Source organism: Delphinus delphis, chromosome 1 (genome assembly GCF_949987515.2).
Source record: "Delphinus delphis chromosome 1, mDelDel1.2, whole genome shotgun sequence".
NCBI classification, from domain to species: domain Eukaryota; kingdom Metazoa; phylum Chordata; class Mammalia; order Artiodactyla; family Delphinidae; genus Delphinus; species Delphinus delphis.
Genome location: NC_082683.1, coordinates 96030225 through 96172210, shown reverse-complemented (window position 1 = coordinate 96172210; position 141986 = coordinate 96030225). Strand labels below are relative to the sequence as shown.

At 47.9% G+C, this 141986-nt stretch overlaps 4 protein-coding genes across 6 annotated transcripts; 2 read left to right on the top strand and 2 right to left on the bottom strand.

Annotated features, from left to right (window-relative positions):
- Positions 1-38119: 38119 nt before the first annotated feature.
- ALX3 (ALX homeobox 3) lies at positions 38120-47631 on the top strand. The gene is made up of 4 exons (XM_060006741.1): positions 38120-38396; positions 43536-43852; positions 46703-46831; positions 47245-47631. Exons 1-4 carry the CDS (start codon positions 38120-38122, stop codon positions 47551-47553), a joined length of 1032 nt encoding a protein of 343 aa, XP_059862724.1. The 3' UTR covers positions 47554-47631.
- A 4786-nt stretch (positions 47632-52417) lies between these two features.
- On the bottom strand, positions 52418-70542 carry STRIP1 (striatin interacting protein 1). Of its 2 annotated transcripts, none has more exons than XM_060026888.1 (21): positions 70347-70542; positions 67859-67931; positions 67039-67113; positions 66473-66607; positions 66254-66374; positions 65405-65473; positions 64303-64409; positions 64067-64194; positions 62625-62807; positions 62018-62235; positions 60761-60826; positions 60592-60655; positions 59427-59498; positions 58876-58950; positions 58581-58678; positions 57153-57279; positions 56842-56942; positions 56019-56085; positions 55383-55487; positions 54567-54771; positions 52418-53383 (listed from the first exon to the last, which is right to left on the bottom strand). In XM_060026888.1, the coding sequence occupies exons 1-21, from the start codon at positions 70524-70526 to the stop codon at positions 53136-53138; spliced, it is 2517 nt and encodes an 838-aa protein (XP_059882871.1). In that variant the 5' UTR covers positions 70527-70542; the 3' UTR covers positions 52418-53135. The 2 variants fall into 2 exon arrangements, with proteins under 2 accessions (XP_059882871.1, XP_059882879.1); XM_060026896.1 differs by having other exon boundaries at positions 67859-67928.
- A 9414-nt stretch (positions 70543-79956) lies between these two features.
- On the top strand, positions 79957-80559 carry LOC132421887 (thymosin beta-4). Its single transcript, XM_060006728.1, has one exon. The coding sequence runs from the start codon at positions 80017-80019 to the stop codon at positions 80149-80151; it is 135 nt and encodes a 44-aa protein (XP_059862711.1). The 5' UTR covers positions 79957-80016; the 3' UTR covers positions 80152-80559.
- Positions 80560-87535: 6976 nt separating this feature from the next.
- Positions 87536-128319, bottom strand: AHCYL1 (adenosylhomocysteinase like 1). Of its 2 annotated transcripts, XM_060026868.1 has the most exons (17): positions 127936-128319; positions 102045-102156; positions 99387-99530; positions 98122-98222; positions 97584-97686; positions 96326-96420; positions 95640-95746; positions 94677-94793; positions 94358-94421; positions 93464-93552; positions 93030-93100; positions 92559-92653; positions 92375-92473; positions 91912-91980; positions 91377-91455; positions 90116-90236; positions 87536-89594 (listed from the first exon to the last, which is right to left on the bottom strand). In XM_060026868.1, the coding sequence occupies exons 1-17, from the start codon at positions 128053-128055 to the stop codon at positions 89588-89590; spliced, it is 1593 nt and encodes a 530-aa protein (XP_059882851.1). In that variant the 5' UTR covers positions 128056-128319; the 3' UTR covers positions 87536-89587. The 2 variants fall into 2 exon arrangements, with proteins under 2 accessions (XP_059882851.1, XP_059882858.1); XM_060026875.1 differs by lacking the exon at positions 87536-89594 and having other exon boundaries at positions 90112-90236.
- Positions 128320-141986: the final 13667 nt, after the last annotated feature.

The window sequence follows — 141986 nt, the reverse complement described above, 5'->3', positions numbered from 1 at the left end:
TTCTAGTCCATAAACAAACTAAGCTCAAAAGTCAGGAATCTCCCCCAAGAATGAATGGCCCCAAGGGGGTGGGACTGGAAGGAGGAGATGTACTATGAGTTCCAAGCCACAGGCTGGAGGACAGTGACCGTCTGAACTGGGTTGGGGTCAGTGGAGATGCAGAGGAGGGGTGGACAGAAAAAATAAGAGGGCTCCTTTGGTCGGGGAGAGGAGGCGAGGAGGGAGGCAGGGAAGGGGCAGCTGACTGGGTGGCACTCCTGCGAGTGGCACCATCAGGTTTCATCCTTTTGCTTTTGGAATCAAAACTAGCTCCTCAGCCTGGCATCCCAGGGCGTTACGACCTGGCTCTGCTTCCACCCAGCCTTCCTCACACTGCATCCTCCACTCCAGCCACGTCAACCCGCCTTTGCTTCAACTTGCCTGTTTCATTTGAACTCTTCAACTCATCCTTCAAAACGCTGGTTAAAAACTCCTTCTTCATAAGGAAGCAGATGTAGAGAATGGACTTGAGGACACAGGAGGGGGAAGGGTAAGCTGGGACGAAGTGAGAGAGTGGCATGGACGTATATACACTACCAAATGTAAAATAGCTAGCTAGTGGGAAGCAGCCGCATAGCACAGGGAGATCAGCTCGGTGCTTTGTGACCACCTAGAGGGGTGGGATAGGGAGGGTGGGAGGGAGGGAGACGCAAGAGGGAGGAGATATGGGGATATACGTATATGTATAGCTGATTCACTTTGTTATACAGCAGAAACTAACATACCATTGTAAAGCAATTATACTCTAGTAAAGATGTTAAAAAAAAAAAAAACCTACCTCCTCCATGAAGACTTCCCTGCTTTCCCCAGTCCCGGGTGGAAGTAATCCCACTTCTCTCTGTGCAACAATTACCGGCCTTGAATGCTCCCCGTATTGATGCACCCTTATGTGTCTGTGTCTCCCTCAGTGACTCGCAGGGGCAGGAAGAGGCTTCATCTGTCTTCGTACGCCCTGCCTCCAGCACACAGAGCCTGGTACACAGAAGGCCTCGCCTGCATGTTTGCTGAATGAAGACAAAATTTAGACAGGCCGAGCCATGCAGGAGGATGCAGTGTCCAGTACGGCAGGCTGTGGAAGGCTATGAACCTGACTGCAGCCTCTCCTTCTTCCCTAGAGAGATGACAATCTGAAATTACATAGAAAAGAAAGCAGAAAGGGATTCCAGTCTTTACCCAAGGATCTTCTATAGTATTCTTTAAATAGCCACCTCCCTTGGTGCATTTGGAATAAGACAGAGTTTGCAGATGTACATACAGTGTGTGGTGGCCCCCATGGACTCCGTGATGGCAGAGCGTCTGTCTGTGCTGAGGGAGCAAAGGGTGGGTGAGGTTTCTCCTCGGCCCTCTGGGAGTTCCCAGCCCCCGGATGGGAGGACCCTGTGGTGGACAAACCGTGGGATGGACAGGATTGGAGGGAGGGGAGCTTTGGTGGGAGTCACCCTGAGCACAGCTAACATAGGAAGGCTTCCTGGGGGCCAAGGTTTGAGTCGTCTTCTGCAGGAGATGAAAGGAAGGTGAACTGGGGAGGGGAGTGGCCTGCAATCTCTCTCCCAGGCTATGGGACATCTCAGGAAAGTGACAGGGGCCAGAGTCCTGAGCTTGGAGGAAGATGAGAACCGGCCACCTGCCTCAGTCTGCCCTCCTAGATGCAGCTGCCCGGGACACTGGCAGCCACTGGGGGAAAAATGTTGGGGCCTGGGCCTCTAGAAGCAGGTAAGACTACAGCTCAGGCTCCATCTCCCCAAGGCTAGTGGCCACTTGCAGGCTGGCGCCTCTGCGACAGGGGTTTCAAGGGCCACAGATGCTGGGTCACACTTTCCAAATCAGGCTTCCTGGTCTGGAGAGTCTCAGTGTGTTAGTGGGCCATGAGGACAGAAGCTTTACAATTAGCAGTGTCCCCGGAAGCTGAGAGATGGTCACCACTGACTTCTGCCTCTGTGTTGGAGCCCCCATTGCCCAAGGGGGACAGTGGAGGCACGTTGCTGGGTCCTCAAATTGTATTTGGAGCTTGGAAATTTCATAACTTTTTCCCATGCAATTGCTTGTCTTCATTATGCAGTTAGCATGAGAAAATGTAGTTGTGTAATCAGAACAGGTAATCAGACAATGATTGCCATAATTAGGGGGGAAGATTAATGGGAATGAGTGGGTTTTGCGACTTGAGGGAAAGGAACAAACGTGTACAGAGAGAACGTTGGTCAGTGGTGGGTCCCAACCCCACTCACAAACAACTATAAATGCAATTGTGTCACTGTGAAACCAGCACAAAGTCTGCAAGAGGGGAAGAGTGGGCAGGGGGAGGGTGCTTTGGGACAGGTCTGTGAACCCTTACGTGCCTGGAGCCCTTGGCAAGACTCCTGGACATTGGTACCCAAAGGGCTTGAACTCTGTAGGATAAGAGCCATGGGTCCAGCTGCCAGGCTGGGGCCGCCTTGAGCAGCCTGCTCCTTGCGTCTCATTTGTGTCCCCTGTCTAACGCCTCTCCTTTCTTGTAAAGGTCACAAGAGGCAGGTCATGCCCCCAGGACCTTAGCACAGTGTCTGACCCATAAAGACATTCAGTGTGTATTTATAAAAACTTGGAAATGGGAGCTCTCACCCTCAACTGTCAAGGAAGACCCCGTGGCATGAAGATACATGCCCAAGTGTGATTCCCCACAGGTGGGCTGAGCTCTCCTGCTGGCACAGGTAGGCGGACAGAGCAGCCTCTGCAGACCTAGCAGGCCAAGGGAGGAAGGGGCCGAGAGATGCTGGCTGACAGCTGGTGGCAGGGGTGCCCTGCAAAAGGCTCATGAGAAAGGTATGCTATGCTTCTGCCCACCTCACTCCCTGGGCAAGTTATCAAGTTATTATGACACTTTAATAATGTCAAACTGACCTTCCAGGAGAGGTGGGGGTGGGGGGCGGGGGAAAGGCTGAGTGGGGGACTAAGAGACACTGAGAAACGGGGATAGAGACAAAGCGAGCAGAAGAAAGACAGATGGAGCCACAGAAACAGCGGAGAGGGGAGAGGGGTGGAGAACAAGAGGGCTGAGCACAGGAGATGCTTAGAAAGGGGAGAAGTCCGGAGGGATTCGAGGAAGGGGGTAGGAGTGAGGGGCAGGGTGGAGGAGCCACACAGAGGCAGCAGGGAGAAGGTACAAAAGGACACTTGTGCCAGAAAAGGAAAGAGGGGGAGCAGAAGAAACAGGAAGGAATTGTTACTGCAAAAAAAGGACAATAAATACCTCTGCAGGCCTCCCTGCTGAGAACAGCATCCTTCTTCCCCTCTCCTTATAGTCTGGAAATGGTTCACGGGAAAACTTTGGCAGAGAAAGCGGAGTCCGGGAGTGGAAAGCCTGAAATCCTGGTTCCGGCACCCCATGCCTCCTTCACCCCACGGCAGCCCCCCGTCCAGCACTTCCTGAGCACACAGGGCGCGCTCTGCGAGGCCTGCAGGAGAGAGCGCTGAGCGGCAGGCAGGTGGGACACGGGCAAGCCCCCGACACAGCCCTGCTGCAAAGGCCGCCCTCAGGTCCGCCACCGCGCTGCTCAACACCCCATTCACCTGTGCCACCGCCTGTAGCTGTGACCAGGGACCCCCTGCCCCTTTGAGTAGGGGTCTCCCAGAGCTGCTCTGTGCAGGCCAGTGAGGGCTGGCCCAGGACAGGGCAGCCTACCCTGGGCGCCCTCCAGGGTAGGCGTTTGGTAGCTAAATGAGGCCCATTGTTCGTCCCTCATCCACTGGCTGGCACTGGTTGTCTCAGCAGCTGTACCAAAGTGGGTCTGTGGCTGCTCCAGTGGGGACCTCAAAACCCCCCCGACATGGTCCTAAGGGGCTGAGGCTGAGGCAGATGGGCCTGAGCCTGGGCGGGCAGGGAGAGGGAACTGGAGCAGGAGGGAGGGAGATGGCAGGGGGCCTCGGAGCCCAGCGGACGTGGACTGCAGTCTCTGACTGAGGGTTGCCCAGCCTCTCTCCAGGCCTCAGTCCTTGCACCCAACCACCTAGGTCCTGCCCTGCCCTGCTGGCCTGCTGGCCCTTGGCTGGGAACCGCTCAGAAGCCCAGCCCAGAGCAGACACGTGCTACTCAGACTCACACCTTCTGGAAAACCTTGTGGGGCTGCAGCCTGCTGTGTGACCACTAGATGTCACTGGTGACCTCCCTGGGCGGCTCCAGCAGCCCCAACGGAGTGGGTCTAGGGCCTCCGCCCCCTTGGGGCCTGGGCACACAGGACTGGGACTGGGCCCAGAGCCTTATCTGCAGATGGGCCCCGTCCTCCCACAGACTGCCCGTCCTCCCTGCTCCCCGACCCTCACGGGTCATGCTCCAGGCAGCCATGCTCTGAGCACAGACATCAGTGCCCACCCTGAGCTGGGCACTGGGCCAGGTGCTGAGGCAGGAAGAAAGGATAGAAAGACACGTCCCTGTGTGGGGGACACATACACATAAACCTGTCATTTTAGCACCGGGCATTATCTTGACAACGGAGGGGAAGGAACTCCCAGCTCCAAGAGGAGGCGGGGGTCAGGCCAGGAAAGCTTCACCAGGGAGGGACCTGGGTGGGTCTGAAGGAGAAGCAGGAGCTTGCCTCCGTGAAAAAGGCAAGAAGGGCACCCTGGCTGAAGGTCCAGCATGCACAAGCCCATGTGTAAGAGTGTGGGACTCAGTGTAGGTGGAGCATGGTGGGCGGGGGTGAGAGATGGGGCAGGATAACCAGGCAGGGGCCAGTCACCTTCATACAAGTGTTCACTGCAGCTAAAACTTCTCTGAATTATCCACGTCTCACCCTAAATCCCTGCAGTGCACGTAGGAGCCCCAAAGGAGCAGCCCCCAGCTCACACACACACACACACACACACACACACACACACACACGCCGCCAACCTAAGCTAGGATCTGCAAAGAGGCTTTCTTTCCCACGCCATCTTTGTGCTCTACCAGGGCTGCAGGAACACCCACCCGGCACTGCTGCCGAGAGGGAGTTCCCTCCTCCCCAGGGCCTTCCCCGGTGGGCCCTGGTGGAGACGCTACCCACGGCGCGGCGTGGCTGGTGGCCTGTCATCTCAGTTGGGGGTGCTTCAACCGTGATCCACACTGGGTGTCCTCTCAGCCCATCTGCACCCCGGGGCTGCGTGATTTCAGATGATAAAAGATAGTCTGCTTCAGCCTGCAGCCACGGTATCTGACGTTCATTTAAACATACTACATGTGCTCTGAACTTTAAAGGGGTGTATTATAAACCCTCAGAAGTCAGCAAGATGACTCCTCGGAGAAGGAACCATCAGTGGGCCCTGGGAGTGAGGGGGGTGCTCCGCTGCCTGAGCCAGGGCTGGTTATTCATGCTGCATCCGCGCCTGCGTTCCACAAACATTCCTCACACACTAAATCCGTGCCAGACGTTTGCGCTAGACGGTGAGGAGTAATCTCCGCTCTGCAAATCTAGCAGGGGCAAAAGGTGGGGCTCGGGCTGGACTCCGACTTGGCAGGTGGGGCACCAGAGGGGCAGGTGAGAGGGAGAGAAGCAGTTTTCTTCTGTCCTAGAAAAAGGGACAGGCATGAGGCTCTGGGAAGAAAGCTAAGGCAGAACCAGCCATCACCAGCTTCCCAACATCCATCAGGGCAGCATGGGGGGGGCTAACTGTGAAAAGCCTTGTTCCAGGCCAACTTTAATTTAAAGTCCTCCGGGAGGCTGTGAGCAGCAAACGATCAGATAGTGTCAGAGATCTGGGGAGGGATGTGTGCGGCGAAATAGGAAACTGCCTTCGTCACTTGGGGCCGGGGAGTGGGGATAGCTACAGGGTCCTGGCGGCTGAGGGAGGGCCTGATATGCCAGGCCGCGTGGAGCATTATGGGGCAGATTCTGGTTCCATTAGGACTGACGCTCTGCAGCCCATCATGTGTCCTTCAGTTCCTGAGTTCTATTTCCCCCTTCACTTCCTAAAAAAGAAAAAAAATCTATAGTTTTGTCTTGGATGCAGCAATAAGAAAGATTTATTCACATCTAAGCCAGATTAAATGGAGAAGCAAAGGGGCTCCTGGGTCAGGCACAAGGGTGGTAGCTGGGTCCATAGATCCAACTGAGGGCCAGAGTGGTTCTGGAGGGCCTAGCATTGGCGGGTACCGCCCTGGGAACAGCTTTGATTAATCCTCCCCTCCCTCCAGGGATGACTGCTCTTTGAAGATCTGTGTCATCAATCAGAGTGGCAGGAACCCTCCACCATGCAGCAAAGATCAAACATGATGCATTAAAACTGAGGACAGAGGAGGTGCCCACAGAGCCCTGCCCTGAACAAACTCCTGCTCTTGCTGGTCTGCGAGTCCACCACTGGGTCTGGATGGAGAAGTCAGTGGCCATCCTATGCTGCCACACTGATTCTGCAGGACCAAAGGGGCCCCTTGCCGCTCCTGGTGAGATGCCAAGGCTGGTCCTCCAACAGGGCAGCTTGCTCCACCATCTCAGTCTGGCTGTTGACCTAAGGATGCTCAGGCCAGCCCTTGGTTGAGATTGTTGCCCACCAGCCCCCTTCCCTGAATTGATTGAAAGGCAGTCTCCTGCCAGGGAAAACGGCATGTAACCAGCCACAAGACGGTTGCCCCAAAGACGCTGGGACCAAAATGGAGGTCCAGAGAGAAAAGAGGAAAGAAAGCTGGGAACAGACCAGGTGAGGCTGGGCTTGGGGGTACTGAATTACCTGGCAGGCAGGCCTCTGTCAGGAGAAGAGGGACCGAATTACAGCTGACAAAGGAGCTAGTGAACTTGGATTTGACTTGGGCTTGGACAACTACAAGGACATCCAGCTGGCAGGTGGGGCACTGGGCTGGGCAGACTGTTGATCCTGTAGTGGTTGACTTCCTGCTCTTCCAGCTGGCAGTACTAACCAAAGGCCGTAGCCAAAAGCAAGAGGGAAAACTTCTAATCCAACCAACAGCTGGTTGAATGTTCCAGGCAGCAGCATGGGCCGTATGAACCAATGGAAAATCTCGGGCCCAGTCAGGAGCTACCTCACCCTTCCTAGGAGATATCAGAATTTCTTCAACTGAGTCAGTCCTGGTATGGAATCCCAAGAGGCCAGCAGCCTGAGATCCCAGCTGATGGCCTTCCCAGGGTCACCAACATGGGCTCAAGAGCTTCTCAGCTGTAAGAATATCACCCTGGACATTTTGGACATTAAGTCCATTTCCTAACAAATGCTCCTGGGACTCCTAGACAAGTCAACCCATTATTCTCATTCACAGGGGACTGATTAAGAGTTAAGTGTCGGGGATAGCAGGACTCAGGGTCAGGCAGGGAGCACACAGCAGCAGGACCAGATCCGAGAGTGGCAGGGGCCCTTTGCCTCGGAGAGAAGTAGAGAATGTCCAGGGAGCCACGAGCCAGCTGTCAGCCCTGCCCCTCCCTTGGCCTCTCCAAAATACTGTCCCCCATTGACACCCTTAATATACCTGTGTCTTCCCACCCAGCAGAACTCTGTACCTCAGATTCAGTAACTGATGGCTTGAGGCTGTGTCTGGCATTTTCAGTTGGTTTGGACACAAGGTGCTCAAAAGAGGCCTGGGAGGCAGCGGGCAGGTGGCTGGGTGATGGTAGGGCCAGGCTGAACAGAGGCTGAGAACTGGTCCTGCAGCCCTACCTCTGGACACCAGCTTCCTGGCAGGATGGCAGCCGCCCGTCAGACGCCAGTGTGTGTCAGGAGTGGTGTGTCTGCAGTGACAGCCCTGGGGCCAGGAAGCGGGGTGTGGGAGGCAAGACAAGAAGAGGAAGGCTCCAGACTGGAGAGTTGTGCAGAAATGGAAACAAGGCCCTGGCCTATGGCTTCTGACTAAGCTTAGGTGCTGGGGATCTGGTCTTCAGCCCTGAGGCCCTCTGGCCCACTGGCTGAGGAAAGGCAGAAGCGACCGAGCTGGGTTCTTTGCCAGGCAGGAACCACTGGCCCAAGAACAGGGTCTGGTGGGAATCCCGTGGGTTGGCAGATCGGCTCTCCTCACCCAGCTGCTTGAGCGGGTCACAGAGTGGTCAGTGCAGGAATCACCTGAGCTGTCCAAAACCACAGTGCACCCTCTCCAGCTCATGGCTGGGGAGAAGGGCAAAAGGGGATCTGGGTTCAGAAGGATTTAAGGTAACATTTAGGGAGAAATTTCTGATATGAAACTGGGATGCTGCTTCGTGTAAACTTTTAGCAATAAAGAGAACAAGCCCTGTTTAATCGACCCAGTTAGCCAGGAGGATGGAGACGCAGATGACCTTGACAAGCAGATGCCCTTGACAAGCCTTCATGGTAAACTCAAGCAGGGGTGCCAGGACAGAAAGACCCCTGCACTCGGGTCCACCAGGCCTCAGCCTAATGCAACAGGAAAAGAACAACTGAGATGTAATCCTTGTGTTCTGCTCAGTAGAAGAGGTGATGAGACGGTCCTGCTGTGGCCTAGCCTGGGGACCCCTGGGTGGTAGAATCATAGGTTGCCAGAGAGAAAGGGGAGCTCAAAGAACAAGACCTGCTACCCCTATCAAGAAACTGGGACCAGAGAGGTAACTTGCTATTTTCAGCCCTATTTTGGAGGGGTTTCCATGCCCGTGGACCCCCGGGAGAATGCCTTCCAGGAGAGGAGCTGAAGCCCAGCTCAAGGAAACGAGGGAGGACAGCCACGGGGAGCTGGGTGTGGGGAATGGTCCCCAAGGCCCCAGCCAAGCTTCTGGGCCCCAGATGAAGAGTGAATCGCTGGTTCCCCCTGGAGGGGAGTAGTCAGCCACCCCGTAAAAGTTTATTTTTATACATGTCTGATCTATTTCACATCCTCTCAGATATTTTGACACATATACAGGAAATGTAACTCTCCCCCATATGGCAGTGTTTGGTTGGCCAGACCTGGGGAAACTCAATAGGGTCACAGAGAAGCAGAGGGGAGCTGCAGCGTCAGGGAAGAATGCCAGAGGCCTGAGGCCACAATGGGCACCTGGGGCCAGCAGGCCAGGGACAGGAGTCAGAGCGAAGTCAATGCAGAAATCCCCCTACCTGGGTACAGGGCTCCAGGGCCCCAAGCCCAGGAGGCTGAATGTGCTCCGGCCGCTGCTCCCAAGGAGGGACGAAGCGATCCAGGAGAGGGCAGCTAGAGCCAGGGAATGGGGCTGTTAGAAAGACAAAAACAAGTCAGGCCTGAGAGCCAAAGGCTGAGACACCTCAGCCATCAGCAGGGCTCTTCTCCCCGCCCCGCGCCCTGGCCTCTGAGCGAGAGACTTACAGCTCAAATGAAACAAAGGTAAGGGGGAAAGAGCTCTGGGATGGGCACTACCCACCTGGACCTTCCCTGCCTCATTGAACTTCTATGGGCCTCAGTTTCCTCATACACACATCAGGTTGATACTATTCAGCTGGGAGGCCGGGAAGATTAAAGCGGAGAATGAATGTACTGTTTCTCAAAAGGGTCTGATAGAGAAGAGCTTTGGCAAATGCTAGTTCTCTGTCCTGAACTATAAAATGCGGAGGATGCTGGCGTCTCCTGCGCAGGGCAGCGGGAGGTAAAAACGGGACGATGTGAGTGAATCACCCGGCACAATGCCTGGCTCCAGGGGTGGCCAGACTCTTTGGTTCTTTCCTTCGGAACACACCGGGTCTCTACATGATGCTGGCATCCGCGTAGGGGTGTGAGCACAGGATGCTGCGGAAGAACAGAGAGGGGCGGCGTGCCCCTCCACACGGGTCAGGGAGGGTCCTTCTCAGCTCTCCCAGAGAGGAAAGTAAACTCCTCATTCCATGACGGACAGTGGCCAGAATAGCACACTCACTTTATGGGGCCTTTTTTCCCTTTTGTATTTTTATTTTTTGAAGTTGAAATTCATGGACGTCGCATTCCTACAGGGTGCCCTTCGGAGACAGGTTGAGGGATGGGCACCCCTAACTCACAGAGATGGGGGCAGATGCCCAGCGCTCTCCCCATGATCCCTTAATGCTGGCATCAGTCGCAGGGCATGGCAAGATGGGCCATGGAACAAACTCTCCAAATGGAGCCATTTGGATTGTCCTACTGCTACGTGTTTGAAAACCACACGGATAGCCTGGCCTCTGCCTATGTTTCCAGGGCTTCCTTCCCCCTGGCTGTGGGCATTGCCGGCCTGGAATATGTCCCTGCCTTGGTCACCACTGCCCCAGCGAGCTGGTTCAGGATCTCAAAGAACCGAGGAAGAGCCTCACAGCGCCGGCTTGGTAAATGGAGTGTGACAGCTGAGAAGTCGCTAAGCCCTCCACTTCCTCCCTTCTCCTGTGGGACCCAGAGGGTTGAAGCTCTGAAAAGCCTGGGGAGTGTCAGTCGGTGGAGGCTGTACTTGGCCTCACCTCACCCCATTCCCCCACCCATCTCCCTGTAAATCCTGGCGACACAACAGGAAGGCCCTTTAACTAGCACATAAAAGTGCTTTGGGCTTTCAAAGCCCTGCTCTGCATTTATGGGGAGCCCGAGACTTTTACGGGCCATTTCTAGTCCTCCTCTCCCTGACCTACTGATGCATCGTGGTTTCTAGCTGTGGTGTGGGCAATTGTCACAGCCCAAGGCAAGTGACCATGGGGCAGGGAAGGAGAATGAGACAGCCCTGAACCTGGGAGGCGAGGATGCCTCAGCAAAGCCAAGCTGGTCACCCACCCTCAGTGCGCCAGTGTGGCCCTCTGATTGGCCCTCTGTCCTTCACATGGGGCTCAAACTAAGGTTGCACAAAGTTGGTATTGATCAACTGACCGACTTGCAGTCACAGTAACTGTGGGTCAGTCTTGGAAGGGGCCCAGCAAACTCCTCTGAAGGACAGGGAGGGCCTTGTCCTAAGAGGTATTCAGCCCATTCTGGAGTTGGCCAGGCAGGTGAGCTGTTCACACTAGCATTCAAACAATTGATTTTTAAGATCTTGTTTAGCCCTGAAAGACTGAAGCTATAGACATCTAAGGATTTGGGGGAAAGATGATTAAGCATCTCTCCAACGTAGAGCTAGAGCTTCACCCCAGCAGCCTCACAGAAGAGCCCAGGAGAGTTTTCCCCACTTGGGCCTCTGATCCTACTCGGTGCAGAGATCTCTCTGGCTCAGTGCATAGGCAGTGGGGATGGGGTGGGGCAGCCTGGGAGCTGACAGAAGCCTGGTGGAGAGGAAGAAGCGGCCAGGGTCTCCACCTGCTCCCGGGGTCTCCCTGCTTCTCCTGCCTGGAGACCTCAGCCAAGGAGGAAGCCCAGCCCTCCAGGCTCCCAAGGCAGACCCCGAGACCCCTCATTGAGGCCTGCCTGTGTCCCCTCTCCATCCTGCTCACTGCCCCTCCTTTCTTGACTGTCTTCTCTATCAAGCTCCTTCTCTGCTATTTCTGGAGCGGCTGTTGTTAGTTTTTCCTCTCCCTCCTCATTCTCCCCTTTTCCTTTTCATTAGTCTCACCCCTACGCTCATTCTCTGGACCCTTCCACTTTGTATTTACCTTTTCTTTCTCCTCTTTCCCTTTCTATCTTTTTTATTTGATCTACCCATCTTATTCCCTCCTCTCTTGGACAAGACTGTCCCTTAAGGTCTCATTTAACAACGAAATCACATAATTTTTAAGATTCAATAAACACAGCACTTTCGTGGTTATTATTACGTTTAAACTTCACCATCATTCTCTGAGGTTGAGTCTGTTCCCATTTTACAGGTGCCAAACTGAGGCTCAGAGAACAGGCATGATTTGCTTAGAACCACACAGCTATTAGATGACTGATCTAGGATTACCTCCACCTGCCTTCAATAATGACGATGATCAAGATTTCTTATGGTAGCGGTATATAGTAGAGTGTCAGAATATAGTATAGTATATGCCAAATACAGATGGTATATTTAGTATAGTATACAGTACAGGGCTGAGTGTTTGTGTTTGTGTTCCCAGCTCACACCCCTAGGAGGTAGGTACTGCTGTTACTACCCCGTTTTACAAATGATGAAACTGAAGTGCAAAGAGATGAAATAACTTGCCTGCGTAACTAGTAAGCAGCAGAGTAAGATTCAAGCCCGGGCACCTGGCCTCCGGACTCTGTACGCACCATCTGCACCATCACTGGGCCCTCCCTCCTCTCCATGCTCGACAGCAAGTGGTCCCTTCATCAGGAAATTCAGGGTGATGGAGGCATCATCTCTGGCTCAGACAGTAACAGAGTCCTCAGGGGCCTATGGGCCTAGCCTACCAGGGGAAGGTGTCCACAGTGTGTGTCTGGGTCTGTGTGTCCTGAGGAACTCCAAGGCCAAGTGCTGAGCAGGGATGTCACAGGGGTCGGCTGAGACAAGAGGATTATGTCTCATTTCCAGACTAGAGAGAATAAAGGCCTCTATTTGGAGCCCCTGCCCCCCAGCTGGCCACTCTGCTCCCAGAAGGGCCTCTCGTTCCCCTTCTGGGAAGGCCTGGAGAACTTGTCCCTCCTCCTGACGTGCCCGGGGAGCAGCAGCTGAATCCTGCTCAGGGAGGGGTCCAACCACTATTGCTGGACAGCACCCCACTTGGACGCATGGCCTCCCCAGCTGCTGGGGACTTCTTGGCGGGTACCTGGTCTGGCTCTCCCCCCCTGGCATGGCGAGGAATGTGCTTTTGTCATCCTATCCTCCCTCCCCGACCCTAGCCCAGCGCACAATTGGATTAAGAACAAAAATACGAGCTGTGTTTGTTTTAATCAGCTTCAAGACATGGGGGCTTTTAAAGGGAAGGAGAGCAGGCCGGAGCTGGCCCCGGGGCAGGCAGGCTGGGCGGTGATGCCATCCCAGGGTCAGGAGCACGCCGAGCAGTGAGTGCATCTGCAGGTCAGATGCTGGGGCAGATAAGGGCTGAGAGGGAGAGGACCTGGGGGGCCAGGGGGCTGGGGGCCGAGGGAGGATGAAAAGGATAGGAAGGAGGGAGGGAAAGACACAGGTTTTCCCTAAGAGTGCAGAGGGCTGGCAGCCTACAGTTCCCGTGCTGGCACTGGTGTGAGGCAGGAGGGGAGGATGCTGTGAGGCTGGGGGAGCCCCCTGGAGCCCAGAAGAGCCAACGGGGAGCCGTTTTTTCCAGAGAAGAGGCTTCCTCCTGGCCCTTGGAATGAGAGATGATGGGAAAGCGGTGAGGGAGAGTCAACCATGGTCTCCACCACCCAATGGCAGGAAAAACCCCTGCCAGGGGCCACCACGGAGTCTGAGCAATGGTGTCTGGACTCAAGCTTCATGCCAGAGGTGCCAGCACCAGAGGGGACAGGTGCTGATGGTGAGTCAAACACGCAGAACCCAGTGGAAATTGCGAGGTGTCAGGGTCAGGTTGAGGGAATTAAGGCCTGAAGGAGCAAGAGGCTGGAACAATAATGCCATGACTGGGCAGATTTCAGGTTTGATGAAGACCTGGAGGCTGTGCGGTGTAGAGGAAGGGCTCGGAAGCCGAGCCAGTGGGTGCTCTGGGATCCTGGAGCAAATGCTTTTTAAAAAGCTCCTGTGGCTACACAGCTGTACACTTGCTATCCGAGTGGCTAACCTCACATTTGCCCTATGAGCCAAGTAAAGCGGCCCAGACAGGTTCAGGGACTGGTCCAAGGTCACACAGCCTAGGAGAGAAGAAGCTGGTGCAATCACCGAAGCCTCGGGATATCTAGCCAGTGCTCCAACCCCCCTGAATGGAACGGCCTCGGCTAGTTCTCAGGTCAAAGCCTCCAGATGGAAACAATAACATCAGACAGTTAAGGGCAGAACCCCCAGAGGCCCTTCCCAGACCCCTCCTGCTCCCCGGCCTTCCGAGCACCAGGAGAAAGGCCTGGACTGGCTCTGCCCATGCCCCAGTCACACTCCAACACTTTGGGCCACCCTTGCCCGGAGGCGACTATGAGGTGATAGCTGGACCTCTGGGCCAATCCCCACTCCCCCTTAGACCAAAGCATGGGCTCCTTGGGACAGAACTGGGTCTTCTAATTCGGGTCCAAGGAAGGGCTTTTGTCCACGATGATGCTTTTACCAGTCAGAGGTGAAAGAGAAAAATCGATAATGAATTCTGTATATGGTAACATTTAGTCAGCCTTTAAATTTGAAATATCGTCTCTTTTCTGATTTAAAATGTTCTTCTTTCTTGTTACAAAACATGATGAAAGTAGGACTTCTAGAAAACCTATTCTTGGCAAAATTATAATTGTCAAACCTATGTCCATCCCCTTAATTTTTAATTGGTCCATAAAATCCACAAGTTTGGGAACAACTGTTATTATTTTATTTGGAGACATTCTTACCTAGCCTGAGGCACAGTTCAGACCTCTGCGCGCTGCGAGTGCTTAATACACGTGGAGCATGGGACATATTACAGCCTGGGTCAGCAGGGACTTCGGGTGGGGAGATCTGGGCCATAGAATCTCAAATGGCTGGGCAAGCCTGAGCAAATTACTGCACTTTCAGCCTCAGTTTCCTCTTGTGGAGGAAGAGACAGAGGAGGAGACAGGACTTTCAGGCAACCTCTAAGATGAATCCCAAGGGCAACATTCCACGGCTCTGGGAAGGGTGACTGAGCTCCCGGGAAAGAGACGGGCCAGTCTCAAGCACTGAGTCTGCAGCTCTGCTCCAGGCAGAGGCCTGAAGGGGGTCGGGGAGAGGCACCTGTTCAGTCAGCCCACATGAGAGAAGTTCTAGTAACAACAACCAAGGGTCTGCTGGCCATGAGACAAGAGCTTAATCGGACAGTAGACAAGACTTAGGCCCAAACCAAATGAATGCCCACTGGCCCACGCCTTTGGATGCATCTCCCAGCCCCGCCAGGCTGGGACCAGGCTGAGAGCCATCCTTCCACCGTGAGTCTCCCCACCCCTCTGTAGGTCAAGTGGATCTAGTCCAATGCAGCCAGCCTCCACTTAGCCCCTGCTCTGTGCCAAGGGCAGGGGACGCACACATGATCCAGGAAAACGGAGCATACAGTAATGCCACATCAGTTAAATTTAGAATAGAAGAATTCATAAGCATCCAAGTGTGTTAAGAGGCAATCAGACTAAACAAAATACGAGCAGTCTCCACACTCAAGGACCCGTCCTCGGAAAATAACTCTACTGAGGGGGATACGGAGGAGAGAGGAGACCCAGTCCTCCCCTAACGAGAATTCTGGACAGAAAAGGTGGGTGTCGTGCACAGACCCAGCAACAAGGTAAAAGCAGAGGCAGAAGGCATGGACTTGGCCATCCGTGGGGCCTGGGATGCAGCCATCTCTCTGAATGCGGAGCAAGATTAGAAAGGACGTGTGCCGGCCCAGAGCCAGGCACTGTCACCCCAGGCACTGTCTCCAGCGTGTGGGTGACTTTTTAGCCCTGATCCAGTTGTGAAGCAGGAAAGAGGTGTCTTTGCCAGGGTCCTTGGGTGCAGGGCAAGTGGGCACAGATGCCTGCACTGAGTATGGAAGGAACAGGGAGCCGTGGGGGCAGGGTGGTCGTAGCCCTTCCACCCCCTCGGGCGGCTCAGCTCTGCACAGTCTCAGCCCCATTCCCCAGACACCAAGGGACACCCGCTGCTGACACCATGGCATTGGGTTTCCCCTGGGCTGGCTCAGGCTACTGTCACCAGGCCTGCCAGGAAATTGCTGCTGACACTCAGGGAAGGGCCCCGGGAGCGGGGAGGCTAGGGATTGTGAAGTCGGTGAGTTCTGAGCAGGCGTTAGACGGGGCTGGAGCAGGGGAGTCAGCTATAGGTCTGAGGGGGATTCTAGCCATGTGAGTACAGGGTGGCAGTGTGGGAGTCCAGCCAGGGGACCCCAGAAGGTGATGGACAGATCCTGGTACCAGGCTGGCAGCCTCCGACCTTACCAGCTGGCAGCTTGGAGCCTTCACCCCCGACAAAGACAGGTCTCTCTCCAGGAACCCCTCAAGGGCAGGGATAGAGCATCTCTGCAGATGACCAATCCATCTGTCCACCCATCAGCAGGTGTTTTAAATACCTGCCGTAGGCCTGACACAGTGACAAACACGCAGAATTTTCTCGGAAAGGCCTCTCTCCCCCTCAATCTAGGAGACTCAGGAAGGCACCTGAGAGCAGTGCCGGGCGGGGCAAGGCAGGGGGTGGTGTCTAACTTGCTTGAAATTATTATTCAATGTTCTTACTTTTCATTTAATCAACTAAGGATATTAAAGAACAGACAAAAGGAAAGTATTTTAACACTTTTTAAAAAAACTAAAGAGGATGAAAGACAGTTTTTCCCAATATCAGTTAGTGATAGAGGTTAGACTAAGGGTTACTTTGTGGGGAACTGAATCAAAGCGACACCAGGAGGCCTGGGGGGCACTAGGCCAGTAGTAGCTCCAGATCCGGGAGTACGTGGAAATTTGTTGATTTGTACTCTTGGTTAGAACACTTGGCCCACATAAGTTACACCTCAATGAAAAGAGCAAATAGAGACAGAAGTCGGACATTAGATTCACGGAAGCTCATGGACTTGGGGCCACGCTTCATGAGTTCAAATTCTAGCTCCACTTCTTGGTATCTGTGTGACTTTGAACAAATTACTTAACCTCTCTGTGCCTCAGTTTCCTCATCTCTAAATGAGGATAATGATTATACTTACTTTAAATCGTCCTTGTGAGGGTTAACCGAGTTAATACATGCGAAGCCCATCAAAGTGTTTGCCATGTAGTCATCGCTCGGTAAGTGCTAGTCATTGTTATGAATATTATTCCAAGAAAGTGCAGCTGCCAACTTCATGCTGAAATATAAAAATAGATGAAACAACCTCAAATTAAGAAAACATAAAGTGACATTTCATAGTATGAATTACATTACATGATACTGCTTTCTTACACAAACTTATTAGAGGCTCTATATTTGATTACTCATTCATCACTCAAGAAATATTTAGCGAATGACACTAGCCTCCAAAACTATTCCAGACAGCGGAATAAAGCAGTGAATTAGACAAAGTCCCTGTCCTCATGAATTCACATTCTCGTGTGGGAGACAGGACAGAAATAATCAAATAAACATATAATACAGCATCAGCAGAGGACAGCAAGCAGGATAAATACCAAAAAATCTACACAAAGCCACAACACACTGAAATGGCAGAAAATCAAGACAAATAGCAAACCTTGAAAGAAGTCAGAAGGAAAAAGAATGCTTCCCACAGAGGAACAAGGTAAGAATTACATCAGACTTCTCCTCAGACACTTCATCATACAGACAGGATGAAAGGAGAGTGAAATATTCAACGTGCTGAAAGAATTCTGTATCCCGTGAAATTATCTCTGAAAAGCGAAAGAGAAACGGACTTTCTCAGGCAAGCGATGTCAACGGTGGTAAATGCCGTGAGGAAAAAGAAAGCAGCATAGAGGGAAGGTACCATCTCAGAGAGGTCAGGGCATCTCCCAAAGGGGGTGCCAGTTCCGTGGAGACCTGAACAAAGGGAAGGAGCAGAGCTGGAGCCCTGTGGGGATCAGGAGTGAGCGCTCCTGGCAGAGAGAACAGGAGGTGCCGAGGCCCCGGGGTTGGTGGGGTGTTGGAGAAGTAGAATGAAGCCAGCACTGCAGGAGCGTGACAAACCCAGGGCGGAGGGTGCAGTGAAGAAGGAAGGACCCAGGGCCCGGGTCACGGGAGGAGTTTGAGTTCGGTTCCGAGTGCCAGGAGAAGCCACTGGAGGAGTCTGAGCCGAGTGGTGATACAATCAGGTCTCTCACTTCCAAAGATCACGCTTGGCCTTGGTGTGTGGAGAACGGGCAGGAGCAGGGAGACCAGGTTCGGGGCAGAGGGGGTGGGGAGAGTCATTGGCTTCTGCATACTTTGGGAAGGTGGAGCCAACAGGATGAGGGATGGACTGGATCTGGGGTGTGAGGAAAGGGGTCACGTGGGTCTTTGGCCTGAGCAACCAGGGAGGGGCAGTGCCTGTAGCTGAGGGGGGGCGCCTGCGAGAGAAGCTGGTTTGCGGCGCAGTGGAGAGTTCTGCTTTGTTGAGACGACTTTTAGGCTTGCAAGTGGAGAGGACACACGGGCAGCTGGACATACCAGTCTAGAACTCAAGGGAGCGGGAAGAGTGGAAAATACTACTGGGAATCGGCAGCAGCAGGAAGTCGAGTTCAAATGCCCTGCCTGTTCTCACGCTTGGGGTTTTCTCATAGTCATGGAAAACTGCCTGTAGCTCTGCTAAGAAAAGTGGAAACATTCTTTCTAGGGTTGTCTCATTAAGGCTGGAATATTTACGCAACATCAGAGAAGGGGAGACGGGCACCCTTTGTCTCCAGCAACTCCATCAGTCCTCTCCCAGTGGGCAGGTGAGCAGACCTCTGATGGCAGGAGCTCCAGGAAAGGTGTGCTCAGGAAATCAGCCGAGAGGGATGCTTTGGGCCAGTGGCCAGAGGAAAATACCTCCTGGGCAGAACCACTCAGGGCTCTGGGCAGAACTGGAGACAATCTTATATGGTGCCCTGAAGAGACAGTGAAATAATCATTCCGGTCCAATTCTCTCTCGGACCTGATCACAATGTGACTTTTGAATTACAGCTGCATCTGGTCACTAAAACTGTGGCCGATGGGACTTTAACTGCCTCTAACTCTTGCTGACATTCCTGTTTAAGGGAAGAAAGCAAATCTTAGACTCAAAGCCTTCCAAAGGCAACTCTAGCTACAATGTAATCACATCCTATGCTTTAGTTTTATTTATTTTTCTGGCTACCCTCTGTTTAAGACAAGTGCTACTGGTGTCCCATTTGGAGTTAAGAATGTACAATGTCCTTTTGAAAGATATTCGTGTGTATGTGTGCATACGTGTGTGTGTGTGTGTGTGTGTGTGTGTGTAGTCAGTTAATTTAAAGAAAAATGTTAACAGTACAAGTGGCACTCATATGAGGCCAAAATGACGAAGGTGCTACTCATATGACTACAGCCTGAAAAACCATGGCTATAAAAGATGGAGAAATGAAAATAAGAGGGCATCCCTGATGGTACAGTGGTTAAGAATCCACCTGCCAATGCAAGGGACACGGGTTCAAGCCCCGGTCCGGGAAGATCCCACATGCCGCGGAGCAACTAGGCCCGTGCGCCACAACTGCTGAGCCTGCGCTCTAGAGCCCATGAGCCACAACTACTGAGCCCGTGCACCACAACTACTGGAACCCGCGCGCCTAGAGCCCATGCTCCGCAACAAGAGAAGCCACTGCAATGAGAAGCCTGCACACCGCAACGAAGAGTAGCCCCCGCTCACCGCAACTAGAGAAAGCCCGCACGCAGCAACGAAGACCCAATGCAGCCAATAAATAAATAAATAAAATAAGTTTATAAAAAAAAAAAAAGAAATGGAAATAAGAGCCCTGAGCCTCATATTCATACACAAAGCTCATAATCACCCGAGATCAAGGGCGAGAGCATCTTCCTTTCCCTTTATAGCCCTGTCAGGCTGCAGGTGGATAACTTTTTCTCTTCCATGTTGCTTTTGGTATTTGCTATGGCTAGATTTCACCAAAGGCAAAAATTCTCTGCATAGAGAATTCTCACCATCTCAAGGCCACGAATTTGATGTTACCAATGTTATTTCCCCAAATGCTGCAAACTTATGAAATGCCTTCTGAATCAGCAAAGATTATTATGTGCCCTTTAAATAACAGCTGCATCTGATCACACTCCTAATTCATGGGGATTGAAGTTCTGGACCAAAACGTCCCCAAATGATGCACTTACCAAATGATGCACTTACCAAAAATAAGGAGTGGGTTTGGGCATGACTCAGGGCCTTGAGCAGGCCAGACCTCAGGTAACTCTGTGTATCAGGTGGTCCCTGCACCGCATTGCCTGCCCAAGTCAGATGACAGTGTCCACGTGCGGTCCATAGAACCAGGTAGAGAACAGAGCTCAGGCAGAACAAGAACAGAAGATATTCAGATGCGAGTCGTGCTGACCTCTTAGGGCCCCAAAGAAGCCACCACACCCCTTCCCTGGAGACCTCTTGGCCCAGTGATGTTATCCCAAAAGTAGGAATTGTGGGTCCTGGGTTCTCAGCACCCCCAGCTGCGCGGCTGGGCTGAGGGAGGCACAGCTGTCTTGCCCGAGGCTGTGTCTCTTGTGAAGGAGAAACATCCGGCCAATTCCACCAAGAATGTCAGTCAAAATGCAGCGCAGGACTCGGTCAGCTCAGCCATCCTGCCCAGCAGCTCTTGCGTCCTGGGAGCAGGCGCCTGGACCGTCCTCGGCCAGGATAGGGAGAGGCTCGTGTCCCAAGGGCTGTGGGCTTTGCAGCCCCCTCATCCCCGCAGTCCTCTCCCACCTAAAACCTGCAGCCTGGGGGAGCTGCAGGACTTGGAGGATGTGACATAGGATGTGGGGACCCGGGGGCTCCGTGGAGAGATATGCAGAGGTGAAAGGGCAAACCTGCTTCTAGTCTCCTTATCAGGAATGGCCGAGGGAAAGGGAAGTGGGTAGCCCTGGAGGTCAGGCTGGGGGGTCATGGCTGGGGCAGGGTAAGACCCAGGAGACCTAAGAGGAGACCCTGCTGGGTGGGGGGAAAAGGAGAAAGGGGTGGGAGACTAGAGGAGGGCCAAGGAGGAACTAGCTGCTTGGCCCTTTCCCGAGGGGTTGGGGGGGCAGAAGCTAGGGTGGCCAACCCTCCAGGTTTGCCTGCGACCGAAGGGCTTCCTGAGAGACAAGACTTCCCGGTTTAAAACCTGTGTGGTTGGTCCCTCGAGGAGCAGTCCTGCCTAGGGACTCACCATGCCACCCTGTTGGAATGCCTTCTGACTTCTCCCCCTCCGTTTATCCACGCAACACATAATGAAATGTCATTATTTGCTCAGCAGTGAAAGGACAGGCATGACCTGGCCATTGAAGCCCGCAGACTGGGCCTCCCTTACAGCTCAGGCCCCCGAACATGGGGACTGCGTCTAGTTCATGGCTCCACCTCCCGCTGAGCTGGCCCTGGGCCCTGAGCGGGACGGGTGCTGAATACATGTCTTCGGCTTGAGGGGCTAAGGCACCTAGGGCAGGCTGGGAGTGGGGACACCTCGGCGACCAGTGAATGCCCACAGCCTCTCACCCACACCAGCCCACAAGCACACGCACCTACGCACACGGGCCCACCTAGTCTTTCAGCGACATTCTTCCTGACCCAGCACAGAGGGCACCCACCCCTCTCAGCTGGGAAGGGGGAAGAGGACACACGGCAGGCCTGTAGGCAGACGCCAGCCTAGGTTAGGGGAAGGTGGTCCCCTAGATGAGGGGGACCAGAGCTGGCTTGTTTTCCCCTAGCTGCGAGGTCTTAGCCTCGGGCTCCAGCATCCTGTTCCCTCAGGGGTCCCACCTGCAAGGAGCCCACAATAGTCAATGTACCCCACGTATGTCTGGGGTCATCACGGGAAGGCAGAGGCTTCCCTTGGCCTTGGTTCTTGCAGCTGGAGAAACCAGTGGGGACCCTGAGCGGAGACGAGGCCTCCGGGGCACAGCAGGAACTGCTGGGGTAGGGGGCGGTGCTGGAAGAGGCTAGGGGTTCCAGCTACAACTCCGACTGACTCCTCTGCCCACTTAAGGAGTAGGGAACTATATTACTGAAGTCACCACGGGACTGTAAGTTTCTTGCAGGCAGGGGCTATGTGCACTCATCTTAGTCTACCCTGAAGGGCAGTGCTTAGACGGGCTATGGACTCTCCACACTGTCCATGGACAATGCCCTTGGAGAGCAGCACCCCACGTTTCTGTCCTGCCCCCTGGTGGCGTTTTGTCATATTGCAACTCATGAGATACAACAAAAAGCAAGGGGTAGGATTTCGGACTGGCTGAGTTCAGCCCACTGTACCCCCCATTTGGGGAGCCGGATCTTGGGATATCATTAGGATAAGACCCTTTGAGTGTTCTAGGAATAGCTGGAACCTAGCCACTCCCAACCAGCTGAGGAGTGGGAGAAAAGAGCAGGATGTGGGAAGACAACTTCAGAGAAAACAGCAGCCTGGGACCTGATGCACACTCTATCCACAGACCACAGACAGACAGTGAAAGCACAGAAGGGACCTTGGATCTTTTAAATCAAAACTTAGGTGCCCAGAATTGGATTATCACAGTCTTTGGCAAACATACACTCATGCTTTCATTTGGTTAACTATTCACTTAGTTATTTTTCATAATTCATAAGTACCTATGAAGTAGGGATTTTCTTTCTTTTCAAGCGGTAGAGCCCCGCTCTTCTTCTAAAGGAAATTTCACAGGAACCCCGGGATATAAAAAGTGGAACTGGGCTTCCCTGGTGGCGCAGTGGTTGGGGGGTCCGCCTGCCGATGCGGGGGACGCGGGTTCGTGCCCCGGTCCGGGAGGATCCCACATGCCGCGGGGCGGCTGGGCCCGTGGGCCACGGCCGCTGGGCCTGCGCGTCCGGAGCCTGGGCTCCGCGGCGGGAGAGGCCGCAGCAGTGAGAGGCCCGCGTACCGCAAAAAAAAAAAGTGGAACTGCCCTGGCTGCTGGCTGCTTGGCCTCCCCTTCACTGCCCCAACGGCCCTGAGTAGCCCCTTAGAATTCTGTGCAACAGGATCTATAGCAACATGATCGATCTATGCCAGGACGGCAGAAACCTGTCTCCTTCATTCCTATACCCTAGTGCCCAGCACATGCCCAGTTCGGTGCCCGGTTTCAACAAATGTTGGGTGAAATGAATTGAATGAGAGAAGCTTGCTCTAATAACTGCCCAGGTCTGATTTGGAGAGAGGGCACCAAAAAGCGCCTCTGCCTCCAAATGTCTCCCCCATCAGCCTACCACAGTGCCTACTGTTCCGCATTACCACGCAGTCTAACCCTGCATGTCCTCCAGGACCCAGAGCAGATGCTACCTCCTCCGTGAAGCCTTCCCAGATGTCTCCAGCCAGAGTCATCTTGCTGCCTTTGAACGCTGGGGCCACTTTATTACACCTCTTTCCTGCATTCTTCACACTCACTCAGCCCTCAGCCCAAGTTATTTGCATACATGTTTCCTTTCCCCAACAGTGCAGATGCTGCACTCCTTAAGGGTAGGACACGTTTGACTGACATTTGCTTCCATCTCAGTGCCTTCAAACAGTAATATTCAATACATTTGTTTGAGGAAGAAGGAAGTCTCCTGATACTCCTAAGGACACTGTGTCTCCAGAAAGGCCCGTTAAAGTTCTCAAGAAAGGCACCTGGAATCAATTTGACCTACTGAGACACGAGCATGGAGTGGTTTCTTCACTTCACAAACCGTCACCAAGCAGAGAGCATGGAAGGAAATCGAAAATAGGCAGGTTTGGGTGGAAAAGAGACACCTAGAGCCGCACTAGTGCCTGAGCTGTGTGCAGAGGATGGGTCCCTGGCCCTGAGAGAGATTCGAAAAATGTGGCCAAGGAAGAGCTGGAGGAAGGGGCCACAAGAGGAGAGAAGGGCTGGAGTGTCCTGGGTCCTGAGGCACTTGAGTTCACCTCCCCACGCCTGTCTCCAGTGCCTGACAGGCTGGGACAGGGGGACTGGTTCCCTTTTTCTCCCCCAGAACATCTGGGGCTGCATCAGACATAACGATCTGGTAAAGAAAATTGTTATGGAAATATGTAACCGTGAGACGTTATCAAAGGCGTCTTTAAAGTTCCTTTTCAACCCCCAGCCGGGTGGAGGGGATTGGAAATTGGAAAACTGGGAGACGATTACAGGACCATCAAAGTGGTCGAAATTCAATCCAATCTGCAGGTTTAAGGATGGCTAGCAGACCCCTGCCCCAGCCCAGAAGGCTGCAAACCCACTGTTTAAAAACCAAATCAACAGCATCATCAGATCTGGGTCTGGAGCAAACAAACGGCGCCCACAAAGGCTTCCCTGGATTTCCCTTGCATTGAGGAAATCTGAGAAGTGAGGCCCTGGGGAGGCGCCTAGCCCTGGGAAGGCTCCCAGCTTCCAAGGCTTCTATCTTCTCCTCTCCAGCCCACCCCACCCCCATTCTGGGCTCCGCTCTTTGTCTCTCCATCCTTGATGCCTTTCTTCTACATCTTTTTGTGCCTACACTTTCTCCTTCCATCTGTCCCTCTTCTCCTTCCATCTCTCTTTATATATTTCTTGTCCTAACAGTGCTCTACCTCTCTCCTTTTCCCCTCTGTTTCCCTCTCAAATCTGTCTTTTTGTGACATTTCCCTCCCTTTGTTGTGAATTTCTATCCCTTTTGTCTTTCAGCACTGCATCTGTCTCTTTACATTTTGTCTTTTCTTTCTTTCTTTTTCTTTCTCTCTCTCTCTCTGTCTCTCTCATTCTCTTTCTTTCTCTGTCTCTCTCTTTCTCCGTCTCTCTCTCTCTCTTCCTTTTTCTTTTTCACAGCAACAACCTCTTTTCTTCAGCCTCTCTTTAATTTTTCTGCCCTTTTTCTGCTTGTGGATTTCCTGTCGTTTCAGGCTATGTATGAGAGGAAATCGTCTTTGGCTGGTGTATTTACCATTATGAGTCCTGGGTGTTTCTCCCGGGGGTCCAAACACAAAGAGTGCTCCATGCATATGCTCATCGAATGACTCTTGTCCCAACGTCCATCGCCATGAACTGTCCATGGCGGCAAGATTACTGTGCCAGCACACACAGGCACACAAAATAGACATGTGGTTTTACCTATGAGCAGGCTCTGCAGACATGTAAATTTATGTCCGGAGGGGTGGAATGCTACAGCACATAAAATTGATACAGGCAGAGAACGTCGGTAATTTACAATTCTTTTTTATGTGGAGTGAGAGAAAGAGACTATAATTTTGCTACTAATAAAGTTCTCCATATTTATCCTCAAGATGTGAGGGTTTATCTTCATTCATATTTCTTGTGGTCGTAACTTTGAAGCCTCTATGAGATTGCAGGTTTATAATTAGAAAAGAGCTCAATTTGCACGTCTCATTGGAAACACCGGGGAGTTTCATTCCACCCTGCAAAAGTTGCCGGTGACTAAGCACGAGAAGAAAACTCCATTTGGTCATTCACCTTAGAAGAATCGTTTTGGGGACGCAAAGGGAAACACACGTATGGAAGAACGGAACGGAGAAAACGAAAGCAAACGCACAGTCCGCGCCGCAGGAACCCAAGGAAGACGCGGGAGCCGGCGCGGCTCGGCGCGCACAACCGACGGAAAGTGGCAATTAGCTGCCGGGCCGCTCGCCACGGCCTGCGGCCCGCGGCCCGGAAGAGAGCGGGACGAGAACTGCAACGGCGGGTTCGGAGCAGCCGACACCCGCCCTCCCGTCTGCCACCCTCCCGTCGTGCCGTCCGCCCGTCGCGGGTCGCGGACCCCGCGCGCCGCGCTCCCGGCTCGCGCGTTTCCTCTGCCCGCCGCCTCCAGCTCGGCTCTCGGAGAACCTCGACGCGCGGCGGACAACCTGCGTGCCGCTCTTAATTCACCAGGCCCCAAGTTCACGGGCGCCGCCCCGGTTCCGCTCGCGTGCGCCCCGGCCGGGCTCAGGCCCCGGGATGCGGTGCTGGAATCCTCGGCCCCGGGTGGAGAGAAGAACGCGCCGGGCGGCCGCGGGCTCAACCCCCGGGGCCCCCTGAGCCCCAAGGCCCCCGGCGATCCCGGAAGAAACCAAGCGCCTGTTCTCTTTGATCTGGTTTTATAGAGATTTGATGCTGACATTAAACTTCGAATGCTTTTATCTATTTCAATCTCTCTCCTATTCCTTCTTTGGGCGGGGACTCCTGTGCCAGCGCGACAATGTCTAAGGGCCGGCCAGGGCGCGCGGTTGGGACTAGGGCACCGAGGTCAGCGGGCCCGATGGCATGTCGGCGCGAGGGCGACGCTGGGCGCAGCCACCTACCCACCTTCACACGCAACTCCCGATCGCCCCACGTATCCCTCCTTACTCCCACTCGCGCGCCAGGCCGCTTTCTCCGCAGCGGGAGAAAGCAGAGCAGGGTTGGGAGGCGCGGGAGGCAGAGCAGGGTTGAGGCGCGGCGGAGAGACCGGGGCTCGGAGAGGCGCAGAGCATGGGGCCGGAGAGGAACTGGGAGCCGCCGCCGCCGCCACTCCGTTCTCCCTCCGCAGCCCCTGTACCCATGCCGAGACACTCAATTACTTTCAGGTGTGGACCACTTAATAAAATAAATCTTCCGGGGCAGGAGGCAAGTTTTCAGGGGCCTAATTCAAATCAGCAGACTTTGCATTGTAAAGAGGGGTTTCCCTAAAATCCCTACGGTTGGGGGACGCGAGGGAGTCGAGAATAGAGGTCTTCCTGGGATGATACTGTCAGTGGCTGTGTTGGGGGACCCGGAGAGCCCCTCTCTTTGTTTCTTTCCGTCGCTCCTTGGCTGTGTCTTTTCTATCTGTGTTCCCGGTACATCAGAACGGAATCAACCATTTTTGGACTGAATTACCGTTTAACTAACTAGAGCCCTCCAGCCCACACAGGAGACCCAGTGGAAACAAAAGGTTCTGCCTCGCCCCACCCCCCCACCTCTTGCTCTCTTTTCTCCTCCTTTGTCTCCATCATCCATTGCCCAATGTCCTCTTGATCTGAGATTTCCAAACCTGGTTTTGCAGCACTCTAGGGAAACTCCAATTATCTCCAGGGCTTTGTGAAATGCTCAAAATGAAATAAACTTAAATTAACTTTAATTATTTAACTGCAGGTTATGGACCCCTGATTGGCAGGAAAAGCAGAGGAGAAGGTTGGTGAATCAGATAAAACATCCCTGGGTGTCACAGCTCCCTGAAGGTGAGAAATGCCAGCTTCAGAGACTTCAGGGCTCAGGAAAGAATCCCAGGCTCGGGAAAAGAAAGTCAAGTTCCCATTAATGTTTGGGGCCGGGGAGGGCTCTCTAACAAGAGAGGCCAGGGACTCTGTCCTTCCCTGGGGCTTCCTCCCCTCACCCTCTTGCAAACCATCTCTATCTAGGCCTTTGGAGGAGGAAGGGAGTGGGTTTCTCCCTTCCTACCCCACACCACTCCCATTGAAAATCCTTCAGTAAGGTCCAGTTTACACTGGACAAAGCAAACTGGTTCCTTCCTCTTTTGCTAGGAAATTTAGACCACAACAGAATTTTTGTATGAATTTCCCAGGAATCTGGGCTGCTGTAAACAGGCTATCTGTCATGGTTCTGCTCTTTTAGAGGAGTTACTCACCCCAAAGTCTTGAAGGGCCCCTCATCCTCCTCACACCACCGGATCTAGGAAATTGCCCTTCTCCTGAGCACAGGTACGGGAGCCCCAAGAGGTGACCCGATGGCCATGGTGGAGGGCAACTCGCTCCCACGGCGTCTGACAAGGGCCCACATGTTTCCCGTACAGAGAACAAATCTGCCCCATTAAAGCGTTACTCTGTTGGGGAAAACACTGATGCAATATTGGAAACATGCTGGGCCCACTGTGAGAGCCGGAAGCAGAGGCAGGTCTTCTCAGGAAGGCAGAGAAGGCCAGTGGGCGAAACTAATCCCACCACGTCCACCCTTGCTTGGCCCTGCAGATTGAGGGAGGGATTATTGACCAAAACATCCACACATAGAGGGAGCCTATGGGGCTGGTGGTGCAGTTACAGAGAAGGCAACTGGGGATAGACAGGGGAAGAAGGTGCTGGTGACTTGGGGGCCGCTGCAGGAATGGGACCTGGCTGCCTGGACTTGGGGCCAAACTGGAAGGAGAGTCCATTTCCCCGAGCCTAAACTTTACAACCAATAACTCCAAGGTTTGGGCCCCAGCGACACTGCTGATCTAAATGGTTTATTAACAAATGGAAAATATATAAACACATAACAATTGCCTCTAAGAAAAAACTTATTAAAATCCCCCCGTGTTATTTTCAAGATAAACAGCTGAGACCATGTGGGTGAGGGGGAAGGTGGCTGTGTCCTAATCAGCTCTCTGTTCCTGGCAAAAGTTCCCTCTTTAGGCCTCAGTTCCCTCATTTCTAAGTGAAGATGACAACCTAGATCAGCGATTCTCAAGCTCTAGTCTGCATCTGTATCACCCGGAAAAAAAATGTTAAAACAGAAATTGCTGGCTCCACCCCAAGAGTTTCTGACTTAGTAGGTCTCACGGAGCACCAACAATCTGCCTTTCTCACAAGTTCCTAGATGCCACTGCTGCTGGCCTGATAATCTTTGGGCTAGATGCTGTTTAAACTCGCATCCAGATCTAACACTCTGTTCTATCTCCACGCCCCTGTATCTTCCCCTCAACCCTTGAGGTCTTTGGAGCCACATAAGAGAGGGCTGATGTTTTCACACTCAAGCTTGTATCCCCTGTCATCAGTGCAGGATAAATCTTTCGCTGGCCAACAGGGACTGGTCACCCTGCCCACTGAGGAATCCCTGCCCTCTCAGTACACATATTCCAGTTTGAATTAACCCCAGCTGGCTGACTGCAGGGCCTGAATCTCCAATAGTGGCTCTAATGCTTCTTTCCCTTTGTACCAAGCAGGGCTGGGCCTAATCCTAGCTAAATCTCAAGCAGGCCTTCAGAGGGGTTGGCAAGAGCCCAGGGTACATCTTCAGGCCCCTCGATGTAGCCTAGTATCTGCCAAACACTTGGCCCGACACACACATGCGCACACTCCGTCACACAGAGAACCCCGGTCGTCAGGAGAACTAGTTTTACTTTGATGTACCTCTCGCCGCACATTTGTTTCAGCTCCTCTCCTGGAGCCACGGCCTTATTTATCTTCTTGGCATGGGTTCTTAGAATACTTCCATTCAGGCAGCAGCAAAATCACTCAGCTCCACTGTTTTACGAAGTTTATCAAACAGCAAAATATCCGGTCTCTTTGTCCGATGGATCTGGTGTGAATGTGCCTACAGAGCTGCCTTTCCCCAGATGCCCTGGGGTCTGTGTGTGCTTATAGATACTCTCCCCTCTGAGGACCCCAAGAAATCCAGGGCTTGCCTACTTATGCTGCAAGGGGCCCCCAGAGCAAACGCAGGGCTTCGCGGCATCTTCCCGAATAGGGAGACCCAGCCACCGTACTCCACACGTGCACGCACACTCCACCAGCAGAGCCTCAGGCGCCCACAGCGGACTAACAACCCGGCACCTCACCCCCGTGGCCCCTCTCCAGGCCTGGCAGAGCGCCCCCAGCCCCAAAGGACGGAGCTGCTTCTAAAATCATCACTGTCATCTCAGTCCTGAAGTTTGGGAGCTCGGTGGAGGGAACCACCTCTCCCGCAGCTGAGGGCTCGGGCCCTCTCCACCCACTTAAAGGGACCAAGGTTTCGACTCAGAACAAGGTCTCCTCCGCTGCTCTCCCCCCACCTCAAGCATCCTGCTTGCTTCCCAGGAATCATCCTCAGGGCTGGGCTCCCTGCCTCCGACAGCCCCTGCAGCCTCACAGCCAGGGCTCTTTGAAGAGCAAGAGAGTCAGTAGCCAGGCCCACTCTCACTTAGCACCTGGGATGCCCCGTGCTGTCACCAGGATGGCACTGATCACAGGGTTCCAGAGCCCAGAAAGTCCACTCGGTGCCCTCCTCCCTCTGCCCCTTAAGGAGATCCCCAGTGTCCAGCGGGTAGCCTGGGGCTTTGGAGATGCACTGGCTTTACAGTTGACAACGTGCACTGACTGAGTGAAGGACCCCTTTCAGGATGGAAATCTGGCTCAGAGGTTCAAAATGTCCCCTGAAGCCATGTCTCTGTGCCCTGTCTCTGCAGCCCCCGTTCTCTGGGCTGCGGGTCATCCATACACCCCACCACCCATGTGACAATAAGTCTGGTCGCTCCTTCCCACTAACTACCTCTTCCTTTCAGCCGTCCCTCTTCATTTCCTCGGCCACACCTCAGTCAGGCCTTAGTCACCCCATGCCTGGACGACTTTCCTATATGCTGACTATGTCCCTTTCTCGTCTGTCCCCTGGCAACTCTGGGCAAGTTACTTACGCTCTGTGTGCCCTAGTTTTCTCATCTGGAGAAATGATGGTACCTGCCTCATAAGGAATTACATAAGACAATGTACTTAAAAGACCTGGCTCACAGTAAGTGTTCAATAAATGTCAGGTACCATCATTACTATTATGATTCTGCTCAAGCTACCAAAATCATATTCCCAAAGCACAGCTCTCATTCTCCTGCTGAATAACAACAACAACGATGACAACGGTAATAATACTAACACTTATTATGGGCCAGGCCCTGCTCCAAGTGCCTCTCAATACCCTCCCCACTGCCCAAAAGAAAGTAGGCGCCATATTCTGCATGTGCCACCTTCTGGTGCTGCCCAGCCTATGTGTCGTCATGTCTGCTACTCCTTCACAAAACCCCCTGCAGGAGGCAGTCGAGCTCCCTGTGCCCAGACGCGTCCTGCCCACTCGACCCACGCTCAGCAGCTACCCTCCTCTCCATCGGCCCACATTTTCCTGACCCTTCACATTTTCCTGGGCTGCTCAGAGATCTCCCAGGATTCCCTGAGAGGGGGAATGATCCTTTGCCTTGGTCCTCAGGGTGTGCAGCTGGGAGTCCAGGGCTCAGTGCTAATGTGCTCATGACCACCGAGTGGTGTCCTTCTGCACCTGGAAGTGACCTGGGAGTGCAGCAGCCCCTCCCTGCTCACATCTGTTCCTCAGCAAGGGCAGCCTGTCTCACCCTTAGCAGTTATCTTAGAGGACTACTGTTCACCTGTCCAAATCTCATCTCCCCAGGAGAAAAAATCTTAGAAGAAGGACCCACTCCGGCTTTGGAGTCGGGGTGCACCCACCCCGGTCCGCAATTCTGCCCAGCACGGTCTCTGCCTCACCGAATGCTCAGATCCACTGAATGGCTGGGGCAGGTGCAGCCCTTGTCTGTCTTTGAAGACTCAGGCAGTGTGCCTGCTGGAGATGGTGCAAGCTGACCGGGCCACCTGCCTGGGGGCCTCCTGGTTCTGTCATTTAGGAAGTATGTGACATCTTGGGCCACTTACTTCATTTCTCTGAGTTCTATATTGTCATCTGTAAAGTAGAAGTAATAATAGCTACCTCCAGAGCAGATGATATGAAATTTTAAAATGTAGAGTGCCGAGTTCAGACCGACCTCACGATGGGCTCTCAACACTATTTCCCCTCCCCATCGCTCAGCTCAAGCTCTAAGGCCAGGGTTCCCTCTGCTAAGCTGACATCGAGGCAAACAGGGAATCTGAATACCCTTCTCAGATGAAAGGTGAGTCTGCTTCCTTCCTCCACCCATGTGAACAAAGGGCCCCCCGTGGAGCCCTGATATCAGCTCACTGTACTGAGGGAGCCCCCTGGGAGTCTGCCTGCTGTGACAGCTGAACACCCAGAGTGCACAAAACGTGTATGGTCCCATTTGGGGATCTCCCCAGTCTCCCTCAGGACAGGCAACGTGGCTCTCACTGCCCAGTGGGCTTTGCCACTTGCCTGCCAGGCACCCCATCATGCCCCGTGAAGTCCCCTTCTTAACCCATCAATGCAGCCACTCCTCCCGACCCAACGTCTGACATTAGAGCCTTGCCTTCGGGGTCAGGCAACTTGGGTTGGGATCCGAGCAGCACTCAGCAATGGTGGGATACACGGTGGCGCCCAAGGAGCCGCAGTGTGGGATCCTCTCCTACGCAAAATCAGGACTGATTTGTGTGGCCAGTAGAATATGGCAGCAGTAACGGTGTGTGAGTTCCGAGGCTGGGCCATAAACGGCATCTCAGCTTCTACCTTGGTCTCTTGGTTCATTCTCTGTGGGGCAAGCCAGATGCCAGGTTATGAGGCAGCCGCGTGGAAAGGCCCACATGGGGCTGAACTGAGGCCTCCCGTCAACAGTCAACACTAACCAGCCAACCATGTGAGCGGGCCACCTTGGAAGCAAATCCTCCGTAGCCTGGCCAATGTCTGACCTGGGGTCACGAGGCACCTCAAGACAGACCACTCGGCCAAGATGCTCCTGAATCCCTGACCCGCAGTCACTGACTATTGCTGTTTTAAGCCACTAAGTTTTGGAGTGATTTGTTATGCAGCATTAGATAACGAATACACAGACCAGTCTCAGCTTCTTCATTCTGTCAAATGGGAATATTACTACCGACTCTGTAACACAGTTAGAGAGGACAGGAGACGGCGTGTGCCTGGCACACTGTAGCTGCTCTGTGAGTGGTGGATACTATTATTGTTACCAATCCTGCTCCCTCTCCTTCCCAGGAGACTCCAGAAGAGGCTGGGCAGAGGCCCTTCCACCCTCTTCACTTGCTTTTCTCCCAGTCCCTTGTAAGGTGCAGGCCCGGCCTTCATATTCTCTCTTCCTCCAGCGCAGGAGCAGACCCTGGGCTGGAGTGGATGTATGTGTGACATGGTGGTGAGCTCCATCCAGAACCGTGGGGTGGGTTCCGCTCACATTTCTAAGGGTGTTCAGTGGTGTGTGTTTGCATTTCCTTTGAAGGGCCCCAAATGTGATAATTACATACTTGTTAGCCCTGTAAAATAACAAATCTGGAATCTACACTCTGGAACCAATGGATTTCCTGCTGAAATGAGTTCAAGGGGTGCCCTGACCAGCATTCCCGGTAAGAGCCCTGCCCCACGAGGCCTTGCAGACCACCTGTCCGCCCACATCCCTCAGCTCCTCTGCCCCTCCACTCAGCTCTCCACCTCATGGCTCCCGGGAGCAGGTGTGCTTTTCTGTTGCTGTTGTTTTCCTGTTTTCTTAATATGCGCCCTCTGGGTGTGGCTCCTGCATTCCCGCCTTAGCTTAGGGAGGCCTTTAGGGACTGGGGCTTCCTCCTCTACGCCTCCCACTAGCGAGTCCAGCACTTGCAGCTGGGCTTGGCAGATGGTAGGGACTGACACCTGAGGTGCCAGCCTGCCCTCCCCCCAGACCTTCCCTTGATTCCTGTGGACTTCCTCCCACCCCCCCTCCCCAAACTCTCTGCCCGCCCAGGCCCCAGAAATATTCAACAAATCCAAGTTTCCCAAACTTGGCTTCCTCTTTCTCACCTCTGGGCTGTTCTCTCTGGAATGCCCCCTCTCCCTGCCGTCTCCATACACCTTCCCCTGGTTGACCCTCACTCAACTTTCAGGGTTCAACCTGGAAGTGTTCCATGGCCAGCTGCCCCCAGCCCAAGGCTGGGAAAGTGCCCGTCTCATGGCCCCCATAGCCCCCTGTGCCCTCCTGCCTCAGCACAACATACCCTGCTATATACGTGTCTGTCGCTCTGTGTCTCTCCTTGCTGGTGTGGAAAAGCCCTGAGAAAAAGTGGTCTGTCTCTGAGTCTATCCCGACCGCACAGCCCCACTGTCTGGCACATGGCAGGCGTTCAACAAATGCTTGATGACTAAACGAATACATAAAACCGATTGATCAAAGTGCGAAAATTGCCAAGAAGTCTAAACTTGCCCCCCTCTGTTTCACACCAAGAAAGAGTTTATCAAAAACACCCTCACAAAATGACTTCCCCTGGTCCATGCCGCCACTTGCCTCAGAACCCAGTCACCTCCACTCAAAGGCAGCAAGGCACACATCAGGGCAAACCAGACCCTTGGGACACCGCCACATCCCAGACATAGCTCCACCTCTCCGGCCCCTGCCCCCATTCCAACCCGACCCGAGGGAGGTGGGTGGAGAAAATGAGCAAACAAATACAGGTTCGGGGGGGACTCGGGCTCAAGAAACATCTCTATGCATACTGTTTCATTCATTCCAGAAAAGCTGAACTACAGAAGCATCCCTCTCAATTCTCCAGGGGAGAAACTGAGGTACAGACAGGTTAACTGGCTCTCTCAATGAACAAGATCAAATCAACAGAAGAGAAAAAATAGCTCCCTAACTGTCCAGAAATTTTACTCCGAAGCACAGACTTCAGCCTGGATTGTCCGAATGAAAGCCAAGGATTCTGGGTACCCACAGCACAAAGCTACTGCTTTCTTCCCCCCCGCCCCGCCCTTCCTTTCTTTCTTTTAAATATCATGGATGAGGAGGAAGTACCGGATCTGAAGGTTTATTTACCATTCCTTAGCCTGACCTTCCAGGAAGAATGTCACTAATGAGAAACAATCTACTTGGGCTCCCCGACCCAGAATTTTCATAGGGATCAATTTAGGATTTCAAAGTCTAAACAGGACAAGGGTAATACTGACTGTCTTGCCTTCAAAGAAAAAAAAAAAAAAAAAAGCAACTGAGTTTTTCCTGTCTGGAAGGAAGTTTTGTATATGTCAAACAAATGTCAGATCTGAGGTTCCATCTTTCCCGTTGTTCTGACCGCGTTTGGACATCCACTGGGAGAGAAAGGAGCACATTCGCCTTCGTGTGGTGTAGGCTGAGAGAAATCGAAAAGGAAAGGAAAGCTGAAGTTGGGACTGATGTTTCCCTAATTCAAGAACTGACCTTACAGTCGAGCCTAGAAGCCAGGAACTCTGCTCTGGAGACCAGATTCCATTCTCATTCACATCCAAATGACGATTTTTTTTTTCACTGTGGAGGAGACATTTCCATTCCAGCAAAGTTTACACTCCACGAAAGCAGGGGTCATGTCTGTCTTGCTCTCTGCTGTATCCCACTGCCAGCAGATGCCTGTCACATAATAGGTCCTCCTATTAAATGAATGAATGAATGAAACAATCAGTCACTGTAAAACAGTTGCCTAGAAACAGCCAATAAGTATCATTTCCTTTTTTTTTTTTTTTAATTTATTTTTTGGCTGCGTTGGGTCTTTGTTGCTGTACGCGGGCTTCTCACTGCGGTGACTTCTCTTGTTGTGGAGCACGGGCTTTAGGCATGCGGGCTTCAGTAGTTGTGGCACACAGGCTCAGTAGTTGTGGCTCGTGGGCCCTAGAGCACAGGCTCAGTAGTTGTGCAGGGGCTTAGTCGCTCCGCGGCATGTGGGATCTTCCCGGGCCAGGGCTCAAACCCGTGTCCCCTGCATTGGCAGGTGGATTCTTAACCACTGTACCACCAGGATAGTCCTTCATTCCCATTTTAAAAGTAGGTTTTCCTCAGCAGGTGGAGACATTTTTTTTTACATGATAGGACCCAGAATTGTCTGGATCATCCTATCAGCTCATCTCACTGAGTCTTTGGACACTACATCAGTGACAAAATGCTATTGTAATTCAGCTGGTTATTAAATAGCACGAACGGTGAACTCACAGATTCTCTTAAAACTCTGCCCCACGTCTGGCTGTGTTGGTGGGTCGTAAAACCTCTCAGGTGTTAGATGCCCTGTTTCATTTGGTCTCAGCTTAGCAGAAACCACTCTCCACCTACTGTCCTGGCCACCACAGCTGGGTATGGCGAGTCTCAATAAACTGTCACTTGGTGATCAGAAAGGCAGCAGTACGGCTCCATCTTGGACCAACTGTCCCCATCCACTCTGGCCTCAAATTCCCTCTCAGGAAGAAGTTCTGACCTTCCTCTGGGAGAAGGAGGGTGTGCATCGAATGATTCCAGCTTTGTTACGTTAGCTGACGAACGACTGAGAGACAGCTGGTGTCAGGTGGGAAACCATGGATCTGAGCGTAAATTTAGGTTCTGCTACTAAGTGGCTGTATCCACGCTAGACAGATGGCTCCCTTCTGTGGCCTCAGTCTCTCTCTGTAAAATGGGGATAATAACTGTGCCTCCTTCCTGGGGTTGTTGTGAGGGTTAAGTAAATCAGTATAGAGAGAATACATTAGACAGTGCTGGCACACTCTATATACTATGGGTTAGCTGTTGTTTTTATCTGTAAAATGAGGGCCCTATACTTCATGATCCCTCAGCCCTCCTAAGAAGGGAAAACTTAATAACTCTGAGGTTGCATTTTTGTTTTTCCTATGCACCTGCCCAGACCATATACGGATAAAGGTAAGAGTTTGCACTAGTGGTTTAAAAGGAGAGAAGGAAAGGCTCCTCTCAGTGCTCTGTTTTGCAGGGTCCTGGAAGAAAACCCTCCCAGAGGGGCAACCCCATCTACCTAACCCAACTTAAATGTAATCTGTAATTTCCTGCTACCTCAGTGCAATTGGCAACACCATCTCAGCATGGAAATTGGTTCTGTTCAAAGAGCGGGAGAATGGCAGGAGGAACTTCTGGGCTCGGGAAGGGGTGCAGGTCCCTAGGGCTCTCTGTTCAGCCCCAGATTCTGGCCCCTTCCACCTGGGGTCAGGAGCCTTCCACCAATTCAGTGATGTAACCCAGAAATCTGGGCTGCAGTTTCTGTATCTCTTAATGATAATGATAATCTCTTAAATGAACACAGTTCATCACAGCCATCAAAATAAGTGCTTCTCAAATATCCCTCATCCATGTGTGTGGCCCATTTTTATGATGAGTAAACTGAGCCTCAGAACGGTTATCACCGGAGGCAAAACACTTGGCATTTAAGCTAAGCTGCCTTGTTTAGACTGTTGATGATGTTTTTCCTGTGTCATACTTCCATCTTCCACAGTAAACTGCCTGATTACTTTGTTAAACAGAAGAGGTGTCCTGAATTGATATTAACGTGCTCCTAAAAAAGTCAACAATATCTACAGCCTTACCCCAATATCTGTTATTTTTTAAATTGAGGTATAGTTGACTTACTGACCCAATAACTATTGAAAAACCCTTATTAATGGGCAAAAGTGATCGATACAAGTTGGTTGCCCAGAGCTGGGATCCACTGGATCCTGGAGAATGGATCTCCCTGGGGAGGCCAGAGAGGAAGCTTAATTCCAAGCTAAGCCTCCCTCTTGGCTGGAAATAGCAGCCCCAGGTGCTCCCATCTCACTACCCCAGTCTGCAGTCTGTGATTAGGGGCCCTAATGGCCATAATGCCTCCAATGTGGTGTTTAAACCAATAAGGCTTCAGAGAAGTTAAGGTATGTTTAATAATGGCTTAATGACTACTCGTGAGATGCAAGGCTTCTGGTTCCTGTTTGGCCTTGATTTACAGCCCAACTCTGGCTGAGGACAGCCAAGAAACCCCCTCTAAGCCCCCAGCGGAAGAGGGAGGTGTTCACACCAGGGCCCTTGGATTCCTTTAAAAATTGAGAATTCAAATGAAATACAAATGATGTTTGACTCCCCATCCCTCTTGCTAGCCTCTGGAGGCACTGAAAATAAAAATCGGTGTAACCAGACCTAGGGACTCCTCAATCCACTGAAGTAAGCAGGGTCCTAGGGCCCTTGGGTGTTTCTTCCCAGATCTTGGGTAGGGTGGAGGTTGTTTCACTTTTTGGAAATTCTAAGCTACTGCTTTAGTCCTCTGCTTCCTCTTGGCTAGGGAGACCCAGCTCTCAGGAGATGGAGCTCCCACCTTGGCCTCCTTCCAAGGTGGCAGGCCTGGGGCAGCAGAGCCCGGAGGTCTGAGCTGCAGACAGCCTCTCTCCAGTGGTTCCCCAGGCACTTCCAGATCATTTGCCCACTAAAAGGCATTCACTCCCTGCCTGCTGTTCAAACACAAAACCCTCTAGGTATTCCTCCACCTGCTCCTAAGGTAACCTCTGCTGGACTCTGTTCAGTCCTGAGCTGCCTCTGGGAGAGCCCCTGTCTGCTCTGGCCCTGCCTCTGCTTCTGAAACCCACCAGGAATATACAGAAAGACTATGAGGATTGACTCTGTCCAACCTCCACAGTCAGATGAGGACACTAAGTGGCTAGTTCAAGGCTCCACAGCTAAATAATGATCGTGCCCAGCTCCCAGCCCCCATTGCCAGATAAGAGCTGTTTCCACACAACACTCCCAGTGACTCCTCTCCCCACCTCTCCCCGAAACAAGAGCTCTCTAACGGAGGTGTTTTTGCTGGAGGCAAGTTTTTCCAACTCCCAGTAAAGAGAGTTAGATAAAGTCCCAGCCCAGCTCCTACCTGCTGCCTGGCCATTATCCCAGGCTAATGTCAGGAGACCAGGCCTAAAAGTATTTGTTGTGGATGGAGGTGGTCTCTACCCCTGAACTGCCTCACCCCTCCAGGGTCAAGAGCCTCCAGGCCAGATATCAGGGCCAAGGGTGCTGCTCTAAACAAGGGACTCACCAAGATGGGCAGACAAAAAGGACCCTGCCCTCGAGAGGGGGTGGTTTCCTCCCCCTCTCCAACTGCTTCTGATACCGCGACTGGAGTGAATCAGGGGGCTCCCGGGCTCCGAGGGGTTAACCCGCGCGGGGCCGCACGTGACGTGGATGGTTCCAGCATTAAGTCAGAGTGCGGCCCCCTCCCCTGTCCCCCACCCCCCGCGGCGCGCGCCGCTCCCGGGGGCTCCGCGCCCCCGCGCCCAGGTCCCTCCCCCTTGGCGGGCGCTCACAGGCCGCGCGGGCAGCGCGAGCCCCGGAGCCCCCGGCGGCCTGTGTGCCCCGAGCCGGCATGGACCCGGAGAGCTGCGCGCCTTTCGGCGTGGGGCCCGGGCCTCGCCCCTACGCGGCCGCCGGGGATGAGCCTCCGGGCCCCCAGGGGACCCCGGCCGCCGCGCCTCACCTGCACCCTGCGCCACCCCGCGGCCCGCGGCTGACCCGCTTTCCGGCCTGCGGGCCCCTGGAGCCCTACCTCCCGGAGCCGGCCAAGCCGCCCGCCAAGTACCTGCAGGACCTCGGCCCCAGCCCGGCGCTCAACGGCGGCCACTTCTACGAGGGCCCCGCGGAAGGTAAAGCGCGGCGCGGGGCGTAGCGCGCAGCCCCTACCAGCTCTCCGTCTTCCATCCCCGGGCCCGCAGGGGCCTCCCCGCTTCCCTCTCCCGCTCACCTACTCTTAACTTTTTACCTCTCTCGCCCTTCGCCGCGGCTCCCTCTGAAGCCGGACCGGTGCTGGTCCCGGCCGGGCGAAAGCCAGCGCGGTGCGGGAGGCAGAGCCACGCGTGCCTCTGGTGGCGGGAGTGGGAGGCGGGAGGTCGAGAGAGGGTGGAGTGGCGACGGCCCGGGGCCCACTCGGGCCCGAAGGAGGCCGGAACCGGGAAAGAGAGATCGTGCTTGGCCGGAACTGACACCGACCCAGAAGCCCGGACCGGGCCCAGGACCCGGGCGCCACACTTAACTCTTGGCCCGCATACGGGGAGAGAAGCGCGGCTTTTGTGTCTGGCGCCCGCTGAGGGCCCTGAGGCTGGCCCCGACCTACAGTGGCCAAGCCGGGACTCAGCCGAGGGCTACGGCTTGGCCTCCCCGGGAAAGGCTCTGCTGCCTGCGCCTTAGGCGCTCGGCGCAGTGGCCGCGGCTAGTGCCGCAGTGCCGGGGCCGTTCTCAATACGGAATAACTGTGTTCTTATTTCCCAGACTAACCTGGCCTCCCCGTCGTTATGCACGGCGATGGCCGCCCTTCTCGCAGTCTTGGCTTCCTCGCACTGGATCGTCACCGCGGGGCCGTCGGGAGCGGGCCTAACCCCTGGGTGCCTCCGGCTCCTGGGCCAGTGCCCTACTCACTAAGGCCAGTTGGACCGCGCAGTCTCCCAAGAACGCGCCTGAACTCCGGGGCCTGGCGGGCGGGTTCGCAACCCCGCCGCCGCCCGCTGCACCGGCTGACCTGTGGAAATGTCGGTGCCCGCGCCCGCCTCATCTTTGCTGCTGCATCCCGCAGCTTAGGCCCAGAGCTGGATCCTCCGAGATCGGCTGCAACCCGCCTCCGCCCCGCTGGCGCCTCGCGGGCCTCCTCGGAGAGGCCAGGCAGCTCGGGCCTTCGCCCAGTCGGGGCGGTGGGAATGTGTAGGGGAGGGCTGGGAGGTGTGTGGGGGTCAGCGGAGGAAATGAGCGAGTCCGCGGAGCTTCGTGTCTGTGCCCTTTGAAAGAGGCTCTCCTGATAAAAACCACAGTTGGGACTTAATGAGAAGCAGTTGGCCTGGCTCCTCTGATCCCAGACAGACGGCGGCGGCCGCGCAGCGCCGTGAGCACCGCCGGGGACAGGTACCCGGCCTGGCTTGGTGCGCCACGTCCGGCAGGACCCACCCTGCAGGTCCGAGTCCCTGCTGGGCGCGACGGATCCCGCACTGACCGCCAGGATCGCGACCGGCCCCGGCCCCAGCGCCGAGCAAACTACGGAGAGCGCTGGAGCAGAACGAGCGGGCGGGGAGGAATCTAGCGACGGCGAGGGTGTTCACAACGAAATGCGTGGAAAGAAAACCAAAAAGTGTAAACAACCACCAAAAAGAGGGAAAAGGAAATTGGACAAAACAACAGAGGAGAGAGGAAAGAAGGAGAGCTAAAAGGCGGTCGGCGAACTGGGCAGAACGGAAAGGAATAAATGAACGAATGAAAAAAAGAAAGCAAGGGGAGGATCGAACGAAGCGGGTAAATGGAGAAGGAGGGAACGGAGGAAGAGAGAAGCAGCAGACAATACGAAAGAAAAAAAGGACATCCTAAAAGAGTAGAAAATAGCAAAATGGGAACAAGTGGGAGAAGGAAATTAACGATTCCAGCTGAGCAGAGGACAGACCAAACGAAAAGGAGGTGCGGCGGGTGCGAGCCGAGTCTGGGTAGAGACCCCGGCCGCCACTGGATTCCTCAGTGCCCTGGCCTGAACTCGGCAGGCGGGCGGGTGGCCTGCGTCCCTGTGGCAGAGCTGGGCTGCTAGGGAGGGACAGCCTCGGGGACTGGGGCCCGCGGTCTGCTTGGTGGGAAATATTGGTCAAAGGGAGAGCCCGCTTAGTTTCTTGGCTTTTAAAATAACGAGCTCCGAGCGTTTCCAGTTCAGACCAGTGAGCGCGCAGCTGCGCCCATCTGCTGCGCGATCCTTGCGAGGCCGGGCAACTGCGCGCTCGAGAGCCTGGCACGGCGCTCCTCTCCAGCCCTTGGCCGCCCTGTGCGGAGAGCGCCCAGCCCTGGTCTGCACCGCGGTCGCGTCCTGGCGGCGCCAGCCATCTTCGCGCCCTCAGCGCGTGGCTGCTCAGAGGGACGGAGAAGTGCCTGGCTGTTCCTTCCTGCTCTGCCGGGGTCTGTCCCCTAGCTTGGCTTCTTGATCTCGGAACGCGCCCGCCGCCGCTGAGGCCCTGAGCCGGATAACCAGGCTGACCGCGGTCTCCGGGCCGGCCGCGGACTTCGAGAAGAGTCCTCAGCCGTTGGCCCCCGCTGAGGCCTCTAGGGCAAGGCTGGGAACCTCGAGGGAGAGCACCAAGGCCCCACTGGGGGTTTACAAACGGCGTGTAGGTCCACACCAGCTTCGGATATTCAGCCGGAGCAGCGGAAGCGCAGGCTTCAGAGCGCTCTGCGGGTCGCTTGGGAAAGGGCGCGCGCGGAGCAAGGCTGCCGCGAAAGCTGAAAGCCGGATGGCTGGTCCTGCGGCGTCGATGGACGCCATCCATGGGGCCAGTGGGGCTCCCGGTAGGCAGCCCGAGCCGTGCGGCTCCCGAGCTGCCAAGGCTTCGAGGCAGCCGCTAGTAGGGGCTCTGGCAGCCCCCCGCGTGGGGGAGTGCCCGGGGTGTGAGAGCCCAGTCAGGGACAGAGCTCTGCTGGTTCTTGTCTTTCAGGCCCAACAGACTGCTGCTGTGGTTCTGCGGTTGTGCAGGCCACGGACACCCCAGTGCTGAGCTCCAAGGCTTCTTGTCTCCAACGGGAGCACTACCCTCTTAATCACCCAGTGTCCCCACCAGGTGCAAGTGACTCCTGTACAGAGCCTGTGCACATCTTAAACATGCACCGGGCTTACAGTGCACCTTTCCCCTGATAAGCTTAGATTCAAGCTGCTGGCTTCTGTTCCTGCTCTGCCTTTCTTTGATCGCTGCCCTTCGCTTAGCCCACCTCCATCTCTTTTCTCTTCCGGGCCTTGCTCCTCGGGAGGCCGCTTGGTGTTCTATGAGGCGTGCCCCTGTCTCCAAAGTGGGGGACTGCTGCCCTTACACTGGAGTCCTCCAGGCGGATGGAGGTTCCAGGACAATGGCAGTGAAAAGGGAAGAAGTTCTGTGGGCGTCTGAGAGGGCTGCAGAATGGGCAGTCCTGGGAGGCCACGTCCCAGGAGGCCAGCAGGCTTGGCTCTGTTTTTGGATAGCTATTCCGAGACGGGACCTGCTGCATTTTCATCCTTTATCCTGGTAGCTAGGTGGCTTAAGGTCAAGAGGGCAAGTCCCAGAGCTCCAGGTCTGATCACTTCCAATCTGGGCAGATCCTATTGAGATAGTCACTGAGGGCCCAAGAGGCAGATGAGCCAGCCCCAGAGCTTTGGGGAGCCCGCTGCAGTGACATCAGTGCTCCTCTGACCCCGTCCCTGAGCCACCCTCGCCCTTTTCTGCCTGGAGTCCAGCTGTCCCTCCCTCTGAATCCAAGATACCGAGAGCCCTCCCTCTCAGGCGTGCTGTGTGTACAGTGCCCCCTCCCAGTCTCCCTGGTCTTCCCGACCATTTAAAATTATTTGGTTTAACTTCCATTGAGTCCTCCTTCCTCAGGTCCTACCAGGTGGAACTACCCCAGAACCAAAATGTGTTGCCCAGGAATAGAAGTCAGGGACTGAAGCATTTTCCCCACCTATGCTCCACCTGAATTACGAAAGAAGCCTGGTGTCTGGGCTGTCACTAGGCACTGGCCTGAGAGCGGGCCCTACCTGACTCTCCCCGGCCTCCAGGACACACTCACGAAGCGTAGCTTATTTCACGGCCTGGGTGGTCCTGGGAGGTCACCCACCACCTTCCAGCTGGGGGGGACCTTGCCCAACTTGTCCTCCACAGGCAGACAGGGACTCGTCAGACCCAGAACCCCAGAGCCCGTCTCTCCAGTTCTATCCCCACCCCCCAAGCTGTAAGTCCTGGGAAAGAAACTGCCTCTTGGTGCCGGGTCACTGGGCCTCCTGGGGGCCAGGCCCCCCCTGGGGATGGGCCTGGGGCCAGGGAAGAGGCTGTGTGAATCAGAGGGGCATCTTTGTGGCGCTGTTTCTGCCATCCCAGAGGACTGTTAAGAAGAGATTTCATGGCGACGCTGCTGGGGGTCCTTGCCAGAGGGAGAGGGCGGGGTGATCAGGGTGACCTATTTTTCACCATGCCCCAGTTGTGGCAGAGCTCCATCAAGTTTCCTGAGTGAGGGCTAGCACGTCAGAGTGGGGCTGCTTGTTAATCGTGGGCAGTGGGGGAGCCATCAGAAACTCCTGGGGAGGGGAGGGGCAGACGATGACAAGAACGATGGGCTATGGAACTGTGCCCTGTTTCCACTGTCCCCTACCTCTCCTTTTCCGAGCATAGCCTGTCTCTATCTCCTGCTCTCTACTGCTGGAGCTTAAGTCCTTGCCCAAACATCAGTATTTTCAGAGGAATTTGACAATCCTCTTGAAGCTTCTTTGCCCCATCTTGCCTTTCATACCCCAGGGCAGGGGGACTTGACATTGTCCTGAGACTCGGGGTTCAGAGAATAAGGCCCAGCCAGACCGGCCAAAGGTGGTCTGAGCATCCCTGTCCCTATCCAGTCCTGGAGCAGAGGCACGGGCATGGGAGCCAAGGCCTGCAGAGTCAGGGTCAAGGAGGCCACCCCCACTTCCCGCCCCTGTGCTAGGCCCTGCCGTGGCATCCATCCTGGTACCTCCACACCCTGTGGGACGCGCCACCACAGAATACTTCCCCGAAATGAACCCCCCTCCGTCCCCAGCAGATCCACCCAGACCACAGAGCACATGGCTCCCCAGGGCCCCCTCCCCAGCTGGAGGCTCAGCAGGCAGGCCTCCGAATGCCAGGCTCCCTTGAAGGGTGGCTGCCAGGAGGACGGGAGGAAAAAGGAAGGGGGAGGCGGGGACTGAAGCGTCAACGTTCTTCCCCCTCCCTCTATTCCACCCACAAAACCCCCCGGTTCGGTTTCCATCCTCCTTTTTGTGTTTTCCATTGCAGCTGAGGAGAAGGCCTCCAAAGCTGCCAGCTTCCCCCAGCTGCCCTTGGACTGCCGAGGGGGCCCCCGAGACGGGCCCTCTAACTTGCCAGGCTCCCCAGGCCCCTGCTTGGCCGGCCTGCGTGTCCCTCTGTCCCCGGGACTCCCTGACTCCATGGAGTTGGCCAAGAACAAGAGCAAGAAGCGCCGTAACCGCACGACCTTCAGCACGTTCCAGCTGGAGGAGCTGGAGAAAGTCTTCCAGAAAACCCACTACCCTGATGTGTATGCCCGGGAGCAGCTGGCTCTGCGCACGGACCTCACCGAGGCCCGGGTACAGGTGAGGGCACCCCGGCCACAGGGCTCTCTGGCTGCCTCAACCATCCAGACCATAAGCCGGGCCCGGAGGGGCTGGGAGAGGTGGACGCTGGTTCCACACAGAGTCGGCCTGCCCCCGTCGGCCCTCCTGGGCTCCCCTCCACGCCCTGCTCTGCTGCAGCCACAGGCTTGCGGCCCAAGTTGAGGCTCCTGCATGGGATGGGGGTGACAGGCTCCTGGAGTCAAAAGACCTGTATGGGAGTCCTAACTCTGCCACTTCTAGCTGACCAGGTGACTTGGGGCATGTCACTGAATCTCTGTCTTGGTTTCCCAATTTAAGAAAAGGGAATGATAGTACTACCTACATAAGGAGTATCTTTGAGGATCACAGATGTGTGCATTTTGGAAGACGTGAAATGCTAAAACACGAATCCGGGCTTCTCCCAAGGTAGCTGCCCAGAGTGGGGAGGGTCCCTGCCGGGGGGGTCTCAGGATCGGTGATGCTTAAAGCCATCCTGAACCAGTGACCTCAATCCTGCCCACTCCCAGACTGTGGTTGGGAGAGCCTGTCCGGGAGCCCCTGCCCACAACAAACTCTTCCCCAACAGAAATCAGGCCCCGGGGCGGGATGGGGCTGTTGCCAGCTTCACTAGGGTGGAGCCCAGCCTGTGTGGATGGGGTGGGAGGATGGAGGAATGCTGGGAAAGGACAAAGGGAAGGGAATCCATGTCCAAGGCATGCTGGAAGCGAGCAAGAACATGAAGGTGGCAGACAGGAGGTGGGGATGGAAAAGGAGGCTTCAGTAAGCGTCTGGCCCAAGAGGAAGATGGTCACTGCTGCCTTGCTCTGAACCTGCTTCATATGCAGCAGGCTCCCTGATGCCAAATAAGAGGCACCGGGAGAAGGCTTGGGTCTGGGCCTCTTGGGAAAGGTGAGGAGGTGACCTCTAAGCAGAGGACAGTCCCTCTCCCGGCAGAGGAGACTCACAATCTGGGTGGGGCCCCTCCAGAGGCTCCGAGGGCACTGGGGCAGGGGCCAGCTCTGGCAGAATATGGGAACCAGCAGTCAGTCTATAAAGAGGCCAGCTGCGGCCTAGCAGAGAAGGCCCTACAGCTGGATTCAACATAGGATCAGAGGGAGTTGGGCTGTTTCCCCTTCTCTGCTGGGTCTTCCTGCTTCCGTGTTCCTACCAGGTGGAACCCAAACCAGACTTCCAGAACTGTTCCTCAGGGCTCCTCAGGGCCTGGGGCCATCAGGGTAAGAGGCCCAGCATTCAAGGTAACCCCAGACCACATAAGCCGTAGAAGTCCAAATGTCACCTATCCAGACACCCCAGCAGGCCTTAGTGAGGGTGGGGGGACTCTGAATAGCCGCCCCGGTGCAGCTGCTTTGGGGAAGCGAAGCACACTTCCCCCACTGCTCTTCTAGGCCTTTGCAACCCTAAAAGCGTGGAGGCGTGGCCACAAGGCCCCCCAGACCTAGTCTAGAAGCTTCAGTGATGATTGAAGCCCAAGAGTAGGGATGCTTGGCAGATGCATGACACCACCCATAGACCTCACCCCGTTGGGAGGAATAAGGGGACCACACACGGGACAGTGCAGGGGGCAGGTTCAGAGCGAGGAGGGGAGAGCGGGGTGGTGACAGGGAAGAATTCCCAGAAAAGTGATCAGCAACTCCAGGCTCTTTCATCTCCTGCAGGGAAGGGAGAGTAGGGAAAGGAGAGCCGGTTGTGGGTCCTTCCTCAGCCTTGCCCCAGGCCTGCTCTGGGATCCTGCCTGCATGAGAGGCGGTGTGGGGAGTGAGGGACTCAGGTAGGGTTACTTTTACACACTCGCAGCTTCTTTTGTTGTGGCTCCCAGCTAAATCCCTGGAAAGCAGGAGGATTTGGGGGGTTTGGTTTGGTTTTGATATTGCCAATGTCTAGCCTAGAGCCTGACACATAAAAGTTTATTAAATGATAGAAATACACGATACGTGCACCAACACACATAGGGCACACACCAGATGACAAATCCACCCCAGATATGCGCACAGCACACAGGTATGCCACCCCACCCGCCAAGAGCTCACAGATGAATGGGAAAGGCGGATTCCAAACCAGATAATGGTAGTGGGATGTGGTAAGTATAATGAGAGCAATGCTGGCGTATTTAGGAAGTCCAGTGGAGGATGCCCAGCTCAGATGTATGTGTGTGGTGGGGATGGGTAGCGCAGGCAGGGAAAACGTGGGCAAAGGCAGGAGGAGTGAGAGAAAAGTGTTTTAAGGGCGAGCTGGGGTGAGAGGCAGCTAAGAAGAATTGAGAAGAACTGAGTGTTGTTGCCTGACAGGAGATGAGGCTGTGGGGAGGGGCAGGGTCAGTGCCAAGGGGCCTTGTGAAGGAGCTGGGCTCTCGGCCGAGGTCTCCAGGGAGCCTCTGAGAGTTTAAGCAGAAGCAGGACCCAAACAGAAGTATCTTTAAGATTTCTCAGATGCGGTAAGGTGGGAACACTGGGAAAGAGATGAGGCAGGGGGGCTAGACACCCAGCATATGTGTACTGGTCCAGGGCCTCTGAGGCCACGGACCCCAACGATACCCTTACCAGACACAGCCAGGCTGGAGAACCAGAGAGTGACTCAGCCCGGGAGCGGGGGAGGGCCTATGGGGCCAATAAACCCGCTCTGGGCTTGGGCCTCTCTTAGGCCCCATCCCAGCTCCCTCGCTGGCCCTGAGGATGATGTGAATTTATAAGCTCCTGCAACTCGAGATCCTCCAGCCTGGAGCCAGCTCCCCACCGCCCCACAAGAGGATGCAACCATCAACGGTCTCCCCGGTGGGCTCCACGCCTCAGGGCTGCTTTATCACCCCCTCAACCTCTCCCAACCTGCCCCCAGGTCTGGTTTCAGAACCGCAGAGCCAAGTGGCGGAAGCGTGAGCGTTATGGGAAGATCCAGGAGGGGCGGAACCCCTTCACGTCTGCCTATGACATCTCCATGCTGCCCCGAACCGACAGCCATCCCCAGGTGAGACCCCTCCCCCCCCAGACTCGGGGCCTGGCAATTCCGTGGGGAAGCCAGCAAGAGTGTGAACTGTGGTCCCAGGGAGACCTGGAGCAGCATTAGAGCTCCAAGTGATTGTGGGTAAATCACTTCTTCCCCTGCAAAATGGGCTCTTACCAGTCTCATGAATGGTGTATGCAGAGCAGCTGGTACAAAGGAATCACCAGAGGAAATCTCATTTTGAGATGTAATGGCAGGGGCCTTCTGAGATGCCACTGCAAGTGTTGGGGGCAGGAGGGAGCAGATTCTAGACCTGGACCAAGTGGAGTTTTCTTGTAAAGTTTCTGAAGCCGTAAGGGCAAAGAGAGAGTCCCTAGGTAAGGAGGGCCCCCCAGGCTCCTGATTCATGGGTTTTCTTTTTCTTTCTCTCTTTTCAGCTGCAGAACTCCCTGTGGCCCAGTCCAGGGTCTGGGAGCCCCAGGGGGCCCTGCCTCATGTCTCCAGAGGGCATCCCCTCCCCATGCATGTCTCCATACTCCCACTCTCATGGGAATGTGGCTGGCTTCATGGGGGTACCAGCCTCTCCTGGAGCCCACCCTGGCATCTACTCCATCCATGGCTTTTCCCCTGCCCTAGGGGGCCCCAGCTTTGAGCCCTCCCCGGATGGCGACTATAAGTCTCCAAGCCTCATCTCACTCAGGGTGAAGTCCAAGGAGCCACCCAGCCTGCTGAACTGGACCACATGATCTGTCACGTGGACATGCAGACTGAGCTGCCCAACCCCGTTTCTGTTTCCAGCTGCTCCCACCCCACCCCGGCCTGGATGCCAGAGAGGACACACCTCTGCCTCCAAGGCCCAGATGGTTCCTGGAGGCCCCGGCAGAGCAGCTGGGACCCTCAGGCTTCCGCAGGGAACAAGCTACAGAATCTTTTCTGTTAGAATAAGGTGAGGCTGCCCAGGAGAAAAGGGGCTTCAAAGCAGGTAGGACTCTTCCTACCACACACTGGGTCCCCTCCCCCAAACCCTGGGCCAGAGGGAAAAAGATACTGCCCTGCTTCCTTCAGACTTTGTCTGAGTTTAACTGTCATCCCTCCAGCTGAAACAACTTAACTGGCGCTTCATTCAGGGAATGCAGGAAAATGGGAGGACGAAACAGGTTGAACTGGGCGGCGCTCTCTGCCTCTTAGGGGAAACAGTCTTGTATGACAACCTAGGGCCGGCCTCACTTCCCCCTCCCACCACAAGGGGGCGTGCACCCAGCATCTGGCGCTGACAAGGGCCTGTAAACTGGAGGTCAGTGTAAAAGGTACCCCTTCTCCCCTGCTCAGCCGTCTCTACTCTTGACCTGCAACATGTGCCCCCTCCTGCAACATGCTATGGAGTCCTCTTACCCCTCCAAGGGGCAGAAACTCCACCAGAAATCACCAAATATTTGGATTCTCTTCCATGAGATCAGGCCAGAGCAATGCCATAGAAACCTTAGGCTCCCTTGGTTTACTCATTGGCTGTTGGTAAGAATAAAACAGATTTCCACAGACTCAACCCCTGAGATTCCAAACCCCACTTTTGTAAAGGTACTTTTGTAAAAAATGTGCTGCCCAGCATAATAATAAAGGTGGCAGTATTTTTTATACCAGGTGATTGTGTATCCTCAGGGTTTGGCACTTGGTTGCTCTAAGGCTGGTCTGTGCCCGGGGTCCAAGCAGGGATCCTAGAGGCTAGGGGAAGATGGGCCTGCGGCCAGCCCTCAATGTGTGCCACGCCTGGCTCTGTCACCTGCTCGGGGTCCCTGTGGCTTCGGCTGGTACAAGGAGGAAGGGGGAGAAGCCCGGCTCTAGGGTTGCTGGGCTCATCTGGAAGGGAAAATGTGGCATGGGAAGGGGAGTGAGAGAGCTGAAATAAGATTGTGGCTGAACGGACACTGGAGGGGAGATGGAACGGAAGTCCGGGGAGCCCACCGAGGGTTCTGAGCTCCCCTAGGCTGGGACCCCAGAGTAGTGGGGGTGTGGCCATTCCCTGCTCCCAGACGCCCAGGAGCATGTCTGAGCTGTAGGGCAGAGACGAAAGCCAGGACTCTTTCTTGTGGTTTGAGAGTATTACCCATTCTATCCTTCATCCCCGCTTTCTGCCTTATCTTCCTGGAAGGCAGGAAAAAAGCAGGCCTGGCCCTCCCACCCTCCCAGTAAACACAACCACATTGCTCAGAGCAGCTCAGCCTCAGCTAGCAGCCCAGCTCCCCCGACCCCGGGCCTCCTCTCCTCCAGGCCCAGAGAAACCCAAGCACACAAAGATTCCAGTGGCCAAGGCCGTGCTTCTTCCCAAGGAGAGTGCAAATCCATCAGATCGGATTTGCCGGCCAAGACAGTTACTGTGACAAGGCCCAAGCAGCACCCAGAGGAAACCAGTGTCCTCCTTCTCTTCCCTTCCCTTCATCTGAGGGCCTGGCTTCTGAGGTCCAGGTGCGAGCCCCATGTGCATCAGGAAGGGAAGAGTCTGGGCAGTAAGGAGAGGCAGCCCCAGCTACTGCTGATGAACAGAACCACCTTCGCCCAGCTGGGCAATAATGAACTGGGGTACAAACCCACCCTTCTAATTCCAGGGCTAAGAGAACTGCACTAGAAGTTTCTTCACCCAAGGAGTGGCCAGCAAAATTTTGGACTTTTTGTCTCACAAAAGTTAAGAGAGATGCAGAGAGAAAGATTAGTTTGTTCTACAAATACTGAGTGCCCACTCGTGCTAGGTATTGTGCTGGGTGCCAGAGACAGAGTGATGGTCAAGAAAAACCATGATTCCCTCTCTCACGGCTTAGAAAGAGGGAAGAGGAAAGAATCTGTGAAAGCAAAGGAAGCAGAAGTGGGGAAGAGACAGGCAAGAGAAGAAACTAAAGTTGAGTCAGAGATCAATGCAGCAACGGCAGGAGAGGCAGACAGAGGCCAGAGCGGGCCCTGTGCGGGAGGGAGGCCCTGGTGGGGGAGGGCACAGGGAGGCCAGAGACCAGCTACTGGCTCCCATCCAGGGGCATCTGCCCACAGCTCATATTTTTCTGTCTAGTGACAGCTAAATGAAGAGAAAGCTAACTTTACAACCGCCCACTTCACACATAATGAATATGAATGGGCATCCCGGAGCCTGTTCCCTAGGATTATCTGTGAGTTGACGGGTTCTCCCACTGACTGGGCCATCCCAGCCAGCCTGTCCCCTGGCTGGGACTCAGGCAGCCCTTCCACCTGCTTCCCATTAGCCGTCCTTCCATCTTCCCCTCCTCCTCCACACCCTAGGCGTCTCACCCCTAAGACAGCCCCCAGGTCTCCAGACGCCCCTGCCCCCATGGCCTCACTCCAGAGGCAACCTCAGCCCTCAGCCTAGGCCCGATGTTTTCCCAAGGCCAGGCTGGGGCTCTGGTCGGCCCCTCTGAAAAAGAAAAGGGAAGTGGCCCCACTTGGAATCTCAACCTAAGAGAGGTGCTAGGCTCGGTCTCCCTTTGCTAAGGTTCCTCTCTGCTCCCGTGAGGCCCACCCAGAGAAGCCCTAAATCTTGGTCCTGGCAGGGGCCCGGACACCAGGCCCGGAGAGGAGGGCCCTAGCCAGATCGCCCTTCAGTCCCAGCTTCTAGCCTCAGTCCAGCATCAGGAAATGCTTCTCATTAGAGGCATTCAGTTTTCATGCCCGGCCTCCCCCAGTCCTTTACACATCAACCTGAATTACAACCCCTAAGTGCAGACCCTCTGCAGTCACAGACAGGAACAGAGCCCAGTATCCCCAGGAACTGGGCATTTCCTGTATCCGGCAGAGGGAGAACATACCTCACCCCTGCTCCAGCCTTGGCCACGGGCTCATCCCAGCATGAGCACAAAGCGTCCGCTCTTGGAGCCCTTGTTCCTGATGCTGGAGCCCCCTTGCCTTGCCCTCAACAACTGCAGCCTCCCCTCGCCTTGTCCCTTCTCCAGTAGGTGGGCACCAGCTGGGAGCAATGGGTCCTGTGGAGCCCTGAAGATGTCTGTCTCAGTACCTAGCACACTACTGCTCTTACTTGCTTTTATGGCCAGCTCTCCATCAACTGTGAGCTTGTCAAGGAAAGTAAGAGTGTGGTGTCCTATTCACCTGGACACTCAGGGCACCCAGAACGGGGACCGCCAGAACAGGCCTCCAAGGTATGATGGCAGGGCTGATGCTCCAGAGGTACTTCTGTACAAAGACCAGGCTTCAAACAGCCAGTCTGCCCAGAGCACACTCTGTGGCCATGGTAAGGCAGCTCCCCTCCTGGGCCAGCCCCTGGGCCCACAGATGCGGGATCCACCTGCCCAACCTTTACAGCCCTTGCTGCTTTGATATTCTGTGTTCTTTCTGCACAGAGTTATATAGAGATATTTACAGACATTTGCAAACCAAGAGAGAAAAGGGCACCTCTAGTTAAGGTGAAGCCTCAGAGAAGCTTCAGAGGAGAGATTTGGGGAAATCAAAAAATGGGAAGGAGGTCAAAGCCTCAGCCAGACGGCTTCAGTAAACCAGGCTGTGTGGTCAAGCAAGAACGTGAAATTCCAGCTTACTCAAATTGCCACCTCAAGATGCATACTTCCTATTGACCCTAGTAAGAAACAGCAGAGAATCCACTGTGCACACATAAATTGTGTCAAAGTCCCTTGTCCTGTGCAAGTTACTTTGTGGCAAAGGCCAATCACAGGGACTTCCCATCTCCTAGGCCGTGTGACTTACATACGGACGCACTGCTGGCTCCTACCGGCTGCTCATAATCACACTGGCGCATAAAGGCCTGTCCTAGAAGCCCAGCTCAGGGCCTGGACTGAGGCTCAGTGGACACGTACTGAACGGAAGAGCCAACAAAGGGGAGATTTCCCCCAGAATACGTTTCTTTTATTAGTCAAGACCCCTTGGAGACTTAAAACCCCCTACAGGTGGCCTACAGGTAAGATAAGGGAACTTGAAGCAATTCCTAAAAGGGAACACTCCTTTTCTCAGCATCAGAATGGTAAGATCCTCAGAAGCAGAGCGTCAAGATCGAGCAAGGCGGAGGCAGACACGTCCGGGGATCTGAAGGCCAGATGTAGGCTCCAGAAGCCTCAGACTGACACTGACCACAAAGGTGTTTGCTTCTCCCTCAGCCACGCGGGCCCCTGGGCCTCCCGACACTCCCTTTCCCGGGACTCCTGACGGTCTGCTTCCCCAGGCTCTGGGCACTTAAGCTTCCTCTCAGTTCCCATCTACCCCAGTGAGGGTCCAGCAGTCGACCCCCTCTCTGACCGGGCCCCTCCCTCCCTAATACTGAAATTGGTTCGGCTGAGTCCAGCTCAGGGGTGTGATGCAGAGAAACCTGGGGCGCCTACTGTAATACCTCTAACCCAGGGGTGCAGACAACTTACAGCTCCAGCAACCCAGAGCCCTGGGGCTGGGCGCCCTGGAGCAAAACCAGACTGATGTGGGGAAAGAACACTTGGGATAAGTGCCAACTCCCCCCCTTCCCCCTCAGATGAGAAAGGTGGGCAGCTTGGCAGGGACAAGGGGGTGACCTATCAATGCTGGCAAGAAAACTCTCTTTCTAGACCTGGAGGAGATATTCAGGGGCCATATTTCCTGCAGACAAGGCAATGGGCATTGTTTTTGCTTCCTTTTAATGTAAACAGAATACACAAACACATTAAAAACCCCAATATGACACAAGAGAACACACACAGATTCATATATATTTACAGACCCTTGCACACCAAGAAAAAAAAAAATGGCACCTCTGGTTAAGGGAAGCTTCTCTTCCTGTCCCAACCCCGTCCAAAACCAAACTGCTGAGGCAGCTGCAGGAGCCTCTGCAATTGCTTCTAGATGAAACTTAGCAAGAGGCTGGAATGACATCAGAAAGCCCCCAAAGCAAAACCAAGATTCTGACTTTCTGGCCTGGCTCTAATCGTAAGCCCTCCTCTTTGGCAAGCTGACATGCCAAGGATTTGTGTCTCAGGAAGAGTCAGCGTGACCCCTGAAATTCAGATGCAGCGGGTTCCCAGCCCATCCCAGGTTTTCCCAGCCTTGGGTGGAATGACAAATGAGCTGCAACCAACTATGTCCAAGAGAGGAGGGCGCAGAGGAGTGAAGGAAGAGAGGATCCCAAGCAGAGAGATGACCACTCACGAGCAGGACGCTGGGAATCAATGAGAGGTCAGATGCAGACTCCCCAGCCAACCCAGCACTGGCTGGGAAGGGCACAGTGGGGCTGTGCTGCCACCTGGAGGGGGATGGGAGCACTGCAGCAAGGAACCAGGACAGCCCCTGGGGTACCTGGAGATCACCCCTTCTTTCATTTTCAGTCTCTTGCCCAGGAGCCTCACTGCAGCAGCTCCTCCCAGGAAATGGGCTTGGAGAAGACCTCCCTTTCTAACCAGAGGTCGTAGTTCATCTGGAAGTCCTCAGGGAGGTCCACCCGCTGGCCCAGGACACTTTGCAGGCAGTTGTCCACAGGCAGGAAGTCGGGGTTGCTGTGGACCCGGTCGTACCGCCTGGCGTTGAAGCGCTCGATGTTGGCACGAAGGGCACACTCCTCTGCCTGGAAGTCCCAAGGCCGGGCATCAAGATCTAGGACAAAGCAGGAAGCCATGGTTAGGAGCCAAGCCCTTGTGGCAGCTCCCCTGGGGTTCACTGCAGCTTAGGGCCACGCCAGCCTGGGCTTGGAATGTTGACTGTCAACCAGGAGCGGGAAACCTCCGAGCCCCATCCTCGGGAAAACTGACAGGACTTCTTTCCTAGACACACAGGTAAGTCAGGTCAAAGGCGAAAAGCCAGAGCTACGGAGAAAGAGGCTACACTGCAGTTTATGTGGATCCAGTGAGGGAAAGCCAGGGGTACAACGTGCTTCTCTCAAAGTCACGCTCTCCCTGGCTCTCTGGGATCAGAGGCAGGAATGTGCAGATCCCCTCCTCTGCTTGTTCTCTCAATTCCCTGACCAGGTGCTGTGGGCCACCTTGGCTCTGCACGAATTCAGGGCGTTGGGAGTGCAGATGCAGCCGTATGGTCCTGGTGCTGTGGCCGGGAATTGTAAGGGTGCGGGTAGCATGCTCAGGGGACACCGGGAAGACCCACTCTGCCAGGGAGGCCAAGGTGCGGAGGGGAGGAACACATGCAGATACAGAACAACTAGGGGGTACGGGGAGGTGCGCTGCCGGGAGAGGGTACAAACTGGGGGAAAGCATGGCCAATGTGCACTGACTGTGCCCAGAGCCCTATAGGTGTGATGGAAGTTGGGCTGAGGGGAAGCTGGAACAGATTAGATGAGGACACGGAGGGACAAAGTGTGGGCCTTAAATACGTTAAGAGTTTGGCACTAATTCTTAGGGAAATCAGAAGCCAATGAAGGATTTTACTCAGGGAGGTACCACCACTGGATCTGTATTTTAAAAAGATCACTAGAGCAAAGTCTGAGGCACTGATGGAGAGAAAGGAACTGGCAGGGAATCCATCAGGAGCTGTGAGAATTTCAGTGACCAGAACCACGGCAGCTGCAGGGGGGAGAGAGGACGAGAGGACAGAGAAAGTCTTGTGACCATTTCTGGAAAAGGAAAGGGGAGGCACAGAGAGGAATGGGTATGATCACAGATGCCAAGCCTGGCAGCTTCTCCAAGTCCTTCCCAGGGCTCCCATCCTGATGCTACAGAAGCAGGAGCTGGGCTCTTCCAGGTTACTCAGGGAAGCTTAGAGGGACAGCTGTCACCTCCCCGTGCCCCTCCACCCCCGCCCCGCCTCGCCTCGTGGGGAGCCTCACCGTTGCCGTAAGCCCAGTCGTCGTTCAGCCGATGCCGCACCTTCTGGTAGATGGCAGACATCGTCTTCATGTTGCTCTTTCGCCACTGCCGCCCCAGATACTTGGTCTGCACCTTGAGCAGCTTCAGCACATAGAGCTGCATCATGGCCTGTTTCACCTTCAGGGCCCGCTTCAAGATGGGGGCTGACTTGAACACCACCAGCATCTGGGAAGGGTTAAAAGGGAGGCCCATGTTGAGGGCAGAAATAAATACCTGCACCACCACCATGCTGCTATCCCTTCTGGGGTTAGGGGCAGGGTGACCAACTGCTGCAGTTTCCCCCAGACTGAAGGGTTTCCTGGGACTTGGGACACTTCCACTGCTAAAACCAGGAAAGTCCCAGGCAAAGCTGGATGGTTGGTCATCCTAATTATGGGTCATTCTGGAATCTGAAGAAAGCTATGAATTCCTTCACCAGAAATATCCCTATGTGCACATATACACAATTTCAAAGGATTCATGGACCTCCCCGCCCCAAAGGGATCCACAGACTCAGGGTTAAGGAGACTCTCAGAACCTTGGTGGAGAACCAGCGGAGATTAAGAGGATACAGAAAATTCCTTCTATATATGTAGATTTGTTTCAGCACATGACTGAGCCTCTTCCAGCTTCCAGTTCAACTCATCAAGGCACCAGAGATCAGCCCTTAAAACGCAAGGATGTGGCTATAGGAAAGTTAGGTGGGGACCCCTGCCCTCTAACGTGAAGGGACCAGACAGCAGGTGGCACGCTGCTTTGAGCTCCAAGATTCATGCCTGCTGACTGCGCTGACTCACCATCGTCCTCGAATGCTTCCATTTTGTCAGCTTGTTCAAGATCCGAAGCAGATTAATACAGGAAAAGAGGTTCCTCCAGCAAAACTGGTTATTGTCACCTGCTTCCTACAGGGAAAACCCAGGAACAATCATCTCTTGCACAGCTGCAGGTGCTCCGCAGTTTCCAGGGCCCTCCCATCTGTGACGTCAGCACTGCTCAGCCTCTCCACACGTGTACCAGGAACCCTCTCCTCCCCTCAGCCCAGGGGGACGTCCATCCCAGAAGCTGGCAGAGGGTAAGGGGTGCTCCCTAGAATTTTCCTGCAGGAAACATGGAACATGATATTGGGGGCTGTGGCTCCCTCAGAGCTGTGGCCCCAGAGAGCTCCAGTGTGGGGAGAGGGAAACAACTCAACCAGGTGAGCTCTGGGTCGGCAGCACCTGAAGACCACACTTCTGAAATAAGCCCTAAATCCAAATCTTCCCACTCTGCAGGGTCCGCCCCTCAGCCCTTCTATGCAATTACAGTGCTGCAAAAGCCCGGCACTTAACAGTGACCGCACCTGTGAAGAACCTCTACCCCTGTGAGGGGGAGGCAGGCTCTCCACCACAACCCTCACACCAAAGGGACCGCCGGGGAAGAGGCTAGTTACTCACCAGACTCTCGGCAGTCAGCTCCGGCAGCTCGTGCACCACGCACTGAGGGTAGTCTAGGACAGAGATGCTGCACAGGGCAAGAGAGCCCAGGCACCCGCCCTGAGCGAGGGCTGGAGTCTGGAGGAGCAGCTGCTGGCTCCTGGCCTCCCTCCCTCACTTGTGGGGGCAGAAGCAGTAATCGACCTTGTCCGCACCACCCCACTTTCCCCAGCTCTAAGACGGGGAAATACCTGCTACGAGTGAACTTGTAAGATCCCTCTGTAGCCAGAGACAAGCTCGTAATCTTGTAAGGGGTGGAGAGAGCACATTATCCCTCACAGCAATAAATCTGGAGCGGGGGGCGGACTTCTCAAGGCAATTAATTTATGCCAAGCCGCCACTGGAGACTGTGTCTGGCTAACAGCTCAGCTTGTGGTGTTATCACGCTGATGAGCCGTCAATGTCAAGTACAGCTGGCGCCAGGTGATGGGGTGGGGACAAGACATTATAGTGCACGGAGCCAAACTCCTTTGAGAGCAAGCGCCCAGCCAGTCCCCTCAAAAAAAAAGGGCACAGAAGGGCAGTGAGGGCAGTTTGGAGCCCAGGATGAGAACCCTGCCATCCAGGCACAGACAGACTGAGTCACCTGTCACTAGACTAGCTAGACTCAGGTTTGACAAACTGGCGCTCTCTATAGGCAGGCACCATGTCTCATTCATCTTTGGGTCCTGACGCCTGCCAGAGCACTGGCTTGTGGGTGCTGAACGGACTCAGTGGGAGAGGCCAGCTGGGAGCCCTGCCATCTGGCCATACCCACCCCTTCCTGACCCCTGGTCCTTATCACCTGTTCTTGGCAGTGATGTAAGACATAATGTTTTGATTGAAGAATTTCAGGATCAAAGGGATGCAGTTGGCAAACACCAGGTGCTGTGCCATATACTCAAACTGCAAGCAACAGGAAGAAATATAAGCATGCCCGTGGGACCTCACCCTCCTTCCTCCAGGGATAAAAGGCCTTGGCTGGAGGACTGTGTCTTAGAACATTCATGCAGAGCTCAAGGAGGTTTGAAGGCCAAGGCCTCTGTTCTTTGGGGCTAGAGGAGCAGCACTGCCTGAGGCCCTGGCCCAGTGGACAGAGGAAGGGGCTGCAGGTACCTGGTAGACGTGGTTCAACTTAAAGTGCTTGAGCAGCAGCAGCAGGACCGCAGAAATGGCCTTAACAATGACCTCTTTGTGGCGGTTCACATCCACTCCCAGCTTCATGCTCTGCAACACTGTGGTGCTAGAAGCACAATCACCCGGGTGGGCCCCCAGCAGGTGCAGCACCCTCCTCTCTGGTGGTCCCAGGAGAGATGGGATTCCTGAGCCTTCTCTGGGCGAAGCTCCCACCTCACCCCCACCCTACGGACATCTCAGAGGTTACGCCCAGCTCCACCCACCCACCTAACAAGCAATCTAGCTCAGCATAATTGATTTCTTCCTTGTGATGCCCCAAATACATCCTTAGCCTATTTCTTTGCTTTTCCTCCAAAACTGAACTTCTCATCTCAAGATCTCCCCTAAGCTTCTGCCACCATATGAACCTGTGCTCCTCAGAGTGTGTTCTGTGGAATACCAGTATATTGAGATGTTTCATATTATGGGGAAAAGGGGTTTTGGAGTCAGATAAACTTAGGAAGCATTTACTTAAATCAGTTTCTTGCAAATTTAGGAGCTCTCACTATAAATCTTTATAAGAGGAGGTCGATATTTGACTGTGGAGGCTTTTTCCCAAGGACCATCACGATGGCCTGGTGCTCCATGACATTCCCTTTGGTGTTAGCCAACGCTGCCTCCTCCCTCACTTGGCTGTCACCACCAGACGCAAGGGGTCCACCCACCAGGGAACTGGCCTCAGAGCTGGGTGGTACTGGTAGGCAGGCAGGAGATCAAGTGCCCAGGTCCTTCTCAAAGCACAAAGTGATCTTAGTTCGTACTCTCACATCAAAAAGATGAGGTCAGCGCTCCAGGGAGGAAGAACCCCTAAGGATTTTACTATCACCCTGAGACATTCAAAAATATTCTGCATGCCAGTTCACTGGCAAATAGGAAAGAATCTACACCCAGCTCAGGTCCAGCTGTTGGCTGATTTTTGTCCAGAAGCTAAAACTGTACGTCCTGGATGTCCCAATCACATAGCTTTCAAAGGAGCCTTTGGGGAAATGTCAAACACAGTCCGATTCATTTTACAGGGGAGGAAGTGACTTTCACCAATTCCCTCAGATATTCACTCAGCGGCAGAGTCTACACTAGAATCCAGGCCAACCAGATTAACCACCTCCGCAAGCAGTAAAACTGAGTATTTCACCCAGTACGTTTTCTTTCTTCTGAGCCAGGAATACCCTAAACTTAATCTGCAGAGAAGTTGAGCCAAAACAACAGCAGCGGCAGCAACAACAAAAACAAAGAATGACAACAGCAAACAACCTAGCAAACAGTGGGACGAAAAGGCAAACACTTCCCCTTTCGCCTCTACCCTTCTGCCCCTGACCTGCTCCATTCATAGGAGCCATACACACTCAGTACTCAAGACTTGATACTCACGGCATCTCCTCAGGCAGGACATCTGCTAGGATGTTGATTGAGTCCGTTTTGGCCTTTGAGGTGGGAGCTGCGGCCAGCAGGATCTTCAGCAGCGCAATCTGGGGAGGAGCAGACTGTTCAGACGGTGTGGATGAGAGGGGCCAGGGGCAGCAGTAGGCCCTGAGAGGTGGTCCTTCTGGAGGTGCTCAGGCAGCAGGAGGAGGGGTTAAAGGACACTGGCGGGCATGCTCTCAAGGCCAGTGTTGTCGGGAGGGGACCCCATGGCAGGTAGAACACTCAGGAGAAGTGCACTCACCATGTACTGCGGCAGGCTGGGGAGCAAGCCTTGGTAGAGGGTTTCTGCAGGGACTTGCTCAACTTCCTCTTCTCCCTTTCAACAAAATGGGTAATAGGTACAAATACAAAGCCCGGTCCTGACGATGCTCTCCTGAGCCAGCTTGCTGGCTGGCTGGAGGAGAATCTGTAAGTATGGATGTAAATGATGATAATGATAGCAAACCTTGAATGATACAACATGCCAGACACTTTACTTGTAAAAACACATTTAATCCTTACTACAACTCTATGGAGAAGGTACTATTGTCATTCCCATTTAACAGGCTAGGAAACGAAAGCGGAAGGAGAGCCAGTACCTTGCCTAGGTCGCTACCCACTAAATGGATTCAGAGGAAGGTGGCCGGCCCAGAGTCTGTGCTCTTAAGCCCTGGACCTGCCACTCGCCAGCCCTGCAGCGGGAGCCAGACTGGGAGCTTTTTGAGGGCAGGCCTGGGGCATTTTGCGGTCTAGGCCCAGCACCGTGCTGGGAACAGCTGGGATCCTACGGACTGAGGAAGGCCTCCAACTCACCCCTGAGAGAGGAGAGCGAAGGTACTCCTCCTCCATCTGCGCCTGGACCTCTGCAATCGACGTGTACTTGTGCTGGAGAGAGAGGGAACGAGGCGCCGGGGAAAACACCCCTCATTCTCTGGCCAAATGCCCACACCTGGCAAAGACCCCACACAATTTTCCTCAAACACCATCTTCTCAAAGAGCGCTAAGTCACCATACAGATCCCGAACTAAAATCCCAAACCTGAAATATTTTTCTAAGTGGGCACCTACCTCTTATAACCAGTGTAAAAAAGCACACAACAGATCAGGAAAAAAGCAAATTAAAGAAGAAAAGGGGTTTTGCAGATAGTGACAATGACAGGAGGAAAACAAAAGCAGAATCAAGCACCCAGGTACTCAGAATCAAGGGCTCAAATGCTCAGAAAGCCCCTGCACGAAGCCCACTTGGTACCACAAATTTCAAAAACATATAAACATTTACATTCCAGACATGCTATTAGGGGCCACACCTCTTCCCCACTCGTGCTGCTTCCTCCCAGGTGGAGGGACACCAGTGCACAGAGCACTCCTGGCCCCTCCCCGCCCCTCCCCCCACACTCACTCCTCCCCTCCCGGGCTGGCCAGTACGGGAGGAGGAACAGGACAGTCTCAGCCCCTCTTTCTCTTCTCTCTTCAGAAAAAAGAAAAGCCTGTAAACTCTTCTGCTCCTTGACCAGGCTCAGCAGGGTTCTAGCACTGCCTGGTCTGGGTAGGCGAGTCTGCCTAACTCTGGAAGTGAGGTATCCGGACACCTATTGTTGTTGTGTTCTCATGCCTCATTCTCCAATCACTCCATGGGCAATAAAGCTGGCATGTCAATCTCCCTCTGCCTACTCCCCTAACTCAACTGCCTTAGAACTTGGGCAAGGAAAAGGCAGGCTACTTACTAAGCCCCTTAAAACCCAACTGTCAGGTAATATAATCTTTCACGAACCCCCAGTAAGTGCCCCAAACAAAAGCTCAGTTAAAATAAGTAAAACGCATGAAAAACTGTTTTAAAGGATGCCGCCACTGTCCACCTGTTCCTCCACCCCCAGTTCCCTCAGGCAGACAGAAGTCTAAAAAGGCTTCTCCCAAAGGGCTGGTCTCACTTTACTCACTTGGGACCAACCTAGGCCAAAAGCTCACCCAAAGCCACCTACCTGCTTCAGAGTCTTGATGCTTTCGTGGATTGGCCTGGGCAGCCCCACCACTGTGTTTGTGTCACTGGAGAATAACAGAGGCCCTGTGTTAGGCCTGGGTCCCCACACACCAAAGGCTGGGAGGGTGACCCCACTACCTTTCTTTAAAAGGAACTCGGATCACACTCACCTGCCCAGAGTGTAACCGATGAACTTGCTGCGGCTGGACTCGAGGAACACCTCGATGTCTTTCTCTCTGCCAAAGGAAAAGACTGCAGCTTTCTTAAATGTTATCTCAAGTCATCGTGGTTAACAAAACACAGAATGTCCAGAAACTGTGAAGCCAAAGAAAAAGTCTCCCACAATTGTTTTTCTTTTTGGAAAAAAGAAAATAAAAAAACAAAGAACTGAAATCTTCAGACTATTTTAAGGTCCTTCATAATGCTGTTGGATCAATAATCTAAAAATGTGTAACTAGTTTATTCATTAAGATTAAGGTGATATATCAAACTTAAAAGCATACTTTATTCAGATATTAATAACAAGTTTGTCACAACAGAATTTCTCAGATATTCACAATTTTTACAATTAGAGCTGTAAGCTACTGATTTTTTCATATGAGTCATACTGTCCTGTCTCAGACAATCAGGCTAGCTTGCATTTTCTGATGACTTGTTTTGTATTCCCATCACAGATCACTGAAAACTGGGGCTTTAGCCTGGATCAAGAAAATGACCCCCTATATCTTTTCACATGTCCATCTATTTCTTAAGTTGGTGCCCTTTCAAACAGATACCATTTATATACATCCAGGAACCTTGACATCCACCGACTCAGCACATATATCTCAAACATCTTAATTATGGTTCTAAAGAAATTCTTCCTTAATCTATAATATTCTGTCAAAAATCACATACAGGGCTTCCCTGGTGGCGCAGTGGTTGAGAGTCCGTCTGCCGATGCAGGGGACACGGGTTCGTGCCCTGGTCCGGGAAGATCCCACATGCCGCGGAGCGGCTGGGCTCGTGAGCCATGGCCGCTGAGCCTGCGCGTCCGGAGCCTGTGCTCCGCAACGGGAGAGGCCACAACAGTGAGAGGCCCGCGTACCGCAAAAAAAATCATATACAACCCCAGGGTGGGTGGAGATGGGTTCACTTAAATGTCCTTGTTTTAATTTTTTCCCGCTCCCTTTCACTAGTATCATGTCCAACGAAGAGCTAACCCACGTTACTGACTCAAGAGCCATATAAGGGCCTCTCTGTGCAAGGCCAGCACCCTGACACCCCCAGGGCCAGCACTGGGTACTTTAAGAGAGGCTCATCGCAGGGCCAAGGCCAGCATGGCCCTGCACAGGACCTCACGTGACAACTCAGGCCCGGTGCCAGGCGTGGGGATGTGACAACACTGGTTTCAGGAGCACAGAGTGTTGCGGAGGTCTGAGACTCACCTGACCTTGGGAGCCCACGGGAGCCCCTTTGGGCAGGTAAGCCTGTCAGTCTGGGGGTGCTGCAGTGGGGGAGGCATCACCTCATCCCGCTCAAGGGGGAATGTCTCCCCCTCCAGACTGCTGTCGTCATCATTCTCCTCTTCCTCCTCTCGAGAGTCATCAGCCTTGTAGGGATCCCGCTCGTTGAAGGCATCCAAATTGTCCTGCTTTATCAGAGCCTGAGAACAGAGGGACGGGAGAGCAGACAAGTGCCAACTGACGAACTGGATAAAAAGGGGCATGGAAGCTAAAGAAGTGATCACACAGAAAGGTGGTAGGAAGAGAGCCAGGAGCAGTGGAAAAACCTGAGAGGAAGTCAAGGTTGGGCCCAAGTGACAAATCAGTCCTTGCCCAAGTCCCTCACAAGTGCCACATTCTGAGTGCCCACTATAAACTGGGCCCTGGGCTGGGGACACAGTGTCCCTGCCCTAAAGGCATTCATTCTGACTTGCTGATCAGGGGAGACTTCAACAACCGTCCAACAACCTGGGGCTCATCCAGTGACTATGCCACTGCACCCGTGCACCTTGAGAACTCTCAGGAGTCGTAGGGACCTTGTCGCCCTCACCTTGTGCTCCCGACGGCCCCGTTTCTGCTGCTGCTCGATCAGGTCAGAGGCAGACGCTGGGGGAGAGGCGGCCCTCATGTTGCGGATGACTTTGATGCTGTCCTCAGGCAGCGGGGGGAGGCCCAGGATGGCACGCTTCTCGGCCTTCATGCTCTGCAGCTCCTCAAAGCCGCCCAGTGTGCACTGTGTCACAGACAGGTGCAGAGCCAGGACGACATGTCCGTAAGCGGGTCCCTGTCTGTGTCAAGCTCAAAAGCATCTGGGACACCGTGACCCATATCTTTAGAGACCCACACAACCTCCCAACAAGGGACTGAATGCACCCCGAGGAAAAACGAGCGACATCAACATGGGAGAGGAGCACAGGGGCAAGGAGTGGAGATGCGCAGGCTGACTGAGCCTAGTGCAGAGGCACGCCTAGCTCTGTGTGTACAACAGACTCCTCGAGTGACACAAAGGCCACCTGAAGAGCTTAACCCTTCAAGTTCCTAGAAAAGTAGGTGAGACTCAAATGCTTCAAAAGCTGTACACGCCAGTCTTTCAAAGTCAAATTGGGAATACACTGTTGGATGTTCAAGTTAAAAAACAAACAAACAAACAAAAAACCCACCTTCATCTAAACATCCCCCTAGAAGCAAACCTCAGCAGTGTTCAGCAACTTTAGGCTGCTCAGTTTCACTGTTTCTGAGCAATTCGGCTTTCCTCTCTGGCTTCAGTGAGGCTTCGTGGGGGTCAACAAGCTTATCTGGCCAACGTCACATGTGTAGAGCACTCTAAGGAGGCCTAACCTCGCTGAGCCCTGGCTCCGCAGAGCTGGCCCACTCTGAAAGAGGGGAAGGTGAGTCCCAGCAAGAGCAGGAGTCCAGACCCCAGCTCCGCTGTCTCCCCAGGTCGCTCCTCCTGGAGGGAAGGGCTCCTGGTTTGGCCTGGGCCTGGCTGCTGACAGCGGCTCCCAAGCCAAGGGTGCTAGCCAGCCCACTCTGCTGGACCCACCCCTTCACTAGCTAGAGAAAGAGTCAGCTTTCACACCATACCCTGAGGAAAATGTAGGCAAAGGACTCACTCTTTCTTCTTTCAAGTGACATCTGACTGAGGGGGCCCCAATTACACCAGCTCTAATTTTGCCTCAAATCACTTTGCAAACTCCAGGTTCAAGAGCAGCTTGCCTGGAGAGACGTGTCCTGTGACTGCAGAAAACCGCTTCCAGGAACCAGGGAGCCAACAGTCTATCCTGATTCAAAGGCCAAGTCCTCTTTGGCTGCAGTGAGGCCAAAGTGACACTTTTTTTGCCATCACCTTTCAGGAATCTTCTTTCAGAACTTTTTTTTTAACCAAAGCAGTAATATATTCATATAATTCAATACTCAAAAGGATATACAGTGAAAACTCTCCCTCCTGCCCTGTCCCCTAGCACGGGAATTCCCCTTCAAGGACGCACTCACCAACACTGTCTTCCAGAGCAGCAAGAGAACCTTCTTCATGGGGAAGTGAGGGGCATGGCCGCTGCAAAATTTGGTCACCATCCCAAACAGCATGATGGCAAATGGCTCGCTGTTGTACAGAGGGGAACCTGGGGTACACAAAGGTATCAGGGCCACAGGCAGGAACAGGACCCTCCCAAAGCCCTCCAGCCTCAATTCCCAGGCAGGGCCTTGAGCCAGGATCCCCAGAGTCCTACCCAGCTCAGCCCTGAAGGTCTGTCGCATTGTCCTCCATTCGGCCTTATCACCCTCACATTCCTGGTGAACGGTCTCCACAATCAGGTACATGATGTTTAGCAAGACCCTGGCGACAAAAGCCAGCTATAATGAAGCAGGATGGGGGGTCAAGGGAGCACCCCCTGGCTTCCTCACATCCCACACGACACGAGAAAGGCCTGCGCACCAAGGCTGGCTGGGGGGGAGGGCTGTAATGTAGAAAAAACTACAAGAGTCCCACAGAGCACCTTGCGGTGGGTGCTTCCTTCTCTGTCTCTGGTGCTAAGGTTGGGACCAGATCGTCTTCCGTTTCTAGCAAAGTGCTTGCTCAAAGCAGGTGCTTAATAAGTGGCTGCTGAATGGATGGATATGAACAAGAACGGCCAAAAGCATGTACTACCCTGAGCTTCCCGGAATGAGAAAAACACAGAGGCAGGCGTGAGCTATGGAAGCCCGTGTTGGATCAGACAAAGCAGTGGATGATCAAGGTGAGAGCAAGGAAGTGTTCACCATGATGGAGGGGAAATCAGGAGCAAGCAGGGCGATGGCCAGGGACCGTAACTACAGTGGGGAACACCACCAGTATCTATCTGAAAACTTCCAAATTCACAAAGAGTCAGATTCTAATCCTTACAAAAATGGGAAGGTGTTCTTGTTCTTTAGCAGTTGCTATTACTTCCGGCACAGCCAGGAAACGTCATGAAGTTGTCAGGACTAACCCCACACAGACAGGCATCAAGCTGTGCACGGAAAGGCAGAAGCAGAAGGAGCCACCTCATGTGCTTTGTCCAAATACAAAATGCCACTCCACCGAGTTTCCCAGCAGCAGTGTGGGCAGGAGGCCACATTTCACTGTGGCTCTGTTAAGCATCTTCACCCTGGATTTCCGTTGGGAGTCTCAACCCAGGGCCCCACCTAGGGAGAGCCCTCAGTAGGGCCTACCGATCACACTGAGTCCATCACGCCTGCAAATTAGAGGGTGAGCACACACAGCGAGGAAACCCAAAGGTGCCCGCCCATGCCCTGCCCTGCCCTCGTTCTCCAGCTAGAGCTCAGGGAGTCCAGGCTTGCTGCTCGCCTCACCTCAGGTCCGTGCTATCAGCCAGGGAGATGGCCGGCTTCCTCACCGCACTGCTGCAGGCAGCACTGTTGCTGGAGGAGAGATGCGAGAGTCAGTGCCTTCCCCCAGGAAGGAAGAGAAATGGCTCCCCCGACAAGTGTCGCCCAACAGGGGGATAAAACCCTATGCTATGCGCTTAGATTGCAAAAGAACCCACAGGACCCAGTGGATAAGGACTCAAGCCCAAGACCAGACTGCCAAAGTTTGAATCTTGGCTCTAACACTTACTAGTTATGTGCCCCTGGGCACTCAACTTCTCGGTGCCATAGTTTCCTCATCTGCAAAATGGGGACGGTAATAGCAGCTAACTCATTAACATGAATTAGTACAGGTAGTGTCCTTAGAACAATGCCTGGGACATATAAGCACGCAATGAGTGCTTTTATTATTGATGGTGTTTTCCTCAGACGAGCAGCAGCTGACCTGTCCACCAAGCAAAGGACTAGTGGAGACACAGGCTACAGCAGGCTTTGTTTGAGCCCATGTGTCAGACTTGTGCCTGGCTTCCTGCTGCAGGGAAACCTGTGGTGCAAACACAATGGAGTCTGAAGGTTCAAAATGAGAAGGCTTTTTATTTTTCTGAGAGGCACTGTGGGCCTGGGCAGGAGCTGCAGTGTCTGGCGAGCTCTCTGGTGTTCGCAGGCTGTGAGGCCCCTCACTGGTCTTCAACGTTTGGGTAAGCATCTCCCGTTATTCAAACTGGCTGGTTAGAACAGAACCCCATGTGGCGCATATAACCCTCTCAAAACCAGTTCTGCAAGCTCTGTCCCTCCGCTGCCCTTTCCCTACTTTAGCCCCTCAGAAGAACTCACTCTATTTCCATGTTCAGAAGCTCCACCAAAGCGTTGAACGTGCCCACCTCCAGGAGCAGAAAGATGTTGTAGCGCATCCAGGACTGCACCTCTGCCTCCGAGCTACACTCCCCGAAGGTGCCTGCAAACACAGGGCACAGCTCACTGAGCCCCTGTCCATATCTGACTGGGCAGCATCACTGAAGTGGGTGCCAGGGGTCCCTGGGTGTCCACTCAGACCTTGGGCAACGTAGAGGATCGCTCGAGCCACCTTCAGCCTCTTCTCCCTGGCAGTGACCTCCAAGCCGTCCAGGAGCCTCATAGCATGGGTGCGGTGCTGGTTGGTGTCCAGCTCAGTCCACTTCTTATCTGTCACTGCCGGGCAAGAGACCACTTACACTGGAGCCCACAAAAATCCTCACAGTGGGACGGACACCATGTCAACCCATCAAATTCAGGACTGCCACAGAACCAGAACACTCAGAAAGATAAATTACTCTCTATATAAGGGATGCGGTCACACTGCTGCCCTATGAACCTGAATTTCCAGCCTGAAACACTGCTTTTTTGCGTGCAATTTTAATCACATAAAGGTTTTTTCCCCCAATACTCACATTCTGAAAAGGCCCCACCAGAGTACCTGCAAGCCCACCCTAAATGTCCCATCTGGCCTTGAATAATCATGGTTCAGCAGGTTTCTCAGGCCACTCCAGGATGACTTAAGTCATTCAGATGACTAAGAGAAGCCCTGCAGAGCTCTCATGATGCAAGTTGAAAGAGCCAAGAAGTTGGGGGAATCATCTCACCGTGCATCCGGAAGTCCTCCTCAAAGCATTTTCGATTCATCAGGAATTCTGGCCCTTCTGTATAGCTGTAAAGCTCTGTCAAGAACAAAGTGTCATCGTCTCCATGTCCACGTCCTACAGCAGGTGTCACATGTAGCAGAGAAGGTATGCTTCTAGACCCAGCTCTGTCCCTGAGTCACAGTGACTCCTGGACTGTGCTGTCTAATGACTAATGGGGTCTTAATGCTCTGATGTGCACAAAGGAGAGAATGCTGACTTCCCTTGCAGCCGATAACCAGATGCCAGTTAGGCATAAAGCCAGGCATTTCCAGTCCGACGTGCATCAACCCCACCATGCCATGCCACAGGATGACCGCCACCGTGAAAGTGTGTCTCGCAACTGGCTTGAGAATAGGGCCTGTGCTATGGAGGCATGAGAATCAACTCAGGCTGACTTCATATTACACGTGAGCAGCAGTGGCAGCGACAGATGGGCACAGATGCAGGCACACTTGCTGGCACTCCTCAGGACCCCTGTTCTAGGAGAGATCACTGTCAGGGGGATTGCATATGGCCAAGGAACATCAATGTCCACACTGGGACTGGGCCACAGCCAAGTAAGGTGATCATGCAGAGATGCTTCATAAAAGTAAAGGACAAGCCGAAGTTATGAGATACAAAGGGCTTGAACCCAATAATTGACATGTTTTACATATACACATCACTACTAGGACTATCTAGGGGGAAAAAATGAACTCCAAGATGACACTCACTCCTAATTTTATTAAAGACCAATAAGGAAAAACAGCACCCCCAAATAATACGAAGGCCTGTGCTTTACCTGAGAGCTCTGCAGCCCACTTGTCCGTGTCAGCATACTCAAACTCCAGGTCTGGAGACTCGGAATAGCCCTGCTGAGAAAAGGAGAGTTATGCAAAAGATCACTGTGTTTTCCAAAGGAACAAACACATATGCTTCCAGAGACACTGTTGTGTTACAGGACGTCCTTGCCTCTACTTTTCTGATGTTGTATCACAGTATATTGTCTCCTGGGAAGTTCAGGTCTCCCTAATAAGCCCTCTCAGAGCACCTTGCACTGCTCCTTCACAGCACTTGTCATAATTCATAATCATATATGCGCATGTGTATCTGTTTAGTGTCTGCCTCTCCATGAGACTGCCAAGTTTCCCGAGAGTGGGAGTTTTGTCCATTTTGCTCACCAATGATTCCACAATGCCCAGCACACTACTTGGCATGAATGACTGACTGACTGAATGAATGAATAGCTTATAGTCAAATAAGTACTTGTTGGATGAATGAACACTGAAGCTTCCATGTTCTCTGTGCAGTGAAATGACCATTCCACATGGTGCTAAGATTTTGGAAGCCTCATTTCTTTCTGGCTAGTGGGCTACCAATAGCTCAGAAAAAAATGAGTATTGACACCCTCAGCCTTCCTGCCCTTCTCTCAAATTTCAGTGAGAACTGACAGAGAAGGCAGCGGCTGAACAGAAATGGGTTCCCTCCCACACACAGGAGAGACTATGACAAAGAGAATCTTTTTACTGCTGGGGATAGGTGAGTACTGAGAACACACCATCTTGGAAGCCCTGTTCTGGGAAAAGAGGTGAAGAGAAAGGTAGTCCTCGAACTTAATTACAATCTACTTGGGAAGACAAAGACCACCCACAAAGTGATATACCCACGAACAGTGAATAACGTGAAGAACTCTACGCCTTATTCGACGCAACAGAGTGCACACTCTCATAAGTTCCTGAGCTTCAGTTTCTTCATTTATGGAATGAGGATGACACAAATCTATCTTGAAGGTTTTTAAGGACTAATCAAAACTGTGTGGCACACGGTGGACTCTCATCAAATATCTGCCTCCCTGGCCTGCAGGCATTCCTCATGCTCCCAGCCTACTGATTTCAGCTATGACTCAGAAAAGAGCCACATCAGTATCTGTAAGAAAACAGATTTACGCAGGTCTCTCAGCTTAAATGTGTTCTCTGCCTGACCTTCCACGTGTTGCGTCTATATAGAAATTAAAGGGCAGAAAGAGCAAGTGCATTTAATGGCCACTATTTTAAAACTAGGACTCCTCTCATGATGAAAGTGGATTCACGCCTACCACTTTCATAATCCTCCATACTTGAAAAATTATTAAGAAGTCGCCACTGATGTGCAATAAGCCCACCATGCAAGGGCTACTAAAACGTCAGTTTCATTGCTTTTTCAAGTCATTCACTTCAAGCTCAAAGTGTATCTGATTGTAACTTGCTAAATTTTGATGTTTTATCAGAGGTTTGCTCTTGCCAACAGAAACCAAAAGCTTGAGAGGAACTGATTTCACATGTCTAAAGATAGCGTCATCACTCTTTGGTATGACCTGGTACATTATGTCGGGACAATGAGGAATTCCCTCTCACCAATAAGCATCTGACTGCTAATCAGCCTCGGTGTCCTCTCAGGTGAAGAAAACCTCACAGTAAGTGCTCTGGGAACAAGGTGATTAAGAAGCCCTAAAGCGCTGCGACGTGCGTGTCTTCATTCATGAATTCTACAACGGAGGCAGTGGGAGTAATTCTTTAACTCGGGGTGAGGTGACTAGTCAGCTCCAGACTACTGTGTCTACGGAATGGGAGGAACAGCCCACTAGCAAGAGAAGAGGGATGCTGAGACCTAACGCATGTTTAAATATATATTTCTAATCTTTAACAGTTCAGCATCGGGCGCACTGGGCACACCAACCACCGGGCACTGTCAAACCGTGGCCTGAACCTGCAGTGGCTAAGGTCAGAGTGAACAGGACTGCTCACCCTCCTACTCTCGCAACCTCGAGGCGCACAGTGCATACTACTAGTGCTAATTAGCTCCGTCAGTCTTCCAGGTGCCTTCCCAACCCTCGCCAGTCCCTTCCCTGCCCACACACGCCGTCCGCCGCGGAACCCACGCGACCAGAAGCCGGAGATGACTAGGGGGTCTGGGGGTGCAGCCGCCCCGCCCTCTGGAGCGCACGCAGACCACTGACTCTTCACCCCGAACTGAAGCAGGGGGTGGACCCGGAGGTCGCGCTCACAGCCCCGGCCGCAGAGGAGCAAACGAGCCGACAGCGGCTCAGGGAGGTTCTCCCGGTCTGCCAAGCTCCGGGCGGGGACCCCGCCTTCACGCCTCCGGCCTCGGGGAATGCCAGCCTTGCTTCCTGCACCTTTCGCTGTAAATGACAACTTCCCTGCCGAACCCAGCCTGGACCCGAAAGTGGCCCCGGGCCCGGACCCCCTGCCGCCGCCTGCCTGGTGTTAGCCTCGCCCCCCGAAGCTCCTGACCTCCGAGTCTTTGCGCTGGTTGCGGTTGAACTCTCGGGCTTTGCCCCCGGGCACGAGGCTCCCGGCGGTCCGCGGTGCCCCAGTTGGAGGCTGCGCCGTTGCGGGCGGCGGAGGTGGCGGCGGCTGGGGCTGCTTGTTGTTCATAATCAGCAGGCCGGGACTGCCGACCGCCGGCTCCATCTTGGCTGCTCCACACCCCCGGCTCAATTCACAGACCGTAGCGGTGATGCAACTCTCGCGTGATTTCCTCCTGCAACGCTCCCTGGTCGCCATATTAAGTGTGGCGGCAAGTGGTAGAGCCATCTTGGCTGTCCAACATCTCGCGAGATTTCTTCTGTTTGAAATCTAGTCCTTCTACGTCTTTTTAGTTTCTACCCTGTTTCTTTTCCAGTTTAGAGGTCGTTTTATCTGTGAAGGTTCCCTTAGCCCCTTCAGTCAGTTTAGTGCCCCTCCCCTTCCTTTAACATCGCTTTGCACTTGTCACTTTTACAGCCCTGTCCAAAGGTTGGGGGTATTGTAGTGAACAAAATGGACACGATCCCAGTCTTCACGAAGATTACATTCACGTGGGGGCGATGTGGGAAACAAATGAGTAAATCAATGAAACAATTACAGTTTTAACATTAATTAATCATTCATTCAACAAACATTTAATGAATGCCTCCTAGGCTCCAGGCAGTGCGATAGAATGGGGGACAAAATCAAGTTCCTGCACTAATGGTACATAACATAGAGCCTAGTGGAAGAGACAGACAATGCGGTCACAATTAGACAAATAAGTGCTGAGAAGAAATGAAAAAAAGTGTAAGGGATTGGAAGGTGACAGTGATGGGGGTGGGGGAGGTTCAGCAGGGCTATATTAGATAGGTTGCTCAGGGAAGGCAGGCCTGAGAGTGCGAGTTTGAATGAGTTCTCAAAGCAGTCAGGGAGGGCCACACCAAGATCCATGGAAGCAACACAAGCAGAAGGACCAGCTTAACTGCAGGAGCTCTGAGGTGCCGTGGCAGGAACTGAGTGAGCCAGGGGAAGAATAGTAGGAGATGAGGGCCATGTAAATGCAGGGGCCAGTTAAATACAGAGGCTTGAAAGGCATGAATCGGAGTTTGGATTTTATTCTAAGTGAAATGGAAAACCAGCAGAAGTTGTTAACCAGGCAGATGTAATGGTCTGATGTTTAAAAGACCAATCTGGCTGCTTTTGAAGAAGGGATTGGGAGAGTAGGTGCAAGAATAGGTGAGGGTAGACAGGTTAAGAGACTGTATAGGTGGAAATGATGGTGGTTTACACCGGGGCAGATCACTGGGTTGATATGGTATTTCTATATTATGTAGGTAGTTTCAACAAGATTTGCTGAAAGACTGGAATCCTATCAGCAGGATAGAAAGGAATAAAGGATGAGTCCTAGATTTTTGGCTTGAGCACTGGGTGGGTGGTTGTATTGCTTATTAAAACAGAGACGTCTGGGAGAAAGAAAAATGGGTTTAGGGGGAAGATCAAGATGTCTGTTTTGGACATGTCATGTTTGAGATGCCCATTTGACATCTTAGAGGTGATGTGTAATAATTACCTGTCACTATGTTGTGAAATCCTTAAAGGCACTTTATTCATCTTTGTCTCTCCAGAACTACATTTTGGCTGCTCCACACCCCCTGCTCAATTCTTGTAAAGTCATTGTGATGCAACTTTTGCATGATTTCTGCCAAGGTTCCATCTAGTAGGTGCTTTAAAAGTCTTTGCGGCAAAATAATGAATAAGCCCAAAGCTGTTTTGCCGGCACTTCCTCCCACCTATCTTCCTATCTTTTGCCCCTGTTCCTTCTCAAATCCAATAATACACTTTATAAATAAGCATTTCATCCAAGCTGGGCTGGGTCAAGCTGATAGGAAAAACTAAGGAATTTGCAGGAAAAGGACCAATGCTGAGAGGCTTTTTAGATAATACCAGCAAATCCCACGCAGCCCAACACCTGACATCTAGTTTCAGTGACCACAGTTTGGTCAAGTTCTAAGGCTGACCAAAAGCTTAGAAGCTTTGGTCAAGTTCTAAGACTGACTACCACAAGTTCTATCACCCAACATAGCCAAAAATAAAATAAATAAATTTATTTAAAAAATAGTACAGAAATAGTATTCCATTGTTTATCCAGTTACCTGTTGATAGACACGTGGGTTGTTTCCAGTTGTTCTCACTTGTTCAAACTTATCAAGAAGTAAATGCCAGAGCTTCCCTGGTGGAGCAGTGGTTGAGAGTCCGCCTGTCAATGCAGGGGACATGGGTTCGTGCCCTGGTCCGGGAAGATCCCACATGCCGCGGAGCGGCTGGGCCCGTGGGCCATGGCCACTGAGACTGTGCGTCCAAATCCTGTGCTCCGCAACGGGAGAGGACGCAACGGTGAGAGGCTCGCGTACCGCCAAAGGAGCACAGCCCTGCCGACACCTTGATTTTGAACTTCTAGTCTCCAGAACTGAGAGAGAATAAATATCTGTTGTTTTAAGCCACCCAGCTGGTGGTACTTTGTTACAGCAGCCCTAGGAGACTAATACAAATGGCTTCAAATGTTTTAAATGTATTCGTTCGCTACTGCAATCAGCAGATGTTAAAGGAGCACTCTTTATGTGCCAGGCACTTGGCTAGGTATATCAAAGATAAATAAGACATGCTTCCTGCCTCCATTCCTAGAATGTGTCCATCAGGAAGGACAGCTATGTAAATACATGATTGCAGTACTTGGTTAGGATTGTGTATGAAGTTCAGTGGTGGCACAGTGGAGCTGGGAGAACCACGGACGGTTTTACAAGAGACCTTTATGCTTGGTTTGAAAGAAAGATCTGAAATCAACCTCTGTGGGAATTCTGCTTGATTCTGCCACCACTAGTGCTATCACCCCTAACTAGTTCAAGGTATGTAGCAACCTGTTACTAGAATTCTCTCACCACAGACCAGTCAAAGTAATTTTTATGTTTATTTTCTTATTTTGGCTGTGCCGCACAGCTTGCGGGATCTCAGTTCTCTGCCCAGGGATTGAAGCTGGACCTCTGCAGTGAAAGCACTGAATCCTAACCACTAGACGATCAGGGACCTCCCCGAAGTAATTTTTAAAACGCAACCAGATCATGCTACTCTGCTGAAAATATCGATGGGTTCTTATCACAATGAAAATAAAATCCAAACTCCTTTTCATCATACAGCCCCATAAAATCTGATCCCTCCTAACTTCAGTCTCATCTCCTTGTACAGTGGTCTCCTTGCTGTCTGTGAACACTGTCAGGTTTGTTCCCATCTTTGACTTTGCACTTGCTCTGCCCTCAGACCCAAGACCTTCCGTGGCTCCTCTTCCTTCAAGTCTCAGCTCACCTTTTGCAGGGAGCCTTCCCTGACCACCCTATTTAAAAAGCACCCCTCCCCCATCTATCTTATTACCTTTTTTTATTTATGGCACATACTACTAATTGGATTTGTCTATTTCTTTCTTTTTTTTTTTTTTTTTGTGGTACATGGGCCTCTCACTGTTGTGGCCTCCCCTGTTGCGGACACGCAGGCTCAGTGGCCATGGCTCACGGGCCTAGCCGCTCCGCGGCATGTGGGATCTTTGTGGACTGGGGCACGAACCCGTGTCCCCTGCATCGGCAGGCGGACTCTCAACCACTGCGCCACCAGGGAAGCCCGGATTTTTCTATTTCTGCCTGGCTTCCACCCCCACCTTACCCTCCATCCCTGACACCATAGAATGTGTGGTCAGGAATCAGAGATCTTGTTTATACTGTTTGCTGCTTATACTGTTCACTGCTGTGTCCCTAGTGTACAGGACATAGGAAGTGTTCAGTATAGAAGAATGAAGAAAAACTTACTCTTTTAGTCTCATGCTTATCATGTCAGATCATATGTCCCTATGACTCTCTTTGGGATGATTCCCAAACTGTATTCTTATAATTTCATTTTATAGTCCCAGCCTATTCCCTCCCTGCAAAATTACACCTTCAGCTTTATACCCTTTCTGAGCTGCCCTCTGTAGTATTGGAGCTATCTTAATCTCTAAAATTGTGTAGTCTTATTTAAGAATGCACTTAGATTTAGAAAAGTTGCCCAAAGTAACACAGCCATAAATGGTGTTTCTAGGATTTGAACTTAGATCTCTCTCTGACTAGAGGGCCTTTCTGGCTGTGCTCCTATGGGGGCTTTTTGGTGAGTGGGAGGTAAAAATCCAGAATTAAAATAGGAGCCCTGTCCATTTGGACTAGAACTAGCAAACACTTATTATTTGTTTCTATAAAAAGAGCTGGGTGATATTTGTTTAAAGGAATTCTAAAAAGTAACTTTAGTTTTTTTTGGACTAAAGTTAATTTGCTTGTTATAAAGAAGAAAGTAAACATCTACCACCCAGAGACATATTTATGTTAACATAAAGAACATTTTTATCCGTTATTTTTCTGTGCAGAAAGAAAATAATGTCATGTCATTTTCCTACACAAATCTTTCTCTGAATTTTGAAATAACTTCCTAATGTAATTATTAGATCAAAGCATATTGCCAAATTTTTTTCCAGAAAGGTGACCCCAGTTTACATTTCCATGAGCAGCACATGAGTGCCTTTTCATACCATGCCAATATTTTTGGTTTCCACTTCTTGGATTTTTCTTGATATTAAACTTGGAATATACGTTTATTAGTCACCTACTATCTTCTATGACTTGTCTATATCCATTGCCTATTTTTCTATTGGCAACTTAGTATATTTTAAATCAGTTTTTGAATTTTTATATTGATAATGAAAATTTTGTCATATTTGTGGCAAACTTCCCCTTTTTTGACTTATTTTTATTTTAAAATTTATTTATTTTATTTATTTATTTTTGGCTGCGTTGGGTCTTCCTTGCTGTGCGCAGGCTTTTTCTAGTTGTGGTGAGCAGGGGCTACTCTTCGTTGCAGTGCGCGGGCTTCTCACTGTGGTGGCTTCTCTTGTTGCGGAGCACGGGTTCTACGCGCGTGGGCTTCACTAGTTGTGGCACGTAGGCTCAGTATTTGTGGCTCACGGACTCGAGAGCACAGGCTCAGTAGTTGTGGTGCATGGGCTTAGCTGCTTCGCGGCTGTGGGATTTTCCTGGACCAGGGCTCGAACCTGTGTCTCCTGCATTGGCAAGCGGATTCCTAACCACTGTGCCACCAGGGAGGTCTGTTGACTTATTTTTAATAAAATGATGTTCTACCTGTACTGCTAAGCCGTTATCCTAGTAAGTCTTATCTCTTTAATGATGTAGTCATCAGAGTGAATTTTTGTTAATAAAAGTTTTCAGCATTTTTAATTCTTCCACACAAACTTTTTGTCTTCAGCATACTAATTTGATAAAAAATCTTTCTTATTTTAGTAAGTTGTATGGACTAATTGTCAATAACAAATTATAGCTAATTATCTCTGTGTATTTTAAATATATTGTAAGAGGAAGGTGACATAAGTACTTTTCCAGAATAGAACCAAAAATGTGAAATTGGAGGAAAAATTTTATGCTTGGAAAATATATTGAAAATGAATGACTTGAGAACTTCTGAGTGTACTTTCTAAGCACTCTCACCATTAAAGCATTTGGCATGCAACCTATCCCCCTCCTGCAAACATCTTTAATTTTGTGATAATAACTCAAATTTTGTAGTAAGAAAAATGGAAAATAGGAGCCATTTTACATGGCTTTTCTAAAATCTCTAAAATTTTAGAGAGGATTTATGTCTTACAAACATTTAAGAGGATTTTTAATGGCTTATAATATTAACATAAAAGGGGACAATTTGAAGATAAAAGCAAAAACATAGGTTACCTGAAATGTGTAGAACCAACATTTTCATTTTTCTTTCATCACAGTGAAAATACTCGAAATTCATTTTCAGAGAAAAACTTTCCAGAAGTGACTTCAAGAATTATTTGTGGTTGGCCTCAGTTCATTTCCATTTGAGGTGTAGTTTTAATAACTTTTTCAAGGCTTTCCACTTTTATTTCCCCATCAGTGGTGTTTTGTAATTTCCTTTTCGTCATTTTTTTGCTTGTTTTGTTAGGCTCCCTTAGAGCAGGATTCAAGTGGGCTGTGCAAGAAGAGCCATTGAAGATGTAAAAATAAAATTTTAGAATGTTTATTTTTAATCTTATTGTTTCAGATCCTAATTTTATTTATGTTATATGGAGTACATAAAATTATATGTATCTAATTCATAAATAAATGCATTACAAATTTGGAGAAAAAAACAAAACAAAAACATGGTAGTTTTTCCAGCTGGGCTCTGTAGAAGGAAACTGGCATATACTGTGTGTCTATAGGGGGTCAGGTACTGGGCAAGATGCTTCACATCCATCCACTCCTAAATGCATGATGGGAGGCAAAGTGAGCCTATTTCTGGCAATCTCCATCTTAGCTCTGGCCAAGATATTGCTAGTCACTGAAGTGCTCAATGTTAAAGTCATGACTCCTGGAGCATCTATGGGCCAGGTCTTAAACTCCAGTTGCAGTGCCACGTGGAGTTCTCTTCATTAATGGCTATGAGAAGAGGACAAGATTAATAATATTTTAGTTAGTTAGTAAATTAATAAATAAGGCAAATAATATTAATCCTGTCTTCCAAAGGAATCAGTTAGCCTAACTCTGTCTCAGGTCAGATTAATTTATAATCTCCTAGCCTCTTACATACAGTATGGTTTGGTCAGAAGAGGATCCAAACATACATCAAAGGGCTGATTTGACATCTCACTTGGATGTCCATTAGCATTTCAAACTTAACATTTTACAAACAGAACTCTGGATTCTCCCTTTCTTGCTCCAAGCCTGCTGTTCTCCTGCTTTTCTTTATCTAAATCAATGGTATCACCAACCACCCATTTTTTCCTCAAGCCAAAACCAAGGAGACATCTTTTTTTTTAAATTAATTAATTAATTTTTGGCTACGTTGGGCCTTCGTTGTTGCACGCAGGCTTTCTCTAGCTGCGGCCAGCGGGGGCTACTCTTCGTCGCAGTGTGTGGGCTTCTCACAACGTTGTTGTTGTGGGCGGTAACTTCTTTTATTGCCGAGCATGGGCTCTAGGCAAGTGGGCTTCAGTAGTTGTGGCACACAGGCTCAGTAGTTGTGGCACACGGGCTTAGTTGCTCAGCTGCATGTGGCATCTTCCCGAACCAGGGATCAAACCCGTGTCCCCTGCATTGGCAGGCAGATTCTTATCCACTGCACCACCAGGGAAGTCCCCAAGGAGACATCCTTAATTCCTCTCTTCTTCACCTCTCACATCTAGTCCACTCATGACTCTCCTACCAAAACATATCCTGGAGCTCCCTATTCATGATCATTGTCACGCTAGCCTTCCTCACTTACCCTCCTGCTGCCCTATAACTGATTATCCCTGAAGCCAGAGTTTTTAGAGCCACGGACCAACTCGTGTCACTCACTTGCTCTCAATCTGCCATGGTTTCCCACCTCACTTAGATTTAAATCCTAACTCTTTATCCTAACATGCAAGGCCCACATGGGGCCAACAGGGATCTGCCTTCTTCTCTGACCTCATCTCCTACCATTCTTCTCCTTTAGCCTCATGCCCTCCATCCTATCTCCCTAACATGCCAAGCTTGCTACTACCTCACAACCTTTGCACCTGCTGGTTTTCTGAGGGTGACAGCAGGGGCAAGGGAAGGAGAAGCCTGGAATATCTTTGTACAGATAGTAATAATGATAGCATGCACACATATTTATGTGTGCTTACTGTATGGCAGGAACCATGCCAAGGACTTAAACTCACTGAATCCTTACAACAACCTTATAGGATGGACACTGGTATTTCTCCCACTTGGAGATGAAGAAACCAAGGCACATAGAGTTAAAGTATTTGCTCCAGGTCACATAGTGTCTTGGGTCAGGGTCCCCAGAAAGCAGGCTCTCAGTCAGAGATATGCAGTTCGGAGATGTTTTGGAGACCGTCCCTGTGCTCCTGGTAATAACACCTACCAGGAGGTGAAAGAAACAGGATTGGGCGGAGGGAGAAGTTGAACTGTGACACAGCTGCAACAGAGGTCTCAGTGTGTCCTTCAGGGCACTCTAGAACTGAGATGATCCCTCAGAGTTGTCCCGCACTGGAGGCTAAGGGGCCAGGCCTTTATATACCTGCACGGACAGAACCATGGATGGTAGACTGTCCCTAGGGAAGGGGCATGCATATCTTTATACATGGTAGCTTTCTTTACCAAGGGCAATAACTGGAGAAGGACTTAGCTGCAAGCTACCAGCATCCAGCTTTCCTGGCAGTAGAAGAATGAGAGCCCCAGCCCTGGATGGGGAATTTGAGCAGTGCATCATAGTATCCAGGATACATCATGCATTTGTTTCTAGTTTGTGGAGCAAATTACCCTAATACTTAGAGGATTAAAAAAACAAACATTTATTAGGACTTCCCTGGTGGCGCAGTGGTTAAGAAACTGCCTGCCAATGCAGGGGACACAGGTTTGGGCCCTGGTCCCGGAGGATCCCACATGTCGTGGAGCAACAAAGCCCACGCACCACAACTACTGAGACTGAGCTCTGAGAAGCCCACGCACCACAATGAAGAATAGCCCCTGCTCTCTACAACTAGAGAAAGCCCACACGCAGCAATGAAGACCCAATGCAGCCAATAAATAAATCAATAAATAATAAAAAGATAAAAACACTTGGAACTTTTTTTTAAAAAAAAAACCCAAACATTTATTATCTCATAGTTTCTATGGGTCAAGAATCTGGGGATGGCTTAGCTGGGTGCCTCTAGCTCAAGGCTGTTAAAGAAAAAATTATTCTGACACTTGTTAAAATGGTAAGGAAGACTTTATCCAGGACAATTGTGATAGGTGTCAATGCTATTGCAATAGGTGAGAGAGATTGGACTCAACTCCAAATACGACAAAGACAGCTGGAAATTTGTAGCCAACAAGCGGAATGATGGGGTCAGTGGATGAAAAATTTCTTAAGAGGAAACATCAAGGGTAGGGGGATTCTTGCTAAGCTGACTTAATAGGATTCTTGCTGAAGGCAGGCCAGGATGATCAGATATCATGGGTAGGGGATGAGGAATATGTTGAGATATCAAGGGTAAGGGGATTCTTGCTAAAGTGACTTAGCAGGATTCTTGCTACAACTGGGCTATGCAGGCCCAGCAAGGATGGGGGCCAAGGCCAAGGCCTAGACAAGAAGAAGGGCCAGAGAGCCTGACTAGAGTTTGGTTAAGCGGAGAGTATTTGTCAAGGCCTCTCCTGAAGTTACAGTCAAGCTATTGGTCAAGGCTGTGGTCTTCTCTGGAGGCTTGAGTTAGGAAGTGGGGAGATGGTGGAACATATTCAAATGATATTTAAGTGGTAAAATGGTAGGAATTGTGGGAGAGGATTTTGGGAAGATACAGTGGAGTAGGAAGCCCCAGGAATCTGGCTCCCCACCTAGACAACATTTACACTGGCAGAATAGTCTGATGTAATTCTTTTGGAACTCTGGAGTCTGTTGAACGCTTACAACTTGCAGGGGAAACTTGGAAGGTAAATTGTGGTGTATGCATGAGCGAAATATGGTACATACATACAGTGGGATAGTATTCAGTCTTAAAAAGGAAGGAGGGCACTCGGCGGCGACCACTGCGCAGGTCGGACCTCGTTCGCTCGTAACTCGCTCCGCTTCCTCTGCAGCCATGTCTGACAAACCCGATATGGCTGAGATTGAGAAATTCGATAAGTCGAAACTGAAGAAAACAGAAACGAAAGAGAAAAATCCACTGCCTTCACAAGAAACGATTGAACAGGAGAAGCAAGCAGGCGAGTCGTAATGAGGCGTGCGCCGTCAATATGCACTGTACATTCCACGAGCATTGCCTTCTTATTTTACTTCTTTTAGCTGTTTAACTTTGTAAGATGCAAAGAGGTTGGATCAAGTTTAAATGACTGTGCTGCCCTTTTTCACATCAAAGAATGGAGAACTACTGACAACGAAGGCCGCGCCTGCTTCCCATCCGCCTGTCTGGCTGGCAGGGAAGGAAAAGAACTTGCATGTTGGTGAAGGAGGCTGGGTGGGACGACAGTGAAATCTAGAGTAAAGAGCAAGCTGGTCCAGGGTGTCCTGCGGGCTGTAAAATGCAGTTTAATCAGTGCCATTTTTTTTGTAGTTGTTGTTCAAATGATTTTAATTATTGGAATGCACAATTTTTTTAATATGCAAATAAAAAGTTTTAAAACCTGAAAAAAAAAAAAAAGGAAGGAAATTCTGGGCTTCTCTGGTGGCGCAGTGGTTACGAATCCGCCTGCCAATGCAGGGGACACGGGTTTGAGCCCTGGTCCGGGAAGATCCCACATGCTGTGGAGCAACTAAGCCCGTGTGCCACAACTACTGAGCTTGTGCTCTAGAGTCCGTGAGCCACAACTACTGAGCCTGTGTGCCACAACTACGGAAGCCCGCGCGCCAGAGCCTGTGTTCTGCAACAAGAGAAGCCACCGCAATGAGAAGCCTGCGCACCACAACGAAGAGTAGTCCCCGCTAGCCGCAACTAGAGAAAGCCCGCGCGCAACAGTGAAGACCCAATACAGCCAAAAATAAATAAGACAAATAAATTTTTTTTAAAAAGGAAGGAAATTCTGATACATGTTACTACATGGATGAACCTTGAAGACATTATAAGTGAAATAAGCCAATCACAAAAAGGCAAATATGTATTATTACACTTATATGAGGTACTTAGAGAAGTCGAATTCTTAGAGACAGAAGTATAATGGTGGTTTCCAGGGGCTGGGGAGAGGCGGGAATGGGGAGTTATTGTCTAATAGGTACAGAGTTTCAGTTTCACAAGATGAAGAATTATGGGTATGAATGGTGGTGATGGTTCCACAACAATGTGAATATATATACCACTGAACTGTGCACTTAAAAATGGTTAAGATGGTAAACTTTGTTCTATGTATTTTTCCACAATGAAAAAGGAAGACTTCAATTAAAATATCAGTCGAATATAAATATTATAAATATTTCTGGGAAGAAATGGTAGGGGTTGCAGCATCTTCATTTTCATATTATTTAGTGATATTTTCATCTGATTTTTAAAGGTGCTTTTATTATTTTTAATTTTTAAAATTTATTTATTTATTTGGCTGTGCCAGGTCTTAGTTGCAGCATGTGGGATCTTTTAGTTGTGGCATGTGGAATCTTTAGTTGCAGCACGTGAACTCTTACTTGCGGCATGTGGGATCTAGTTCCCTGACCAGGGATCAAACCCAGACGTCCTGCATTGGGAGCGCGGAGTCTTAGCTACTGGACCAGCAGGGAAGTCCCTGTTTCATCTGATTTTGAGAAGAAAATTAGAAAAGAGCAAAGAGCTTGTTTGCTGGACATTAGGAAACCCATAGCACAGATAGGAAAAAGCTGCAAGTGCTGGTTTGCTCCCCATTGTATGTGTGAGAGTTTCTCCTTCTCATATCTTACCATTAGACTTGAGATAAATTAGTCTTTCCTTGAAAACAAGTTTACACAAACCAATCACCTCTGTTGACAAATTTGCGTAAAAGCAAGCAGTGAGAGCTAGTGCACCTCAGAGAAGGCTTCGCTCAGTTGACCTTCAGCTCCGAATTACGCTTCCACTGACTAAAAAACACTTCTAAATGGCCCTTGGGAAGTAATTTGCCCAGACAGAAATACAAAGGCAAGAGAATCATTGAAGAGAAGGGCATTTTGTTTGGCGTTTAAGCGCTGAAATAGCGGAATCAGTAATGAAATGTGTGGTGACTTTCGTGATTTAAAAACAACCAGAGCACAAGGGCCCAACTGCTCATCAGTGAATCTTTGGGGCCCCAAGAGTAGGTAACTCTGCCCCAATTTGGCTCAAGCTTCGAGAAGCAGAGGCTGGTGCACTAGGATGCAGCAGGTTCCTTAGGTGTTCGGGGCTTGCATTCAGGAAGTATTAGGGAAGTCATGGCACCTGCAGTTTGGGTCTTCATGCCCATGTTAAGTTTCTTCTGCTGAGATATGATTACCAGGGGATTACTGCCTGAAAGTACCCTTGGGGAGTCCCACGGTGACTCCAGAGAAGGGCCACAGGAAGCCAGAAAGACCAGGGTCAAATCCTAGCTCTACCTATCAATTGCTCTGTGACTCTGGAGAGATATTTGACTTCCTTATAGCCCTGAGAGTTTGTTTCAGTAGGTCTGAGACAGGATCTAGGAATCTCTATTTTTAACCAGCCCAGCATATGACTCTGATACTAGAATCCTGGTTTGGGGCTGTTTCCTAGAATTGGTAGTACCTAGAGTCAAGCATGAACCCTGGAGCCAGACTGCCTGCATTAATTTCAGCTCCACCAATTTAGGAGTTGTATACTCTTGGGCAAGTTACTTCACTTCACTGTCTCAATTTCCCTATCCATAAAATGGTGATAAAGGTCGTACCTATCCCATGGGGTTATTGTGAAGTGATCTCAAGTATGCTAATTGCATAAAGCATTTAAAATGAAGCCACTTACACAGCAAACACTGTGTTATTCTAGAGCTACAAACCTTTATCTACAACTCCAAAATTAAAAGAATACTAAAAATCAAAAAGTCTTCCCCTGACGTTTGGCACAAATTAACTTGGCAGCAAAACCTGATCTAACTGACAGGAGGCTACTGTTAGTCTGTATTTATCCCTTATTCTGTGTTAATAAACTTAAGAAATATCAACATGTTTGATTATGGAATGCTGCTCCACAGCCCCAGAATAGGTGTAACATCATAAATTGTATATTTGTGTATTTCCTAAAAATCTGAAATATTCTCAATTCCAAAACACAGGAGTTTCAGAGAGGGGAGTGTGAACCTATATTTTATTATCCTTTGTTGGCCAGAGACCCTGTGTGACAACCATTGTGAGAAAACTCGCCATCTGGTGGTTGCAGTGGAGAACAAACAAAAACAGAATAAAACAAATAAAATAAACAAAATGCCATTATTAAAAGTTCCAATAGTGTAGAGCTTCCAATACAGTATATATACAAAAAATTGATTGTAACTTAAAATTGATTACTAAGTCTAAATTGATTAGACTCTAAATTGGAATCATAAATTTTAAAATATTTTAAAATTGCTTTATCAGTTTGCTGAGGTTTCCTAATCCCAGAGTGACTCCTACTCCTGGCCAGGATGCAGGTGGATTTAGCATGTGCTACTTAGACTAGAATACTCTTTGATATTTTTTACTTTCCAATGCTTTCATTCTCACTTTCTTCTGAGACTTTCTTTTCTTACCTAATAGAATGCAAATCAAATGCCTTTGGACACCTTTCCCTTTATACCTAACACAACCTTTATGCCTGGGGTCAGCAAACTTTTTCTGTTAAGGGCCAGTTTGGACTTTGTGGGCCATGTGGTTGCACCTACTCAACTCTGCCATTGTGGAATGCAAGCAGTCATAGACATTACATAAATGAATCAGGGTGGCTTGTGTACAAAACTTCATTTATGGACACTGAAATTTAAATTTCATGTAATTTTCACAAGCCACAAATATTAGTCATGATTTTTAAAAACCATTTTAAAATGTAAAAACTATTCTTAGCTTGTGAGATGTGCAAACACAGGCAGTGGGCCAGATTTGGCTCATGGTGTAACAGGGAAGAGCCAATTCTGACTCCATGTTGGATCTGTTTCTTTTACTTTAAGCTTTGCTTTTTGTTGCTTTTGATATTGTAATCAAATTACAGTCTATAGCTGTAAGCATACATAATGGCCTGCCACAGGGTACCCTGCCCCTCTGGCTGTTAAAACTAAAAGGCTTTTGTTCAGCTCACAGAGAGACATTGACCCTGCCCACCTGTGAATGGCTGCAGAAAAGAAATTAACACATCCCCTCCTATTTTTTTTTTTTAAAAAGATTTATTTATTTATTTATTGTTGGCTGTGTCAGGTCTTAGTTGCGGCATGCAGACTCTTTGTTGCGGCACGTGGGCTTCTCTCTAGTTGTGGCACACAGGCTCCAGAGTGTGTGGGCTCTATAGTTTGTGGCACACAGGCTCTCTAGTTGAGGCACGTGAGCTCAGTAGTTGTGGCACACAGGCTTAGTTGCCCTGCAGCATGTGGGATCTTAGTTCCCTGAGCAGGGATCGAACCTGAGTCCCTTGCATTGTAAGGCAGATTCCTTACCACTGGATCACCAGGAGGTCCCCATCCCCTCCTATTTTGCAAGATAAATGGTCTTTTTTTTTTTTTTTTAACATCTTTATTGGAGTATAATTGCTTTACAATGGTATGTTAGTTTCAGCTTCACAACAAAATGAATCAGTTATATATATACATATGTTCCCATATCTCTTCCCGCTTGCGTCTCCCTCCCTCCCACCCTCCCTATCCCACCCCTCCAGGCGGTCCCAAAGCACCGAGCTGATCTCCCTGTGCTATGCGGCTGCTTCCCACTAGCTAGTCTTTTTACTTTACTTCCTCACCTCCTCCCCCTCTGTTCTACAAAAGAAACTGGCATTGAGACCCCAATAAGATGGTTTTTTGGGGACCCTAGTCCGCCATCTTCTCGGTCTGCTGGCTTTCCAAATAAAGTCTCTATTCCTTGCCTTAACACCTTGTCTCTCGATTTACTGGCCTGTCATGTGGCGAGTAGAGCTTGGACTTGGTAACAATGGGAGGGCTATAGTGTGCTGATGCCTGCCCTAACTCAGGGTTTCACAACCAGTTAAGCAGTGATGTCAATTCTTATTGTACATTCTTTTAAAATTCAGACTTCTCTGGAATTTCCCACATTCAGAAATTATTTGGCAGGTAAGATTCTGTTCAGGGAGCACTTTGGAGTCAGGCCACACCCCTTATCCCCACCTTCCTGTTGAACCATCCAGGTCTACGTATTACTTTCACTGAGCTTGTCAAATGAAATACTTTGTTTTGTGCAGGCGTGTAAAATATTGTTTTTCTGTTGCTTTCTTTTCCTTTGCTAACCCAGAAGGCTTAAGACCTTTACTATTACTATCTGGTCTAAGACGTTCCTAAATGGAGCAGATTTTTAAAATTTTCTAAATCGATAAAGCCAAAGTCTCATTTTTTTGTTTTGGAACTATCATTAAAAAAATTTTTTTTTAAATCTTTGCAATAATCAAACTTACAAAAACGTTAGTACATTACAGATAATCTTCTCCTGACCCATCTGAGAGTCATTGACCTGATGACCCATCGCCCCCTAATACTTTATCAGGAAATTAACACTGATGTTACTACCACATAGTCCTCAGACTCGTTTCAGCAACTGTTCTAATAACGTTCTTGATAGCGAAATGATCCACTTCAGTTCGTTCAGTTAATGTATGTGTCTTCAGTTCTTTGGTTATTCTTTGACCTTGGTAGCCTTGGCACTTTTGAAGATCATAGGCCTGTTATTTTGTAAAATAACAATTTTCAATTTGGATTTACCTTATACTTCCTCATGATTACATTCAGGTTTTGCATCTTTGGCAGAAATATCACAGAAGGGATGCTGTGTTCTTCTCAATGCATCCTATCAAGTGGTGGAAGACTTAGATTTCTCCCATTCTGTTCACTTAAGGTGAACTCTGCCAGGCTTCTCCATTTTAAAACTCCTCTTTTTCCCATTGTACTTAAAAAATATTTTATGGAGAGGTACTTTGAAATTACTTACATATCCCATGCTTCATTAAACTATTCATTCATTCATATCAGTATAGACTCATAGTTTTCTCTTTTATTCAGTGATTTATAAGCCATTATTTGGATGCTCAGATTGTTCCAGATTTGCCCGGTAAGTCCCTTAAGGCTGGGTCTGTGTCCTTTTGACATGTGATTATTTTTTTGAGTACTTCCTTGCTTTCTTGCTCATCTTGTACTTTTCCTGCCCGGCCATGGAATCCGCCATTTCTCCAAAGACTCCTGGCTCCTTTAAGTGGAGAATGTAGTGCCTGAATCTGGATGCTAGGTGTATATGCACTGCACTGGAGGAAGAGGGGAACTGCTGCTCCACGGCTCACTTAGTGGACAGTGCTCCCCTATATTTCTTTATGTTGAAATTCATGAGTTCACACCAAAACCCAATACTCCCTATATTCAAACCCAATACCAGAGTTTATTCTAGTCTTTTCCCTTTCTGATGTGTAACATCTCCTCTAAAAATGAGAAAGCTGGCTTCCGTTATCCTTAATATTTCTGCTTATTTAATCAAGTTCCCTGTTCCTACCCAATCCACCATTGCCATCCCTCCCCTGCGTGGATGCCCTCCCCATCCCAAGTGTAGGATGACTTCCAGCACTAGGCCACACCCCCAGCTCCTACCCACACACACCAGGCTGGGAACCCATGTGGATGCCTGCCCCCATCTAATGGTGGAATTGTGGGTAAAGGAAAAAGGGGAAGGGGAAGGCTGAGTCTTGTTGAGGTTTTATGTAAATTCCACAAAGGAAGAGATCTTGGTTTTCGCTGATGTATCCCAAATACCTAAAACAGATCCTAGCACGTGGTAGGCAATAAAAACACCTTGAAAAATTTATAAAACTATAGGGTAAACAGTTCATTTAAATTCTTTATATTCAAATATTTAACTTCAAGATATTTCCCCATCATAATAGATTAACTTTTTATAACTATAAAGTTATCAGATTCAGGAAACAGTTAAAAAAAAGGTTAAATCTCTGATTAGGCAATGTGAAGTTTGTCTTAAATTTGGATTTATGTGCATGGATAAAACCTCACAGAATTGCACTGAAAACATCAACATTGTTTGGGACCAATTTAACAAAATAGAAAAGGTATTACTTCTGAACAATATTAACAGATACATTGTTAAATCAGAACACACGGAGACAACTTCAGAGATGGATACAGGTATGGGGCGGTTGAAGCTTACATAACTTTGGAGGCATTTTTTAAGGAAAAGAATTAGGTACAGGGTCTTATAAGGGGACTGTGTAAGTGAGGAGCCCTGAATTTTAGGTAGCAAGTCTGCTCCTGGAAGGAAGTCAGAGTGAAAGTGTCCAGGCCCAATGCTCAGCACAGAGCAGGCATACAAAATTTTAAGATATTACTGAAGAACTCTGCATCCAGCCTGTTCTTCTACATATTAGGTCCTAAACAAATCTCTCTTAGATACTGCTAACTGACCCCTGACTTGTCCCTTCTTAGAAAACAGGTTTTAACGAAAGTTTTGCTGTTCAACCAGGAATGACACAGGATTCCAATAAGGTCTTATCATTTTAATTGACTTTAATGATTATTGCTCATCTGCAAGGATTAATATTGCATTCATTAAAAATCATACAAAATAAACTTGTTCCTCCCAAGTTGCTCTCTACACGCTCCCTCTGATGCCAGACATTTTCCCACAGTGTCCTTTGTTACATGGCTTGACAGAGACGGAGCCCTTATCTAGTATTCCTATGGACACAGTAATAGATATGGGAGCAGGGGGCAGGCCAGAGGTCAGCAGGACCTGGGCCCCTTCCCTCCAGCAGAACTCACACGATGGATACCACTGTTGGCCAGGTTACCTCCCCTAAAGGATGTGCTGTTCTGATTGGCTGGTTAAACGCCTTGGGAAAAAGGGCTTGAACCATTAGCATCTACAGAGAAGAAAGCATGGTCACACTGGCAAGGAGTGGGAATGGGCTGGTTACGGAGAAACAGGAGAGGGAAAAATGTTTTGGCAAGATCACTGACCCCTGCTAGGAAGTCACAGAGTGAAAGCTTTCCTTCTTAAATTTCTATTTTTAATATCTGTCTTCTCTGATCAATGGCAATAGGGAAATGAAAATTTCTAGTACCTAGCACTACTGCCTGACCCAACTTTGAAGGATCACCAGCTAGAACAAGTTGAGAATTTAGAATCCTGGATAATTATACACTTAAAGCTCATGAGCACAAAGCTCACCTGACCATGCAGAAATGCTGGTAAGCAGGGTGCATGGCATGGGAGTACATCTCTCTTATCTCTGAGGATTCTTTCAGAGTGTGAGCCAGGACACACCGATTATTTTCTCTATGCGCAAACTGCCCTTTAAGGTCTCAGTTCATAAACTTTCTGTGACATGCGTCAATCAAAAGTGGTACTGCTTCTGTAAAACTAAAGCCCCAGACAAGTTATATAAAGCTAATTTCCCTCAGCCTGATCCAATTTATCATTCCTCCTCCCATCCACATCTACCTCCCTTTAAGTATTTTAAATTGCAGAAGCACAGCTGATTAGAAACTTGCTCTTAAAGGATAAATCCTAAAGACAGAGCTCAGTGCTGTATACTGAGTAATGGCTCAAGAAATTTGCTTTCAGCACAAGCTGATGGGGCAGAGCTGATAAAATTTACTGTTATGGCCCCAGTTCACTGATGCTATAAACTATGGGCTAGAAACAGAGGGATTATCAGAGTTTGAGATCTGCATTTCTCTAGACTCAACTCTGCACTTTTAGCTCCAAAGGTTCAAAAGATAAACTGATAACAACCACTCAAGCAGCTCCTCAGTATTAAGACTAAACATTTTTCTTACTTAAAAAAACAAAATAAAAAAACAAAAACCAAAAAAACAAACAAAACAAAAACAAACAGAAAAACCCAGAAATAAATGCTAGGGGACAAAATTCAACTTAATAGAGTACAGTCTGGATAAAAACCTGGAAAATGAGAGGGTCTGGTGGGAGTGGAGGAAGGGCTGTACTAAATCCAAGTGGGCCTACCAGATCTTAACAAGCGACACTCACTAGTACACATCTCTGAACCAAACATACCACCTTTACACAGGAAACAGGGCTTGGAACATCTAGGGGAAATTAACATGCACCACCTATATATAACCTACCTGCCTGGTAGGTACCATCCCTGCTCCTCTGAAGAAGTGAAAGAGCACTGATTTCAGCAGCTAAGAAATGGGCTCTTTTAAGGCAATTTAGACATTGCAGATTGTTCCACATAGAAGGTACCTTAGCATTTCCTGTTAATAAGGTACCCAATTAAGACTATAAAGTCCCCAGAAATGGTAAAGAAAGAATCACCTTTCTGGGCTGGGAGAGTAAAATCCTTCTTTAGTGACTAGGGTGAGAAACCTTGAATCTCAGTTTCATCTAAAGAGCCATGAAGCAAGTTCCTGTGTGGTCTGCAGAACTTGGATAATGAGATGAAAAAACAAGAAAGAAATTATAGGAAAACAAATCAAGAGGAAAGGATTAAGAAGAAAATAAAAGTTTTCTTAAAAAATATTTCTTTTAGAGTTGTGTGGTTCATGTGGACTGGTCCTTGGTAATACGGTCCATTAGTATCTGTAAAGAAAGAGATTGACTGTTTAGTATTTGTGTCTTCCACATGAGCGTTCCAAGAAAAGAATCCAAAACAGAGAACACTCTCCAGGGTCCTTCCCCTGCCCAGGCCAGGAATGCCTGCAGTAATTCCCCAGGGATTCTTCCTCCCTGCGCTTCCAAAGGATTTCCAGCAATGCCACCTCTAGCTGTATCTCCTGCTCTCTAACACTATACATCAGTGGTCTTCAACCCTGACAATACATTAGAATAATCTGAAGAAGTTTTACAAAATAAGCCGGGGCCCCATTCTAGACTAACTCTATTAGAATCTCTGGGGGTGAGGCTCAAGCTCCAAAATCTTAGGACATGCTGACTTCTTTACATCTACTACTAGATACACAATTTCTCTGTTTACCTTGTTAGTGTGGGGCAGAGTTCTTGTACTCTTCAAAATTAGCTATAACACTATTTAAAAAAGCTGGCTAGCCTGCATGGCTTAATATTGGGGAGAAGAGCTTTTCATTTACTTTCTCCCAAGTTACCTGTAATAATTGGGTTTGAATGGCCCGTTTTTGTTGAGTCCCAGATATTTTGCTTGGTCATCTGTCAGCTCTGTCAGGTGGGCATCAAATGATGGCAGGTGCAAGCTGGCAACGTACTCATCTAGGAAGAACAAAGCGGCAGGGGGGCAGACTCCATTTCAAATATGCCTCTCAGGGCATACCTTCCCCCTATTTTCATCTGAAGCTTCTTTGAGAGAGAGGACAAGGCTTGGAATAACTTCGAAAGAATCTAACTCGGAATATTTGCTTAATTTTAAAAAACCCCTCAAAGTTGCCTTTAAGGTATTTCTCTCAGTACATCCAGAGTGCACTTAGAAAGCCATTTGCCAGTGGGACAAAATGGGCCGACTTGTTCCTCCCCATTCTTCTCTGGCAAAGCTTTTGGGTTCACCTCAATGGCCAACATACCATGTACTATTCTCACTTCCCTGCAGCAACTTCCTTAGCTGGATCATAGTCAAATTATGAATCAAAGTGGACACCAGTAAGGTCAAAAGAGTTAAGTCATCAACATTTACTTACGATAAGATCCAAAAAGGCCTCAAATCTTAGGATCATGGATTTCTAAGGCAGCCGGCACAAATGTATTAGTTTTCCATAGATAAGCTTCCTGGGCTTTTGCCTTTATGAATATGAATTAAAAACCAAAAGCCAACACCCAAAGGTAAGCTGAGGTAAGCTGTTGAAGGGGACAACAGCAAGAAGTTTTTTAGCTTTCAGACGACGGGGGTTTGGGCTGACCAATGAGAGGGGAGGTTGGCACCATATTCAGAAAGGTAAAGAACTAAAGAGGATGCATTATGTCACGTGAACACAACACAGTTGACCCCTGGAATGACAGATTTTTTGTATATCTCATAGAAGATGGACAATAAAAACTATATTTCTTTGTTTCTCTCATTTTGGTCCCAGGCTGTAATCAGTGGTAGTAAGTTTACTAAACTTCATAAAGCTACTCAGGATAAGAGCATCTACCCTAAACCATTGTGCTAAAGCACCTTTACTCATTAGCTGTAATTCTTACTAAAATTTTGCAATATATTTAGTATTATTCTCACTTTACTGATAAAGAAACTGAGGCTCATGGAGATTAGAACTTGTCCCGAGGTCCAAAAACCACTAAGTGCTAGAATAGGGATTAGAATCCTGACTCTAAATCTAATGCTTTTCATGATATTCATTTTACCAAACCATGCAACAGTCTGGGGAATCAATATAGGTTTCTACTGTTTTCACTCACCCATTTTCTTAGGAAGCAAGTATACATCTTGTTTGTATCGCCCCTCAGGTGCATTATAGAGTTCTATCAGTGCCAAAGCCTAAGAAGGGAAAAGAGGGTCAAAAAACACAAAAACGCTTCTTAGGGACATTAAAAAACAAAAACAAAAGAACTAGATTTAACAGGGTCTTGGGGTAAATATTTAAGTGATCTACCACAGTGACAGCACACAGGACTTGGACTGTAATAAACACCAGCACACAACATGGGAGGATTTACTGGTGCTTTTGTTTAGTTCCTAATAAAAGAAGACACTAAATACAATTGAGCTGAAACACTATATTCTAAATTAAAACAGCCAACCAAAGGGACACAAACACTGACTCTGCCTGCTAATGATTATTTTCTACACTTGAGAAAGCCGAAATCTTGACAACTTGTAACCTGAAGAAAACAGGTTGATAAGAACACAGGAGGGCACACTCTCACTGGAACTCTGATCTACGCCCAGTTCCACTCATCTTAGTGCAGGCTAAGCCGGCCTTTTGTCACATACCTGTGTTGTAGCTGTGATGGACAGAACAAAGGTGGGAACTGTGGAGCAGCTCAGATTGAGCAGACGACCCTAAAAAGTTGAAACAGTTGTGTTATCCCTCTGTCATGTCATGCAAGTCACACAAATGCTGGAAAGGACTTTATACTCCTTCTAGACTCAGTTAGTAGAGGAAGAATTACAGCTCCAAATCAGGACTCTAGGTTTTATATTATTTTCTGCAAGTCCATCTGAGTCTGACAAACTGAAGAATCAGCTGTGGTCAGGAAGTAGTATGTTACTTAGTAAAAAGTAGGTATTTTTTGAGTGATTCTATTCGGAGACCAGACTATTTGAGAAATATACCTCTACCCAAAGACAGAATTCAGGGAAACATAGGCCGAATATGTTTACCCTGCCACCCCTCCCCGGATGGCTCTAACCATATCGTTTGTGCTGTACTGCCCGAACCCTTCTGTGTGTGCACCTCTGCCAGAAGGACGACGCGTTTGCCATCTGGCCAGATGACATGATCCACCTGAGAACGTACTCGCTCCCATGTCAGCTCCGGAGTGCGGAGGCTGGTCTGAAAGGAAGAGAGCGCAGTTGACTGGCTGTAATGGGAGGAAGCAAAAAAAGGCCTAGCAACAAATCAATGAGAGAAGGCTTACCACATCAATTTCCGTGTTTGAGTGGCCCATATTGCATACGATACAACTGTTTTTCATGCGATCCAGATGCTCCCGTGTCACTACGTTCTTATTTCCTAAAAGTAAAGGAGAGTGGCTGAGGAAACAGATCCTGGCGGGGAAAGGTACTGACTAGCTTTCAGTTAGAACGTGGGACAGAGGTTTGCTGGCACTGAAGAGCATGTATACATCGTGAGGAAAGAAGTGTGTGTTGCCTAACAGCTCTTTAGGCTCAGTTATTTGGTTTTAAGATCAAGCAGGATAAAAAGCCACCAAGGAAAAAGGCTCTTTGTTCAGGAAAATATGTTAAGGTTCTGATAGCTTACTCTAGTTCTCAGACTTCTAAACACAACACAGATCTTACCTACTTTATATAAAAGTTAATTAGATCATTTTCAAGATTTAACCTCAGAGTTAATACTCCTCCATGTACACCAAAGCACTGACACTTACCTGTGCAAGTTATTACGACATCAACTTGCCGGATGACTTCATTCAGCTTTACCACCCTGAACCCATCCATGCTGGAAGAAAAGGAAGGAACACTATGAGCAAAAGCAAGGAGGCAGTGGGACAGAAGCTGGTCACAAAATGAGACAATTAAATGTCTTTCTAAAGTTAAATCCAGGGCTACCTCGCTGGAATGGTAGTAATAAGCTGTGCTAAACTATACACACTGGGCTCTTCAGACTCCCCAAGATTCCATCCAGGAAGGGAAAACACCAAGAAGCTCTATGAGTGCCCTATGATTACAATGCAGGGAATAAAGCAATCTTAGCCTTCTCCTTCTTTGAGAAATTTCTCCAAGGAACGGTTAATACAATAATCAAACTCTTAGAAACATAAAGTCCCTGGAGTGAACCTAATGGTATTACCGCTGTTCTTACCAGGCCTGCAGAGCACAGATGGGGTCAATTTCTGTGATATAGACAATTGCTCCGAGGGCCTTGAGAGCAGCACAGCAGCCCTTTCCCACCTGCAGAGCATAAGGAAGAAGTCAGGTCCATTCAGGCACAGATATTTAGGCAGGTAGGCTCTCTGGGAGATGGGAATTAGCCTCCCTGAAACCACCAATCATCTAGCAAGTCCTTGCAAAGATGCTCCAATCCAAGCAGAGGAGAAACAGATCCTGATTATGTTGTGACCCTTAGAGGAGTGATTTAGCAGACATTTCAAGGGCTTTAGCAAGGGCTGAAGCTTGGGATAGTAAAAGAGATAAAGGAAATAAAAGTATCACCATCAAGGAAACAAGACCAAGGAAGATCAACTGTAACCTCTAGTTTCTTGTTCCAGGAAAGCCTGATAACTATCACTTGAGAAGCATCTCACTCAAGGACAGCCTAGCAGCTCAGAAACTTCTGTGGGTCACTGTTTATGACAATAAATAAAGTCTCCTGTCATCTATTCTAGTTTAGAGATAATCAACTATATGCCACTTCAGGTTTTACCCTTCACTCCACTAAGTCACCTGTGGGACCAAAATGCTACATATTTCCTTGAATTAAGTCTCATAATGAAAAGGTTACTGTTATAACTGGGGGGAAATGATGGCAACATTCCATACCATAAGACAAAGTGGTGAAATCTGAAAACTCAATTCGTTCTATATGTCTCTATTCATAAATCTGAATAAAGGACTTTTGCTACTATTTTGAGACACTTTATCTAAAAGCATATTTTAAACCCTGCATCAGTAACTCTACACTGACAGCACAAGTCTCCTTCACTCAAAATTTCTAACAAGTCTGTGAAAAGGCAGACACTGAGGCCCAGCTACTTACCTCACCATAGCCACACACCACCACTTGTTTCCCACCAAACATTACATCTGTGGTCCTCTTCAGGCTGTGGAAACAGACAAGCCTCAACTCAAACATTATTAGATCAAATACAGTCCCTCTGAAAATTTAAGTGTGGGCAATGCCCCATAAGAACTTCAACTGGAAGTTGGCTGGGCTCAGTATGAGATAGAATGCCTCTAACAAACTTTTAAAGCCATAGGAAGACCAGGGGGCAAAACTGGAGGGATATCAGACTAACATTATAACCCAACCCAAATTTACCCCCTATAAATTTGAATAATTATACGTTTCAACCTACCCATCTAAAATGGATTCTCGGCAGCAGTATAAGTTATCAAATTTCTGTTTGGTAACAGAATCGTTGACGTTCATGGCTGGAACACAGAGTTTCCCAGCTTTGGAGAGCTGATACAGCCTAAAGGGAGAAGAAAGCCACAAAAACGAAAACAAAGTTAGCTGGTAAAACACAGTGCTGGCAAAGTCTGCCTAATTCTCTTCAAGCTCTGTGCTGCCCTCCCCAGTCTTATTTATTGCCCAAGAATATTAGTAAACAAGGTAATTCCTTGTTATCCCTCCTAACTTCTTTTCATTTTCTCTTTCCCAACTCCCCCCCGCCTTTTTTTGGAAGGAAAAAAACCTTTCAATTGAAGAAATTTACTTCTCTTTCATAAAAGGGGATACATTTCCTTAGACCAGCATTTTCTTAATCTTTAAAAAAAATCCATGCCTACTTCTGATAAAGATTATCAATGATTCTGATATGGTTCCGTGTGTGTGTGTGTGTGTGTGTGTGTGTGTGTGTGTGTGTGTGTTTAAGCATGTGCAAGGTGCCCCCAAAGGAGAAACACTCTCTCAGATATTTTATAGGTACTCCAACAAGCAAATAATATTTTGCCCAGTTTTATTTTTTGTAATGTGTATAACATATAGTTTTACAATAGATTTTTTTCGTATTTCAGATATAAAATTATAATCCAAAATTGAATACAGTTTTTCAAGATATATTCATTCCCTACCTCCCAGCAATGACTGAGAATCACAGTGGAATAAATGGGAGAGAAAATCTCTGAACTAGAATCTGAAATAACTTCCTTTTAGGGTCTCCTTGATTTTTTCCAAAGGTATATATACTCAAAAGTTTTATCTAATGAAGATACTCCCATTTAGTTACAAGGCTGAAACATAGCCCTAAAGCCTAAAAGAGACCAGAAGAATCTGCTGAGGCAAGGACACAAGGGGCAGCTACTCCAGAATCTGTTACCTGTGAACACCAGTCACGCTCTCTTCCACAATGCCTCGGATCTTCTTAAACACGTTTGGATACTTCTTATAAACCCAGTGGGTTAAGTCTCCCCCATCATCCAGGATCTATAGAACAGCCAGAAGACTTCTATGGGCATTCAGGCTGCTAGAGCTGGGGGGAACTTTGAACCCACTTTCTGCACTAGTAAGAGAGCCCTGTATGTTTTGGAGAGCACTCCTCAGAGCTCCTTAGAGCAGGTTTAGACAGTGGAAACACAGTCAAATTTGTTGGTGTAAAATGGTTAAAAGGATTCCTAAGTTTGTTCTAGGCTATGGTGAAGAGTAGTAGGCTAATCACAGACTCATTTTTTAGTCTAGAGCCCTGATATAAAGCCCCTTGGAACGTAAAAGGAGAGCTGGGGCAGGAAGGAAAGAAACCAGAATTTTACTCCAAAGAGGTACCATATCATTTTCTTCTATTGCATTCTGCTGTGTATGAGCCACATGTGTTCAGTTGGTCTTACCCTTCCCCCGCCTTTCCATTCAGTACTCAGACCCATCCTGAATAGGTATCAAGCTAACCATTTTGGCAACAAAGTAAGTGCATAAGACCAAACATCCGAAACATATTTAGGGAACCATGCTTTGAGGGAAAAAAGGAAAGAAATCCATTGTCAAAAGTGTAGGATGAATATGCGTTATTACCATGTTGGCTTGCCACCCATCCATGTTCACACAGCGGTCAATACACCACCAGAAGTCATCTTCTGACTCGCCCTTCCAAGCAAACACTGCAACTCCTGTAGAGATGGAAACAAATCAGCTCATTCCTCTTTGGGGGAGTGTCCTATACCAACATCACTCTCTGAGATCCAGGTGAAGAGAAAAAGGCTAAAGAAATTACGCTGGAAAGGAAACAACTTACGGAGGGCAAGAAGTCAAAAGAGCATCTTTAGTTCAGAAATTAGTTAAGAATTTAAGGGATTTTTGTTTTTGAAAGTATTTTAGAACCTTAAAATGTTATTCTCTTCAGTCAATTTTATACGTGGAACTTTATTCTAAGGAGATAAAATGAAGTGGGAATCAAAACAAAGCTGTTCACTACAGCATTATTTATATTAACAAATATCTTGAAACAAACTAAATGTTCAACATTAGGAAAACAGTGAAGTAAAACCCCATGGCCATATGACTATTATAAATGATGCTGTCGAAGTTTTCAGTGACATGGAAACTACTTCTGAAAATGTTATATTTACGTTATAAAATTGTATATATACCGAGACTTATTTCTGTAAAAAGTGAACAGAAAAATGGAAAAATATGTCAAATATTATCTCTGTGTAGCAGGATTTTAGTTTTTTTGGGGAACCTCTTAAATTTTCTGCAATAAACATCAGAAAAGAGTAAACAAGAAAAACAAAAGTACTATACAGTTGTTTTCTGAGGATCATAGGAAGATGGGAGAACCTTAAAGAAACTTCAGAGTGATTTTCCTTTGAACATTTTAACAATAAAAATTACTTATGTTTAACTGAACTCGTAAGTAGTTCATATATTTTCAATGAAATATTGAACACCAAATTATCTAATGAACTATCAAATAGATGGTACCTCTTACTTGTGTTCTCTCAAAAGTGAGGAGACTTTTGTGAAAGGAGACCAGCTGAGCTCATACTCACACAGCTCACATAGTTTAAAGTTCTTTCTTGTTCATTTAACATTAGAATTGGGCATTTCCCCATATATTATATTCTTTACAAAGATCATTTTAAATGACTATACAATATTCCATTATGCATATGGACCTTTATTATCCATTTCCTTCCTGTTGACACTTTTATTACCCTCCACATTTTACAGCACCTAGACATACATGACATTGTAAAGATAATTCTGATATGTAAAAATTATGTTTAGATAATTATTTTGCAGCGAAGTCGGTGAAAAAAGCCGAACTTACCAGCCTCAGCCAGTGCTGCAGCCACTTCATTTTGAGTGGAGTAGATGTTGCAGGCAGACCAGCGGCACTGAGCCCCCAGGGCACAGAGTGTTTCAATCAACACCTATACAGATGTATAGGAAGACAGTGAGAAGGAGGAGGGCCATACTTGAGTGGTAACTAAGAGAACAATGCCCAGCAACTCAGCAGCAACAGGTGCTACACTGGGAAGTTACAAAAGGGTGTGTAATCCACTAGTCAGTACACTGGAATCTAACTTTACCCCCCCAAAATGGTCCCAAACATCTTAATAACATATTTATAACAATCACATTTTTTCAAATCGAGATCTCCCTAAGTCAGGTTGGTTAAAAGTAGGTTATATCTACACAATCAAAGTAGAAAACCCCATTATTGTGTAACTGGGAGGTTCCACTTAATAGTTAGCACTTGGAAGTTAGATAGGGAAGGAAAAGCAAGTTAAAAAAAAAAAGAAAAAGTGTCCCTCCCCACCCCCACTCCCATCAGAAGACCATCACTTTTCTCCCAACAAACTCACCGCTGTCTGGGCTGTGATATGTGTACAGCCCACTATTTTAGCACCAGCCAAGGGCTTCTCTCCCTGAGCACGTTTCCTGAGTGAAATCAGAGCAGACATGTCTGTGAAAGAACAGAGTATTTGAGCTAGGTCTGCACTAGCAATATCATTAATTCCTGCCCCAGCGACATCTAGGGCTGGTCTGGATCTGTTGAGATATGGTGAGGTAAGGAAGAAAAAACTCTAAGCACATTTTTATTTTTATTTTATTTTTGGCCGTGCCACGCGGCTTGTGGGATTTTAGTTCCCCGACCAGGGATTGAACCCGGGCCCTTGGCAGGGAGAGCATGGAGTCCTAACCACTGGACGGCCAGGGAATTCCCTCTAAGCATATTTATTTGATGTCTGGCAGCTTCAACTGCAGAACAACAGCAGTGAGTTGTCATCTAATCACTTGGAATTTCTCTCTTCCTCTACAGTTTCAGCCTTATATACAGAGGGCTTATATGTAGTCAAATTCTCAAAAGTGATAGAAATGGAAGGTGAGTGTCACCATTCATCTGGGAGAAGAGGGAGGTAGTTATGGCATTGGCTAATGGATTCCTATATACTACAATCATCAGACCAGGAAGAAAGACTTTACATCAGCAGAAGCCACTTGCTTCTGTTTTTCTACGCTGTCTAATCCTATTCTATCAGTTTGTTTGAGTTCTGTACTCCTGCCCAGTATAGAACATGCCTCCAATGTGAAAACAACAAGAGTAAAGAGACATTATTGCGAGTGGGGCTGGGTAGAGAAACCAAGATTTAACTGATTGTCAGTCATTTTTACTCTTGCTCCAGCAGAGGGTGCTCAGGATCAAAGACCAAAAGAGACCCTAGGCCACCACATCCTTAGCTGAAAACCCTCCCACATTTGCTGCTTCTGGGAAATCTGGGTCTCTGAGATTGGCAGCTATGGTAGGATCCCGCAGAACTAACCACCATGTACTGATCCAGGACTTGCTGACTCTGCAAGCAGATCTTTGAATATGGTATCATGCGGGAGGAAAAGGGCAAGTACTCTGTGTAATTACCACACGCTGAGAACAGGAAGCAGCAGGGAGAACAAGAACAAGAATCCTGAGGCTCAAGCTCCATACAGATAGACTTGTTTATACAAAAGCCCAGGATACTGGAGTTTCCCAGGAGACTTTCAAGTTAGCTTTCCAGCCTTAAGTTGTTTGTGCATTCTGATGGCTAGCAAGTGGGCTGCTTCTGGTCCCCTACCCACTCCCTTTCTTTACCTTGCTCTGCAATCTCAATCTCCCGGCGTCCAAATTCTGCCTGCTTGATGTTCTTCACACAGAAATTGCTGCTGCCCTTGGAGTTGGTTTGCTGCTTTTCTCGGGGGGAAACCTCATCATCAGAGCTATCTGTATAGGACGCAGCTAGAACCAGGAAAGAAAGAAATGAGGAAAGAAAAACCTCAATGGCCCCAACTCCACAGAGTGCAGTCACCAAGGGACTCTCATTTAAGTTAAGCGAACACTCTTAATTGGAGCCACCTTTTACGTCTCTCTCCGTTCTACTCCTCCAGGGTCTAAGAAATGGTATGAATGAAACTGTTGTAGATCTTTCGGTATTGTGGCCCTTTCCCCGCCCCGCCCCACCATGACTTTGCCATTAGTGCCTGTGATAAGGAGCTATTGATCCCAAACCTGCACCAGCTCAAGAGAATCCCTCAAAACAGGGGCACTTGGTCCCAACCGGGACTGGAACCAGACATGGCAAAAATGGAAGAATAATTTAGGCCATATAAGGAATGTTATTTCTATAGATCACTATTCTCAAACTTAAGTATCTAAAGCATCTGTCAGAATCACATGGAAGGCTTGTTGAAACACAGATGGCTAGGGCCCCACTGCCGGAAACTCCCATTCAGTAGGTCTCAGATGGGACCCAAGAATTAGCATTTCTAACAAATCCCCAAGTGCTGCTGATATTGCTGTTTAGAGGATCATACTTTGAGAACCATTAATGTAAAAGAATAAAAACAGTAAGATAACCTTATCTTATAAAATCTTATAAAGAGATTTTACACTAGGTTGCACTAAGGAACACAGAAATGCCACAAAAGATGAGCAGCACTGATTCTGTTGCCAGCCCTGAGATCACTCAATATGTTCAACTTTAAAAAGCAGCTTCACAAAAAGCCAAAAATGTCCTTGCAGATAGATACGCAGGAGAATATAAAGCAAGGAGAATATAAAACAATCACTCCTTACCTCTCAAATCACTTTTTTTCTCTCATTGAATATTTTCCTGGTCACCATCTCTGCCAGTGTACCAGGTCTCTCGCTGACTTCTACATACACATCCTCCTCTGTCCAGCTAACACAAATACTACTAAAGGTTATCTATCCACTAGGACAATTTAACTCTACCACTAAGCTTTTAAAAATGCTCTACTAGGTCCCCATAAAACATGGCCATCAAGATCTTTAAAGACTTCTTAAAGCTTCCATCACTCATCCCAACTTTTTCTCTCATAACTCAATCTTTCAAATTTTTTTCTCTTAGCTATAATTAGCCTGCTTGCCACCTATCACTTTTTGTATCTGTCTCACTCCAAGACACCTTTTCACTTATGACAGCCATTATATTTTGGAACCTTTTCTTGCACACATGCTCACAGTGAGACTGCATATTCATTTATTTCCGTACTTAACCCTGTATACCACCATTTGTACTTGTCTGCCTATCTTGTCCATAATGGGTTAACAGTGTCACAGGGCAGAGAATAAGTTTTTAAAAATTGTCTATCCGTTTCTTTTTTTTTAAACAGTCCTTATACCTCAAGCCCAGTCCTAATGTTAGTAATGCAATGCAAACAAGATTATGGCAAAAGAAAATAAATGGCTTTTGGTACAAATTCCTTTGCTGACATTCATAGCAATCTATGACCTTGAGCAAGCCTTTTAATCTTTTAACAATGTTTCCTCAGTTGAACAATGAGGGGGTTGGATTAGATGCCCCGTTTCTTCCAGTACTCAAACTAAGATTCTATATCCTTTTCCATGTTAATTTTCTAATACCCGCCTCTAAAGTTGAGAAGGGCACAGTTCAAAGCAGAAAAAAAGACTGCTTATATAGGGATAAGATAGGAGAGGAGAACTAAAAAGAAACAGCTGGAGCCACATTAGTTGGACTCTTTCCCACTCCAGAGGTTAACAGGGGAAGATATTTCAACATAAAGGGTAACCTAGTAAATAAAAAGAGCTAAATACTAATTTTTTTTTGCGGTACGCGGGCCTCTCACCGCCGTGGCCTCTCCCATTGCGGAGCACAGGCTCCGGACGCGCAGGCTCAGCAGCCGTGTCTCACGGGCCCAGCGGCTCCGCGGCATGTGGAATCCTCCCGGACCGGGGCATGAACCCGTGTCCCCTGCATCAGCAGGCGGACTCTCAACCACTGCGCCACCAGGGAAGCCCACTAATTTTTATTGTTGACAATTCAAACAGTCTTAAAGGCAAGAAAGAAAAATAGGTGGCAGGGTATATCTTTAACAAAGAAATCAGAAATTATGCTTCCAAAGTACACCTCTTCTTCAAGGCCAGTTCTGGCAGCCAAAATACCATTGATTTTCTCCCTTCTCAATGTGGGTGAATAAACGTGGGAATGGGAACCGGCCCAGTACTACCAACCAGGAACTGGCCACAGACCACACACAGAGACCATCGGGGAGGAAAGTCTCACGATGACAAAAGCTTCTCCAGCTACAACCCTGGCTGGGAACATTCCCACTGCCCAACCACTAGTTATCAGCTTTCAGCACAAAGACAGGCAGTCCTGACATGAGGTATTTTCAGATCCTAGATAAGTGAAAAGAACTGGGTAGAGTACTAGCTCAAGACTCTGGAATAGGGAGGAGAGATCAGAAAGAACAGGAAGTTCACACCTACCTGAACTGTAGCTGTCAGTGGAGGACTGAGAAATAGAGCGAGACAAAGATCGTCGACCAGTCTTGGTGGGGAATTTGGTGAACTCCTGCATGTCATCAGCAAACTGGATTTGCTATAAGAGGAAGACAAAAAGTTGAAACTTACAACAAGGATTCTATGAAATGTTTCATTTTTAAAGGCTATACATTGCCTCCCCTAAAAGCTAGTATTATCAGGTGGCTCCTACTAAGCCAGTAATTCTTCCACCAGAAATGAGGGTGGAGGAGGCTATTCTTTGACTCCTCCCAAAATGCCAATTACTATCTCTTCCCGATGGCTTCAGCAGAATTTTGTGGGTACAGGGAGAGGAGAGAGAGCTTAAGACCCAACTTCGTTTAGCATTTGTCTAATTTCACAGGTCTTCCTTCCCACGTTCCATAAAGTTTTCTTTTCTCTTCTCTTATAACCCTGAGACATTAAACTCTTTACCCTTGCTCTCAACTCTATCAAAAAGCAGGCATAATCTCTTAGGGCTTCTGCTTGATTTTTATTTCAGAATATTCTCTTGTAGCATATTCTTATCCTGAAGTTAGCAATGGTCTTGTTTTTTTGAAAGAATTACGAAGAGATGCCTTAAATGGTGATGGGCATTGGGGTGCTAATAGTCAGAGTCCAATCATGTACCTATCCTTCACAAAGCCAATGGAATATTGCCAGAACCTTCTATACACAGTAAAATACCAGAATATTCTAATAAAAATTTAAAAACACACATACCATAGTAAATTCCAACTAATTAGGACCAATATATATATATATATATATATATATATATATATATATTTTTTTTTTTTTTTTTTTGCGGTACGCGGGCCTCTCACTGCTGTGGCCTCTCCCGTTGCGGAGCACAGGTGCCGGACGCACAGGCCCAGTGGCCATGGCTCACGGGCCCAGCCGCTCCGCGGCATGTGGGATCTTCCCGGACTGGGGCACAAACCCGTGTCCCCTGCAACGGCAGGTGGACCCTCAACCACTGCGTCACCAGGGAAGCCCAAATTAGGACTAATTTGAAGGAAGGAGAGAATAATGACTTGGTAAACTCTGTATTAAAAACTTACTTAACCATAATTCAAAAAGAGTCATGTACCACGATGTTCACTGCGGCACTATTTACAATAGCCAGGACATGGAAGCAACCTAAGCGTCCATTGACAGATGAATGGATAAAGAAATATGGCACATATATACAGTGGAATATTACTCAGCCCTAAAAAGAAACGAAATTGAGTTATTTGTAGTGAGGTGAATGGACCTAGAGTCTGTCATACAGAGTGAAGAAAGTCAGAAAGAGAAAAACAAATACCATATGCTAATACATATATACGGAATCTAAAAAAAAATGGTTCTGATGAACCTAGGGGCAGTACAGGAATAAAGACACAGACGTAGAGAATGGACTTGAGGACACGGGGAAGGGGAAGGGTAAGCTGGGATGAAGTAAGAGTAGCACTGACATATATACACTACCAAATGTAAAATAGCTAGTGGGAAGCAGCTGCATGGCACAGGGAGATCAGCTCGGTGCTTTGCGACCACCTAGAGGGGTGGGATAAGGAGGGTGGGAGGGAGATGCAAGAGGGAGGGGATATGGAGGTATATGTATGCATATAGCTGATTCACTTTGTTATACAGCAGAAACTAACACAACACTGTAAAGCAATTATACTCCAATAAAAATGTTAAAAAAAAACTTTCTTAAATGAAATAAGGCAGAAACAGATAACTTTTGAAGGATACTTGGAAGACCGGCTTTAATAAATAGCAAATAGCTTACAATTAACATTATTTATAGTTAAATTATTTAGTGTTTCTAAAGTGTAGGAAAACACTTCTATTAACTGGTTTAAACCTTCCTCCTAAATGCCTGTTTAAACTCTGACAAACCCTTTCTTTGAAATATAAAATAAACCTCGACCTCCTCTGAAAAACAGAATGGTTTGAGAATCTGAATCAAGCTTCTCCTCACAAGCTGATTAAATCTGAAAAGGTTCCCATGGAGAATTCATTAAGCTAAGTTTTCAGCAAATAATATCTGGAAATGTAACCTATTACAGATTAAAATCTTCTCTCCATAATGCTAGCAACCTGGTTATAGGCATTTTGAAGCCAGGAATAGTAAAACGCCCATTAGTTACAGCTGCTAAACATTCCCCTCCTCTGTCATATGTACCCTCCAGCTAGGGTAGCATCTGGTGGCAGTGTAAGAATCAGGCATAACTGTGCAGCCTAGGCACAGGCAGCTAATATGAGCAAGGCGATTACTGAATTAGTAGGATTCTACAGGTAATGAAGCAGTAATCAAGGGAACACAGACTTGTGTTTTTACACCAAGAATCAAAGCGGAGAATACTGATGTCACAGATAATACTACTGGGCAGCAGGCCTGAAAGAAAAACTTCAGTGTACTTTCATTTTAAACCTACCTTGGCTTACCATCCAACTGGGCAGTTTTTCTTTAGGTTACTTTGTGAAATAGAGAGGAGGCAGAGTCCACAGACTGTATTTTTAAGTTTAAGGACAGATCCTAAAGGCATGGAAGGGAAAGAGAGCTACATATTCTGGCATCTAGACCAGGATCTTGCACATAGGAAGCGTTCAATAATTATTTGTAGAATGAGTGACTCTTTCAAATTTCTTTCTTCTATAAGATCAAGTCAATTGAATTTCAAAAATAAATAAGTAAATAATAAAGATTCAAGCTAAACCACAAACACTACACCTGAACTTGATTAACAAGTATCTTCGTACACCTGAAGAAGCAGCTTTTTTAGTTTAGGTGCTAAAACTTTAATTAGCTTAAATGTCAAAAACACAACTGCCTTTCAAACCCAAACCAAACCAAACCAAAACCATTTATTGAAGTGACCACAAGTCAGCATCTGCCCTTCTAGATAGGATTTCCCACTGTATGTTCACATGACTTCTGCAGTCAGCAAAGCTAGATTTACTGAAGGGATTAATCCAGGGCCAAGGTAATGACTTTCAACCCAATATGCAGTTATTTTGGTGGCAGAAAAAACAGTCAAGAGACCATCAACACCGTTTAACACTCTCCAGAGGCAGCTCTTCCTCCATCAGCTTCCTTGCTCCTGGCCTAGGCAGCCTATTTGGAAGTTGCTCTCCTCTAATGACTGTTACGACTCCCTCCCTGTTCATCTTTTTTTTCCCCCAAAGGTTCTGGGTATATTCCCAGACACCACCTACCTGGGGGTAGGAAGGGTGAGGGAGGGAAATGCAATAACATTTGCAGTTTTTTTAAATAAAAAATATAGACAGCCTGCTGTGTCAAGACAGATATGTATTTCTTTAGTAACCTAAGAACTAATAGTCATAATCCCACCTTGTAGAATGGGATTAGGCTTTAGTAGCCTAAAGCTTAGCAAAATCTTTCCCATCTAAAAATATGAGACTGTTGCAAGCAGCTTACTAATCACTGCAGCGCCTCATCTCTCAGATAATGAATATGGTCCATATTTGAAGTGGGCAGAAAGTTAACTCAGGCCATGACATAAATGGGTCACTGTCTATTCTTGCAGCATATTGATAATCTCAATGCTTATAAATAAAATGATTCAGCTACACAAAGATACATGATAACCTTGTCTTCTCTCCCACCCCAAACTACGTGCAGAAGAGAACCTATATCAATAACTGCTGCTGTGAAATGCAGCTTCTCTGCTAGTTTCCATCAGGCCTGCTAGCTCCACTGGCTGTCTTCATAGCTAGTAGCTCTGTCTCCTCCTTGGTGAAATACCTCCTGGAGTGTTGTTCACCTTCACATTGTAAATAGACAGTGCTGCCAAAAGCAATTTACAGATATCACAAGTTTTCTCTCTAGTGAAGCCAGATCTCAATAATAGCCTTCTAATTGGGTTGGACTCACTGCATTTAAGCAAAACATGGTTATTTAGTTGAAAACAAAATACAAAAAATGACTACAAAGTCGTCTGTTTACATTACTTCCTATTTATCATGATTTCTTCCAATCATTATTAAGTCTTAATTGGTATGCTTTCATGTTTCTTCAATCTAGACCTGTAAGGAATGCCAGGTCTAATATGATGTAGGATGGGGATGAGGAGGAGGGAAAAGAAGATAGTTGAAGTCCAAAAAGGTCTGAAAATCAAAAAGTCCTATGTTAAAGAACTATTCTGTTTCAATACTCACTACCCCATATAAACAGCCTTACCCACAACAAACACACCAGTGTTCTATTTTTTTGGCCGGGCCACGTGGTTTGCAGGATCTTACTTCCTCGACCAGGGATTGAACCCAGGCCCACGGCAGTGAAAGCACGGAGTCCTAACCACTGGACCGCCAGGGAATTCCCACCAGTGTTCTATTCCTGAACTAATATCAATCATATATGAGAAAGGTTAGAATATCAGATTGACCCATTCTGCAAATAGCACATCCAAATACAGAAGTGTACTTGCTGTGCCTTAGCGACTCAATTAAATGTCAGGCCAATTTTATGTGCTATTTTAGAGCACCTTTTAAAATAGCTTGGTGGGTACAATGGTTGACTCTTCTATGTGATACTGAGAATGGTAAGAAAAGCTCTACTGAAGAAACAATTTGGCGTATGGTACATCTACCACCTAGTGGTAAGTCTAGTGACAGACTGAGCTAAAAGAATTGCTCTACAGAACCTAGCAAGAAGAAGGAATCATAGGCAATCGATAACAGCTATAAGACTCCAGAGAAGAAAAACAGTCGTATACTACTTGTTTAGTTGATCTTAATTGATATTTTTTACCATCAGAAGCTGAGAAGTTTACTTCCACAAACACATGGTCTATCTACTCAGATTAAGTAGCTTAATTACACTTCCTTCCCAGGTCCCATCCAATTTTGCCTTCTAGGTCCTAAATCAGAGAATTAATAGCCACCAGAATTCCGCTATGACACTACGGCCAGTGGAGGGTGATCAGGATAATATTCAGGGTATTACATTCCTTTAGTCAATACATCTAGTAGGCACCAACTAAGTACTCAGTGCTATTTCAGGAAAGATCTATGGAAGATCTATGGACTCCTTCCAGGACTCCTACCACATCTTTTCTAATCCCCTTTTCACACATCTTCTGGCTAATTTATTCTTTCTTCCACAGATTCTACTCTCACCTGCTTTTTTTTCAGAGGAAATGAAGAGAGTATGGCTGTCAGCATAAAAAAAGTCCAAGACCTTTTCTTGATACTTACCACTGATCAGTCTGATTCCCATTTCAGATGAATCCAAAGAAACAGTTATCAATAAACACCAACTTCTTGGTACAAGAACTATTTCAGACTTTCAATCAGGCAAAAGAAATTTCCCAAATGAAAGGCATCCCTTTCTCAACTTGTGGCCCGCAGGTACACCAACAGAAAACAGCTTATCTCAAGGGAATCAATCTCAGGCCACAGAGTCGAACCCAGAGCCACCTCCAGTCACTTCTTCCATTCCCTGGTGCAGAAACCAGTCTTCTGAGACTCGGCAGGTTTTGGCTGCTCACTGTCCTCCTTCCCTGTCTCAAGTTTCTTAAGTTCTCAGTTTCCCCAGATGGGGCCTGAGTTTCTAGAGGGAGGGGGTAGGCAAGCTAATCACAGCACACATCTCCCTCCCCCACTCCACTGGGCTGTGTCTCAATAGTAACAGGATATAACACACACACACACTGCTAGAAACCAATTCCACTGTCACAAGAAACACTCCTTTCAAAATGGGACTCAACTTGATCTTTCTTCAATGTTGGTGGGAGCAAGGGGTGTGGCAAAACCAGGGCCCACACTGCTGAGTCACTTAAATGGTGAGGAAGGAACATAAAGCTTGAAAAACTCTGCCAAAGAGTGGTTTTACCCTTATCAGCTACTCCCCCTCTCTTTGTATTAGAGAGCACACTTCATTGGCTTTCTATTATCTCCTAAAGTGCTCTAGTGAAAGTGAGTGATCTAGGCCTCCAACTGCCAACTAGAGGTAAAATTAAGAGGTTTAAAAAATGGCAACAAGTGGGCTTCCCTGGTGACGCAGTGGTTGAGAGTCCGCCTGCCGACACAGGAGACATGGGTTCGTGCCCCGGTCCGGGAAGATCCCACATGCCGCGGAGCGGCTGGGCCCGTGAGCCATGGCTGCTGAGCCTGCGCGTCCGGAGCCTGTGCTCCGCAACAGGAGAGGCCACAGCAGTGAGAGGCCCACGTACCGCAAAAAAAAAAAAAAAGCAACAAGTAAGAGGAAAGGCTTCCTAATCTTTTGAAAACCACAAATTACAACAGAACATAACATGCAACCGGACTATGTTTCAATTGCCTATTTAGCTATCTACCTGTCCAATTGCCTGGCCAGTTCCAACTTTCCTCATCCTCAATCCGTCTACCAATATTATATGAAAACATTCCAGTCATTCTTTTTCTCCTGACACTGAATTATCATTAACTCTAGGGTTGTTTTTTTTTTCGTTGCTGTTTTTTGTACAGGTGACTGAAGAAATCTAGGTTCTTGGAACATACCCATGGCTTTACTGATACGCCAAAGTTCCCCCCACCGCATCCCCCAGCACCAGTTGGCACGTTCTATTTATTTTTCCAACTTTATTACGATCATTTTCAACATAAAAAAATTAACACAATATAATGAACATTTGTATACCCTCCATCTAGATTGAAGCTTTCCATTTTCCATATTAGGTTTCTTTCTCTATCTCTATACATATACACACATGCATACTTTCAAACAGTCCTGCAAAAAAATTTTTCCAAATGTAAAAATTCATAATAAATTCTTCAGAATGCATCTTCTAACAAAGATATTCTTCTACAGAGCCCCTATAACATTATAATACTTAAGAACATTAACAACAATTCTATATCATCAAATATCCAGTCTGTATTCAAATTTACTTAATTTTTCTCAAGTATATCCTTCATAGTTGTAAACCCGGCTCTTCCAACCCAGGATGGAATCAAGGTTCACTAAATGCATTTGGTTGTTAGGTTCTTTTAGTTTCTGCTAATTTAGAAGAGTTCTCCTGCTTCCCACCTGCCCGCCCCCCCACCGTGCTCTGTGATACTGACTTTTCCTCCCAGAGTCCAAGCCAGTTGCCTTATAGAATCTCCTTTTTTTTTTTTTTTTTTTTTTGCGGTACGCGGGCCTCTCACTGCTGGCCTCTCCCGCTGCGGAGCACAGGCTCCTGACACGCAGGCTCAGCGGCCACGGCTCACGGGCCCAGCCGCTCCATGGCATGTGGGATCCTCCTGGAGCGGGGCATGAACCCGTGTCCCCTGCATCGGCAGGTGGACTCTCAACCACTGCGCCACCAGGGAAGCCCTCTCCCATATTTTGAATTTTTCAGACTGTTTCCTTCCTGTGAACTGGATGTTCAGTTTTGGGGTTTGATTAGAAAGAGGTTAAAATTTGGCAAGAATATTTCATAGTTGGTATTGTATACTTTACTTCGCAGCGTATCAGGAGGCACATAAAGTCAGGTTGTTCCACTACCGGGGACACTAACCTGAAACCCCTGGTTAAAGTGACGAACATCAGTCTTTGAAAGGAATATTTTCTCCTTTGCAAGTAAAGGTTAATTTGTGGGGTGATCCTTGTCAGCCTGTGAATGTCCTGTTCCCTAGTGACATTACCATCTGTTCATAATCCTTGCCTGAGCCAATTATACTGGGGGGGGAGGGGGGTTTATAGAATCATGATTCCTATCATTCTTTCCACATATATTAGGCTGGCATGTAAAGAAAAGCTTTTCTTCTTTCTCTTTCACTTTTTTTTTTACGTGTCATTCATATTTTATTTATCCAATATGTTACACTCAATTATATGAGTGCACTGAATGCTCCAATTGTCCCAAACTGGGCCAGTGGGAGCCTCCTTTAAGCTGACTCTTCTGTTCTTTTGACATGATCCCATTTAAATGATTCCTTTCTTTCCGACATAAGAAGATATACCAGGCTCATCTTGTTCTTTCTCTGCTTCAGACCTAGAATCAGTCATTTCTCCAGGGAGCCCTGATTTCTTTCAGCGGGGAAAGGTATTTAGAAACTAAAATCTGGATATAATGTCTGCCTATTGCTATGAGAGGTGTCAGTGCTTCTAAGTTCTTTCAGTAGAGAGAGAAATTAATCTTTTTTGTTTTACTCATGAGTACATATTGATACTTTTTTTCAAATTTAACATTACCATTTTTAAAATTTTTAATTTTCCTATTTGTATCATTTTTTTTATGGTGACAATCTTGGTCTCTAACAGCAATACAATATTTACTTATTTGCTTTAGTCTATACTACACATAAAATAATTTCAAAATTACAAGGCTAATATTATTAACAATAATCTATGCAGTGAAGTGTCAATATTTCATTGAAGTTCTTTTTTTCCTTAGAATATATTTCACAAAGAGTATGCATAGTCAAAGTACTTTTTTCTGGGTGATTGTGTAATCTTCCTGATATGTAGTTAGGTTCATTTGTTTCTGTTTATATGCAATTTTAAGATTTCCTTTTTCTTCTCTTAATTTTATTTTTTGACATATAAAACACATCTCAAAAATTTTAAAGGTATACTCAGAGAAGTCTCATTTCCATTCCTATCCCCCCAACTCTGTTCCACTCTCCCCAATTTTCATTAATTTCTGGTTTAGCCTTCTTATGTTCATTTTTTGAGGTAGGAAAAGCAAATATGTATTTATATTCTTATTTTCCCTCTCTTTCTTATTCAAAAGGTAGCAGCTAAAATATTCTGCACCTTGTTTTTTTTTTCACTTGTAAATCACTTTGTATTGGTTCAGAGAGTATAAGAATCAACAATTCTTGAATGTCAGGAAAGACCAAGCCTGGTTACACATATATACAAACCTTACATGTTTGTAATAAAAAGTCATTAGCCTTAATTCGCAGTCCTCTTTAAAGCCAATACTGATTTTAAGTGAAGCTCACAAGATGTGAAACTTGCAAACCTTACTGCAAAGTACACTGGGATATTCTTTAAGATGAAAACACAACTGCTTACAAATTAGGCAAATCTGTATTTTTCAAACAAATTGCTATGAGAAGAAAAGTTATCACTGAAAGCAAGTAATCAGTGGATATCTCTAGAAGGAAGATGGAGTCTGGCATTTTGGAAGGTGGCCACATAGACTGAGTAAATGCCATCTGTGTAATTTCTTAGCCTATCAAATTGGAACAAGATTGGAGATGTTATAAGAACAATTCTTCCTTCCTTGATCTGGAAGTCTAGCTTAAATAAACTTGAAAGCCAATTACATCTTAGAAATTTAAACCCTCTTTACATATTCACTTGAGTGAGTGAATCCCACCTGTGATATGGCAGAAGAAATACAAGTAGCTCCCAATAAGTAGCAGCTGAGTCCACGAGGGTCAGCATTCAGAACCCTAGACTAATACTCAACAAAGGTTAATGAGACCTTTTTTTTAGTCACCATCCACTGCTTCCCATCAAGTACAGGCTCAAGGGAGGAAAAAATCACCAAAACTCAATATTAAATAACATTATCTGACTTTAAAGACCTAATGTTAAATACTATGTAGTAACAGGTATTGCTTCCAGAGATGAGTGGGTCAATGGGACTCTTCAGAATCCATTCTGTAGTTAGACTGGATATTTTCAGGTTCAGAGAACAAGGTGAAACCACTTTAAAGATCAGCTGCAGCAAGCTTTAGTTTCCACAGCTCTTAAAAACAAAACACAAAATATTAAGCTTCTAATACATGGACAAGAATCTATCAAAGATCATCAGTCACATCAAAAACATGATTGTAGGGCTTCCCTGGTGGTGCAGTGGTTGAGAGTCCGCCTGCCAATGCAGGGGACACGGGTTCGTGCCCTGGTATGGGAAGATCCCACATGCCATGGAGCGGATGGACCCATGAGCCATGGCTGCTGAGCCTGCGCGTCCGGAGCCTGTGCTCTGCAACGGGAGAGGCCACAACAGTGAGAGGCCCACGTACCGTAAAAAACAACAACAACGACAACAACATGATTGTAGGGACTTCCCTGGTGGTGCAGTGGTTAAGAATCCGCTTGCCAGTGCAGGGGACATGGGTTCGAGCCCTGCTCTGGGAAGATCCCACATGCCATGGAGCAACTAAGCCTGTGCGCCACAACTACTAAAGCCCGTGTACCTAGAGCCCGTGCTCAGCAACAAGAGAAGCCACCACAATGAGAAGCACGCGCACCACAACAAAGAGTAGCTCCCATTTGCCACAACTAGAGAAAGCCCGCGTGCAGCAACGAAGACCCAACACAGCCAAAAATAAATAAATAAATAAATAAAACATAATTGTATCTTTCATTGTAGAGAGGCAGTATTTGCCATCCTTGATGTTCTAACTTGAGGTGTTTATGTTCAATTTTAGATAAGTCTCAGTATAAAATAATGACCTTAGATAGCCTACAAGAAACAAGCTGGTTGAAAGAAATTGTAGGCCGAAACATCTTTGGAGCTATTGAAAAATAAGAGCTACCTGTTGTTCCAGAATGAATACAGTACAATCCCCCTATTCTCGCTGCCTCCCAGACCTGAAGACAAAGTTTGGGTTTTCCTGACCTATGACTTTCTGATTAGCCATATTCTAATGAGTAAAGTGGACAGATAAGCAAGGATAAAGGTCTCTTGCTTTTGGCTGTATGGTAAACCAAAAGCCAAAACCAACTCTTGTATAGGAAAAGTTATTCAGCTAATTTTACCAGTAACACTGCTAGAATATCACTGATCTAAATGTTTTTCAAACCATTTTTGTTTAAATCTTGGCATACAAAGAACAAGCAAATCCACTCGAGGGCACTCAATTAGGACTTTTTACTTAAAGCTGATTAGCAGTTTGAAATCCACACTTGCTAGCATGGTGAAAACCAAGGTCCTGAATGCCTAGATTTCTATGACTTTCTAGTTTAAGCAGCTGCTTCAACATTAGTGGCTGTGGCTAAGATTTTCTTATAGAGGATTTGTATTTTCAAAACATTCTGGAATCCTTTGACTGCTGGATCTACCCTTCACAGATGACAAAACAGAACAGGGGTGAGAGTTAAGTGACTTGCTCGAGGCAATTTGCTACCAACATTAACAACAACAACAACAAACCCAGTTAAGTAAAAAACAAAACAAACCCCCCCCCCCACAAAAACAGTACTATTATCCTTCGTTTGTAACAGGCTGGGGGAAACAGCAGCGTTCCCCTTTATTTTCAAGGAGTTAGTTTACAGAACATTCTACTATTGCACTAAAGCTTTCTGAACTTACAATATCAGTTGAACATGGTGAGCTTTGGGGGAGGGAAAAGAACTCTTAGTTCCAAAATCCACACTGGTTTTGGGAGAAGTGAAATGATGCAAAGAAAAGTCATATTAAGTTGCCAATGAACTGCCATTGAGAGATACTGCTCCTTAGACGTGGAAAGGGTGAAGAGAGAACAGGAGAGCCCAAACATTGTGGAAGCAAAAAGCTCCACTCTGGCATATGCTTCAACTGTCTTTTGGGGATGGATTGGGGAGGAGGAGAAAGTACAAGCAGTCTAATCCTGACACTTTCTGATGAAAGAAATGACCCATGAGCTTCCCATTGGAATCAAAAGCAATTTAAAAACTCCACCTGATATATAAACCAATTCAAATGATTGTGCTAATTTATTTCTTCTAGTTGAACTACCTATAAAGTAGAATTACATATTTATAACTATATAAGCCTAAAATTTTAGACATGAAATTTATTATTATTCTTTTAGCTGTATCAAAGCAAGAAAATATCTTAAAACGTAGATTTCTCCCAATAGTGAGTATTTACTTCCTTTTAGGAAAATGCCCCTTCTGTTGATATTTTATATTTGGGTTTTAATGTAATTTGGATTGGATACAGAGTTTATCCTTTACCCCTCTACCCTTTTTTTTTTTTTTGGCTGCACCTCACGGCATACGGGATCTTAGTTCCCCAACCAGGGATCGAACCCGCACCCCCTGCAGTGGAACCTCGGAGTCTTAAATGCTGGACCACCAGAGAAATCCCTACTGCTCGTATTTTAAATAATTTCTGCTTTCTTTTAAATGAGAAATATCTGATCTTTTAAAAAATATATAAGTAGAACATTTAAATGTAATTTATTTAGTACCTTTCATGTAAGGAGGAGAAGTTCGTGTGAAAGATTTAATATTTAAATTTTAGATACTCTTAAACCTTCCAATCCTTAGTGTCTCTAGTCTTTCAGAGCCTCTTAAAAAAATATAGTAAGTCCCCTACATACAAACCTTCAAGTCGCCAACTTTCAAAGATGTGAACGTGTCTGCTTGTCCAATCACGCAAGTTAGTTCACGTGTCTGGCATACGTTGTGCATCCCCTACCAGTGGTTGTGTTTTTGTGTACTTTACTGTATAGTACTGTATAAAGTACAGTAGTACAGTATCTTTATTTCAAGCCCTGGATGTCCAGAAGCAAGTGTAAAAGCAGCAGTGATGTAGCTCGTACTGCTAAGAAGAGCCAAGCAATAACGATGGAAACAAAAGTGAAAATAATTGAGAGAGTGGAGCGACAAGAGGAAGAAGTAACTGAAGAACCAAAGAGATTCACAACCCAGGAAATGGCAAGGGAACTTTCTTTATTTGACGAGGCACTGTTAGTTTTTGAGGCACAGGACCCGAACATAGAATGGTACACAAAGGTTGCAGCAGCCTTCAGAATGTTCAGAATGCAATCCAGTGCTACCGTGTTAACTATGATGAGAAAAAAAAGAGCTACTACCCAGACATCACTGGATTGTTTTTTAAGAGGGTAGATAGAATTGAATCCAGCAAGGAACCAGAACCTGTGCCATCAACGTCAGGCATTTGAGTGAAATTGCAGTTTGCCCTCTGTCTCCTGTTGCTGAAAATCCTTCAGCTTTCCCACCTCCTAGCTCCTCCAGTCAGTAACTCTTCTTGCCTGTTCACTCGATACCAGCCCCTGTATGCCAGCTGCTGTACTGTACTACTGTACTTTTCAAGGTACTGTACTGTAAGATTAAAAATGTTTTCTTAAAAAAAAAACTCCACCTGTATTTACTTATACACAGAGGTTTTCAATTTGGTATGGTTAAAACTGACCAATGATTGTTTTTTCTGGTTATCTTGGAAACCCGCTGGCTATCTTCATAAGATATGACGATGCTTTAAAACATGCAGCAAAGAATATATTTTAAATGTGCTTTTTATCAGCGTTTATTTATCCTGTGCAGAACAGTGATGGGGGAACTTTTCTTTCACACACTAACACTTAGTATAATTAGAGAACATGCCCTTAAATTGAGAACATTCTACTAGGTTCCTTTCTCAACTGGGGTGTACCACTCAAACACTACCTACTTCAGGTCACTTGCACTTTATAACATGTCTGAAAGATCTAGTGAGGTTGGATTTTCCCAATTCAAAATGAGCTATAAGTAAATTTGGGAACCTCCCAGTAAAATTTTTAGATAAAGACACATTTTGTCACTGATGCTTTCCCACTTTCTGGTACCACTTCTCTAACTGACTCTGCTACAACTAAAAAAAAAAAGTTCTTGTAAGGTTATTAATTTTATTGAAGTATTCTGGACTTAACTGACATAATATATGATTACTGAATCTTGGTTTCATATCCACGGTAGACATTATATAAAGTACTCATTTAATGAACAAGAAAAAAATCCTGGCTATATGGTTTTTAAGAACAGTACAATTTTCCCAAAAACTCAATAGTAGGTTTTAACTATATAGCTTCATAAGCTGAACAGAACCTCAAAATAAATCTAAACAGACCCAGGAAGTGAGGTCTGAAATTCCTTTGATCATTTTAAAGGGCTTCTTTAAAAATAGAAAATAAAGATAGTTGGTGGTATGATTATATTCTACTAGATTAGGTAGCTTTGACTTTAATGCATCATTGAGCAAACAATGAGATGTCTTTTATATTAAATAGCAGGTTGTAAGGTTTCACAGCAAAATATTTTTTCCATATGCTGGAGAGCAGTCACAACTGGAACCATCTAGAGCCTCCCGGCTCCTCTGGGGAGGAGGACTGTGAGTACTGTTCTCTAACGGGCTCTGAATTTATAGAAGTTTGGCCTGGAAGGCCTTGAATACAGCACTTATTCAGCAACCCCTCAATGTGGGTCTGGAAAGTTCTCCTTAGACTTAGGCAGAGAAACAAGAATATCCCTGTAAAGACCACCTTAAGAGGTCTTGGCCTGTGGTTATACTAAAGGACAGATTTCAGGGAGGTAAAGGTAGAACTGGCATAGAACTCTGCAAGCTCGTTGTGCTCCAATCTCTAAATCTGGCTGTGTCTTTTCTACATAATTCTTTCTCCCGTTGCCCCAAATGAAATTTCATTCATATTTCTGTAGTACATGTTACACACTGGACTAACTCTGAGGAATGGTTCTGCCATTCATTCAAGTCAAACACCAACTTTTCTAGGGATAGAGACATACTAATATTGGTATAAATAAAGCAAAGCCTTATCTACCCTCCCCTTTTTACCCTAACGTAAACAGACCCCTTCAGGACTAAAAAGGAATCTTTTGTCTGGGTCTCAAATCTATTCACTTCGGCTTAAGGAGGAAACTGCTCTCCTGGCTACCTGGCTTACCAGCTTAGTTAATTGTCTTTCTGAGCTCTGCCCGTTTTTTCCTATCATCTTTCTCTGATCTTTTACTCTTTGGCTATTTCCTCAGTCCCTCAATCAACTCCTTCTGTGATTTTCTATGTTTTGAAGCCAGAATTTCACTAAAAAGTCCTCTCACGATCTTTATAATTTTACTATCTTAATCCAGGAATTCACAATATAAATTATCATGTTAAGGAAATTCTCATATTCTGACCTGATTTTTAATCTATTGAATCCAAGAAGCTCAGCCAACCAGAAACTAGAGATGAGGACAGAGAGTCAAAGTCATTCCTGACATTTCAAACAGAACACAGACTAAATAAATGCTATTGGTTTAGTGGAGGTCTAGCCATTCCTTATACTTTTTCTAGAGACACCCTTGAGTTCTTGGCAAACTACCTTGGCTATACAGATGAAGAAACCACAGTCCTGTCCTGCTAGGAGGTAAAATGCCCATACACCCAAACTCATGACCTTGCTTTATCCCAATCACGACATTAATCAATTCTAGGCAAGCAAGCTGTCTAGGTTTTTAGCCTGGGATCCATGGATGGGTTTCAGGCTGCCAACTCCCCCTTATATGCAAATTGTTACATGTATGTAATTTTTCTGGAAAATAAGCACAGCTCTGATAGGGCTCTAAACTCCAAACAGTTGGGACCACTACACCAGACTCACATGACCCAAATAGTAACCTCATAAGAATGTAAATGCCACAGGATAGATATGGACCTTTGCCTTGTTCACCGATGTATCCTAAGCAGCCAGCACAGGTCCAGGGACACAGTAGATGCTCAACCTTGAGTTGACAGGGATGCATGATTTCTGGTTATGGCTTACTCTGCATACCTTGGGAAAGAAGAGTAAGTATAGGCTATTTTCCAGGACCTCTTTTATGGGGCACAAGATTTCCCTCATGGCCAAAGTCATCCGAGATAGGTGGTGGCTGCATTACCATCCAAATAGCAGATTTCACAACAATTTTGGCTAGCCTTGCTAGATAATCTGAAAGAGTGGTTCTAAATCTGGGATCTCTCAAGTTTAGCTGAGAAAGCTGTTCCAAAATGCACATCCCATCCCATTTTCCACCTGCCCCTTACTCTCAACCCCTCCCCATTCGGATTAAGTAGGTCTAGGTTAGGGCCCCGGTTACCAATATTTTGAAAAAGCTCCCTAGGTGACTCCCTAGCTAGCTCCCTAGCTTTTACTCCTTCCCACTCCATGAGGAGGACTGATCTGAGACAATCTAAGCAGGATCTGAAAAAGCAAACACAAGCACATGGAGTTTACCAGGCTCTTGATAAAGTGACTCAAGGAACACAGGGAACAAATGAGTTAGTCTTGTACAGAAATAAAACAAATAAGGCCAAGAAGTAGAAAATCTGCTTTTAATACCAACTCCATCTGTCAGCTACAGACAATCATTCAGATGGATCCACAAGGGTTTAGGAGAACATGACAAAGCCTGTCTGAGGAAGAGAGACTGTATTTTTACAATGCGTTGGTCCAAATTCAGTAAAAACTGGCAAGGTGCTCTCATTCCAAACATGCCCAGTGCTCAGCTAATCCCCTCCCTGTGAAGTCAGAAAAGAATGCGCAGAATTCTGAACCCTCTACTCCCCAAATAGGAGAGGTTCCTTCTCCTGAATGCAAGGGTTGAAACTAATCCCATCAACTCTCCACTCCTAATTACAAACTAGAGAAATGAGGTGCCTTCTCAACATAGGTGCTCTTTTTAAATTTATTTTTATTTTTGAATTTTATTTTTTATACAGCAGGGTTCTTATTATCTATTTTATACATATTAGTGTATATATGTCAATCCTAATCTCCCAATTCCTCCCCCCTACCCACCCCCCCCCCCGCCCCATGCTCTCCTTCTTAACCTTTCTGATTTGTAAACATTCTTTACTCCACCAAATTAAAAACCAAGCCTTTTCCAACCTCAATTAATTCTCAACTGGCAAATAAGAACAGAAACCACCACCAGAGTAATGTTTCCCTCTGGGAAGTCCCGGGGAAGGGGTGCCACAGGGTCAGTCTATCCAGTATGCATTTTCCTTGGACTTACACTTAGAACACAATGTTCCCAACCAGCTTGGTCTCTTCTCTGTTACAAACCTGAAGTAAACAGATTCTACAGCAGCTACAAGCCTGTTACCAAGGCCACTGTATTGATCAGTATAATTAACATTCACAATTCATCTAGTCCAGCATGACAAGCCAGCTGGGCTATTCTCTATAAGAGCTGAACACTGGGAATCTTCATGTCTTGCTTGCAAAGAAGTCTGGTGCTCTGGACACTAAAAACTCAAGTACTGAATTAGAGGCTGGATGCCACCTGGCCACCCACAGGAAACTGAATTAGTTACTAGAACAACTGAACACACTTGCCATTTCTACAAAGTACAGACTTCTACTTCCAAAACAGCAAAATTCTGGAGGTCCCCCATTCCCCTGAATCCTGCCTAGGTTACATACTGTGGGGAAACAACCTACACAGAATTCTCAGTGCCAACCAGAGCCCAAGCTCCTGATTAGGGCAAGCACTGGGCCAGTTCCCTGAAGACTGTGACTCTGAAGGTGTGTTTCAAAGACAAGGGCACATATAGCTTTTGAGCGCTGAGCTCAGCCTTTGGTGCAGAAGAGGCAGCCAGGGTTGCAGAACGAGAAGAATCAGAAGTTTGCTCAGCACTGCCAGGCAGAGCTGCTGTTTATTACTTTTATGATTCCAACACAGATTCCAAAATGAAACTGTTCAACTCATCAGTGGCCCCCAAATCTCAAACACCCTAAGAGTAAGCTTAAATCAAGAGTAAACCAGAATACCACTTTCAACTGTGGGCAGTGTCCCTAATGCTAAGGGTTTCAAACTTGGTGGGAAATTCAAATTACCTTTCCCATTATGTCATAAGGACACCTCTAAGCTTCTGGCCTACCGCCTTGTGGTTCTCATGCTACTGGACTAAGATTCTCAAATCTTAGCCCGAAGAGTCTCTTACCTATTTCTGGCATTATAAAGGGATCTACTAAGCTGTTAGAAATTCTCATCAATTTCTCACCTGCAGTTCTTGGTACTCCGTTATCACTCACGTGGGAGGGGGTCTAAGTTAGAAAAACAACACTGGCCAGCTGAAGGGGAAAGTGAGGCAAAGCCACCATGTGAGTCCAACTCACTTCCTCCTAGGGACAAGCATCTCAAAATACTTTACTCAGTAAACAATTATTGTCAGTATTATGTACCAGGCCCTACATACTATACATATGTATGGGATATGGTCCTTGTCCTTAATACTGTTGGTCTAGAGAAATCAAATGAAAAGTAAGATTCAGATATCACCGTCAGTCTTGAAAACAGTCTGAGAAGTACTACATTGAAATCAAACCTATTTTTGAGAGACACAGAGGAGCAAATTATTTTGTTTAGTTTTGATACGCAGTCTAGTGAGTCCCCTATTCTAAACACTGCTATGGAATCAACTCTGGAGATTTAGGGGTACCAACAGTTCCTATGAGAGCAATGGGGCTGAGATAGTACAAAAACTCCCAAAAGTTGCTGAAACGCTGGTTTCAGAGTGCATAAGTTCCTCAGTTGAACCCTCAAGGCATTGATAATGAGTCTCTTGGGAAGCTGAGGAGCATCCCAAAGAGGGGGGTGAAAAGAACACCAACAACCTCAGCTTTGTTCCAAGGACAAGCTGCAAGCTGGAAAGTTAATCTCAGCTGTTTCTTGATCTGTAAGGGAGAGAGATACTATGGCTTAGAGGCCTGGCCTTCTAAATCAGGGCTTTAAAGCCAGGATCCAGAGATGAGTTTCAGGGAGTCCCATAAATCCTCTGAAAGTATAAGTTTCTGTGCTCCTGAATTTTGCCGAGGAAAGAACAGTGATTTTTATAAGACTTTTAAAAAGGGATCTGTGACTCAAAAGATTAGGAACCACTGTTCTGGAGTCTCTAATCCAGTGAATCTCTCAGGAGCATTCCCTCAAACTGGCAAAAGAGAAACCTATTTATCTACCTTTCACACATATTTGTCTACTTATTGACCTCCCTTCTGAAGTTAACAACAGGGGGTGGGGGGTGGGGGGTGCAGTTTGAGAATTTAAAGCGAGTAGCTCTTTTCTACATCTCCAAAATAAAGCTAACTGTCATGAGAACCCCAAAAGGTTTTCCTTAAAGCCTTTGAGTAAGGATACAATGTGGGGGTGGTCAAAGAGGGCAGAGCAGAATCTATCCTATTGACTTTCGTGACAGGTCTCCTTTTTGATTTCAGGATCCTAAAACCATAACTGGAATAGGTCATAGCCCAGAAACTTTGACTTGCAGTCAAGCCAGTCCTGGGGTAAAGGGAAAAAGTAATTCCCATTATAATACCCATGGAAATCTGTCCTTCAAAGGTTCACCTTAATACAGTTAATAAGTACTAGAAGAGTAGGAGCCATTTATTAAAAACAGAACTTCCAAACTCCTGACACTGCTCAAAACACAGTGGTATGAACAACTTCATTCAGGAGGCCAAAATGAATGGAACATGGTTATACTCATCTGCTCCAGGCCTTCAGCCCCTTCATTCTGCTACTCACCAGTTCACCATCCAGCTCAGAGAGCTGCGCACACTGCAGATCAGCACATTAGCATTTTCCTTGGCACCTTGAGCACATAGGCGCAGTGGGATTCACTGATGCCATTGTACACACACAGGCTCAGGAAAGGAGAGATAAATACATAAACAACAGGGCTTGCTCTAGCTGAGCAGTTCTTCAGATTGTAAAGAACTAAACCTGAGGCAGGTCCAAGATGAACAGCATGGAACAGTGAGCAGTCCCAAACCCCTCCCGTTAAATCCTCACTGCTAGCACACAACTAAGTACAGGGTGTCCATTTTAAAAGAACTGAACTGGTTTGGGCTGGTAAAGGAAAACACTTTAAGCCCATTAAGCCCTAGAAGTTAAGTACAGAGGCACATTAGCTGAGGCATTGGAGCTTTCAAGACAAGAAAGCAGGAACATGCTTTGCCGTCCTAGACTGGCGGTTCTGTCAAAGTACTTTCCCAATCTCTCCCCAGCATTCCAAATAATACCTTTCATCAGTAGTTCATTACACTGTTTTATTCTGTGTCCTGTTTGGGTAGTAAATGATTAAGCCCCACTGTATATTGCTAAGCAGTACCAATCATTATATACATTCTGAGATTAAGGCACCTGACTGAATCCTTTAGAAAAACTGAACAGAGATAGGAACAAAAATGAAACCAGTATGAGTGTTAACAAAGGCAAAGGGTGCTCCACCCTAGATCTGTAACTGCTATGGAGCAAAGGCCACACATTTCTGCAAGAGAAAATCAGTTACACGTAATTAAGAGCAGGCTGTTTAGAGCAGAGAGAAACAGTACCTGAGTGGGTGTGAGGGAGTTGGAGTACACAGGCCTGGGATCTGAAGGTGACCATATACAAACATAAGGTCACAGCTCAGATGAGCCTTTGGAATTGTTTCATGTGATTCAAAGATTCTAGTTTGGAAAGACTCCCAAACTATTACAGGTTGAGGAAATAAACTCCTGGACTCAGGCCAATGTCTGACAAACGCCCTCATTCTATGGGTACACTGTCATTATGGGGAATGAGGTGGGGGAGTGGTCAGGTAGAACATATCTCATTTCCATCACAAGCTCTAAACTCTCCCACTGTCTATATACTTCCTGGAAATCAACAAATAGTCTAGTGTTCAACCGGAGTAAGCTCTACATAAAATAACATTTTTGTCAGGGAAATTTCCTGTTGAAAAGATATTCCAATAGAAACATCTTTGTTTTGGCTCTTTGAGAATATTTTGAAATTCCATCTAAAGCAGGGTACTTTTCAGAGTGTAAGAAGGCACTCACTGACTAGCATGCTGGGATAACAGGCATAAACCTGAATTGTACCAGGTAAACCAGGACATATGGTCACTCTAGTTATAAAGGAATAAGTACACTAATTAGTATTTACTAAATGCTAGTCTCTTCAACAATCTTGTAGGACTATCATTATTCCTCATTCCACAGGTAAAAAAATGGAGGCTCAAACAGGTTCAGTCACCCAGCTTGTCCAAAGGTCACACAACTTTGAGATGGTAGAGGCTGAAGGTAAACCTCACTCCAAAAATCAAGTGCTTAACTTACATCATACTCCTCCTCCTCCTCACAGTTTTAAGAATAAAAAGGCGGAAGTTAAAGAGGTCTCAGGTAACAGCCAAACCACAGTGGGATAGCAAGAGAACTACCTGAATGAGTCAAAGGGAAATGCGGAATCAGAATGGAATTCACAATTCAATGTGAATTTTTAACTACTTACCATATGCAAGGCACTGATAGTGCTGACAAGAGTTGGAAGGAAAATTTGTGGTAAGAATCTGTCTTTAACCTTGGATTCTCGGACTTCAGGAAAAAACTCTGGTCTATGCAAATGTACTGTTCTTCATACATGAGGGGGGTGCCTCTGCGCCACCTCAATGTGATGTATTCTGAATTATTATACCCAGTATAAGGTTGGCCCTTCTTTATAAAATTTAATATTCAAATTTCCAAACTTGGGAAACAGATAGGTATAAATGATTCTCCTTTATTGGCCAGTTCCTTTAAATAACAGCCCCAAGAGAGCATTAAGGTGCTTATTTACAGATTGCAACTACTTGAGGTGACAGAGTAAACTTTTAGGAGTCACAGGCAACTAAAGATCTACATGATTCTACGTATCAAAATATCTTTTATAAACAACTTTACAAGAATATTATATTGGGTAACACACACTGGATCCAAATATACCTTCCTGATGAAACAAAAAGTACACATTTATAATCTTGCCAGCAAAATATCTAGACAATGAACAGATTTCTGTTACAAGTTAAAAATCTAAAGGAATTTACAACAAAGTAATATGGAAACTGTGCCTAACAAACTAAACAGAATCAAATAAGAAAAAGAGAGGTAATCAATATCTGGGGGAGAAATCTAAAAGAGATAGGATCTTCTTACACCTCTGATAGGATCTTCTTACACCTCTGACTCCTGTTCAAAGACTGGCACTAAAACAGTAGTCATTCTAAAGAGAAGTAAGAGATACTAATGATGTGGAGAAGATAGGAAATGTCAACCTATCAAATCACTTCTCAGTGAATCTAAGAAGTACAGGTGTAAATTCTATAAAACTGCACCAAGGGCTTCCCTGGTGGCGCAGTGGTTGAGAGTCCGCCTGCTGATGCGGGGGACACGGGTTCGTGTCCCGGTCTGGGAAGATCCCACATGCCGCGGAGCGGCTGGGCCCGTGAGCCATGGCCGCTGAGCCTGCGCGTCCGGAGCCTGTGCTCCGCAACGGGAGAGGCCACAGCAGTGAGAGGGAGAGGCCACAACAGTGAGAGGCCCACGTACCGCAAAAAAAAAACAACAAAAAACAACAAAACCGCACCAAGAATTAGCCATAACATAATCCTGATAAGAAGTGGATCATCCTCAACATCTAAGCATTCCACTGGGTCTCTACCTGGTATGCTTCCTAAGTCTCAGCTGACCCTTCTGATGAATTAGTGCTATATATGCTTTATTCAAATATATCCTACAAAGAATATCCTACAAGCAAAATTGTTCTGTTGTGTTCTTTTTCTCCTTTCCCCTATTGTGCTGGTGGTAAAGGTCTGACTGGATAGATCCTAGGTCAAATGCCTAAGGTATCACTCTAGAAAGTCACCCCAAATGTTCGTACAGATGCTCTGATAGACCTTCCAGAGAAACATGTCTATCTTACAAGGTTTTCATCAACAAGCTTGGGTTTATTCTATGGAAAAAAAAAAAAACCCTTGACACAATGTCAATTTCCAAAGGCCCAAGGACAAATATCACAGCTGTAACACGAAGTAGCAGAAAAAGAGGGATAAATACCCAGTTATGATGGGGAACTAGCTGACTTGTTTGGTTTGACTGATAACTGCCAACATTAAACAAGGATTCTCTCCAGCTATGGTACAATGTACACCGCCCTTACAACTCAAGGACTCCTTTTCTCTCCCAAATTTTCCTGGCAATTCCATCTGAAAGCACCAGTGACAGTCATGAACAAGCCTTAACACGGGAATCAATACTATAGCTATTAATACTGTCCTGTGAAAATTTCCTTTAGAACTTACTACCAGCAGAAGTTGTCTCCCTGAGGAAGTGGTGTGTATCATTTCCCATGTCTGCTAATGAGACTATAATTCTGATTCCTTTTATCCTCTCGCTCCTACGAAGCTTAGAGTTGCATATGATGATCAGCCTCGTCCACTGTCTTAGCCCTCAGGGTTAACAATGTTTTTTTCGTTTTTTCTATAGTTTGGACTTCCCATCTGTATTGTGTGTGTCCTGTGTTATAAGCCACCTCAAATGCTCATTAAAGACAGGGAGTGTAAGTATGCTAATGGACTTCTTTTTAAAAACCACTTTTGCTATCTTAGCTCCCAACACACACCTATCTGCACTTGTTCCAAACAAAAAGCACTTATTTGGCAGATGAGGAAACTGAGGCACAGAAGCTCACTTGCTCAAGGTGGTACCCATTTAGTTGGCTTTTTGACACTCAGATCAAGCTCTGAATCAAACCAAAACAAGTCCCATTATCTACACACTACTGTGGTAGATCCCGGGGCATACAAAAATGAGTAAGTTGTGATTATAGCTGAAGAATCCTGCTATCTATGCTTTTAGTTAAACGACATCTAGTCTATCCTAAAGTGAATAAAACTTCACTAGTTACAATGGAATCTGTTCTGACTGGAGACCATCAAGGTCACCCTGCAGTAACCTATAGCCTCCGACTGGCACCAGAAATGTCCTCATTTCCTGAGGGGCCTCAGGGCTTGGAATGATCCAAGGATTACTTGGTCTAGAGCCACGCTGGAATCCTCACAGGCAAAGGACAGCACTATTTGAAGAGGCCTTTTCTCACACCATTCAATACATGCCAAGATAAAATTTTTTCCTCTTACTTTGCTCATGCTTTCTCACATTATCAACACATGGCAGAGGTACAAAAGTGACTTAAGTCATTATGTCTGATTCAGCTGAAGTTATGAAAAAACAGATTACTTAGGACTTGCAATGTGACCTTGACTAGTCCTCGATCAACTCATTAACTAGATAAATGCCTTTCATCATCACTAGGGGAAGGGTAATTAGTCATCATAAAGCACTTTAATACAAAGTGCTGTGTAAACACTAAACAACAAAGCTCAGAAACAGCAAGATTAATAAGAAACACAGGGGTACATTTACCAGCAAATGGAACTTACAACAGGGTCTTCCCACATTCCTGGCAGAGACCCCTCCTTTCAGCTAATGGAATATGAGTCTCTAAAATCATTAGCACTTGGCCTGACAATAGTTCACATTAGCAACATTTCTCCTTGAAAGAAAAGAAGAAAATTTATTCCTGGTAGGCAGCCATAAAGACATCTCAATTACTAGTTAGCCAGATGGACAATTACTATTTGAGTACCTACTATATGCTAGGTACAGAGCTAGGCACGACAGATACAATGGTGAACACAAGTCTCTGCCTTTATGGAGTCTACAATCTACAATACAAACTTTGTCTTATTAATAGTGGCACCTGCAGAAACAAAGCCTTACTAAAATAAAGGCAAGTAAAAAAAAGATGCCTAATCCCTGAAGAACTAGACAAACAATAGGCTAATGGGGAGAGGAAGAGTTCCGGGAATTAGGTTACCAGGGATTTCCCATTCTTTCCCCTAACTCATCACAGGTACTATCCATATTCCATTAGCTTATAAAGACTGTGACTTTGTCTCCACACAGTGCAGATTACAAAGGTTTACTGCTCCAACAAAGCAGTCAGCTGAACTGAGAGCACTAAAAATAAGGTCAGTCAGACTTCTTAGAATCAAGGGATCTTCTACAAAGTGTTTTTAGGCATTCTATTGGTAAGATCTAAATTTTGTGGGAAGACAGAGCTAAAGCACACAATGGTGACCTGTCTTTTCAACCCTGCATTTGATTTCTGGACTGGTAGGTTAATTTCCTTAAAAGAAAAAAAAAAATCATCTCTCCCACTTATGACAGCTTACCTAGTTCAGCCTGCACGACTGTAACTATTCCTGCAAACCTTGCTTTGTGCAGCTTATACAAGCAGTGCATCCCATCAAACACTGCAGGAAGAGATAGCCTTGAAACTCTCTGTCTTTATATAGGAGGGAAATATTTATCCAGGTTCTTAACTGGTTTCAGAAAGGTCACCTCTCTGCAAAGGTTCTCTGGTCTACTGTTAACTGGGTACCAGTTATGTGGAAAATCAAGATGTGTTTGGCAGAAAATGCTCAGAAAGCACTAGGGATCCCAATTCCACCACTCAGAGAGCTGGTTAGATTAAAACCTCCAAAGGCTGTCATTTAATCTTCCACAATAAGAGAATTAGAAGGATGTCCTTTGAGTTCAACCCACAGCACAACAGACTAAACTTGTTCTGCCTCACTAAGTGCAGTAAAGAATGAGCAATCGTTCCTTCCCACCCACCCCTCCAACCCACCCAAGCTCCTTTCTCAAGGGATGCCTAAGTGATCTATTCACATGACTCTACGATCAACCTGTATCCATGACAGTATCTGCTGTCACCAACCTCCAAAGGTTAATTTCTTAAATATGTCTAAACTAGACGACCACAGAAGGTGAAAATCAGTTTTCTTTTCAATTTCATGCTGCCCTCATCGTTTTCACCTGCATAAAAGAGCTAGCTCCACGCATTTTTTTCATCTTGCCTCCAAGATCGCACGCAGTTGTTGGATAAGCCGGCCACTGCTCCCAAAGAAGCACTATCAGATTTTCACTCACCTGAGAGGAGACTTCCCGTACACCCTCATCCCGAGACTGGTCACTGGGGTCACTTCGTCACCCCCTCCCACTCCCGTCTTCCAGGCCCTTCATCCAGGAAAAGTCAGTCGCAAATTTAAGGCCCGGCCCTGTCGGGTTTCGAAAAGATCCCGGAGGACTTGGGCCGAGGGACAAAGGAAAGTGAGGTCAGGGTCTGCCTTTCCAGCTCGGGATAGGCCTGGGGCCGCTCACCCTCCACCCCTCACACCACCTCCGTCGTCCCGGGTCCCTCAAACCTTGCCCCTTAAGTCCCGAACTAGCTGGACCCGGGCCCGGAGCTCGCTCGCGCCCCTTCCGCGAGGCCCCAGCCCGGACCCCTGCCACCACCCAGAGCCCCCCGCACCTTCTTGGGCGCCTTGGTGACGGTGGCCATGAAGGAGTACTTCTCGGCGTCCTCAATCTCCTTGGCCTGCTTCAGCTCCTCCCCGACACCGGGCAGCGGCATCGCGTCAGGCATCGACATCCCCCGGCCGGCCCGGGCCGCGGCTGACCCGCCGCCCCCGCCTCTTTCCCTTACGGGCGCCCGCCCGCCTACCCGCGCGGCACCCTCCGACACGCGCTCGCCCACCCTCCAGGCGGGGCCCCGCGCCGAGCCGCGTCCGGTGCTGAGGTGCTGGGGCCGGCGCCTCGTCCGCTCGGCCGTCCAAGACAGCCGGACAGCAACGGCAGCGACAGGAGCACCAGAAGCAAGCAACACGGAGCTCCGACCGGCCCGCGCCACCACCTCCGCCGCACGCAAACACGCACGCAAAGTAAGGGTAGAGGGCGGTGACGCCACGTCGAGTACTGGCAGCTCCCGGCGGGCAGGGGAGAGGCGGGGAGAAACGGCGCTCTGTCATGACGTCACCACCCTGGACTGGGCCGCCGAAGCCACCCCTTTTCCTAGCTCGCTCGGGAAGAAGCTCCAGGGGTGAGCGGGGCCCTTTGTACCGCCAGGTGGCGCCATTAGCCTTGTGAGCGGCGCGTGGTTCCTGCAAGGTTGCCGCGAAACTGGAGGGCCTTTGGACTATGGGGTTCCAGGAATGGTCTCAGAAGGGCGTAGGGATGCTTGTGAGCAGACCAGAGCCCCACACGACACAGCCTTCACCCAGTCGTAGGAAGCTTCCGGGGCCCAAGATAGCCCACTCACTCACTGCCCCCTCCCCAGACCCTTTGAAACAGAAGCCCCTTCCTAAGAGGCAGCGTTTGCCTCTTTGACACCATAAGGGTGGGTAGAACAGACCCAGAGCAGTGTGGTTTCTGCACAACTCTTTGTGACCTCCTCCACCACCGTCTCCGCTGGGCCTTGCTTGTTTACAGGACCTTCGTGCCGCAGAGCTGGTGGGATGGGGCTAATGATGGGTCAGAGGATGGAGAAGGAGGGGTGGGGGAGGGGAAGAGAAGTCGTTGTGTTCCCCCCCACCCGCTCCGGATCAAGCATTATACTCTGACAGCTTCCAGGGCCGCACCAGGGCATTCATGGACTATTCACGTGCTATTACTGGGCTCTACTATGTGCTACCCCTGTGCTAAGGCCCTGGATAGTACAGATGTGTGTAATACATTTTATGTTTCGTTAAACCTTAGTCCAGCTGGCAAGGCAATGTCAGCTAAGGTTGCTTGTCCTTTGACATTCAAATGACACTGGCTGAAATTCCCACGTCCTGTGGAAAGTCCAATGCTCCCCCTCTCCCCTGATTTCTGTGAATTACTGGGGAGACTTAGATCTTTCAAGGTTACCTCTGGCTCTAGTTTTCTGCCTCATCTGAAGTTTTAGTCACTCTCCTGGTCTTGTGGCTGTTTCTTTAGTTCCTGCTGTCAATTCAAACATGGAAAACAGTCCCTTCTCCTTTCAACCCGCACCCCTATTCCAAAACAACCACAAAAATAATGCCATAACATGTAGCAGAACTTCTAATGAAGGTTTTTGGGCCACAGGGGAGAGGTTACATCACACCACAAACAACTTGAAGTCACATTTCTGAAATGTTCTGAAAAGTTATTTTGGCTATCTCGTCACCCGGGACTTCTCATTAGCCACACCGCCCCACAAAGCTCCCTGGCCCATGGTCGTTTCATCTCCCTTCCTCCTATTCCTCCCTTCCCATCCCTCCACCTCACCTTCCCCTCCTTGATTGACTTTGGGAAGCCATATTCCTCTCTACTCTGCTGAGTGTTCCAGTCTTCCCAGGGCCCTTTTCTTAAATTCCTCCCATCCCACCTTCTTATATCCAGAAACCCAGCAGGTCTCTGGCAGGGTCAGCTCTTTCAAGAAAGAAGTTGTGATCTGAAGAAACGTTTTCCCCACTGGTTTACATTCAAGGTTAGGAAGAGTGTGAAATACTTGCTTCTGGGGTCCCAGAACTCTTAGAGAATCCCATGTTCCAACCACCCAGCCCCATGAGGCTGTCCGTTTGAAGTAGGCTGTGGAAGTGCCTGGAAGGATGCACTTCTGCAGATCTTCATCTTTCACTGTTAAGATTCTCTCTTCTGCCCATTCTTTCAAGCCCCTTGACTTCCCTCTCAGAAGTATTCCTGTAGCAGAAGGGACAAAGAGATGGGGGAGCAGAATACGAGATTGATCCATAAGGGTGCCAGACTGGCACTTTTCTTCTTATTCCCCAGCTGGGGCCAGGAGCTATGCCTGCTCGCCCAGGACTCTTTGGATATATGGCCAGAAATAGCTTTCATCCTGTGGGTTTGCCCAAAATGTTGTCAGAGTCCAGGGATCAGAGCTGCCTGCTTAGAGAACAGAGGCAGGGCCAGCTGGAACAGAGGTGAAAACTCCACATCCCTTGAATAGGAAAACATGTGACTTAGGTTAGCTTATTTGAAAAAAAAAAATAGGTGTTTTTGTCTTTTGGGTTTGATTTTTAAAACTCCCGTTGTCTGAGAGCTTTGTGTGTCAGTCCCCCAGCTCTGCCGTGCATGTTAGCATTCAGACTGCAAGACGGCTGGGGACTGGAGTTCAGCCTCTCTTTTATGCCCCCTGAACCAAAGTAACAGGTTTTCCCTTACACTAGGCTCACAGAATTGCCTGCTGCTGCTGCTGATGGTGACAACAGGGCCAGGTCTACCGGAAGCAGTACCTTTGCAGTCTGAGGCAAAAGGAGATCAGCAGGTGTGACTCCACTTACATGAGTGCCTGGCCCAAGTAGAGGATGGGGAGGCTGACCTAGAGGAGTCAAGGTGCTTACATTGAAAGCGGGAGGGCCAGCACTCCCTGTCCTGGTGGAAAGGCAAAAGGCCTAGGTGGTTCATGTCAGGCTAGAGCCAAGGGCATTCCTGGAAACAAGCACGCTGTGGAGGACACGGATGGTTGCCATCCCCACTGCTATGTGTGGGCTGGAGATCAAAGAGCTCACCCAGTCGGAGGGTGTGACGACATAACATCGGTGAGAACCACCGCATGCTCCCCGCCCCCCACCAGATGACCCCACATGGCCCAGCTACGGGCATGACTGCTCATGGATGGAAGAAGTGACCTTCCCACCCAACCTGGCCCCAAGTCTAGCTACCAGTCTACTCACCCACCTGTCTGAGCTGAGCCTCCGCGCTAGGTCCGGTGGGTGAGTCAGGGCTCACTCCCCTGAACGGCACCATCCCGACGACAGATGTGGCTACCAGGAGCCAAGGTTTGAGAAGAGCAGGGACCCAAGGACAGGTACACCTGTTGTGTGTGATGGGGGGAAGTCTCCAAAGGGTCTAGAGCCCAGAGGGACCCTGCTCTAGAAGGGAGTAGCCTGAGGAGAGAGGTGAACTGGGAGATGCTATTACCAGAAATATGGTAGCAGGAGGTACAGTATGTGGGCGGGGGCTGGTTAATCAAATTCACTCTTCTGTCTACCCCCAACATTACCCTCCACGTGCATTCATTTCTATTTAATTCATAAGATATACCCTGAATGCTGAAGATGTGCTGCGAGCAGCACTAGATGTTGGGACGACAGAGACAAGTGAAGTGCCGAGCCCTACCTGGGAGTGCTGGTGGAGTGGGGGATGGGAGGGTGAGCAGGAAAAGCTTTGCAGAGAAGATGCTGCCCCAGCTGATTCTTGACATATAAGCAGCTGGACAAGGCAGGAGAGGGATTCCAGGCTGAGGGAATAGCCTGAGAAAAGGCAGGGCAGTGACACAGCCTGGCATGTTACAGGAACTATAAGGATTTCAGTGTGGGTGGGGCATAGGGTGCAAAGCAGGGTGGAGCGAGAGCTGCAGCCGGAGCCAGATCCCACGGAACCTGGTGAGCTGTGGGTGGCTGGTGGTGACGTCCCCCGGGGTTGGTGAACACAAGGAGGAAGAGAAGCAGGTCAGATGGAGGGGCTGCTAAGATCAGGAGTGAGCTTGAGACAGGATGAGTTTGATATGCGTGTGCAGTGCACTGTCCCAGAGGCCCAGGGGAGCCTATGGTGGCTGCTCCCTGCTGGCCTGGCACCCTTCTAGAGCAAGGCCGTGCTGTCCCTAGAGCCCATTCACCTCCTGGGGTCTGAGCCCCACTCTAGTCATTTTCTTTCTGTCCGGGAGCCCCCTTGTTGCACAACCCTGGGAGGCACCGTAGACACAGTAATTGATGTGAAGGGTGCCCCGAGATGTGACTCCAGATTGCTAATCTGCCCTGCTGGCCCTGAGGGGATGCCCAGGGGCAAGATTCCCAGCTGCACCTCTGTGGCTCTGGGCGCTGGCTCCCCAGGCGTGCCAGGCTCCTACTTCCCACAGCTCCCGGTTCCCTACTTCCAGCCTCCTTCCCTCCCCTCTCTGCAATCCCAGCCCTGTTGGGAAGAGGCTCCCGAGGGCCAAGGGCTGAGAAAGACTCCTCCTTCTCTGTCTCCTCCTCTGCTTGTTATGATCATATGTATTATTTATTTTACTATTTATTATTACTTTGAACATAATCTTTAGAGGAAAGAAAAACCTGTGAAGATAAAAATCTCTTTAGGTCTCCTTAAGTTCACTTCTGGTTCTTCTCAGTTTGCAGAAGCTCACTTTTGCGTACCTGTGATCTGTAGGTACATGTCATTTTGCGTTCTGCTTTGGTCAAATTACAGTATTTCAAAAACATGTTACCACATACAGGGATTGTTTACATACTTATCATTGTCAGTGCTTCCCAAGGGTGCTATCAGATTGCCAGAGGAGCTTTGCCTAATTGTTTTCCTATTGTTGTTTGAGTCGTTTCCAACTCAGTGAAATATAAGCAGAGTGTGCATCGGGGTAGGAGTCAGAGTGGGAATGGCTTTCAAGCAAAACGGACAAGCTAGGGTTGCAGCATCAGATCCTTCCAGAGAGAAGGAACAAAAATGTTCAGCACTGGGGTCAATTGTCCCAGCTGTAAACAGGGCCTGGGGGAAGGCACATTTTTGCCATAAGGGCGTGTGAGGTCCATTGCCTGGACCTCACGATGGCTGACTCATGGGGAGGCTGCATGGTATGGAGGGAAGCTGGGCAGATGGAAGTGTGGCCTCAAGTCTTGACTCTACTACTAACTTGGCCGCTGGAATCCTGAGGTTTTCTGGGCCTCTGTTTCCTCCTGCAAAACAGGGTGATAGCTCTCCGTCTGAGGCTTGTGATGACCCAGTCCAACAAAATAATAAATATAAAAGAGCTTTGAACAGCTCGCAAGTATTGTGCACATGTAAGTTATTAACATGTGGATCCAAGCTAAAAATCTGGAGGGGAAAGGAGTTATTGTCGAGAATTTGAAACTCTCCCTGTGCCTTGCTTCCCAGAATGACAAGAATAAGCAGAAACCTGACTGCTGCAGAAAAGGATTGTCATTGCCGGTCCTGAGTACTTGTTTACACTGGGATTGTACTTCCTTGAAAAGGAAGGCTGGACCTGCCCCAACCATGAGCAGATGTTACTGCACTGGCCCAACCTGGCCCCTGGGTATGGCTACTGTGTGTCTAGCAGCCCCTCAAGACTTCCTCAGATGCTTTCTTTGGGGGGTTGGACCAGAGAGTCTGATGTATCTTTCTTTAGTTTCCAAAGCTGCAGCCCATAAAAGTCAAGGCTGAGAAGGCATCCAGTAATTGTAAACAATGTTCAAGGAATCTGTTCTGATGATTCTTTGTGCTACTTTGTGTACTTTTGACAGTGTGTGTGTGTGTGTGTGTGTGTGTGTGTGTGTGTGTGTGTGTGTGTGCATGTGTATGTGTTTGTGGTGAGGAGCTTACCAAAAAAGGACTCCAGAAATTGTGAAACTGGCCTTGGCTTTCAGCCTCTGCCCATGCCTCTGCCAGTCAGTTATTTACTGAACACCGGCTCTGCTAGGTGCCAGGGAGCCCAAAGTCAACAAGACAGGCACAGTTCCTGTCTTCATTGGGCTTAGAGTCAATAGCAGGCCTTTGTCACAAAATCTGGGTCCCCCAATACCTTCTCAGAGAGGAGCCCTCCTCCTTACTCTCTCCATGTGCCCTACCCGGCAGAGTCCTTCCTAGAAGTAAAAGTCATCCTCTCCCTGCCTCTGAGACGGTGCCAGGCCCCAGGGTGGGGAGAAGGACAGCAGTCCATCCCCAGAGTTCAGATAGACTTACCAACCCTTGGAGTCGCCCTGAGTCTTTAAGAAGCTTCTGAAATACTGTCTCCCTGGCAGATATCCTTTCCCAAGACAATGGAGAGTGGGCTGGCAAGGTGGAGCTGCCGGTTTGCCGAGATCAGGCGCTGCAGTGCCTATCTGTGCCTCTCACAGGTACCGCCTCTCCACCCCCTGCCTGCCACTTGCTCCTTGCCAGGCGATTAGATACCCTGTTGGGGGCTAGTAGAGGCGTTTGCCTTGATTGGAAAGGCACTGGGACTGGATGGAGTGGGACAGGCGGAAGCAGCAACTTCCCAAATCCCAGGTGGCCAGGGTCTTGCCCCCTTCACCCCAAAGGCCCTGCCCTGTGGCTGGTTTGCTGGAGCTGGAGGAGAGAGAGTGGTCAGCCGTTGGCTGTGTGGAGGCCTGCTGCTGGGTGGGAACCCGCCTTCCTCACCCTTTCTGGTGTGCAGGGCGGGCCCTATTGCGTCACCCTTGGAGCCTCTGCTCCGGCTTTGCAGCCAGCTGGGCCCCTGGAGGAGGGACTCTCCCTGTTTTTCAAAAAACCGTTAACCATTTCATCCTCCTAGGCCTTCCTATAGCAGATCTGGATTCCCCAGGCTGCCCCTCATGCCTCTGTCCGGGCCTTAAAAACCCCTGTTCTGCTTCACGATGCACAGATGTTCTGCCTGGGCAGCCTTTTGAGGGTTGAAATTTCCACCTTACCCAGTGCACGCCTGGCCTCTTCCCCAGGAAAGGAGTTAACCTCCCTCAGCCCCACCCTAAGCAGTTGTCCCATTCTGCAGCAGTGAGGAATGATTCGTCAGCCTCTGTCATGAGCTCATGCCACTTCCACACTCCAAACAGCGTCGGACAAAGGGTCAACACAATGTTTTAGACCAAGAGGAAGAGTGGCGCCCAAGACAGCATCTAGGAGCTTGGACATTGGCCTTGCTCCACAGCAACTCTAGCCATTTCCTACAGACCTGCTCGGGCCTTTGCCCTCTTTACAGGGACCAGGGAATGTGTGGGTGGAGCGACAGTCCTAAGGGGCCCAAGGGTCTGATGGAGGAGAGTCCCAAGTACACAGTGTTTCCTTGCTCCTGTAGGGGCTGGGAGAGGAGGCATGGGGGGAAGAGTGGGGACGGGAGGAGTGCAGAGAGGCCCTTCCAGTCAGGAAGGCCCAGACTACATTCCTGCTCAGGACTTTCATCTCCCAGCCTCAGCACTCCCCTCACTACCCCACCCGTTCCAGGGCCTGAAATAGCCTGAAACTTCATCCAAGCCTAGGCCTAGGTCCCAATTTTAGTTCCACAAACATTTGGCTGCGCCATAACTTGCAGAATCCTGGGCTGGGTCCTGTAGGGGATGTAGAGATGAATGAGGCCCAGCCTCTGCCTTCAGGGAGCTTGTAAAACATACCCTGTGACTGTAGTCAAAGGCATAAGACGTCTGTGGGAGAACAAAGAAAGATGGCTTTCTGTGGAAGAAATGGGAGCAGACTTGTGGAGGAGAGTTGTTCTTGTGGAATCTCAAAGAATGAGTACGATTTCAACAGGCAGAAATGAGGGACACTGATTCTGGATGGAAGGAACAGCAAGAGCAAACCTATGGAGGTGTGAAACTTACAGTATGTTCTGGAACATGGCCCGAAGTCTGGTTTGACTGGAGCACAAGGGGAACTATTGAGCGGTTTACAGTTTCCATGCATGTGTCATTTAATTTACCAGTGAGTTTGTCTAGCCTTCTTGCAGGCCGAAGGCTCCCAAGGGGCAAAGACCTATGGGTTCCTAGAACTGTGCAGGCCAGAAAATGGGGGCACAGAGAGGTTGATGAAACTTGCTTGGAGCTATACAGCACATCAGTGATAGAGCGAGGACCAGGTTCCCCTACCCTTCTCTGTCTTGGCTCAGTTCAGGTCCCCTAGTCCAAGGAGCTTAATCCATGAGCTGACCGACCCCTTAGGAGGTCAGGAAGACGTTTGAAATGAACAGCCATCAACATCGCATCAACGATGAACACAAAGATTTAGCCACATGTGTGTTCCTCATGGTATTGCATATAAGCGTGGAATGAATAGCCCCACGACACTTGATAGGAAAGAAAGGCCAATATTCTTTATTTTTCCTAGTTTATTTAATCTGGTCCCAAGCCTCATCACAGTTGGTTAGAATTTTAGGATCACTATTAGGGCTTCATCCCTCGGCTCATCGGGTTTTACAAAAAACAAAAAACAAAATTCCCCAGACAAGCAAACAAAGAGCCTGGTCTTGTAGAGTTGGGGCAGCTGGTCCTTGTTCAGTGGAGATGGCCACAGTGTCATTGCTCCTTGTGCCCTGTGTTGAATGCCGGTCCTTTCTGTCTGCAGACACTGCTTCTCCAGGCAGGCTGCTAAGCCACCCACTCACAGCGGCCTCTCCCAACAGCTGGCCACTTAGTGGTCTTTCTTCCTGCCTCCTCTTTACGGCCATCTTCATACCAGTTTTTGCCATCCTGAGAGGTGGGAGACTGTGTGTGTTCCAGGTGGCTCTCAACTTCTCCCACTTGTGGACGTTCATGATCCCCCACCCTCTGCTCAGGTACTGGAAATCACTGGCCCACAGGTAAGCCTACTCCCATTCCTCAGTTGGAAAACCAGCCCCAATCTTCTGTGACCTCCAGGACTGGAAGTCCCAGCTGCCCTCCTCGGAGGATGTGGGAAAAATACTTCACATTCTTTTTGGAAGAGTCCGCAGCCAAGAAAATCAGATACGACTGATTTCTCAATCAGGTTACGCCGCCACATTAAATGTTCAATTAATCACCCTGTCCCACCACTAATAGCAAAGAAGAGTTCAGCAGTAGGTGACCAAAAATATGGTAAAGGTCATACTGTACAACATGGAGACTGTTTAATAACATGGAAAGGTATTCACAATAGAACTGACAGCTGAAAAAAGCAGCTTTTAAGATAGCATTACAGTTTGAACTAATTTTTTGATAAACATAAAATTATGTGTTTATACAAAGGAAAAAGAACTGAAAAGGTAAACACCAAAATGCTTATTTCCTCTGTGTTGTGAGATTACAGGTCATTTTTATTTTCTCATTTTAGCTTGTTTTTATTTTCTAAAAATTCTACAGTGAGTGTGCATTGCCTTTTTTGGGTGAGTAATTTGAAGAAAACATTAATTTTAAATGATAAAAGTAATGCATACTCCTAAAAAAATCTAAAGAAACAGATGTATGTGCAACACAAGTGCAAGTCCTCTTCCCTGTTCACTTGCACACTCCAGGCTTAGAGTGAGGAACCTCACTCCATGTGCTATTTTTTGTATTTTCATACATACATTAAGAAAATTGCACAAACAGGACTATCCATATTACTCTACAACAGTTTCCTAGTAAAACTGAGATAACAATGTTACCTATCTTACTGGGGGTTTTATCACCATTGAGTTAGTATATGTAAAGCGCTTAGAGCAGAACCTGGCATATAAAAAGCACTACATGAATTTTAAGAATTTTAGTGTATTTATTATGTAACTTCCCATTCTACTTCATAGACGTCACTTTATATTAGGACTATATCAATTTAATACTTAGGAAAAATTAAAAATTATTTTTTTGAAAATTGAAACAAATAAATAGCTGACTTCTCATCTGTTCCTCCCATCATTTGGAGATGGGCTGCCTGGTGGAAAGTTCCCCCTTTGTTGCTTTCACATTGATGACCTGGGCTGGCATTTACCTGAATGACCATGGGCCTCAGATGGGCAATCTATTCAGCCAAATGCCATGTTTACCTAGAGGCCTAGGCTTATCTGAACTATTTACAACCTTCTGGAGGAGAAGGAAGCTGAAATTCCCTAAGCCCCCTGGAAATCTACATAGTTGTGAACTGCACAGCGACCTTGGCTCACCTGGTTGTAGATTTTGTCCAGGTGTGGCTGCAAAACAGAGGAAGAAAAACAGAGATCAGGTTGACAGTGCAGCTGTAGGAAAATGTAAACATTTGTTGCACATCAAACATTTGTAAACATTTGTTTTCATCAATCACTGAAAACACGTCAGCAGGGAAGACCAGTTTTAATAATTGGCAATAAGATAGTGAGATTACAAAAGTCAGTTATCACTGCAGCCAGCATGACTACCATCTGTATTTTGGATTCAGGAGCAAAACATAGGAGAAATTATATCCAATTCACAGGCCAGCAAATACGACTGTCTCAGAACCCAGGAAGTATCTTTTATGGGATGTTTACCAAATCTTTGTCATTTCTTAGGTTCTATCCTTTTTAAAATAAAGAAATGGCTCATTAATAGGATGTCATTATACTCAAGCCAGAAAAAGACATCACAAGGAAAAAAATTACAAATATCTCTCATGAACATAGACACAAAAATCCTGCACAGAATATTAGAAACTAAAATCCAACAATATAATAAAAAAGAATAATATACCAGCCCATGTGAGGTTTATCCAGAGAATGAAGGGCTTGTTTAATAGCTGAAAATCAATCAGTGTAATTTCCATATTTACCATTTAAAGAAAAAATCAATATGATTGTAGCAATTGATGCATACAAAGCATTTGACAGAATTCAACATCCGTTTATGATTTTAGAAAAGATATAAAAGGAATGTGGATTACAAAGGAAGAAATATTACTGTCCCTATTCACAGAGAAGACCAAAGAATTCTCATACACATACAAAAAAATCACCTAGAACTAATAAGTGAGTTTAGCAAGATTGTAGAATGTAAGATTGATACATAAAAATCAGTCATATTTCTATACACTAGCAATAAAAATTGGAAATAAAAAATGTTAAAAGTAACACCATTTACAATAGTTAAAAAATGAAATATTTAAATATAAATCTCCTAAAACATATACAGGATCTATGTGCTGAAAACAATAAAACGCTGATGAAAGAAATCAAAGAAGACCTAAATAGTGGAGAGACATACCATATTCAGGGATTAGAAAACTCAATATAAAGTATAGATTTAATTCTCTCCAAACTGATATGTAGATTTAACTCAATTCTAATCAAAACTTCAGTGGATTTTTGGTAGATAGACACACAAACTGATTCTAAAATTTATACAGAGAGATAAAGGAACCAGAATAGCTAAAACAATTTTGAAAAAACAACAAATTTGGAGGAATCATACTGCCTGATTTTAAGACTTACTTCACAGCTACAGTAATCAGAAGAGTGTGATATTGGCAACAGGAGAGACACATAGATCAGTGAAACAGCATAGAGACTCTAGGAAGTAAACACAGAAATATGGTCAATTGATATTTTACAAAGGTGTGGAGGCAATTCATTGCAGAAAGGATAGTTTTTTTTCAACAAATTGTGTTGTAGCAGTTGGACATCCATATGAGGAAAAGCAAACCTCATACCTTATATAAAAATTAGCTCAGAATGGATCATGAATTTAAATGTAAACATAAAACTACAAAACTTTTAGAAAAAAAAAATAGGAGAAAATCTTCATGACCTGAGGTTAGGCAAAGAGCTCTAAGACTTAACAAGAAAAGCATGATCCAAAAAGAAAAATATGGATACACTGGACTTCATCAAAGTTAAAAACTTTTGCTGTAAAAGAAACAAGAAAAATGAAGAGACATGTTACAGACTGGGAGAAATATTTGCAAATCCTATGTCCAACAAAAGATGTATAAAATATCTAAAGAACTCTCAAAAGTTTCTTACTTGACAGTAAGAAGGCAAATAATCCAATAAAAATGAGTAAAAGACTTAAACATTTTATTAAAGAAGATGAGCAAAGCAACTAAGCACATGAGATGATGTTCAGCATCATTAATCATTAGGAAAGTACATATTAAAACCTCAGTGAGTTAACACGTTACATGTTAGAATGGCTAAAATAAAAATACTGACAATACCAAGTGCTGATGAGGGTGCTCTCATATAATGGAACATTGTTCCAATACATTGTTGGTAGGAATGCAAAATGGTGTAGCCATACTGGAAGACAATTGGACAAATTCTTATAAAATGAAAGGCAAATGACCATATGACCCAGCAATTGCACTAATATGTGGTTACCCTAGAGAACTGAAAACTTATTTTCCTATGAAAACCTGTACAGGAATATTTATAGCATCTCTATTCGTAATTGCCAAAAATTGAAACAATCCAAATGTCCTTCAGTGAGTAAATGGATTTTAAAAACTGTGGTTCGTCCATACAATGGACTAAAAAGGAAGAAACTATTGATATATGAAACAATCTTGATGAATCTCTGAGGCATTATGCTAAGTGAAAGAAGTCCCTCCTGCTCTCTTTTGATTATTGTTAGCATGATATATCTTTCCCCATCCCTTTAGTTTTAATCATATTTATATAGAATCTATATTATGTTTAAAGTGGGTTTCTTGTAGACAACATGTAACATGTAGATCATTGACATTTAAAGTGATTATTGATATAGTTGGACTAATATCTACCATATTTGTTACTATTTTCTATTCATTATCTTTGATTTTTGTTCCTATTTTTGTCTTTTACTCTTTTTCTGGCTTTCATAGTTTTGAGTATTTTTTATAATTCCATTTTTCTCTCTTAGCATACCAATTATACTTCTTTTTAAACTTTTTTTTTAGTGTGCCCTAGGGTTTGCAATATACATTTACAGCTAATCAAAGTCCATTTTCAAATAACACTATACCACTACAGGAATAGTGCTGTATCTTCAAATAACAAAGTATTCCTAATTTCTCCCTCTGAACACTGTTATCTATTAGATCAATTAAGAATAGTAAAAATAAAAGTTTTAATTTTACCTCCATTTATTTCTTCTTTCTTTATGTATATCTGAGTTTCTGACCTATGTAATTTTACTTCTCTCTGAAGAACTTAACATTTCTTGCAAGTCAGATCTACCAGCAGCAAATTTCCTCAATTTTTGTTTGTCTGAGAAAGCCTTTATTTTTCCTTCATTTTTGAAGGATAATTTCACAAGGTACAGAATTCTAGGTTGACGGTTTTTTCCACTCAACACTTTAAATATTTCACTCTGCTGTCTTCTTGCTTGCATGGTTTCTGAAAAGTCAAATTAATTTTTATCTTTGTTCCTCTATATGTACGGTGGTTTTTTCCTCTGGCTTCTTTCAAGATTTTTTCCTTAATTTTTGATTTTATGCAGTTTGAATATATTTAGATGTAGTTTTTATTGGTATTTATCCTGTTCTGTATTCTTTGAGCATCCTGGATCTGTGGTTTGGTGTCATTAATTTGGGGGAAGTTCTCAGCCATGATTGCTTCAAATATTTCATCTGTTCTTTTCTCTTTTTCTTCTTCTAGTATTCCCATTGTACAAATGTTACTCCTTTTGTACTTGTCTCACAGTTCTTAGATATTCTGTTCCATTTTTTTTTTCAGTATTTTTTCTCTTTGTTTTTCAGTTTGGGAGTTGCTATTGGCATATCCTCAGACTCGGAGACTGTTTTCCTCAGCCGTATCCAGTCTACTAACAAATCCATCAAAGCCATTCTTTATTTCTGTTACTGTATTTTTTAACTCTAACATTTCTTTTTGATTCTTTCTTAGACTTTCCATCCCTCTGCTTGCATTATCCATCTGTTATTGCATGCTGTCTACTTTTCCCATTAGAGCACTTTTCCCATTGAGCATATCAATCATAGTTGTTTTAAATTTCCAGTCTGATAATTCCAGCTTTCCTGCCATATCTGAATCTAGTTTTGATGCTTGCTCTGTCTCTTCATACTGTGTGTTTTTTGCCTTTCAGTATGCCTTGCAACTTTTAAAAATTTTGGTTGAAAGCCTGACCTGACGTACTGGATAAAAGAAACTGGTAAATAGGCTTTTAGTATTGTGGTGTGAGGTGCAGGGGGAGGGTAAGCATTCTGTAGTCCTATGGT

Excerpts from the sequence above, each read along its gene's own strand:
- ALX3 (XM_060006741.1), top strand. The coding sequence starts at position 38,120 with ATGGACCCGGAGAGCTGCGCGCCTTTCGGCGTGGGGCCCGGGCCTCGC. Across the intron at positions 43,853-46,702 it reads TCACCGAGGCCCGGGTACAG|GTCTGGTTTCAGAACCGCAG; the intron begins GTGAGGGCACCC and ends ACCTGCCCCCAG. Across the intron at positions 46,832-47,244 it reads GAACCGACAGCCATCCCCAG|CTGCAGAACTCCCTGTGGCC; the intron begins GTGAGACCCCTC and ends CTCTCTTTTCAG.
- STRIP1 (XM_060026888.1), bottom strand. The coding sequence starts at position 70,526 with ATGGAGCCGGCGGTCGGCAGTCCCGGCCTGCTGATTATGAACAACAAG. Across the intron at positions 67,932-70,346 it reads ACCAGCGCAAAGACTCGGAG|CAGGGCTATTCCGAGTCTCC; the intron begins GTCAGGAGCTTC and ends TCCTTTTCTCAG. Across the intron at positions 59,499-60,591 it reads GCATCAAGACTCTGAAGCAG|CACAAGTACACGTCGATTGC; the intron begins GTAGGTGGCTTT and ends CTCTCTCTCCAG.
- LOC132421887 (XM_060006728.1), top strand. The coding sequence starts at position 80,017 with ATGTCTGACAAACCCGATATGGCTGAGATTGAGAAATTCGATAAGTCG.
- AHCYL1 (XM_060026868.1), bottom strand. The coding sequence starts at position 128,055 with ATGTCGATGCCTGACGCGATGCCGCTGCCCGGTGTCGGGGAGGAGCTG. Across the intron at positions 96,421-97,583 it reads TGCAGCACTGGCTGAGGCTG|GAGTTGCAGTGTTTGCTTGG; the intron begins GTAAGTTCGGCT and ends CCATCTCTACAG. Across the intron at positions 93,101-93,463 it reads ATCTGTGCTCTGCAGGCCTG|CATGGATGGGTTCAGGGTGG; the intron begins GTAAGAACAGCG and ends CTTTTCTTCCAG.